Genomic DNA, 134,470 nt, shown 5'->3' with positions numbered 1-134,470 from the left:
AATCCTTCCTTGCCTATTTTTAAACATCAGAATTCCAGTCTTAATTCTTTTTTACCTCCACGATATGTGTGAGACCCTCATCATTTTATACCCCCATCCTACCTTAGGTATTAAGGAAAGTCTTAAAGAATTAGAGAAGCAAAATCACACGTGAAAGTGGCGAAAAGAGCTGTTTGTTGTTTGACTTATGTCATTGCAGGCCTTTGGTACTGTTATTCTGCTCCATGTCCACTATCCAGTTGTCATCTAGCAGTCATCAAAATTACTTGGAAGCAGTCAAACTCAGACAGCATAGAATAGGGAGGGAGAAGATGTGACAGCTAGGATACACACAAGAGTGAGTACCAAGTCTGTTTTCACCAATTAGTGGTAGCTATTTACCATTCTTTTTATTTAACCTGGGCATAGCCCCTCCCTCTCTCCAGTCTTAGGTTAGTTATTTGCTTAAATCTCTCCCTCTCTTGCGTACTTTTCCTCCCTCTACTATATGAGTACAAAGGTCTTCCCTTTTGACCTGTATATAACTTAGTATTTTGCACATAGTAGGTATTCACTTATATTTTGAATTGTATGAAATTATGTACCCTTTAATGTACTCCGAAAGATTTTTATAGTTACCTTTCAGAATTTGAAGGAAGAAAACAATATCAAAAAATCCTGTTTTCAAGTGCAAACTGATGACTGAGGAAAAAATAAATTCCCTGTTTTCCCTAAAGGACATGTGCTTATATTGTATTTATGTTTGCTTTTGAAGACAGTACGTACAAATCTGTTAAGTAATTATTGCTAAGGTAAGGGACAAAGGAACTAGGTATTCTGTGTCTTGTCAGCAGTGCAAGAGGTTGTTAGAAAAGTAGGTAGGAGAGTGGTTTGTTTTAAAGTTCTGCAAATTTGAAGTTTCTCACCAAGGACACTACTTTTATTTTTTAACCAATAGCGAATATGTGGAAGACACCTATGATAGAGCTAGGGAGGACTCCATCCTGGATTTTCTCAAAAATAAGCTTCAGTTATTGGTTTTAAAAAAAAGAAAATTTAGCATAACTAAGGACACTTATTTAATGTGAATGATAGTAAAATTAATGTATGACTGATACAATTAATGTCAGTGACAGTAGTAAAAATCTTTTTAGATAATATTTGCTTGAATTCTTTATCAAGATTTAATTCATTTTTCTGAATAGTTGTGTTTTCCAAATGATTAAGAGCTCATCTTTCTAAGAAATTGAACTTAATAAATGAATTCTTAAAAATAGTTTGAAAATTTGTTACTTTTTTATCATTATTATTTACTTTTAAATTAAAGTAGTTTTTAAAAAGGGCTGCAGTGAACGTGGGAGTGCAAGTTTTCTTTTGAATTACTGTTTTTGACTTTTCAGTTAGATTCTCTAGGAGTGGTGTTACTGGTTCAAATGGCAGATCTATTTTTAATGTGTTGAGACCCCTCCATACAACTCTGGATAAGGGATGGACAAGTCTCCGTTCCCACCAGCAGTGTGAGAGCATTCCCTTTTCTCTACCTCCTTACCAGCATTTGTTGTTTCTGTTTTTTTCCAGTATGGGCCATTCTCGCCGATGTGAGATGGTATTTCATTGTGGTCATGATTTGCATTTCCCTGATAAATGATGTTGAATATTTCTTCGTGTGCCTTTTTGCAGTCTGTATGTCTTTGGAGAAGTGTCTGTTTAGTTCTGCCCATTTTTTTGGATTGGGTTGTTTTCTTTTTTTTTTTTTTTTTTTTTTTTTTTTTGAGTTATATGAGTTCTTCATAGATCTTGGATATTATAGTTCCTTGTAAGATGTATGATGTGCAAATACTTTCTCACATTCATTAGGGTATCCTTTTGCAAAATGTGTTACATCTTTAAACAGTGTATGGAATGTAACTTTCTTTATAATTCCACAGTTTTTTTTTTAAAGATTTATGCATAGAAGAACTGGGGTACAGGCCAGAGGTGCTGGTGAGAGGATTCACCAGAGACAGAGTGGGGAACAGAACAGGGGAATTGACTGAAATACACTGCTGAGGGGAGCAGCGGGTGAGACGAGAGGTCTGCTGTGCTGTGTGGGTCACCTCCCTGGCCAGGGATCCAACTCATACTGCAGTGGCTGAAGATAGCTTCACAGTGCTACGTCTTAACCCCTTGCACACCAGGGAGGCCCCTAAGTCCACAATTATTGTCATAAACACTTTGGCCCCGAGAATGAGGTAGCTTGTTTTATGTCTCTTTGCCAATACTTTTCTTCCTTGCTGTCAGTTGTTAATTCCAGTGGCTTGACAAAAGTGATTCAGTTCTTCAGTTCTTGAGTCAGTTCTTCTTGCCCCTCTGATCTACTGTGAGATTTAGATTCATATTAGAAGATTTCTAGGACTCATGTATACTATAGCAAAGAGGAAGGAGGTTTGGAAGGACTCCTTTGAAGTCAAATGCTTGGGCTTTGTTGGTTTTTATCAAATCCTGAGGTTCGTATGCCAGGCTTCCAGTTCTTCTCTATGGTTTTAGCTGTTGGCTTAATAGGGCTTTAGTGTATGGACACTAGGATGTATGTTAGCCACTGGGACACTTGGATTACTTCTTGGTTCTTGGTAATTGTTGCAGGTTGTTACCTGGAGAATTCCAGAGGCAGCAGTATATATGAAATTTTATATTTATAAAACAAAGATTGTTGCTTTATAAAAATTTCTATAGATTTACGGTGGAAGCTTCCCTAAACATCAAGTATGTGATATTGTAAAAAGTGCACTAAAAGATGTGCATAACTCAAGAAACATCTATGAAACAAGTTTTGTTATTTTTCAAACCCTTTTATCAATAGTACCTTCTTTTACCCACTAGGTGGAAACACTTCTAGTATGGCCTATATTGAAGATAGCTACAATTTTTGTCTCTGTAAATCCCATAAGGATGGAAAATATTTTACCATGGATTAGCTTCTGTGTGGGAAAAAATGATTATTAATAGATATTTGAAAAAGTAAAAGGATACTTTTCACAGTGATTATTTATATTGTTATTAATATGAAATTTATCTTGAGGAAACTGACATAAGTAGACTTTCTCTTCCAGAAAATGGTGTATTTTAATTCTCTGCTAATATACTTGACAGATATTCATCTTTCTGCTTTAGAAAAATCAATTTGAAAATAATATTGATAGAATATATTGTGGACACTGGTAAGTTGTTATTAAAAAATAAGGAACTAATGCTTTAGTATGTGTGTGGTTTTAAAATCTATTCACAGATTCTTTAATATTCTCCCTAAGAGATGGAGCTTTGTTCTCTTCTCTTTGAGTGTGACCTGAATTTGATGATTTTCTTTGAACAAATACAATAGGGAGGTGATGATGTGTCACTTCCAAGAGAAGGAAAATAAGGGCTTTGCTTCCTCTTTGCTCTGTTCAGCCCTCATCTTATGAGGGCAGCACTATGAGGAGGTGCTAAAGGTAAGGAACAGGAGCCTCCTGCCAAAACCTTTATCAGCTAGCCAACTTGGAAGCAGATCTTTATATCCAGTCTAACTTTCAGATTACTGGCTGCCATCTGTCCCAGTTGATATCTTAATGGCAATCTCTTGAGACACCCTGAGCCAGAATCATCCAGCTAAGCTGCTTTCAAATTTCTGACCCACAAGGACAAATAATAAATGTTTGCGGTTCAATCACTGTTTGGAATAGTTTGTTACATACCATTAGATAATTAATAAGCTTTCTCTGTGGGGAAAGTTTGGTGCACAGGGTAGCCAAGTTGTTCCTTTTATTATAAAATATAGCCTACTTACTTGAAATTATGTAAAGTCAACACAAACTATTTTGAGAGAAAACTGGACCTGAGCTATTCTTACCTTGAGGTTTGAGTCCATGATATCTCAAAATAAAACTTCTCTCTCAAGGTACATTTAGTATGCCTCAGATTTCTTTCCCTAGGAATATTAGGGTCAGTTTTCTGGAAGCCTAACTGGGACTAGTCCAAAATGAAATCTGAGAGGCTCTGACCTTGAGATTTCAATGGGAAGTATTAGTGCATTTTGCAAAACATTCCTTTGTAAAAGTCACACCAGAAAAAGAAAACACTCCAGTTCCCTGTGGCAGCACTCTGGAAGACTGAGTGACAGGATTTATATGAAGTACTTTGCAATCTGTAGCTAATTTCTGCATCATTTCTTGAGAAGCCAGCTGAACATTCATTATTATCAACAAAGGGAGCGTCATTCAACCTCTACCAATGTGTCATGTCTTTCTTTTTACAAGCCTGTGTATTATGTTCTTGCCAGGCATTGTGCTTAAGCCTTTGATATGCATTAATTCTCATTTCATCCTCACACATCCCTAGGAGGTAAATACTAGAACTATTGTCCCCATATATTTCAGATGAAACAGGCATAGAAAGGTCACATAAATGGCAGAATCAGTAAGTGATTACAGTTTTCTATGTGACAGAGCTAGTGCAATTAACAATTTTATTTTGCCATCATTTTTTGGAGGTCAGAGCTTCTATTAGCTACTAACCCTCCTCATCACCCCCACTCTTTACCTGTGTCCACCCTCCCACTCTACTTCAGTAAGCATATTGCACCTAGCAGCTGGTTCCCTCCACTGTCCAATACGTGCTCAACCCTATGGATCTTTGTCTTTGTGGAACTGCCTATTCTCCAAACTTCTGAATCCTTTTCTATAAGCTCAGTGAATCCTTTCACTATAAGCTCAGTCATCCTTTTTCTTTTTCTTTCTTTTTTACAGTTTAAAAGGACAGGTTTATTAGGAAATGAGAAAGAAAAAGAGAGGCACCTGCATAGTCACAGGCAGGCAGGAGAGCTCATTCTTTATTTCTAGCTCAAGTTCATCTTGCTTTCTTGTCCCAGGTCATCTTGAGTTGTTCCACCTTCTTTAGCATTTATATATTGTTTCCTGTCCAGTTCTGTTCTGTCCCTTCAGCTAAATGTTTAGGTCCTTGGGTATTGGCACTGCTATAACCAGAGTTCCATCAATCACAGCAAGGGTCCAGATGATCCACTGCCAGGCAGACAATGGGAATACTGAGCACAGCAAAGGAGACTACAGAGACAGTTGGTATTGGACACATTCAGCTACAAATTTCTGGGGTCAGTCACTCTTTGAATTCAAGGTTAGATTTAATCTAGAATTCAATCTAGATTTAATAACTGAATAACCCTTTATCAAGGAACATCTTGAAAAATCTTAAATGTATTTTGGGAAACCGTCTGGTACAATGCTAGGCTCTGTAGAGGCTTGTCAAATAATTTGTATCATTCTGGGAAAACCTCATTCAGTTATCAGAACATATTCACTTACCATATTATGAAATTTCTCAAGGCTGTCCAGTGCAGTGTTTAGGAGCATGCACTTTAGACCTGTTTATCCTGACTGTGTGTCCTTGAACAAGTTACTTGACCCCAGTATATAAAAGAGGGAAAGTAATAGAGGGTATCCACCAAGGAAGGTAGTTGTGAAGATCAAATGAGTTGTTAATTTATTTGGTTAGAACAGTGCTGGAATATAAATAATGTGTAAGCTATTCTAGACAGAATGAATTTTAGAGACGCTTTCAAGAATAAATTATTGATTGCTATTGTGATGTTAGCTTACCATTTGTCCTACATAAAAATACCCTCTTTACTCACACAAGATTGATTCCTAAACAACTACGGCTTTAAGTTGCTGACCCTTTTAAAAAAGAATAAATCGAATGACAGCAGCTTTGTCTGTATGGCAAACTCCAAATAGATCTCAAATATGAGAGGTTTGTTCTTACACTCTATTTGGTAGAAATTGAATGTTTCTTTTTTTAGAGATACTTTACCTAGAAATTATTTTTTGATTACTGATGTAAGTTATTCATTTCACACAAGCATACACACCACAAAAAATCAAAGACACAAATGCTGGATGGAATTTAAAAAGAGCTAAGAATGAAATCTCTCAGCTTAAAAACTTTTGCCACACATGGAAAGATTTTAAAACATTTTTCTTTTATACACCTTTTCATCTGAGAGGGTAGATGAAAATCACACAATTTCTGAACTATAAAACAGCAGAGAAATTTTAGTTTGCAGTTAAGGAAACTGAGTCTCATAGTGGGACTTATTTGTCTGAGGTCAGTACTAGTCCTGGAGTGACAGGCCTGGAATGTAGGTGCTCTAGAGTTGTCCAGTGACCTATGGCTGACTTACCATTACTCCAGCAACCCCAGCAGAGAACACTGCTGAGCCTTCCCTACTCCGGTGGTAGAGTCTTGAAAGGTGTGGCAAATGAATGTTGCTGATATCCCCAGACTCTCCATTCATGGGTCTTCAGTATTGAGTCCTTTGCAAAATCAAGTCACCCCTTATACTGAATTTGTTTTGAGCAGATTGCAGCAGACCTCAGCCTGGGGTGCATGTTGAGAACTGAAAAAAATACTGCTGCCTAACGCCAAACCCCAAGGATTCCAGTTAAGGCATCAGGAATTTTGAGAGGTATTGGCCTTGCTCCAGAGCAATAGCTTTGCTGCAGAGAGAAAATTGTATGAATCAAAGACCCAAGTTAACTGTTGCAGTCAGGAATTTTGAGGGATTTCTGTGTTGGTTGTAAAGACGAGTCATTGTGCACTTGTGATGGGCTTGTATTGGAGAGGGAAGGTGTGTCACTGTGTGTTGGAGAGGGTAAAGAAAGCTGAGTGTGGAAAAGTTGGTCATTCAAAACTTCCTGAACACCTGTAAGGCACTGGATTCCTAGATATGAGAAGGATCTCATCACAGCCCTCAAGAATTCGCAGGCAGACTGGAGACTACAATCAAGTTGACATTGTGCATTTTCTTTGAACCAAAATGCTTGAATTGAGACAATTCTGTGAAGGTACTGTGCTAAATACTGTGTGGTGATCCTCAGATAAGATAGAGGGACCTACTTTCATATCAGTGGTGCAGGTGTATGCAGGCACTCATCTATAGTTTCAGGTAGAAGATGAGAAATGCCAGAAAAGAGATCTGACCAAACTGTCTTGGAAGTTCAGAGGAGAAAGATGAGGTGCAATCTGTGTGTGGTGGGGGCTCGGGTGGTATCAAGGAAGGCTGTGTTAATTCTTTCATTTCACCAATTTCCTGAGAACATAGTAACTCCCAGGTAGCATGTCAGCTGGTGGGATATAATGATAAAGGTGCCCCAGTTATTAAGGTCCCTAGAGTCAGTGGAAGAGAACAACAAATAATACAGAGTTCCTCAATTCTGAGAGCCATTCATTGTGAATTGTATTCTGATTTTGAAGATGTTAAAATTTGGGAAAAGATGTTTCTTAGAATTAATGAGATAAGGTAGTGGTAGATAACCCTGTGTACTTAGGTTGGACCAGGCACCATCCTAACTACTTACACATATCAGATTGAGCTTATTTAATAAAAGACAATTATGTACAGTGACAGGGGGCTTGCACTGAGTAGGCTTTTGGGAAACATGGTGGATGAATGAATGAATGAATGAATGAATAAATGAATACTAGCAGGACAAACTCTCTCCAGCTCCCTTGGACCATATAGAGAAGAAAATTCTTTGTCTAAGAGCTTAGATCTAGATAATTGTAACTTCAAAAATTTAGCATTATCAAGGAAACAGCCACTATGAGATAAATAGATGATTTTCCCAATGATTTGAAATGCTACTTTACATATTTGGCTTATTTGAGTGCTCTATTTTATTCTGCTTTATTCAAATGGTTAATTATCATAACTTTATAATTTATTGACAAATGCAGTTATTACTCCCTCATGATTATTTAATTTGTTACACCATTTCAGATTCCTTTTATATCCCCTGTCCTTTCTTCTTTTCTTTTTTTTTTTTAAAGATTTATTTATTTATGCATACAAGAATGGGGCTACAGGCCATAGGTGCAGGGGGGTGATAGGATTCACCAGAGACAGAGTGGGAAGCAGAACAGACAGACTGATGAAATACACTGCTGAGGGGAGCAGCGGGCGTGGCAGGAGGGGTCTGTGCGCCTTGTGGGACCCTCGCCGGTGGCCTGGGATCAAACCGGCGCTGCAGAGGCTGCGGGCAGCTTCGCAGACCAGCGCTCAACCACTGTGCCACTGGGGACTCCCCGTCCTTTCTTTGGCATTAAATAGGAAAACTCGTCATCTTAAGTTTGAAGAACTTAAGAGAGGTAGGAGTTCTGACCCATTAATTAATGACTAAGTTAATTTATTTAAAAAATATTTGAGATAAATTATGTATAAGCATAGTCCTAGGTGTGGAAGATACAATAATGACCAAATGAAAAATGTATCCCTGTTCCACAGACTTATAATCTATGAATAGGTATTGATTACTCCCAACTCGGTTATTACCCATGTCTTCTAGTATATTTAGCATGATCTTTCCTTGGACTTTTTCATGGCTTATGATCCCCCAAAAGCATTCCCTGAGACAATATTTTGAGAGCAAATAGTTGATTTGGCAAGGGAGTGGGGAGGGGAGGGGCTGGAAAAGAGGAGGGGTAGGAAGTCAATATAGAGGGTGTTAATGAGCAAGATACTGCAGTGGAAAACTGGGGTTCAATCCTGCTGGACACCTGAAATACTCTCCAGAAAATATACTGAATCAGCCCACAGAGGGGCAAGGAAAGCAGGGAATTCCTGTTGCTCATTAGTTGAGAGTTGCTCCTGGAAGCATTAACTGGCATTTCTGTCCGGCTCTGATTGGAGCCAAGAATGGTCCTGCAGCCAGAAAGCCTTCTCCATGGATGGCAGGAGACCACTCCTGGAAGATGATGCAGGTGATCTCAATAGGCTCCTGGACATGGGTGGGGCACTGATAGTAATCTACTACAGTAATCTACTCCCTTTCCATCTGGGAAAGGAGCAGTCTTTGGAAAGTATATCTGCATAGAGTGGGGAGGGGGAAGTATGGGAGAGAAAATTGCACAGTGTAGTGAGTGCAGCTCAGAGAACAACCACAATACCATAGGCCAACAGTACTGAATGATCACGATGAAGATTTCACATTCTATTTTGAGTAATCCATGAATCACATAACAAGATTAATGATGCCATTTGTATTTTTGTATGTTATCAGGATTTTCTCTAAGATGCTTTTCAACTTGACTTTTAAAAGGATTTTTAAAATAAGTGTATAAATTTAACTTTTGCCTAATTTTTTTTGATGTTTTTGAAACTTGATTTTTTATCTTTGTTAATTTTTGGGTAGTATTTGATTTCTCCCCTCTGGGGTGGTCCCTGTTGCTCTCCCACCACCATAGTACCTGCAATGGATCACCACAGTCCCTTGTGCTCTTCTCTCCCCTATTTTGAACCCTCTCCCTCCTCCTCCCCTGCTGTATGCCTAGTATTTCTAATGTGAAAAATGATAGTTATCAAACTGAAAGCTATATTTGACAATAAGATAATAAGACAACATGAAGGGGAGAGAATGGAAGAGTGAGCACTGGTTTTAGGGTTGATTCTGAATTTGAATCCAAAATCTTTCCAATCACTGGAAATGTGACCTTGGGCAAGTTGCTTATCTGCTTTCTGAGTCAGGGTGTCCTTGTCTGGAAGATGTGACAGTACCTTCAGATTGTTTTAGCTTGGGTTTCCACAGAAGCAGATTCTGAGACGTTTTGGGAGCTCAATAGTTTGCACAACTTTTTCTGCCTCAGGTTTCTCCAAAACCTCAGAGAAGCAACCTAGACGGGTGAGGGGATAGTTTAGTGTATCCTCCAGGCAGTCCTCAATGATGAAGAGAGATGGTTGGCAAGTGCCTCAGCCTCTTATCTTTCAGATAGACAATTCTGGGAGGTATTTTAAAAACTTTTTGGATCTTGGTATTATACAGTTGCATTTGCCTCTATTAGTGACCTCAATAATGTAAAATTTTAATGACTTTTCATCCTTCCTACCCTCCCACTCCCTCATTTGTGATTCCTGGAATCACCTCCCAAATGAATTACCTACATTCAAATCCTTGTTTCTGGCTCCGCTTTTGGAAGATCCCAAACAAAAGCACATGGTTCCCAGTGAATTTGTAAGCTCAGTGGGCACCTTTGCAGGATTATTTCTTTACTGCTTTAGTAAAGTCTTTTCTACTCTTTAATCCACACCTCTTACCAGTTATCCCTTCAGTGAAGGAGGAGCCAGAGACAGGTAATCCCAATCATCCTGGAGGAGGAGAATTAAAAGCAGAAATTGACCATTTTCCACACCTCTTTCCCCCTCACTCAGGTGTTGGTGGGCCACCTCGGACCTGATTTACTGCATTCAGTTATTTCAGCATACTGTTTACATTTGTCATCTTCCTAAACTCTGCTAGCATTTGCATTTCTTCTATGGACTGAAACTATTCATCAGTGAGAATCATGATACTAACATTTAGAATGACTATAAGAAAGTGTAAAGGCAGGAACAGACATAGTGCAGGTTTTCTGATCCCATGCAGACCGGGTAAAGGAGGAGTCAGAGTCCTCAGTGATTTTGCAGGTTTTTATTGGGGTTCAGCGGGTACATGGCAGGCAGGGGTGCTGGGGGGCCGTGAGGCTGGCAGTCCTCCCAGCCCCCAGCAAATCTTCACTCTATCTGGGCTCTCTGGCGTTCTCTGCTTCTGCTTCGGCCTTCTCTTTCGACTTGTATTGCTGCTTCGGCTTCTACTGCTGCTGCTGGCGTCCCTGTGACGCCACCCTTAAAAAGCACAGTCTTAGCTCAGCTGAATCCCATCTACCTATGCCCACACCCTATTCCAGGTGCCCGCCATCAGGCATGCATTCAGGACAAGGATCCATCATCTATCCTGATGGCGGGAGGGCAGAAAAGCCTGACATTTTCTTTACCCTACAGAAAATGAAAATCAAAATCAACAAAAACTATGAACCAGAGACACTTTTTGGGGGGTGGAGGGTGGGAGGGGAGGGATTGGGGTCAGAATGGGGGGGTTGCAATTGTATGGGGAATATAAAATAAAATGTATTATTTAAAAAAAATACCTTTAGTGATAATACTATTCTGAAGAAGTAATCAGTTCACTGCACAGTGTACCTATAGAAAGGAAGAAGAATCCCACCTCACTGAGTGCATGAAGTGAGCTAACACTAGGAAAACACCTGGCACATGGTAGGTGCTCTAATGATGGAATCTTCTCTCTCCTACGCTACATGTTGCAAGCTTCCAAAGGGTATAGACCACACAGATCGTTTTATATCCCAGGTCTTTGGCAAAGTATTTGGGACACTGTAAGTGCTCAATATGTTAGGGGATAGAGGATGGGAGGGTCCAGAAAGCAGCTCTTAATCACTGCAGCAGGAGATGTTGGTGTCCTTCCTCCAGCCTTTACTGCTGTTGGCAGGTGAGACTGTTAAATGCCAGCCCCTGCATCTGTTCACCTAGGGTTAGCTCCAGGGCTGCACCTGCCCATGTGAAGGGCTGGAAGTGCAGAGAATTAATGCCCCACTTAAGAACCTCAACTAATGACTACTGTGAGTTATGAATAAACACCCCCAGCTCCCTTGTCTTCCTCCCTTGGGTGGGATAGTGATAAGGTGCCCAATCTCCATGGATTTCATGAAGACAAGGACTGAATATTGTGACCATCTTTTCCTCTGATTCTATTAGGAGACTTCATTGAGGGTGCACTCAGGGCATAGTGTATTGTCTTTCTATAAATAATGTGGAGAGGGCCTCCCTTGTGGTGCAGCGGGTTGAGCACAGTGCTGTGAAGCTGTCCACAGTCTGCAGTGTGGGTTCGCTTCCCGACTGGCCAGGGAGATTCCTACATGGCGCTCCAGACCTCTCCTATCATGCCCGCTGCTCCCCTCAGCAGTGCTTTCAGTCTGTCTGCCTGTTCTGCTCCCCACTCTGTCTCTGGTGAATACTCTCACCCTCCTGTGCCTCTGACCTGTACCCCAGCTATTGTATAAATAAAAAAATAAATCTTAAAAAAAAACAGACCCTTAAAAAAATAATGTGGAGAACAGTGCATGATGGTGGGAAGACAAGCTGGAAGAGCTTGGAAGAATTTTTATGAAAAACTTATTTAGGGTGCTGATTGGACTGGTTTCTCCCTGATCCAAGGTTGTGAAGTTTCCTGATTCCCCCCTGTAGGGTAAGGAACAATGTCAGGCTTTTCTGCCCTCCCGCCATCAGGATAGATGATGGATCCTTGTGGTCCTGAATGCATGCCTGATGGCGGGCACCTGGACTAGGGTGTGAGCCTAGGTAGATGGGATTCACCTGGGCTAAGACTGGGCTTTTTTTTTTTTTTTTTTTTTTTTTTTTAAGATTTATTTATTTATTTATTTATTTGTTTTGTTTATTTATTTATACAAGCACTGGGTACAGTCAGAAGCGCGGGGTAGTGGGGGGTGAGAGAATTCACCAGAGCCAGAGCGGGGAGCAGAGCAGGCAGAAGGACCGAAGTACACTGCTGAGGGGAGCAGCGGGCGGCAGGAGAGGTCTGCGCGCCATGTGGGATCCTCCGCCGGTGGCCGGGGAGCAGCCGGGGATCGAACCGGCGCCGCAGAGGCCGCGGGCAGCTTCGCAACCCAGCGCTCAACCGCTGCGCCACCGGGGAGGCCAAGACTGGGCTTTTAAGGGCGGCGTCACAGGGACGCCAGCAGAAGCCAAGAAGCTGAGAACTAACAGAAGCTGAGAGAGAAGCAGAGAAGGCCGGAGAGCCCAGAGTGAAGACTTGCTGGGGGCTGGGAGGCCTGCCAGCTTCCTGGCCCCCCCAGCACCCCTGCCTGCTGTGTACCTGGTAATCACAATAAAAGACCTGCAAAAACCCACTGAGGACTCTCTAGGACTCCTTCACCCGGTCTGCATGGGATCAGAAAAACTGCACTGTCCCCATTCCTGCCTTTACACCCCCCTATCTGTTATAAGGACTATAGAACAGGGAATACTGATAACATCCCATGCCACATCTCAACAGGAGGGCTTTAGTTCCACAGGATGAGGCAGAGGAGATGGTCTTTTAGGGGTAGGTTTGGGAAGGGAAGATGAATGAAGTTGGGCCAGAGGGCAGAGGATCTGAGCTACGTCTCCTGTTAGCTGGAGTGCATGGCAGGTGCGAGTCTTGACACACAGGGTGGATGGAGCCTGCTCCTATGGTGCTCCAGGGGATAGCATCCTGGACCTACGTACCTCTTAGTGCGCATCACTTGAGTCCAAACAGAGAAAGAGTTGAGATTCTTTAAAGGTATGTGTGCACCTGTGCCTGTTGAGGAAGAGAGGTTATTTTTTTTCTTCCTCTAAGAATCATCAGACACCTAGATTTCTTCAATCTGAAAGATGAGAAGAGGGGGCCAGGCATGGAGCTGATTAATCTGTCCAATTCTTGCCTTCCAAGAAAAGCAACTCAATTTCAAGGCTGCATTTTTCTTCTGCCAATTTCTGTGCTGGAATATGTAACCCACGATAGATTTTTAAACAGTTTATATGCAGTAGGTTAAATATGGTGCAGATTCTTATCAACTCCTCTTATTGGGTGGTGGAGCCTGATGCTTAACTAATGGAATGTGGCAGAAGTGATATTCTGGAACTTCTGAGGTAGGTCTTAGGAGACATGTTGATAACTATTGTAGTGTAGGAGTCTGTGCATACACACCCAGCATAGGCTGCAAGGACACACTATCTGACTAATGATCTGTTTTCTTTAACCTAAAACTCTGGCTTTAAAACTGAAATTGCTGTCCCAATGATAACCAAATGAGTGCCAGACATTGACATCATAAGTGTACCAATGTCAAGATTACTGAGAAGCTGATAACAAATTCTGGGTGTTGAACATGACAAATACCAAGAACAACAAAATCAACTATGATGGGCTGCTCTGATGGGCTGTTTGCTTATGACTATTTTTGTTTAACTCATAAAAAGGTCAGCTCCAGATGAGATGGCAGAATGGTCCCTCCATTCTCTCAGACCAATGACCATGGAGAATGGTTTCTTCTAGGTGATTTACCCACCATTCTCTGATCGCTGGCCAGCTATCTAAATAAATGCACTGCTTATTGATTCAACTCCTATCTCTGCTCATTGGTTGTTTTGAAGTGACAGGCAGCAGAACCCAGGCCTATTCCCAGTAGCAATGACTTCTGCCTGGGTCTCTGAACACGCTCTTCAGAAGCCCTGAACTTCTGTCTATTAAGTACCACAACTGTGTCCATCATGTCGAAGGGGTCACATGTGATATGTAGACGTTATTGTCAATATTCATAGCTAAAGCCAAGCCTTCTAAAAGTCTTGAAAGCACTATAGAAGAATATGAACCTCTATCCATACCCTGGGGACAGAAGAATCATACAGCCACACCCTGCCTGATTCCTGAGATATAATTAAATGATTGTTGTTTTAAATCACTATGTTAAAATAAATCGTTAAGTTGCTAAATATAACTGGCCAGTAATATTGAGTAAAGAAAACATTTTGAAGTCAGAGCAGTACTCAAATTCTAAATTCATTATTTCCACAATCATATTCATTACTTACACAATTAGTTGAAATGGAAAATTTATGAGCCCTTGCAGCCTTTGCTCCTATTTTTTTCTAAACAGGTTACCAAGTTCTCTTAGTCTCACTTTCCTCCTGTATTAAATAAGGGTAGTTACATCCACCTCCCAGTTTCATCATGAAGATGGAATAAGAAAACAAATAGACCGGAGAGGGTGGAGCTTAGTGGGGAGTTCCAGGTGTTCCTTGCTCCTCCTGTCAGTCTCCCCAAACCCTCTTCTCTATAGCTTCTGAATTCCCAGGGAAGGAAAGGCAGCAAGAAGTGCCACCTGCCCCTTCTTCCCTCAGGACTTTCTCCTCAGTCACTCACAACCACAAATCTGTTTAAAAAAATGCTTTGTTTTAGATTGGGGAAAAACACAGAATTCCAGAAGCAAGTTCCTCATCAAATGACTGTGAAACCCTGCTTTAGAAAGAAAAAATTATTTACTTCACTTGACTTAAAAAAAATGTATTGACTTGAATAGCCACTCCACTTTAATAGAAGATTAGGGAAGAAATTGTAGAGGATGAAAGAGTAAAAAAATAGACTTTTAGAAAGTTGTGTTATATTCCAAAGGTTATCAGTTTTTATAAAAGGTTATCAGAATTAGGAGAAAGAATAGGGGCTTTGTGGGAGCATGGAAGGGATGGGGTTGTCATAGTCAGATAAGAAAAGATGGGTTGCTTACAAGCAGCTCTTTCTCCCTTGGTCAGTCATCACAAAGCTACCCAGTGCCAGAAGGTAGGAACTGCCCAGATGGCAGAAGGAGGTGGTAGGAACTGCTATAAGGGGTGGCTCCAGAGAAGAGGCCCAGAATGGGACATGTGAATGATTCAACCATCCTAAATTGCTCATACTTTCAAAGCCTTTACTCACATTTACTTGTGTAGGGGCAGGACAGGCCACAGTGCAGGTTTTCTGATCCAGCAGACCGGGTAAAAGAGGAGTCAGAGTCCTCAGTGGCCTTTTGCAGGCTTTTATTGGGGTTTACCAGGCATATGGCAGGCAGGGAGGCTGGGGGGCCGGGAGGCTGGCAGGCCTCCCAGCCTCCAGCAAGTCCTTACTCTATCTGGGCTCTCTGGCGTTCTCTCTGCTTCTCTGCTCTTTCCTTCTCTCTCGGCTTCTCTTCGGCTTCTGCTGGCCGTCCCCATGACGCCACCCTTAAAAGCCCAGTCTCAGCCCAGGTGAATCCCATCTACCTATGCCCACACCCTACTTCAGGTGCCCGCCATCAGGCATGCATTCAGGACTGCAAGGATCCATCATCTATCCTGATGGCGGGAGGATAGAAAAGCCTGACATTTTCTTTACCCTACAACTTGGAACAGTTAGATGAAATGGGAAATCCATGAGCTCCTGCTACCCTTGTTCCTGTATTTCGGGTAGTATTCTATGCTATATAGCAAGACCCAGTCTTCTGTTCTTGCCTGCCAGCAACATTCTCACAGGCTTTATTTTTAAGGAGTTAATTTTCCATCCACACTTAGAACCGGGACTCATCTCCTTTGCTTTCCACACTCCTTTGCCCTTACTGCCGTCTCTGAGATGCTCACATTCCAGACACCTGAGATTTAATTGCATAGTCGGTCTATGCATTAGGCCCTAAACTGGAGCTTGGATGTCTGTTATTATCACATTTGTAAATTTGGCTTTTACATTTCCTTTGGACCTGAATGTCTCTAGTAAATCAGAGACTGTGCCCAGGAAATTCTAAACACTCGGCTCAGACAGCCTTGGATTAGTTCACGGCCAGATAAGTGTCTGTGGGTAGTATGTGTATAAGCAATATTTATAAAGCACTTCTGCAATTAGACTTATTTAAACCTCATAATTCTCAAGTGAGGTTGAAATTAATTTTATTTTTGTGGCAGAAAAACAGGTTTGGAGAAGTTATGCCCAGAGAGATAGAGCTACTGAAGGAAAGGGGCACTCACATCCAGATTGTTAGGTTCTCTTCCCAGTACTCCCTGCCATTGCATTTTACTTTATCATTATGACTGACATTATTAATGAAAATTTTTCTGTACCTAGGTTCAATTTTTTAAGTGGGCAAGCAGGATTTTCCTCATAAAACACCTAGCAATTTGACTGGAGAACTAATTGCAGGACACAGAAACCACAAACTCAGCTGTTGCCATATCCAACCAGTTTGCCATGAGCTTAAAAGAGTATTAAAAATTATCATTTAGGTAAGGGACCAGGAAAAAGACTAATTATAATAAAGTAAAAATCAAAATCAATAAGCAACTATAAATCAGAGACAAACTACAGGACGTGGGGTAGGGAGTAGCATCCAAAAAAACAAGGGGGGTGGGAATTGTATGGGGAACTATAACCAAGATGAAAATGCATACATTGTGAAAAAATGAAAAATGATGTAAAAATGTATAAAATTTAAAAAAATAAAATTTTAAAAATATCATTTATGGAGCTCATCCAGATTCAGCTCATGTGCTACTCCCTTTATTGTGTTGTCCAATTTATTCTTCCCATTTTACAGACCAGAAAATTGAGGTTCAGAACAGTTGAATAGATACAAAGTTGTAGAGCTGGGATTCAAGCCTGGTGCTTGTCCTAAGTTATGAAACTTATGCTCTTTCCTTGTTCACTCCTGCCCTCCAGAACTGAGTCTTATCTGCCTTTCCCGTTTAGTTCCTGTCCAAGAGGCTGGTACCCCTCTTATGGAATTCCTAAGGGGATTCCCAGGTAAAGCAGGATTCCAACAGTCTAGACAGACCCCAAATGGTGTTTATTTACTGTTGACGATTGGAGGAGCTTTGATAGGAGGCCCCTGGGGAAGATGGCCGCTGGCACAGTATGCCACAAGGAGCTTTTGCTCTTTAGGGCTATGATGTGGTTCACAGGATCATTCCCCAAAGTAGGGTCTATTTGTAATTTTTCTCTTTATACAATTCTGAGGAATCTGTTTTCCTGTACTCCCTAAACACTCCCTTGTCTCTACCCCAGTTTGTTGTAGGAGCCAAGAAACCTGTTTGTCCACTTAAGTGGGGACAGGTTGTTACAACACATGAAGATGGGTGGTCCTTACTCTTAACTCGGGACTAGAGCACCAAGATGGCCAGTCTATAATGAAGTTTAGGTAACTAATCCCCAGCAGCAGCTCAGTGGTCACTCCATTCAATTCAGCAGAAAATCTGAAATGTTTTTGGAGAGGACAGGTCCTAAACTTTGTCCATTTTCCATCACAGCCCTGTGGGGGAAATTTGCAGCAGACTCTTGGTTTGATGTGGAGATTCTTTATTTAGCAAGGATACCTCCAAGTGAACTGACTCCCATGAGCGAGCAGATTTTCCTATGATCCAGATCCTACATGTAGTAACTTCTAAGCAAGAAGATTAGGACAGCAACAATGAGGCCAATCACAAATAAATCCCAGTACGATCCATGGGTGTTGTCTGATTTAATCCATTTCCATCTCGTTGTAAACTGCAGGCAAGAAAGATTTTGTTTAAAAAAAATGCAAGCCTCCCATTTCATTCAGAATAATCAATTCCTTCCATCCAACCACTCAACAGTTGCTCATTGGTGTTTTCAGAGATTTGAAATCTATTTAAGAGAGATTTGAGATCTGTTTAAGACAAACTTACATTAAAAAAGAAGATATCTTGGAACAAATGCACAGTTTTCAGTTTCATGAGGGCAAAGAACACAGGTATGTGAGCATCTGGACTTGTTTGAGCTGCCATATCATATAATCTCCTGGCCAAGTGAATGTCCTAGAAATAAAAGAACAGTCCATATTTATTAAGTACAGATTCTTTAAGGGTAGATAAATGGAAGTCATTTTTTAAAAATATTATTTTATTTTGGTGGGCAGAATGACTCCCAAAGATGTTCAGGTCCTGTCCTTTGGAAGTTGTGAATATGTTAAGTTATATAGCAAAAGGGACCCTACACATATAATTAAGGTTATAGACTCTTATAAAAGGGATATTATCCTGGATCATCTGGGTAGAAATGTAATCCCATGACCCCTTAGCCACAGAGTATTCTCAGGACTCAACTCGAATTTGCTGGAGCCACAGAGAAAGAATGAGAAAGGATGTGGACAGTCAGCAAGGAAATGGGGCTGTCAGCCACATGAGCACAAAAATAAAACTTGGTCCACAGCTTGAAGGATCTTGGAAGCAGATACTTTCCCACAGCCCCCGGTAAGAAGCACAGCTTTGATTTTAATATATGAGACCCTACAAAGAGAACCCAGTCAAGTTCACCCAGACTTCTAATATGCAAAGACTGAGAAATAATAAATATCATTTTAAGACACTAAATTTGTGACAATTTTTATGGCAGGCATATGAAGCTATCATGATCTCCAAAAAGCTTTCTTGGATACACCTGGACTAGATTTTTAGGTCTGATTCCAATTAAGCAGGCTGGAGAACACTAGATCCTAATCCTATAGTTTATAAAAAGAAATGACAATACAGATCATTGCAAATCTTTAAAATTCCTAGTTTTCTTCATAGTATTTGTTATAGCTAAAGTTAAAGAATTTATTTATTCCTTTGTCTTCTCCATTTTTTTTGAAAACAAGGACTTAGATTAGCTGTTTGCTCCTCAATTCCTAATGTTTAAAGAAGTTCCCAGTACATAGCAAGTCATGAATGAATTATTTGGTTCTCAGGCTGGGATTTGATCCTTCAAATGTCATACTATATTTTTAGGGACTTTTAGGGACCATTAAATTATGCCACACATAAAATTTTGCTTTCTTTAATTTTCACCTCCTAATGGCTTATTTTTTATTTTTATGCTTTAATTTTGCTTTGTTTACCCAAGTAGAGTAATTAAAAAGCTACGTACAGTTGCTTTTAAAGGTTGAAATACCTTAGGTCAGTTCCAGAACTGTACTTTGCTTGAGAGTGTACTGATTATTTTCAAAATGAGAAGATATTTTTCACAAATTTATGGTCATCCAGTTTCTCTTTGTTTATCCTCTCTGTCTCCCAGACCTCCATTAGAGGTCAATAGTTGAGAATCCTTGAGGTCTCTGCTAAATTCATTCCTTGGGTAGTGTCATTTCTCAGTTGTGTTCTGCTTGTCATTTCTTAAAATTCTCCAAAGCTTTGTGGTCTTATAAATTGATTTGTTGGAAAAAAAAGAATGTTCTTTCTAAAAATACTTAAAATTCAGGAGACTGTTCCAAACAAATCTTCCTGGCAACATAGAAAATGGATATCATAGACTCTAATTTGGGTTCTCTAATTCCAACAAATTTAGTGGGTGTTCATTTGAAAGCACCCTGCAGATTATAATGGCTGTATCACTCCCAGTTGTGAAAGGCATATTGACTTGAATAGGATGCTCAAGGAAAGGCAGTCTTTGTCAATATCTCAGGCATTCATTCTTATTTGAGGCAGGCAGTAGTTACTAATTTATTTCTTGAGGTACAGACATCACAATTCAATCACTTATTTTATAATAAAAAATAGCAAGAAGTACTATTAAAGTGGGATGAGCTCATTTCTTGCCCAGGAGTCCTCAACATTCACCATGGGGATGGGGTGGGATATGAAAAGCTTTCTTTAAAATTTCCAGAGAAATTCCTGGATCCCTCTGGCTAATTAGGACAATGCATATTAAAAAACTTTATGACAACTATAGAAAAGATTCCTGTCCTTTGATCCTATTTAGAAAAAATCCAGATCTTTCAGACGAAAAGTTTCCTCTCAATCAACAGTGTTTTGATGATGTCCTGGCTTCATTAAATAAGTCAATTTCACACTGATTCTATTTACATTTAGCTTTTCTAATATACATTTGAGTTTATTTTGCTTTAAACTCAGATTATATAAACTAATCTAAGTACTTAAATAATGTTTCTAACTAAAATGTTAGGTGTGCTGAAGTATTGCCCAATGTTCAAGATGTTCAAATTAAAATACAGACCTTTCCAGCAATAAAGTATTTAATTTGTGAAAATTGTTCAATTAAATGATGCAGGAACTTCCTAGCCCCAAATTTTCAGAGGTCAAAAATGCTTATACTGGGGCAGAAATAATTTTTGAAATAATTTATTCTTGTTTTCTTATACAAATATAATAATTATTATAGGAAATTTTGAATATATAGAGCTAAACAAATTAGGGAAAAGAATACTGTATATATAATCATACAGTAATCATACTGTAGAGAGACAACTAGTGACAATATTATATGTAGTGAGAATATTGTATATCCTTTTAGCATTTTTATATACATCTTTAATGTACTCATGTGTACATACTTCTAATTTAGCAATTTTTCAGTCTACATGATATTTTGTCTTTCACTTTCTTAACCTAACAATGTATTTTAAATAAAAGCCATATCCTAAACTAAACCTTTAACCTGTAATATTTTTAATGGTTGCATGGTATTTCATAATAGTGACTAATAGTAATTAAATCTTCACTGCAAGCTAATCACCAATGTCATTTACTTAAACTTCATGACAGTATTCTAGGTCACATGGTATTTTCAACTCCATTTTAAAAATGAAGAAACTAAGGTACAGAGAGTTTACCTCACCCACCCAAATTGATATGACATGTAAGTGACAGACTTAAATTCAGATAGTTTACTTCTAGCCTGCTCACTTAACTATTAATAGGACACCACCACACAGTACTTTATTTAACATGTCTTCTATTTTAGAGCATTTTTGGTTATTGTAGGCTATTTTCTTCTCTACAAATAAAGCTATACATGCCCAACAATTTTTTGTACATTTTCAGTTATTAGGTAATTGACATTTCAAGAAAGGTTATGTGTCCTCCTTATTGTCATGTTTTTGAGAGAACTATCACATTTAAATAAAATTTTACTGATTTACTGTTGGTTTATAATATCACATAATTTGAGGAGTATGGCTCACCCCTCTATATCTGTATAAGGCTTTCCTCACCCACCACCAAGTTCTAGTGCCATTCCCGCTATCAGGTTGACCCCTCTGTCTGTTCCTCCCACTTCCCCTCAGGTAACCACCATATTTTTCAAAGTCTGAGTTACTTTCATTGTGACACGTTAGTCTGTTTGCTTTGTTTTTTTTATATTACCATTATATTATGAGAGAAACCATTTGATAAATGTCTTTTAGTTTCTGATTTATTTTTAGCATAATCAGGAGAGAGCCATTTTAAATATCTAACTTTTTAAATATTATCATTTTCCAAAAAATAATTCTATTCTGGTTTTAAAGCTTCAGCTCTGTCCATAGGTGGTCAGGCCAGATAAATGAGAAATAAAAATGCTTCATGCTATAATTACTTTTACTTCTGACAGATCTGTTTATTCAGTAGATGTGGTTTTGCTTTCTCTGCAGGATCCAAACAAGAACACATATTATCTGTTCTCACTATATTTGAATCTCATCTCCAAAAGATAATTTCCCTTTACCTTTTGTCTTGATTTAGGATAGATTTCCCACTTAATATCTTAAAACATACAAGCTTATTCCATTTAAAAAGATTGTCATGTGTTTCTTATACTCTATTACAAATATATTTTAGGAAAGGACTTGTCAGTATTGATTCCTCCACCTGAATTGTTTCCTTTGTGATGTGTTTCTAGTATTTTCCTTATTTGCACACATCCACATGTGTCATTTTGCGTTCACTATACCAGTGGGCATATCTCTTGTATAGTAGACCCTGATCTCTTTGAAGGCTGTCTTGTTCTTCTTATATCCTCAGAACTTAGCAAGGAACTTCCTGACGCAAAATAAGAACTTGGTAAATATCCAAATGGATACGTGAAAAGCAAAGCACAGTACCATAGTGATTTAGAAGCAGTTATATTTTAAATTTGGAGATTCATTGAAGGCCTCATAGAGGATATGACATTGCAGCTACTCTAAAAACAAATGCACTGGTCTTCAATAGGCAAAAACATGGGAAATCATTCCCACAAAAGTGGTTATGTAACCTAAAATCAGGAGAGTTCAGTTCAAGGCCTTTGATGGTGGAAGTGTGGTGATACAAAGGAAATAATGGCATATTAACTATTATTATCAATGTATGCTAGATCAAGGAGTATTTTCAAAGCCAGGGTGTAAAGCCTGTACTTTATTAGGCAGTAAAAATCCAATAATACTCTTATATTTGGTATTTGCTTGTTTGCAATATTTGTGTGGGGTGAGGGGGAGAGGCGGGGGTGGTACATTGAAGAAATAACAGTACCAGACCTATACTTTATTGAGAATAATCTGGTAATGCTTTCTTAGATGTATTATATAGTAACTAAGATGATGCTCATATTTAAACAAACTTCACATTTCAATGGCTTAGCACATTTCACACTCCAATGTGGATATTCCTGGTTTGTGTTAAATTTTCTTCACATGGTAATTGAGGGGCTCAAGCTCCTTCTATCACATGGTTCTGCCATCCTCTGGATCTTCTGTGTCTTCTGCATTCAGTTAATGGAGAAGAAAGCGATAAGGGAGAAGAGTCATCTACATTTTAGCTCTGTTAGTCCAAAAATAACACCCTTCACATTTACTGCCATTCCTTTAGTGAGGACTAATCACATGTGAAGGAAGCTGGGAAACAGAGTCTTTTCATAGTCTTTGTAACATCTCAGTAACAAGTCCTCCCTGTGGATTAGAAACTACAAATCTTTGGTGGAGAGAGCAATTCTGCCACATAGTTAAGGAAGAATGTTAGAATGGGAGAAACCCCTGTCGAACCATTATAATCTTTGGGAGTAGAAATCCAGGCCTGTACCAGGATACAACAGAAGGAATAGGGATGAGGGGATGGGCAACAGATTTTGTTCCATGTTAGGTTTCTGAGGTATTTCAGAATCAAGTGTATATCGAGCAAGAGCTTCATAACAACTTGTGAGCCGAGTGCTTATATTTCTAAATTAGTTTAGGTCATCTTCCAATTCCTCCCATTATTATATTGTGTTCCGAGAATAATGGTGCCGCTGCACCATTTTGACCCACAGTTTAAGTCAAGGAGCTCATTGAGCTTAATTTGAAGTCAGAAACTGGAAAGTGAAGTAAGTCAAAAGGAAAAAGACAAATGCTGTATGATTTCACTCATTGGTGGGTTATAAAGAAAAAAAAAGAAAAACAAACACTTAGACTCTGACAATAGTGGTTATCAGAGGGAACAGGAAGGGTACAGAATGGTTAGAAAGGGCCAAATTGTTGGTGGTAGATGGTGAGTGGACATTGGTGTTGGAAATAGTAAGTAAATGTTTTCTTGGAACCTATACGGTGTTGTAAACTAATATAGGAAGGGAGGGAGAGCAGAAGGGAGAGAGGGAGGAGAAAGCAGGAAAGGAGGAAGAAATTGGGGAATGAGATGATTCTCATGAAGCTATTAGGATAACCTACCTACATCATCCTAGTCCCTGTGACCTTTTCTAAAGACAGATGAGAACAATAGTGACCCATATTTTTACCTTGATTTACCAAATATTTATTTATATCTCACTTCAGAGTTTATAAAACCTGATTCCACACCAGCATCTTTTTGATTCTCAGAGATATCCTGGTTAATATTCTCCTCTTTCCCACTGGTTTGCACAAGGATTAGCTAATAAAGAGTATTGTAAAGTGCCTTGCTGAAGAAATGCTTAATTATTCGATGACTTAAGTGCTGTGAAAGCCTGTTCTCCTAATCACTTTGCTTTCATTAACCATCATTGGAACAAATTTGGGGCTTTTAATTATCAGCATATTATAATTAGAAAAGGTGGTTTTTCCTTGTTAATTTGACTATGAGATAGCAACATTAATAAAACTTTGCCTCTGGGTACTTGGCTATTATTTTCTTATTGCTCAACAAAAGAAATTAATAAAGACAAAGAACAATGGCCCCTAATTAACTAATCTAAAATTCCCATGTCTAGGTCTGATGTTAAGTGCAGCACCTATTCTTTTTTTTTTTTTAATGTAGAAACTTTCTGTAGGAAAAATATAGCTGTGACTGACAGAGCTGACAGAGACCAAAATGAACTACCCATGATTTAACAGGAACCCTGACAGAAATGTGGCCAGAAATTTCAGACATTTTTCCAAATGTATGGAAAGTATATCAACACCTGTTATTTTTGAGGAAGGTGTCTAGAAGAGAGCTAAACTGTGACTCCAAGAGAGTAAACCAAGCCCTCTGACATAGAGGGTCAACTAAATGCCAGTAAGGCAGTGTCCTCTCCAGCGTGCTGTCTGTGTGCTCCAGTGGACACCCCTGCCAGCCCCGTTGGGAATCCAGGCAAAATGGACTAAACCATTCATGAGTCACTCAGCCTGTGGGAGTGCTAATTTGAATTTACCTTATGGGATGAGGTCTCTTTTACTCTTTAGACAGACAATGTTCCTCACACTATTATTGTTATGTTTTGCATGAGGGAAGATGAAAAAAGCTTTAATTTTACTGAAGCCTTGCCCAGCAATCCCTCCAATTCTCTTCTGATCTAATTAAGTCATTCCACACTGATTACAAAGTCCTTTCACAAAGGCTTATTCATTTTATCCTCAAAATCTGGGCAGACAGGCATTGTTAAGTCATTGTTAAGTTTTACAGATGTGGATGGATGATGTCTGGAGGGAAGTAAGGTATGGCTAAATGACAGCCAAAGAATCATCCAATTTAGCTAATCCATCTAGTCTTACTCCTCCCACCCTCAATTATATAGACACAGGAATCTTGCATCTTCTTGGAACAGGGTAAAGAGTTGCTTTGGAGTTGGCATTTTCCCCCCTACTTAGGGTCCAGGGCTGTTAAAAAGTAATCAGTGAAAAGGCAGAACACAGAAGAGAAAAGGAAGCCAGGAATCTTCACTCCTGGCTATTGGTAGCTATATAAGACCTTGGCTGCTGTGTGTACTATTAGCAGTGTCAGAAAAGAAATTCCCGATTAATAATTCTCAATTACTAGCACTGAAACAAAGAACTGATAACCCTACAAGTTATTTGGTTCTTAAAATGTAACCAGGAATATAAACATTGAAGTGAAATATCTGCTTGAGTACTAAGAATGACTCAATGCAGAGCATACTCTTTGCCCCCAAAACATAGGATCAGACAGGCCTAGATTCAAATTCTGGTTACACTACTAATGAGCTCTCCAAAGTTGGCCATATGACTTAACCTCTTTGCACTTTGGATTCCTGATATACACATTGAGGACAGTTATAGGGCTCATCTCATCAAATGATAGTGATTTAAATCACATGGTATATACATAAAGTAATAGCTAGCTATTATCATCATGATTGATATTTAATACATCTTTCTCAGTCTGTCAGATCCCAATGCCATCTTGCCCTTAACTATCTAAAGGATTTACTCACTATATCCTTGTAGGGTTTGTTCTCTTTCTTAATGAATATGACTCATCTCTTCAAGTCAGGTGTGATCTTTGAAGGATGGAGATCTATTTTCTTGGGTCTCTGTAGAGTGCTCAGCATTGTGTCATATACACAGTTGATATTTTATAAGATATTTCTGGATCAATGCCACCTCTATATCTAATTATAACCTCATTTCCACTTTCTTCTTGCTGTAGAGAGTTTGCTTGTCAGTGGAAATTTTAAAGGAAAAAGGCCTGCAAGTGGAAAGGATTGGGGCCAGGGCCCACTAGTATTGTTGGAAAAAGCATGAATTTATGAGTCAAATTGACTTAGACTAGATTTATTCTTCTCATTAGTTATGTCCTTGGGCATAAATGGAGAAGGTAATTTCTACCTCATAGGGCTCATATTAGGGTAAGTAATATGTGTTGGTACATGGGAGGGACTCAGTAAATGTTCAGTCTTTTTCCTTTCTTCGACTACGTTGATGACATCAGTGAAATTCAAAACATTTACAAATTTCCCCTTCATATACAGCTCCCATTATTAGGTCTGGAATACTACCAACACAATTACCTTTGCAATACCTAAACCATGTTCATACATATAGGCCAGGTTGAACATGGCTTGGGCGCTGTGGTATTTGTCAGCTGCAATGCTGTAATGTGTGGCTGCTGTTTGATAATCTTTCTTAGTCCCGTAGCCATAGTAATGGTAATCTCCAATTTTCACCCTAGCGAATGCATTGCCTGATAGAAATATTAGAAAGAGAAGAAGAATTCAAATGATCATGAGTAGTTCCTAGTAACTCAACCTAATGATAATACACATAAAAGCAAAAAACATTCAGAATCCCAGAGTCAGTATTAGCATTTGTGAAATACAAAATATGACACTGAAAGGTAGCTGCCTTCATTGTAGGATAACTCCCATGGTATATTCGTACAAATGTCCTTAAAGAATTTAAAAAACCCTGAATTTTACCTTTAAAATTTGGTTTTCGGAGGTAGGTCAATTCTTGGCAAACTGGATTTCATCCTTTTTGTCTATAGACTTCCCTCCTGAAATGCTACTATCCTACATCACTAGTTTCTCCCTCTTTCCCGTCTAATCCTATCAATAAAAAAACCACTTTGGTATCTTGTATGAATAAAACAAGCCTTTTCTTTGTCTTATGATGTCTCCTTTTAATTATGGCCCCTTTTCTATTCCTTAACATGACTTTTCAAAAGTAAGTTCTGCATACATTATATTTACCAAAGCTTCATTTCCCATGATCCTTGACCCACTCTCCAATCTGACTTTTGCCCATGTTCCTTAAAGCCTTATCTTCAAGGTGGTCAAAATCTCCATGCAGCCAAATCCATTGGTTACTTTCCTGCCCTCATCTCACTGGAGAGTTAAGCAATGCTAGAGTCATTGGAGCTAGCTACTTAAGCACTTCCCTCTCTTAACATCAAAGATAGTTGATTTCCCTCCTGCCTCATAGACCCGACCTTTTCAAACATTTGCCTATCTCCTCCTCCACCCAATTTCTAAATGTAAATATCAAGGACTTGGTTTTTTGATTTTTATTCCTTCTCTCCTATCTTTTCCTTCTCTCTTTTCCCTTCCTCTACTCTCTCCTCCACACTCTTCTATCTCAACTGTTTCTCTAGATGATCTCATCTAGTTCCGTGGCTATATTTATGTTTGCTGTTCCTGAATTTATACTTGTAGTTCAGTCTCTTTCTAAACTCCAGACTTTTCTAATTGTCTACTTTGCTCCTCTACCTGGGTCTCAATATCCAATAGAGATTCCTAACACCCTACTACCTCCTGCCCCAAATAAAACCAAACAAAGCATCAGTTTCTTTCCTATCTCAGTCCTAGCACCATTGTTCAGGCCATAAATCTAGAGTAGTTTTACTAGTTAATTATCTCTCACTTCCATCACAGAGTTCAAAAGCAAGTCCTGTTGATTCCACCCCTAAAACACACCTGTATCTCTCCAGTTCCTTCACCATCTAGTTCAGGCCTGGAATACCATAATGGCATCCAAACTGTTCCTTTATCTTCACTTTTCAATCTATTTTCTGTACAACAACCATGATGATCTGTTTAAAATGTAAAATCAATTGAAGTGACTCCTCTGCCAAGTACTTCACTTGGAATAATAATATCTGCCAAGTACTTCACTTGGAATAGTATCCAGATTCCTGACCTACAAGTTGTGCCTTAACTGCCTTTTGCCTCCCTGACTAGTCCAATATTCCCTCAACATTCCAAGCTCATTCTTGCCTTAGGATCCCTCTATTAAGATTCTTCAAGTCCCCTGCCTAGCATGTTTGGAATTCCTCTGACTCTTCATGTGTTTGGGGTTCACCATTCAGTTCTCACTGCAAATGTTATTTCCCTCTTAGAGTCCTTCTCTGACTTATCTTGTCTAAAACATTCCCTCAGTACCTCAGCCCAATAGTTATTTAGCTCATGTCTATATTATTTCCTTCACAGAACATACCACTGTTACCTTATTACTACTTTATTTACCTGTCTCTCATGAGAGCAAGAAACTTAACACCGATATAGTTTTAGAACCTAGAATGGTATTTGATACACACTTACAGAATGAATGGGCAGGAAACATTTTATAAAATACCCTCTCCAGATGTTAAGTGATTTAGAATCTTAATTCTCAATAAACATGGATATGTTCAGGAATAGAAAAAATTCATGAGATTTTTAAACGTGTATGACTTCAATTTTTGAAGGTCACTCAGTGATGACCTTTAAGGGTCCCTTTGGGGTCTATGTTTCTATTTACTGGGATAATTTTAATTGAAGAGATGAGGAAATGCTCATCTAGGACACATTCACCTCAGCTTTGGCCAACCTCTTGCCAGTCTAGGCTCACTTGGAAAAGGAGGAAGTACTCCATGTTGTATGTGGTAAGGTCTGAGGGGTATTATTAAGGGTTACAGTACTCCTTCCAGTAATGTCTACCCATTGGCTTAGTACAATGCCTAATATCCTTTTGAATTAATTCCTTTGGGTACTAAAGTTCTTTTAGTGTTCTAAAATCCTCTGTTAATAATGTAATATTTGAACTATCTTTAGCTCTCTCTGAGTAAAACTTGTAATTCTTAAGGTGCCCAAGATATCAGCTATCAATATCTGCTTACCAGGTGCTTCAAAATGTATAAGTAGTTAGTGGCACAGCCTTATAAAAATGATATTCAGAGACCTGAAGGGGCCTGGGTAGACAAGAGACCCCTGGAGTCTACTCCATATCTAATTTTTCCCAAAGTTGACTTGCTTTTACCCAAGATTCTTTATGTTTCATAAGCTCAAAAGGACAGAATTCCTGTGTGTTTTTGATCTTTATCATCAGGGTCCTTGAAGTCTCTGAGAAAGGAAGGTAGTAACAGTGTGAGGTATCTCCCTTTAAATTTGAGGTATCTCTTGACAGTGTGAGGTATCTCCCTTTAAATTTCACAGTCACCCGTGGTGACTAAGTCCTGATGGTTTAAGTCCTTCCTCACATATAGCAACAGCTCAGACAAGTACCATCTGTGACATATTGGAAACTTTTCATTATTAGATTTCCTAACCTCAAGTGAGCCACTCAACAGTCACATCTCTGGGACATTTATGCCTGACCACTCTTGTAACACATAATTATTTTCAATGATCTGATATTTTTAATATTGATGAATTCTGCTTAATATTCATGTCCCCTCATTTTCAGTGTCTCTTTGTTAATGCAATTTTTGCACCATTTCCTGACTTAGAATAAATCTGTATTTGTCACAATTGAGCTGATTTGCCACAGCTTAAAGCTTCCTGGTGTTGTTTTCCACTCTGAACTGGACTTTATTCTGTTAATGCATATGGATGGCTTGCTGTTGTGTTATAAGTTCAGCTGAATTTGAGAAGGCACCACTGTGACTTTTTCTTCTGTCCCATATTATCATCAGTTGAAAATGATTCCTTATCCCATTCACTTCTTGTATAAAAGGGATGATTTGACCTTAGCATGAGATGATTTTAAGAAACATAATTGGAAGTAGAATTGCTCCCTTACTGTAAGAGAGTTACTCACATATCCAAATGCCAATGATGACAGTTTCACAGTCTCTCTCTGCTTTTTATAATATAATTTTAGGGAAAGAATGAAAAGAGACATGGTGATGCAAATACCACCTGGTGTTGCTTTCCCGTCACTGCTAGCTTACATTCTTTATCACATGTGATCCTTGTAAAGAGGACATAGGAATTTCAGAAAAGGAAAGAGCCCCTTGTCAATTAACCATGACATTTTTTAAAATAATGATTACATGCTAGTGGCTTAAAGATCAGGAGTTTGTGATAATCATCAATGTGCTATTTTAAAAGAGAAACCAGAGGAGTCTTAGAGCCACATAGGTCACATCTTTAAGTTCAGAAAAAAACTCAGCAAATGAGTGATGGAAACCAGACCTAGAAAACTGGTTTTGTCAGTAAAATTGGCATGTTTCAAATGGTCATTATGGTGTAAGAGAAATAGAACCAGAGAAAAATTCCTGTGTAACAGGGTATATGTTTTGCTAAACCAGGGACCTTGGGAATAGCAAAGAAATTCCTGGAAACGACCTCTAATCAAAGGCTGACCCTAATATCAATACGTTTAAAATACCACCTACTTGATATTCTGTATCTCCTGCCTATGTACCCAAGAATTATCAGGAGAAAGTCAGATGAATAACAGTGGACGGGGACCAGGTATGAACTCATTTTTATACCTTGAGTGGCAGCTCGATTCCATAGGAGAAGAGCCATTGGATACATTTTCTCTTTCTCAAGAATTTTAACCTTTTCTTAAAAAAAAAAAAAGCAGACATTCCATTAGGAAGGCTAAAATACCCCTATAGTAAAGTTTATAGGCATATGCATAATTGGGGAATTGCAGAGAATTTTAACTTATCTTACTAGATTCCAAAATAAACGCTGAATTGCTTTGAGCTACTTCATACCCCATTTCTGCAAGTAGTGCATACTGAACAAGAGAAGAATCTATATCACCATCCTTATAGGCAAAGTATGCTGTCAGGAATTTCTCAGCCCAATGGCCCAGTTCACAGACACCTTTATAAAGCTGTATATGGGAAGAGAAATCAAGCAGATTAGTTAGCTAATATGCTTTATCTCAGGTAAATGATAAATGACATCAGTCTAAAGTGACTTCTGGCTGGTCAGATAAGGATTTAGGCTATAGCAAATTACTTAGAGCAAATACTTTGTAATGCCTTTCATAGTCACAAAGATTACAAGTGTGCATTTTTTGTTTGTTTTGTTTTGAGCCAAAAACTTCCCTAAGCTTATTTTAAATTTGTGTAATAAACTTTGCAGATTTGGAGACTTTTTGGCAGGACCAAAAAAAGCCCTTTTTTAAAAAAGGGCATTTTTGGGCACTGCTGCAAGTGATAAGACCACAGCTGTTATGAAAAAGAGAGTGAAGGGAAGACAGTGCCTGAGGGTGTAGGTGACATAACTGCAAGGATGGTGTGCTGAGTTCCATGGGGACAAACCTCAACATAGCTGAATAGCCCTTATGTAACCAAAAGAGGTTAGCCATACATAATTCATTAGGAAGTTGGCAAAGGAGCAAATCTAAAGATAGATTATTAGCTGGCAGCTTTTGAAATATTTTTCACAGGGGCCAGCTTGCAACATGGAGATATTTATGTGTTACGGAAGTGTTTAATAAATCAATAAAGGGCATTAGGGTCCTAAAAGCATTTTTTGAAAAGTATATCACTGGCTCAGGCTCTAATAATTCAATTTCTCAATTGTTATCAAAACCATCAAAAACCTGAGGACCCTCCTTTCTGGGAAGAAGTCGGCTACATTTTCTAGGCCAAATCAAGCCTTTCATTTTCCAAGTAGTAATTCCCAATACCACTAGAAGTGCCAAATTGCCCTGATGATTTGATTGAAGGTTGAAACAGAGCTCCTTAACTGAATTCTGAGGTGAGCTCTGAACTTGATGAAAAGCCAAATGCAAGAAAGGAGGGATTATTTCTTTTCCTCCCTTTCCCAGTCCGAGTTACATCACTGCTTTTTCTCCCTGGCAAATGTCAGTGCTCACATTGTCAACTGGAAGAAAAGAGGTAACATCTATAAAAGCAAAGACACCAACAATTTAAAGACAGTATCATCTCCTCTGTGTGATAAATGGAAAGTACTTAAAAACAGCTTATTATTTACCTCCACAGCAGTTCTACATGATCTTAAAACTCCTGTTCCTGTCGCATACATCTCGGCCAGATAATAAATGGCAAGGGGCTGCCCACTTTGAGATGCCAAATAGAAATATTTGAAGGCAAGTTTATAATCCTTCCATACTCCAGAACCAGCTGAAAATTAAATTTACTTTAAGCCATCTCTTATTTATTTTATTTCTTGCATTATAATCTGCGAATATGATCGTTACAGTAATGCCTGCTATTTTAAACAGAATGGGAAAGAAAAGCCAACCCAAAGTCAAGCTTCTTTATATGCATTATGGGGGGGGGAGGAGGAATTGAATTTGATTATAAGAGAACACAGAAATTAAGTTTACAGGTTCTTGATCCATTTAAAAAAAACTGAAGGATAAGGACTGTCTAGTCTCATGAAATATCTCATTGATATGGTTCAACTCGAGTTAATGAAAAGGAGACCAATGAGTAGTCTCTGAGGACCATTATATGTCTCACCATCCTGTTAATACCAGGAGACCAGCATAGTTTCTCCCAGCCATAACTAGACAGCTTGGGACAGGCAAATCCCTGTTCCAGGAAGCACAGTTGCTCAGTCTCAACTCATGTTTGGAGTAAGAAGTAACTGAGAGGGCAGTGGGTAGAGCACAAAATGCTATAGCAGAGAACTATGGGTGCTTTGGTAGTGGAAGAGCTATGGTGACCAAATCTAAGAGGAGAAATCCTATATTTTCAAAATATTAACAGAGATGTAAAACAATGGTACTTCATTATTAAAGATAAAAAGAAGTAGCTAGGATAGTGATCAGCATACTCCCAGCAGCTGAGATTCTTGTTCTGTACCCCTATTATTCCTTTTATGATTTGGGTACCTCTGGGTACTTCATCTGTAAAATGAAGGGCTTTTACTAGTTGAGACTTAAGTTCCTTCCAGCACTAACATTTCTAAAATAAAAGTACAATTGCAATTAAAAGCAAAGGTTTTAGTGGTAGATTATTTGGGCTTGAATCTCAACCCTACTGTGTGATATCAGGCAAGAGATTTCAACTCATTTTGGAACACTTTGGTCATCTATAAAATATAGAATACCCCCTAAATAAATTGGGAAGACAGTAAGTATAAATAAATTGGGAAGACAGTAAGTATAAGTCTTTATTAAAGACTTAATAAACATTAGCCATTACTGTTAAACTCTTATTTTAGAAGTTTGAGGTATCTGATGGAGCCTGGGCTTGGGACTTGGAATTAACCAGAATAAGGCCATCTTAGGCATCCCCTCTTCCCACCCTCATCCCCAAGACAGTTCAGAACATGCCCTCTGCTGGGTCATTGTGGGAAATGTCAGCAAATCTCTTGGCAAGATCTAACCTTGATGATGCAGATTGCTGTTACCCTAGCTCCCCATCTAACAGGAAGGACTTAGCAGGTATATTCAATTCTGTTGAGAGCTCCATGTACTTATCTTGACCACTCTCTCACAGGCCCCATGGAGATTATAACAAACCTTTATGACTTCCTGAGATTTCCTACACCAATCACTCTACCATTGCTCTCAGAAGATAACTATGAACCAAGTAGTTTAATAATGAAGTTTTCACACTGACTTTTCTTACTTGCCTCTCTCCTTTTCTCCCACCCTCCTTTCTCTCCCTCCAGTCTTTGAGGATGAGAAGTCCCTCCTCCCTGGTCAAGAATAATGAGGTGTCTTCTCATCTGAGTGCAACCAGGTCCTAATGTTGGCCAGCTTTTCCCAGAATCTCTTGACATTTATTATCCCATCTCTTCCATGGTACATTAACTACCTCCATTGGCTGCCCTCTTTTTTCTGTCAAAAATTATATCCAGGTCTGTCACCATTAAAACAAAAAAACTCCTTCTTGGTTTTTTATCCCTCATATGCTACCATTCTTTCTCTCTCCTTCCACTTAAAGGCACAACACTTCTGAGAATATCTTTACTCATCTACTTCCTCACCTTCTATTCACAGCTCAACCCATTGTATCTGGCTTCCACCCCAACTAGTCCAATGACCTTATAGACAGTGTCCATATTGATAAATCTCATGGATACTTGGCTGTTCTTACTTTGTTTTGAAATGTGAGAACCAGACTTCTCACTGCATTTCACAGGGGGTAATGAATTTACTTAAGTAAATTTCATGAATTTACTTTCTTGAAATTTCCACCTCTGGGCTTTCCTAATATGACAATATTTTTTTCTTAATCCTACTGACCATGCTTTTTCAGTTTTCAGTTTTTCTCTTTCTCTGCCCATCTTTTTAATGTGGTACTGAGGAACACCGGATTTCTGACCATGACCCACTGTTTCTCTCACACTCTCTTTTCCCTTTGCAGCCTCACTTACTTTCAACTAATGATTTCTTATAAATGTCTCCCAAATCTTTTTCTCCAAATTTGACCTTTCTTGTGGGTTTCGTACTTGCTTCTGGGTATGTGCTTTAGGTATAACAAAGCACCTTAAACTTAACCTTTCAAACATGAACTTCCTAACTAAGCTCCTTGTCTCCTCCCTCAAAGGACATCTGGTGTCCTTTCCTTTAGTCTTTTTCAAATTCCTGAAGATACTGTTTGAAAGTTCTATCTATTCTGTCATCAACCTTTTGATTTTTGCCAAAAAGGAACAGTCTTAGAAATGCATTTGTCATTCTAGTAAAATAGCTGTATTTGTAGCACTTACAGTAGTACATGAAGCCTAAATGAAACTGTGCATTGGGCCATCCTTTCTCTGCAGCTTTCTGAAAGTATTTAAGTGCTTCAGCATAATTCTGTAATATAATTATATTCTATTACTCAAGGTGTATGTAAAACTCCATGGTAACAATTGCCTTCCATATTTATTTTTATTAATAGTATAGATAGTGCCCTGTATGATTTAGCTAATTAAAATAGCATTAGAGGTATTATACATTTTTTCATTGTATTAGATTCTATTAGGAAATAGCTACCTAATTTTCACTGTAAATTGTTTTTTCCTACAATGACAGTAGATTTTGTTAGATATTTGGGGAAGGTCATTCAAAAGAATAGGTTAAGCTAAGATAAATTTCTCTATCAAAAAAAAATCCTGGGCCTCCCTGGTGGTGCAGGTGGTCGAGCGCCGCACTGGGAAGCTGTCCGCAGCCTCTGCAGCACGGGTTCGATCCCGGCCGGCCAGCGAGACTCCCACATGGCACAGCAGATCTCTCCTGTCTCGCCTGCTGCCCCCCTCAGCAGTGTATTTCGTCAGTCTGCCTGTTCTGTTCCCCGCTGTCTCTGGTGGATCCTCTCACCCTCCGCATATCTGGCCTGTACTGCAGTTCTTGTATAAATAAATAAATCTTAAAAAAAAATCCTCAGGATTTAGATGATTTCTAAGGTTACTTAGACTTTATGATTCTATGATATAATTAGGATCATTATTCTTGCCACAAGTTTGTTCTTTGTCTCTGGCAAATATTTCTCTGGATTATTTTATTCCTTGTTATTACAGTTTGGCAAGCCAGTTTCTTTATACTGACTCCTTTAAATTATTCAAAGATTATGAATTTTCCCTATAAATTGCTAGAAATGTGTCTAAAAGGTAGCAAAATTATTTCACTTACCACAGGAACTCCTTTACCATAAAAATAAAGAAGACCAAGCCCATGAAGACCAATTGCATTACCCTAGAACAATTATAAAAATCCAAGTAAAGCTCCAGAAGAATTCATCATAAGGAACTATTGCTGCAGTTATTAAAAATATTTGAAATACACCCATTTGCATATTAATCAAGACAAATTAATCAGACAGTTTTTCCTTTCATAACTTCATAACATACTCTATCTAGAAAAGAAGAAAATAAAAAGTCAAATATTTCTTCACTATTTATTTAGTGTTTGCTTTTCTGTGATTCCATAGTAGGCATTAGGCACAGATGAGAGGTGAAAGATGAATAAAATATCCCAATTTTAGAGAGTGCATAGGCTAGTGGAACTCCTAAAGTAATCATGTCAAATGTGATGTCTTATAGTAGAAAGTGTTGTAGGCACCGAAAAAAGGAACATGTGTCGATGAAGCCAGTAACTGAGGGGTTTAAGTTGTCAAAGATGGTGAACTCTGAACTGGGTCTTGAAGGATGTGTAGGAGTTTTCCAGAAGGGAGAGAGCTATATAGGATTCTTGTTACCAGCTTTGGTCAAAGGAGGTTGACATAAATAGCCAAATAACAGTTTAGAGACTGAATAATATCAATCCAATTATTATGGAGCTAAACATTGTTGACATGTTTCTTTATTCAAATTAGACTCCTGATAACATCACCAATGTTTTCCGCTTGATACTAACTCTTCTCTTTTCTGATTAATATACTAAATAGTCTAGGGAAAGTTACATATTTGGCATTTAGCACAAATTCAAATATATTAATATTTACTATATCAATCCTGAAGTGTGAGCCTTAATAGTGACTTTCCCAACTAGAAAATTGACTTTTTCTTTCCATCTGCCATCACACATTTCAACCTCTAGTGACTGAGTAGGGAGAGATGTTTGGCCACTTGGCTTTCACTCAGCCAACAAGGGTGCTTGTTTTAAAGATTTATAGGATTTCCTCAGGCACTGAAGTTCTGAAAGGAAACTCTCCAAATTTATTTTTACTAGCTAAATTTATTTATTGTGGATGCAGCTAGAATATCCCTCAGTGATATAGCACTTCTCAAGCACATAACTAGAGAAGGCATAGTTTGAAAACTATTTCAAGACTCCAAAATTAATACCTAGGCATACTGAAGGGCCAGTATTGTTAGAATTCTTAAAAACAGTCTATCTGTATTTAAAACAGGTGGCATATCTCTGTGCTCTTCTCTATTCTTTCCTGACATGCTTGTAGTTCTAGGAGTCTTGGGATAGTAGCAAGGCCTGGTGTGATGGATGTGATAGAGTATACTAAGTGTGTCTTTCTAGCTAACTTCATTTAGGAGTTGAGAAAAATGGAAGGGAAGAAGAGAGAGTGAAAGAGAAAATTTAAAATATTGGGGCAAAATTAATTTCCTTTTTAAAGAAATCCCCTAGGAAACCAGGGACTCAGTGGATATGTCACCAATTGCTTAAGGACCAGAGTATCTATCTGTTCAGAAACTTCAGGTCAGAAATGGTCAACCAAGAGAGATCAAGGACTCATGCAGGAAATGTAAGAATTATATTATGTGAAGTTATGGGGGCAGTGGTTAAGGCTGAGGCAAATCAGAGGTACCTGCCTTATTCAAAGGCAGTAGAAACTCCTCAGTTCTCTGTTCTAGCCAGTGTGGTCACATGGAGTGTCAGCCTCACATGGTTCAACTTTTTGCAGTTTCCAAGAAAAGCTAGATTTCCAGATTTTCATAAGAAGTTTCCTAATTTTAAAAACATTTTCTGGGCTAAGCAAAAATATATGTTTAGGCAATCCACCCATATATAACTTCCTCCTTAGGGTTCAATGTTCTTGCTTAGATTATATGACATGAAATTAGGGAGCAGATGGTAATTTATTTGGCAAAAATTTTTTTCAATATGATTACATCTTTGCAGATTTTTTAATGAAACCTACTCCATACTAAGACCCTTAGCCTCCTCTAGTTGAGGAAAGATGATCTTCAGACAACAGAAGGAAGGTACAAGTTAGAAGCAGTAAAGTTCAGTGAGTACAAAGAGTGCATGTAGAGTCATTTTAGGAGAGAAAAGAGATTATATGAGCCAACAAATGGTATAGGCATGAATTATGAAGGGAGAAAGAATTGAACTCTGCTCTTGGTGACAGGTAGGATTCAGAATGGGGGATGATTCTGGGAGGGGAGGAGATATGATGAAAGCATAGAAATGGAGATGGGCTTGATGTGTTCAGAGGTGAGAGAGAGAAAACCAGAAGGATATGGTCTAATATGGTTTAAGTATCACATATCACATAAGATAACTGTTCATGTTTTGGAGTAAGTAAGACAAAAGAGGCCATAAAATCTATAGATTTGCACCTATAGGGTTCTGCTACGACTTAAAAAAATTAAAAAGCAAGAGTTAAAAAAGTAATAAAGTTTATGTGTGTGCAGAATGGAAGTAGTGAATTTTATTTTGGTAGTAATGCCAAGTGAGAAATGAATAAATTATCAAGGCCATGATAAAGAAATATACGGCCATGTACACCTGATGCCACTCAAAAAAATTACCTTTTCATTCAGAATAAATACAATTTCAGATTTTCTATGTAAAGGAAGGCAGCTCAAGTTTAGAACACAAGTATCTCAGATCGCTGCTGGTTACACAGCCCTGAATAGCTTAGTAGCTGGGTTAATTTACAGACTCAACTTCCTGGCATTATTCCTTAGGGCTGACAAATCAGCATTACTTGCCAAATTATAAGAGCTCTTCCTCTGTTACATTACTCCTCCTCTTTTTCAGTTCGCTCCCCCTTGTCGTCCTAATCTAATGGTACTCCAGATAACTGTCTTGCTGAGCAACAATTTCATATAAATTACAAGGGAGAGTACCAGCCTTCTCAGTAATTTACACCACAATAGCAGCATCTCTGAGGTGCTAGTCATTTATAAATAGGCTCCTAAAGCAGCATGTGGGCTTTTAAAAACTGAGAACAGTTGAAAATATGCCTCAATTTGAACACATCTTTACTGCCAGTGTTGCACTATGAAATTGTGAGACAACAAAATGCTTCTTAATGTGAAGGAATTGAAAGTTTATCAAGGCCATTCACCAACATTAGGATAATGAGTGTTTTGATGAGGACATTCTTTATGCACTAAAGAGATTCAGAGTAGTTTAGTAAATTTTATCTGACACATACAAGCCTCACTGAACCAAGAACCGAAAGCAAATACTTCTATGAAAGAAACCATAGTATACGATTTCTATATTCTGTCACAGATCCAGTCCGTTCTGCCTTTGATATAGTGTGAGGTTCATTCCAGATTGCAAATTGGTCCCAGATTGCAAAAAATAATTGCTGATATGTAGCACTAACTATGTGCCACACACTGCTTTAAGTATTTTACAATACAACGCATATATATTTACTCATTAAGTCCTGACAATAGCAATATGAGGCAAATTTTTAAAATTTCCTATTACCACTTTATTTAAAAAAATGCTTCAATTGAGATAACATTGGTTTACAATATTGTATGTGATTCAGAGGCATAGGATCACAGCTCCTTGAGGCAAACCTTTTATATTCCCATTTGACAGAAGGGGAAATGAGGCATGGAGAAGTCCCATAGTAATACATCTTGTGAATTGCAGTCCTGGCATCCACACTGGCAATTATGTCTGTAGAACGCTGCTCTAACTCACTGTGTCATGGTCAGTTCTCTGACAACCTTCTGCCTAGACCAAGGGAATTTCTGACCTTTGGGAAAAAACTTGGCAGTTCTTGATTGTCTCTCTCCTGCACTTACTGCAGTTTTTGAATGCATTTTCCCTTGCTCTGCCTTCATCTCTTTTATTTCCTGTTTCCTGAACTAGTCTTCACCTACTGCATGGGGGAGGGGAAAGTTCTGCTTTCTGTCTGACCTCCTGTTTGGTCAGTAAAGTTACTGCCATTTTCCATCTACCAAGAAGACAAGACACATCTCTCCCTTCTCCAACTCCCTGTTCTATTGTCAACAATAATCTTTTTCTCCAGGACACAAAACCCCCAGGCCTATTAACTGGATGCGGGACATCGGACTTAACTTCTTAGCACCAGTCTGCGTGGAATAAAGGCAAAGTACTTTCATTTACAGCAATGGGTTGAGTACATACCTTACTGGCTGCCATGGAAAAGTATTTGAAGGCAGTAGCATTATTTTGTGGTGCTGCAGCATTACCTTCTAAATACATCTACCAAAAAAAAAAAAAAAAGTAAAAAAAAACTGAAGAACTTGAGGGTGATGAAAATGTTTTAGAATTACATACAGGTGATTATAGTACAATGTTGTGAATATAGTAAATGCCACTGAATTGTATTTAAAATGATTAATTTTATGTTATTTGAATTCCATCTCTGTTTAAAAAATAGAAAAAAAACTAAAGAAACAACCTATTGTATATACTCTGGAGTGACCTTGTCCAAGAAGTGTATGCAATTTATTTTTTTTTCACATTCCCTTCCATGTAAATTTATGGTGTATAGCATTTCTGAAAGAAGGGCAATTGTCCCCATGGTTACTAATGCAAATTGGGTGCAGGGATCCAAGGGCAACACTGGGGGAGATGGGAGGACATTATAGGATGGACTTGGTGAGCCTGGAGCTAGTTACCAGGACTAGGGAGGAGAAAGAATGCACCTGATTGGGTTGAGGACTGTACCAAGTCTTCAATGAATAACTATCCTGGATCTCTGTTAAATGCTAGCAAGGGGGCTGCTGAGGTCTTAGGCATGGAGCAGGGACTGCAGCTGAAGAAACTCTGGACCAAGTACACTTTTCAAGCCTACTTTAGGTGACCCAGATAAAGACTGCTGTTGTATAGGGCTTCTTCCCCAAATGTCATCTCAAGACTACTACCCTCAGTTTGTAGCTAAAGCTTTGATGAAATGCTTCCATGAAAGAGGCATATAACCTTGTCATCCTACACTGGGTTCATTTTCCTGATACCATTAATTTATTAGGTTTTTAAGAAATGAAAAATATTGACCAAGATGAAGCACGTACCTTTCCTATAAATGCCATGGCATTTGCACTTCCGGCCTTTGCTGCCTTTAAGAAGTAGTATAGTGCTTTCTGGAGAGAAAAGAAATAATATTATTAACAATCATGAATATATGCTACAAAATGGCTCTTTGGAAGAAACTTTATCAGCATACCTCAAAAAAAAATCTATGAAATGGCCACTGTGTTCAAGACACTCTTTCTAATGGTTTTTAGCCATAGACCTGAAGAGTGCAATATTTATTTATGGTTCACATATATCATTTTAAAATGTGAGGAGTTGTTTCTCACATTTAGAAATGGATAATGGGCAATGGCTCCCTGGAGGACAGATGAATCCGAACTATAGAATTAAAAATCTATTTCGAAAAACGGACTCTTCTATGTAGACACTAGTACTTATTTTATAAGACAGTTTGTACAATTGACAGAACTGGATATGTAGCATCCTAATATTTTTAAGGCAGAGTAAACAAGACCAGACACACATAGCTGCCTGCTGAGGCCAGATCTTTCTGCAGAGGTGAACTTGAGGCCAGTTCTTTCTAAATCAAACTGAAGTGAAACCTCTGATTCTCTCAAGGTCATATCATTAAATGAAATGCTTAGTCTAGAATGCACAAGGGCTGGCCTGTCCCTGTTGTCTCATTCCCTAGACCTCAGCCTGACCTTCCAGAAGTTCTCCTCAGATACCATATTAAATAATAATAAAAAAATCAATTCTAATAATGAGAAATGAAGACACTCTCCAAACTGTCTTAGTAGGATACAGCACTTCTGCTGTTTTGAAAGCCATGATTAGGTTGGTATGTAAAGATTTACTCATTCCCAAAAGGACAATATGTTCAAGGGTAAAATGTGGGTAAATTCTTTTTTTTTTAATTTTTATTTTTTAAATAATAAATTTTATTTTTATATTCCCCATACAATTGCAACCCCCCCCCATTCTGACCCCAATCCCTCCCCTCCCGCCTCCACCCCCCAAAAAGTGTCTCTGGTTCATAGTTTTTTGTTGATTTTGATTTTCACTTTCTTATAGTTATTCATTTTCCTGGTCCCTTATTTAAGTTTTCTAGATTCCTGCTATGAGTGAGACCATCCGGTATTTTTCTTTTTCTTTTTGGCTTATTTCGCTGAGCATGATCCCTTCCAGTGCCATCCATGTTGCTGCAAATTGCATGTGTTTATCTTTTTTGAATGCTGAGTAATATTCCATGGTATATATGTATGTGGGTAAATTCTTTTATATGTAAGTTTGCTCTAGAAATATTGCCAACTTATTTGATAACTCCATTCTTTTTTTTTAAATCAGTCTGCCGTATGGATATGAATACAAATACTGATAGTGCTGGACCCCATCACATCACACACCCATTCATTCATCCATCTTTTCTGTTCTTTATTCTTTCAAAAATTTTATTATGTTAAATATTACCAGTGACTCATAGATTAAAAAGGAAAACCTATTGTTCCTATGATAGGGGGCTAGCAAGGAAGGGAAGAACACCATACCTAATATAGGAATCTGCACATACACACCATATGACTAATGACCTGTTTTCTTTAAACTAAAACTCTTGCCTTGAACTGAGATCTTTGCCCTGATAATGCCTGAATGAATGCCAGACATTGACACCATCAGAAATTAACCAGGATCAGCAGGCGGGATGTACCAGGGTCAAGATAACTGGGAATCTAACATGTTCTGGGGGCTGAATGTGACGAATACCAGGAATATCAACTGTATGGGGTTATTCTGATGGGCTGTTTGCTTATGACTAACTTTCTTTGTCTAACCCATTATAAAAAGGCCAGCTAGAGATGAGATGTCAAAACAGTCTCTTCGGGTTTTACACACTCCATTCTCCCAGACTGATGGCCAGTGATCTAAAAAATAAAAGCACTTATAGATTCAATTCCTATCTCTGCTTATTGGCTCTTTGCTAGTGACAGGCAGTGCAAAGAACCCAGCCTACTCCTCTGTCACCTACATCTGCTTCTTAACTGTACCGCGAAGAAAGAAATGTATGTATATAGCATTAAGACAGTAGGGATTTAGAATAATAGAAACTGTAGTCAGTTCTATGAAAAGCACTTTACAAACTTTTTCTTAACTAGTCTTCACAGCAGCACTGTAAGGAAGGCATTTATATCTAATGACACACAAAACATATGCAGGCTTCAAGCAACCTAAATCCAATTCCCATGCACTTAGCACTCAGCCTTCCTGGTACAAGGGCTCACAAAAGATTAAGAGGATTCACCAGTGCAGAGGGCTTGATAGGCTGGGGGAATAAAATGAGTTAAGAACAGCAAAGAAAATGTCTAAGTGTATCCAGGAAATAGTAATTACCTTAGTATGGATGAAGTAAAATATTCAAAGGCTAACACTTGCAAAAATATGAGGAAGCCATATTATAAACACCGAATTGGAATAACATAAATGTCAATTGGGTAGGAGAGATTTTCAGCAATGATTGATTTACTAATCATTTATTGGGAAATCAAATGTATGTTCAAAATTATGATTTAATAATCACGTTTATCAGAGAAGTTTTATCTAAAAAGTAAAGGTATTTCTTATGAATACCTCTATGGAACTAAGATTCAAATATACCCCTAACTTACTATCATGGCATACATCCATTATCTGATGAGTTATCTGTTTTTTCCAATGTTGAATTTCTTCTACTTAGTACAGTGTCTTCCTACATTAGGGGACTCAGAAGATATTTCTGTAATTAATGAATGAATGAGAGACTAAATGATACATTTATAAATCTCTAAAATAAGGTTAGATTCTAATCTTTTTGTCCCTTGGGACTCTAGTATTATGGTTCTATGAAATAATTTTCAGAATTTGGTTCTCAAAGAGTTGAGAACTTCCTCAGAAGCAAATAAGACTTGGGGCTTTTCTCCATCTTTCATTAATGCTTCTATACAGACCAAAATAAATACACATCTCTCTAATTTCCTCTTCTATACTCCTTCTCTGTCTTGACTTACTTGGAATTTCAGTAAAATTGTCCTTAATGCTATTGCTTCAATTGTATAAACATTTATCAAAGACTATGTGAAAGTACCATAATAAGCTACTTTGATGGATACACATGAGTCAACCTGAGTTCTTGCTTTCAAAGAATTAAGATCAAGTATTCATATATCCATTCATAACCATCTATATACCATCATCCATCCATCTAACCATTTGCTATAATCAACATATTTGTGTTCCCTCAAAATTCACATGTTGAAAACTAATGCCCAGGATGATGGTATTAGAAGGTAATGACTTTGGGAGGTGATTGGCAGAGCCCTCATTAATGGAATTAGTGGCCTTATAAAAGAGAACCCAAACAACTAGCTAGCTTCTTCTGCTATATGAAGATTCAACAAGAAGTCTAAAAACTAGAAGTGGGTCCTCACCCAAACAGGCTGGCACCCTGATTTCAGACTTCCAGCCTCCAGAAATATGAGAATTTTCTATTGTTTATAAGCTACCCAGTATATAGTATTTTTGTGATAGCAGTTCAAACAGACTAAGACATCATTCATTCATCCTACAAATATTTACTGAGTAGCTACCATCATATTTTACTAATTACAATGTACATTTCCCCATCTCCCATTCTAATGAGAACATTTCTTACCATCAATAGCATCATGTAATATATACTGGTAGTATTGTTTCTTTCTCACTATAGCATAAAATAATGTCTCTTAAAATTGATTGTGTTTTAGATAGATAAATATACTATGTCCCAAGCATTATGTGAAGTGAGTTATATTATTTGAATGCACATCTTTTTAAAAAAATGAGCATGATTTTTCATTGGGTCTAAGAAAATCCTTAGTTTAATCAGTTTGTAACAGTTCTCCTAGAATGAAATGCCAAGAAAATGCATTGTTCTAACACATTTAACTTTGTTTACCCCAGGCTCTGTAAATCATCCTGAAAAGGAATGATATTAGTTCTTTTCTTTTTAACACATGGCAGGGTAGACAAAGTAGTTGCCCTTACATATTTGATATTATCCCTCCACTAGGTCTAATTAAATCGTGCCTTATCCATTTTAATAATATGCCATAAAACACCCAGTTTTCCTAATCCAATTCATTCTGAGACTTTATATATTTAGAAATGCAAAATGACACTTAAATATACATACAGAAATTAAGGATAATGTAATCAGGAATTGCATATGCAATACTTTTAGTAAGTAAGAATTTGGTGAGAGGAGAGTGAGGTGAAAATGTTGCCTGTGGTTTCAATTCATGGGAGAGATTAATTCAGTAAGAAGAGAGAAAAAAAGCCAAGGTAGTTATTTCTAAGTATTTTGATAATTAATTTGCTGGGCAATACATGGGGAATCACATTTTTAAAGAGACTACCCTAGTAATTTTCTTTGAAGGAATGAGGCATTAGTATAGTAACTCAAGTGGTGGGTCTTAGAGTGAGGTGCAATGTATATGTTCAGGATGCTATCATCAATTAGTACCTAATATGTTCCAGGTACTAATCTGAGTAGTGAGCAAGATAGATAAGAACATACATTCTATTGGGGGAGATAGACAGTAAGCAATATATTATATTGTGCAGGAGTGACTCAGGTTAGAGGAAATAAACACAGCATAAAAGTGATGAAAGAGGAGCAGATCAAGAAAATCCTCTCTGAGAAGGTGAAACGTGAAGGATGAGAAGCTAGCCATAGGAAGAGCTGTAGTAAGAGTCTTTCAGAAATCGGTTTTATCCTCCTATCTTCTCTCTCTCGTTTGTATCTCCGTACCACTCCAAGTTGATTCTGGTACAACTAGGTATGGTAAGTTACAAAAACGACCACACACTTTGCAGTTCTGCCTAGGCAAGATGTGCTTTTTTCCTACCCCTGAAAGGCTGGCTGACTTCATGACCTTTTTTTTAAAAAAAAAAAAAAAAAAGATTTATTTATTCATGCATACAAGAACCATGGTACAAGCTAGATGCACGGGAGGCTGAGAGGATTTACTAGAGACAGAGTGGAGAACAGAACAGGCAGGCAGACTGAAATGCACTGGTGAGGGGAGCAGTGGGCGAAACAGGAGAGGTCTGCCATGCCATGTGGGTATCTTCCTGGCCGGCAGGGATTGAACCCGCACTGCAGAGGCTGTGGACAGCTTCACAGCGCTGCGCTCAACTGCCTGCACCACCAGGGATGCCCTTTATGACCTATTTTGACCAAAAGAATGTGGCAGAAGTAATTTGTGAGTTCTGAACCTAGGCCTCAAGAGTAGTGAGTTTTCTGGTATTCTTAGAATCTTTGGGTGCCACATGAAAATCTTGGAATAGTTGGCTAGAGGATGAGAGCATGTGGTGCAACCCAGTTGTCCTAGTTGTCACAGATTAAGCCATCATAAACCAGTCAGCTCTTGTCAATACGCTTCACTAACTACAGATGCATGTGCAAACCCAGCAAAAATCAAGATTAACTTGATCCAGAGCAGAATTACTTAGCTGAACCCAGTCCAAACTGTTGATCTCCTAAAATCATGAATTAAAGAAATGGTGGTTGTTTTAAAGCCAAATTCTGGGAATGGTTTGTGTTGCAACCTGAACTAACTGATACATTAGTCAATCAATCTGCAAGTTTGAGATCTTGACTGAAACCCTCCATGCAAGTCCTAGATTTTCAGGCAAAATAAAGCAGAAATGACCACCCTGGGTTTGCTCCAGAATGTACCTGAAATACTGGGACAGTTCAGGAATTAAATCAGCCTTTTTGGATATCTGGATGGGAAGCATGGGGCTAAACTCATCAGCAGAAAATTACAGCTGAAGCAAACTGGTATATTACGTTAGTCCTTCTTGTTTTATAAGAAAGGAAAGTAGATTTTGGAAGTTGTATTTTTTTGACTCAGGTCAAAAGCAAGTAAGTTTAATGGAAAAAACACAGGTTTTGAATGCTGAAACCCTGTGTTCAAATTCTAAAAGCCTTATTCAACATCACTAGTTATCAAGGAAATGCAGATTAAAACCAAAATGAGATACCACTAACTCCAGTAATAATGGTCCACATTAAAAAAACTTGACAACAAATGCTGGAGAGGTTGTGGAGATAAATGAACCCTCTTACACTACTGATGGGAATGTAAATTGGTCCAGCTACTATAGAAAACTGTGCGGTTTCTCAGAACACTAAAATGGATCTACCATATGACCCAGTGATTCCACTCCTAGGAATCTACCCAAAGGACACAAAAACATTAATTTGAAAGGAAACCTGCACTGGAACAAACTATGTTTATTCCGGAACTATTTACAATAGCCAAGATATGGAAACAACCCAAATGCCTCCAAATAGACAAATGGATCAAAAAGTTGTGGTATATTAATACAATGGAATATTAATCAATAATCAAAAAGACAAACTCATACCATTTTGCAGTAACATAGGTGGAACTGGAGTGAATTATGCTGGCTGAAATGAGTCAGTTAATAAGATAAATACTGATGGCCTTACTTACATGTGGAATATAGAGAAACTAAACAAAAGGTCAAGAAAAAAGTCAAAACTAGCAAACTGACCATAGAATTAAGCCATACAGCAAAGGAGGGGGAAGGAAAGGAAGTAAAACAAGGGAAGGATTAAACACAAGGGAACACGGTGATGGGTCACAGATGATATGGTGGCGGGAGATCTATGGGGACTACAATGATGTAAGAAAGAAATTTAATTAATTAATTTTAAAGGCTATATTTTAAAAATTTATTTATGTATACAAGAGCTGGCCAGAGGTGTGGGGTGAGAGGATTCACCAGAGACAGAGTGGGGAGCAGAACAGGCAGAATGACTGAAATACACTGCTGAGGGAGCAGCGGGTGAGTCAGGAGAGGTCTACTGCGCCATGTGGGTTGCTCCCTGGCTGGCCGGGAATTGAACTCCTGCTGCAGTGGCCGCGGATTGCTTCATAGGTTGCATCTTAACCCTTGCGCCACCAGGGAGGCCCTTAAAGGCTATATTTTTAATATAGCTTTTTCATCGCTATAAGACTTGAAGCAAGTTAATTCATCTCTTAGCCTCAGCTTCTCATTTGTAAAACAGAGATAATAAAACCTCTGTGAATGAGTTTACAGGGAACCCTGACTAAGAGTCCTGCGCATTCCCAAATGATAAATTGTTGCTAATAAAGCACCAGAGTCCATCAGTGGTGGCCTTGGGATTGCATTCATCTTCACCTGGAGGCAGTTACAGCTCCCATCAGGTATCCACGGTAGCTAGAACTGACCAGTAGTACTTAAGTCTGTGGGGTTTTATGTGCCCTACTAAGATTACTGGATATTCCTGATAGCTGAACTTTGGGTGCCTTCACAATAAAATTTGTGGAAATGGGGAATTCATCTCAGTTATGCATCCTATGGTTGGTAGAGCAGTCCACCACAGGCTAAAATCTGACATTTGAGTAATATTATAAATCCACCACCTTCCTGAGAAGCTAAAATCTTAGTTTTGATGAGGATAGAAAATAATCTGAAGACCTTCAATTGATCTGTCTTGGGAAGCCTAGGCTTATTTCAAGTGCTGCTTATTTTATCACATTTTATTACCTTTGCTAAATTTGATTGTTTACTATACCTCATATAAAATACAAACTACAGTACCAAAGACACATTTATAAAATAACAGTGGAAATGGAAACAGAAAGTAGTAATAGATCACTTTTTTATGTAGCCATTGTATAAAGTAGTTATTTTTATTGCATAGTCCATGAGGACTATGTTGAATTAGGGTATGTGAAGTAGGGTTTGAGAGAAATAGCACATGGTTCCTATAAAATGACAAGGGCTGCAAAATACCTCTTAAAAAGATTTCCAGTTACTTCACCGGATCTCTAGAGACACAGGGTTTTGAAACCACAATCAAATTTAGACAAGACCATATCCAGGGCTCTAGCATCTTACTGAGGAGGATCCTGTGTAGGTCAAGTTTATTTGCTTTTTCTCCACTATAAGTTTGAATTGTTAATTAATCTTCTAACCACACTGGGATAAGGTAAGTTAAGCAAAGTCATTGAAAGGAGTTTTGCAAATTTATAAAAATGCTTAATCATACTTCTAATTATATTGAAAGCAGCCTATCTTATGATTTAGCCAAATGGGGCTGAGGCTGGTGCTCATGTTTCTAGCAGAAAGTCCCAGTTGGATTTTCCACAGCTGACCTTTGGGGAATGGGTATGTCCCAGCAGGTGGGGCTATGTTTCTCATCTAATTTTATTCAAACAGTAAGTTGCAGTGGAAAGAGGTTTGGTTAAATGGGACCATGGAAACTTCCCTCTACCAACTGTTTCTTCAGGAGTATCCCCTTTAAAAATGCTCCATCTGGTGAACTTTGTTCCTCCTCAAAAGCTCAGAAGCAAATGTGACTAAGAAAGCAGTAGTGAGCTTCCCTCAGCAACTCTTCCACAAACCCTATCCCCTTTTACATGTTCATCAGCCTCTCTTCACCATTTTTCTCCCCACCCCACATGAGCAAATCTGGATTGACTCACGTAGTAATCTTGATCAAGGCCTTTCCTCCCAATTAGATGTAATTGTCCAAGAGATACCTAGAAATGATTAGTTTTGAAAATGACTTTAACAGTAGTATTAACTCAAATTAAGAAAAGAGAGGACCCCCCTCCCACTAGTGAGACCCTGGACCTGTACTGGGGAGGGTGCCAGAGCAGCCAGAGTCCTCTTGACCTCCAGTGAGACTCTAGCAGCTGCCTAGACAGAGGAGACCCTTAACCAATGAAGGGGGAGGAGCCATGACTAGAAGCCTCACATAGAGCAGCTGGGTCCCAAAGCTAATAATGTGAATAAGGAATGACCCAACAAATGGCAACATGAGTCCTCAAGGGAATAGTACAACTCAGGAAGGATGAAACTAAACTACTATCTTATATCATACACAAAAATCAATTCAAAATGGATAAAAGTCTTGGTTATAAAACCTGAAATGATAAAATACATAGAAAAAAACATATGCAAAAACATTTCATGACTTAAATTTTCTTGGTGCCATCCCCAATAGCAAGGTAAGCAAAAGAGAACATAAACAACCAGGACTACATCAAACTATAAAAGCTTCTGTACAGCAAAAGAAACCATAACTAAAAAGAAAATATACCTTACTGAATAGGAAAAATATCTGTATGCCATACATCTGAAAAAGGATGAATAAAAAAAATATAAAGAACTCAAAAGACTCTACAAAACCAAAAAAATCAAAAAGTGGGTAGAAGAACTAAACAAATACTTCTCCAAAGAAGACACTCCAATTGCCAGTAGGCACATGGAAATGCAATTCAAGACCACAATGAGATACCATCTCACACCTCTGAGAATGGCCCATATTGAAAAGGCCAGACCCAACAAGTGCTGGCGAGGATGTGGAGACATTGTAACCCTTCTACACTGCTGGTGGGAATGCAAACTGCTCTAGCCCTTATGGAAGGCAGAAGGGAGGCATCTCAAAATGTTAAACATTGATCTTTGACCCAGTAATTCCACTCCTAGGCATCTACCCCTAAAAACTGAAAAAAAAACACTTATTTGAAAGGAAAGTTCCACTTCCATGTTTATTACAGTGCTATTTACTATAGGTTAATTATGGAAACAACTTAAATGCCCCCAAAGAGCTGATTATAAGAAGATGCAGTGTATACACACACACACACACACACACACAAACACACACAGGAATATTATTACTCAATAATCAGAAAATGACATTTATATCACCTTGTATGGAGCTTGAAGGGATAATGCTAAGTGAAATAAGTCAGAAATAGAAAGACAAATATTGAATGGTGTCACTAATATGTGGAATATAGAGAACTAAACTAAGATCAGATAAAGACAAGCTGACAAGCTTAAAAACTAACCCTCGATAGCTGACTACAGAAATGTGACACCAAGGGGGGAAGGGTTTGGGGGGAGGCGTAAGAACAAAGAAGGAAGAAAGTACAATGGACTATGGTGATGGAGTATGGGTGATTTGGTGGTGGGTGCACTAGGTGGTATTACCTGATGGGGACCTCAAAATATCTCAATTAAAAATAAATCAGTTAAAAAAGAAAGAAGAAAGACAAAGAAAACTTTACTTGGTGATTTTAATATAGTATGTTGAGCCAGTTTAATGTGGTTGGCATATCTTAAAAAAGAAGTAGAAAAATCTTCCAGACTATGTCTTTCAATGGGTAATTGGTTGATTCTGGGCATATGGACTTCTCAATGTCAGGATGATCGTCTGCTGGTGTACAGCAACACCTGGGCACATAAACCCCAGGGCTTAACTCTTGGCTCTCAAAGGTTATACAAATGTCTCATTCACAGTCTCAAAAATAGAATACTTCTGGAACCTGGTTAGAACTCATTCATATTAAAGCCAATGTTGAATGTTACATTTTTTCTATAATTAAAATATAGGTTTCTTAAAATGAAATTTTATGTAGTAAATGCAAAAATAATTTGCCATTACTATGGCAACTGCCTCTTCCATAAGCCACAAGAACTGCAAATGCAGGAGACAAACAAAAAAAAGAGTAGTACAAAGAGAAGGGCATGTCTCTTCCCTTTATCATTTAAGATGGGGCATTATTTCTGGGGCTCAGAACCAAATCCCTTATATAGTGCATGTTTTAAACATTTAAATTTGTCTGTATACATACTTGTATCTGAACATCTCCTCTTTCTGCCAAAAATTTATAGTACTGGTATATGTCCCAATCCAAAATTTCATTGTTAGAGCTCAGATTTTCAGGTCTTTCAGTTAGTCTTACTTTTTCCACTGGAATACCTTCACTTTTTTCTAATTTGTCAGCAACTGTGAAGAGAAACAAGCCACAGAATAGTCAGAATGTACAAGGTTGCAAGAGCTAACAGTCATGTAGGCAAAGGACTATTAGGCCTAGTTTCCTTCAGTTGTGCAGAAATCTGGTCTATTAAGAAAGGAAATATCTTTAGGATATCAGAAATTTGCTGATTTTTTTTTATTTGGTTCTGAGAAATGCAAGAAACCAAATTATTTGCAATCCACATAAATATTGTACCAATATATATCAGACCCTCCTGGAGATTTCGACCAAGCAAGCTCAAAAAAGAGACAGACTTTAGGAGCAGGCAACCAGCCTCCTCCTCTACCACTGACTTTTTTCCAGGAATGAAACTACCATATGAGCAAACCTGATCCTTAATTACTCCCTACGGATAGACTAAAAATAAACGTTAAGGATAAATATGCTTGAATAAACCTAATAGAGTATGCAGTTTTAACCACATTCTAATTCCAGTTTCATTATACATATGAAATGATCTTGTTTTATATATATATAATATTTATATAGATAATAAATTCAAAAGTTTAATATATATAATAAATACAAGTTTTTTTCCTCATTCTTCTCTCATATTCTAATAATGCCAAAAGTATGTATTTTTTTAAAGATTTAGTTATATATTTATACAAGAACTGGGGTACAGGCCAGATGCACAGGAGGGTGAGAGGATTCACCACAGACAGAGCGGGGAACAGAACAGGCAGATTGACAAAATACACTACTGAGGGGAGCAGCAGGCGAGACAGAAGAGGTGTGCCGGCCAGCTGGGATTGAACCAGCACTGCAGAGGCTGCAAACAGCTTCACAGGGCTGCACTCAACCACCTGTGCCACCAAAGGAGGCCCTATTTTGTTGTTAATTCTGAATATAGACAATAGCTGAATGGATAAAGTTGTAAGTGGATAAAGTTATCCACTTATTGAAAAACTTTCATTTAAAACTCTAGTTCAGTGTTTTTACAAGAGGGAATGTTACATACAACTTTGAAAATAATCCTAGAAACACATTTATTTCATGCTTTATTTTTTATAGACAAGGGATATGATAACAATGACTTCTTAACCTGTTCTCAAGTGCAGTGATAGAGACAATGTGTGTACCTTCCATTTCTTTAGAACTTTTAAACAAGTTGTCTCATATTCTGAACATTAGGATTAGGGAAACTTTAATATTTATTGATGTTAAATTCAGATTTTCAGTGTAAGGGAAGAATATCACATGAACAAGTAAAACAGAATTGTTTGGGAACATATTACAACAAAAATTAAAGATGATTACAATCATTTGAAACTAAGAAACCACTAAAATCCAGAAACTTTGTATTATAATAAAAGATTTTTATTATAACAGATGTTAAAGCATAGTCTTTTAATACTTTCATAAATATGTTAAATGGAATTATTTACATTTTTAATTGCTTTGCAAGTCTGTTTATCTTAAATTATGAGGATTACTTACTATAATCTGCCACTGTCTTGTAATGATTTAGGGCAACTTCACAATTCTGTAGAACATTGATTCCTGACAAATATCTGTACCCCTAAAACATAGGAATATATATTATTAATATCTGACAATGCTGTATTTATAACATACCTATTTGGGTCCAGGAGTATTTAATTTACAAACCAAAATCATCTGGGATATCATGCTTCCCCCTGCACTTCCAAAGGTATAATATATCAGTGCCTAGAGTAGAAAAGAAATTATATTAGTCATCTAAATTTGAAACTCAAATGAATCACTGCTTTTTAGTCCCTAGTTAGGCAATGAACCTTAAATTACTCCAAAACAAATTCCAAATTTCCTTCTTTTTCTCTGTAAAGATGGTTGCCATCTGGGAGAAAGATTAGTGAGCCCTGGAGGCTATGAAAAGGGCATTATTGATGATATTTCATTTAATCATCACACAGTCCTTAAGAGGCAGATATTTTCTTTCTATAGTGAAGGACCAGAAGTGATGTGTTAAGGAATTTATAGTATTTTATCTCTAAACTTCTATAGCTATTGAGCTATTGCTCTAAACACCACATTGGAGTGACCCCCTTTATCTAAAGACTAAATTCGCTATTTGGTGTTCCTTGTTAATAGTTCAGTTTTGGTCTAGAAAAAAATGAATGACCTTACCTTTGCTTGATTATATTCCATCCCTATTCCATAAGAAGACAAAAATCCTAATGCCTAAAGCCCCAAAGGAAAAGAAACACTCAGTAAATCCATTTGTCTCACAGTTATTCTATGTATAATGTAAAGGGATGTTTAGTTAATTATCTCAGCCAAAAAATTATTTTAAAAAATTATTTTAATTTTATTGAACTATAATTGCACTATAATGTACATGCATCATTACACTGTAGTATTATTATATGCATCATTGAGATTCAAGATGTGTATCTTCTATGCTACTACAGTTACCCATTTTCCTTGATTTACCCCTATTTCCCCTTTCATACTGGCAACCACTAATTTGGTCTTATCATCTAAAAGTTTATTTAGTTCATCTGTTTGTTTGGTACTTTACTGCCACATATGACTACCACAGACAAGTGAATCAAGAAGATGTAGTATATACATACAATGAAATACTACTCAGCAATCAAACAAGGTAAACTCATGCCATTTATGGTAACATGGATGGAACTCGAAGCAACTATACTAAGTGAAGTGAACCAAAAAGAGAAAGATAAATACTGGATGGTTTTACTTATATGTGGAATAGACAGAAACCAAACAAAGGGCCAGGCAAATACAAACTTTAAAAGGCCCTTGAAAGTTGACCATAGATCTGAGGCATCTAGGAAGAGGGAGGGGGAAAAGAGAGAAGTTTGAAGAAAAAAGGAGGAAGGAGAGCATAATGGTCTATGGTGGAGGACTATGGGTGCTTTGGTAGTGGGAAAACTAAGGTGACCCACTCTATATTGTGAGCAAACAAACAGGGATGCAAAATAACGGTATGTCATTGATTCAAAAATTTTCTGCTCTATAGTAAGTGAAATAAGCCTGTCACAAAAAGACAAATTCTTCATGAATACATTTATATGAGGTCTCTAAAGTAATCAAACTTTTATAAACAAAGTAGAATGTTGCTGGGGGAGGATAGTGGGAGAATAGGGGTTGTTGTTCAGTGAGTAGAGTTTTAGATTGGCAAGATAAAGTTCTAAAGATTTATTACATAACAATGCATACATAGCTCACAGAAAATGTATATTTACATTTTTATGTAACCAAAGACTGACATATAATGGAAATATGTCTAAAACATCTAAAACAGCACTTTTAGTAAGAATAAAATGAAAATTCTAAGTAATAAGAAACACTTTATATTTTGATAGTGCATGTATCACAAAATTATAACTGGCATTTTAAAAATGTATAACTTAGAATTGGCGATGGCTTACAATGGATAAAATATGAGACTATCATCTCTATATCACATTTTTTCAGATTTCTTAGTCTAGCAACCCTGTAAATAGAGCTTGCTTAATACAAATTGTTCTTAGTGAATTCATGCTGCTTGACAAATAGCACTGTTTCATTTTATGGGATATTCATGAACAAAACATTTTGAAAATATGATGGGGAATCTTACTCATCACCAGCACTACATATGATTTCCAGAATTGACAGCCTCCAGGCCTTATGGGGACTTTTCTGTCCCTTCAGTTATTTAAAATCATTGCCAAGTTGGCAGTGACATCATTTATAAATTCTCTCAGTTCCCAGGGATGGAACTGGATTAGGTCAAGAGATATGAATTCATGGCAAACAGATTTTTTTAGCATTTTGCTTCGGGTGAATGAAGACCTAATTCTAAATACAAATATCCTTCATCCAGTTACTGTGACTGTATGACAAATTACCCTGAAACTTAGTGTCATTAAAAAACTATTTTTGATGAGAAGGGTTCTGTGGGTTAGAAATTTGACCATTGTAGAGTGGGGACGGTTGTCTCTGTCCCCTGATATGGGGACCTTAGTTGGAAGACTCAAAAGGTTGGGGACTGGAATCATCTGGAGGTTGTTTCATTCACATCACAGTTGAGGTTAGTTATTGGTTGAGACCTTAGTTGAGACTAATGGCCAGAAAACCTACACATGCCACATTTGTTGTCTGACCTTCCTCATAGCTTGATGACTGAGATCAAAGAAATGAATATCCTTAGAGAGAGAAGTAGGACCAGTTGTATTGCTTTCATGACTTAGCCTTGGCCGTGAAGTAGCATTATTTTCATCCAAAATTTACTTGAAGTAGTAAAAAACTCATCTATTGTAGGTAATAGGGGAATGGAAATCGACTTAATTTTTTTATATTGGTCAAGGTAGTGACATAGAATATAGGTCTAAATATACAGCTGTGTCCATTTTTAAGGAAACATTAATAACAAACAATGCTTGATTAAAAACCAGAAGTGTGGAGATATCCTGTTTTCTCAATTATAATTTGTAGGACTAACCCTTATTCCATCATTTCTTTCTTTTTATTACAGAATATTTCAAATATAGAAAATAATTTAATGAAGCCCATGGTACGAAGCAGGATCCCCTCCAAGCTGTAGTTAAACTTTTTGTTAGAAAAGTGAAACTAAGCAAAATTACACACTTTTGTTTTCCCCTCTTCTTCACCACTCCCACCCATGTGATTTATTCTCCATCTGCATTCCCCAGAAGCTTGTTCCATCTCTAGCAAAATTCTCTGTGCCAGTCCAAAATTGGTAGGTAACACCAGGGCACTGCTGGTCTTTATGGGGCTGTTAACCTCAATAGAAAGCTACTAAAGAGGTTGAATGAAGACCCACACTCCTTTCATGTCCCCAAACCTCCTTACATTCCTCTCTCTGCTCCATTTATTTCTTTATTATTTTAATTTTGGGGTTAAACTTATTAAATCACAGAACCCCAGCCATTCAGGGAAGCTGCTTCTTTTAGGGTATTAGCCCTGACCACTACCTCAGTGGTGATCTTGTATAATAAATTCCTTTGTGTGAAGACATTCTTGTGCTTCAGAGTTTGACTTTCTGGGATGCCAGTGAAGATTAGGTTTGGCCATTTATAGTGTCCATTACCCCATTATTCATTATCAACTTGGTCAGTCTTGTTTCATTTACAGTCAAATCCATCTCCCCTGGTTATTCAGTTCATTCTGAAGCAAATCTTAAACAATGAATATTTCTTTTTTTTTTTTTTTAAAGATTTATTTATTTATTTATACAAGCACTGGGTACAGTCAGAAGCGCGGGAGGGTGAGAGGACTCACCAGAGCCAGAGCGGGGAACAGAACAGGCAGAGTGATGAAATACACTGCTGAGGGGAGCAGTGGGCACAACAGGAGAGGTCTGCGCACCATGTGGGACCCTCACCAGTGGCCGGGGATCGAACCGGCGCTGCAGAGGCTGCGGGCAGCTTCACAGCCCAGCGCTCAACCACTGCGCCACCAGGGGAGGCCCAAATATTCACATGTAAATATTTTAACATGTACTTCTAAAAGAAAGGGACTTTAAAAACCTAATTATAATACAATTTTAAAAATTAAGTCATTTGTTAATATCAATATTTTACTTTTGATGCTATTGTAAATGGGACTGTTATTCTCTTTTCTGATTATTCATTCTTAATATATAGAAATGCTTTTGATTTTTTTGTGTTGGCTTTTTAATCTTGTAAATTTGCTAAATTTACTTTTAGCAATTTTTTTTATTATAGTTTTCCTCATATAAGATCATGTCAACCTAAATAGAGATAATTTTTTGTCTCCTTTCCAATTTCTTTTGTCTCCTTTCCAATACAGATGTCTTTTATTACTTATTCTTGCCTAATTTTTCTGGCTAGAACTTCCAGCACTATGTTCCTGAAGGTAGTGAGTGGGCATCCATGACTTATTCCTAAACTTGGAGAAAAATTCTTCAGTTTTCCATTATTGTGACATTAGCGGGTGGCTTTACATTTATGGCCTGTATTATGTTCAGATAATTTTTTTCTATTCCTACTTGGTTTAGTATTATCACAGCATCCTTGACTTTAGTATCTATACCTGCCCAATTGCTTTATAAGTTTTCTTTTTCTTCTTTTACACTTTCATTCTTCTTTTTATAGTTTGAAGAATCAATACATTGTAACTGGGTGGCATGTCTCTTAAGTCGCAAGTCTTTTTTAATCTATACAGTTCTTATTTGGGTCTTTTTTCCTTTTATTTTTGGTTGAAAAAAACTAGGTCATTTGTCCTGTAGAGTTAATCTTAGTTTTTTAACACTATTTTATGTAAATTGGTAGCTAGATTTAGAGGCTTGATCAAATTTATGTATAATTTGTTTGGCGATTCTATCTCACAGAAAGTGTTATGCATTTCCATCAGAAGACACATATTTTCTTGTCTCTGCTTTTTGATATTAACAGCCACACATGTCCACTGCATAGGTCCATTGATTCATTAAGGGTTACAAAAAGATACCATTTCAAATTTGCTGTTCTTTCATTATTTATTAGCTAGAATACTTCTATACAGAAAAGCTTTCCTTTGTTTCTTATACTGACATATAGATTGTGTAGAATAGATACATACTTGTCTTTCCCTTTATCAATTTTCAAAATAATGAACATTCGTTTAACATCCTCCATGGTAATTAATGAATGAATGTTGTCTCTAAGTAGCATTATGAACAAATTGATAAGTCTAGTCCTCTTTAAACTTAAAGTTTCCTTTTAAGGAGAGTTGATCATATTTGTTGTTATTACAAACAGGAGACATCCGGAATCCTGGTACTCCTCTAACCCTTGTAGTTTTAAATGGCTAAATTGGTTCCTTTTAAGTATATCTCTAGCTAATGCTAGATTTTTATTTTTTCTTCCTACTCTGGGCAATTTTTGATTCTGTTCAGTTTAGAATCTGATTTATTTATGTAGAAACTTTGGCAGAAAATATACTGACCTTTATATAAGAAGATGAAAATGTTGTTTGGTTCAGTGAGCTTTTTTTTTTTAAGATGCTTTTCACCAACATTGTATCATTTTATTTTATGCAGAGCCTATCAGATTTTTGGCCTGATCCTCCTGAAGATATTTGTGAGGTCATGAAATTCTGAAGTGGATTGTGTGGGAGTTAAATTACCATCCCGTGACAGGGAAGGGGTGCTTTTTTTCAGTATAGAGCACATTTAGAAAGTGAGAACTGAAACCTTGATTTTATCAGTCTCAAACAACCAGCCCATAGGGCATGCTGCCTCTCTGTTTAGCAGAAAAATAACAATGGTAATTTTGAATTAATTCATTAAAGGACTCAACTTTCTTCTTCTTTTTCTTCTTTATTCTGTTTAAAGTATTTCAGGCATTAAAGTAAGCCAAAAGATGTGAGCTATTATATGTTGACTATAGTCAGTGCTATCTTATTCCTTTATAATAACCAGTTTTTGGTATTTGATTTTTTTATGAGATAAGAATGAAATGAAATAAGGTGGATTAAAGAATGATTAAATCATAATCCAGAAAAAAAAAGATGCTGCATGTTAAAAGATAAGCTACATAACAGTGAGATGACATCAATGGCATTGTTAGTGGTTTTTAAAAGTTAAACTACAGGGCCTCCCCTGTGGCACAGCGGTTGAGCGCTGGGCTGCGAAGCCCTCAGCCTCCGCAGTGCCGGTTTGATCACCGCCACCGGGGAGGGTCCCACATGGCGCACAGACCTGTCCTGCCGCCCACTGCTGCCCTTAGCAGTGTACTTCGGTCCTTCTGCCTGCTCTGCTCCCCGATCTGGCTCTGGTGAATTCTCTCGCCCTCCTGCGCTTCTGACTGTACCCACTGCTTGTATAAATAAACAAATTCATCTCTAAAAAAAAAAAATTGAACTACAGATTAGGTTTGTTTATAAGACTTGATTCTGAATGAAGCATTGTATTGTGGTTTTTAAGAAACTTACAGTAAGTGGAATTTGAATGAAAATAGGTATAGAGTATTGTTTTATATTTCAAAGCAAATTATTCTAAATTCATAATAACAATTTAAAAATTATTCCTCCTTTTTTACTTTTTATATAAGAAATTATTAAAGGGGGAAAAAGATTAAGCAATTCCCCCTTAATCATTGTATAAGGCCTGAAAGCATCTGAGATCATTATTTTAGCTCAAAATTGCACACCAAAGTGTGAATCAACCCTAATGAACAGGTCAGATACTATCCCCATCTGTAATACAAAAAGAACAGTAATGTGACGCTGAAATGCTCCACACAGGTAATCCTAGAATTATCATAGTGATTGTTTAATTGATACACAAAAGTGATTTTTTCAATATTAGCATAGTACTATACTATAATCCCTCTAAAAAACATTTGTATAATTCAAATCTGAAATAAATGAAGAAGTCATTGCCAGTGAGATAAAATTATTCTAGAATCACAAAGAATGCTAAAGCTGCATGTACTCACACCCGTCTCCTCTATATATCAGTTAGCTATATTTACATAAATAAAATAATGAATTTTCTTATAATACATGGTAAATTATTTTGTACAGGCATCTAAGTTAAATATTTTTGTTCTGATATCAAAAGCACTAGATACCCATGAATAGAAATTTTAGAGAAAAAGCCTAGAAGGAATTTTAAAAAGAAAAACAGCTACAATTAATACCACCATTTAAAGATTACCACAATTAAGTTTTATGCTGATACAATATGGAAGATGTATTTCTTGATTCTTTTTTTAAAATTTTAAAATATATTTCTTACATCATTTTTCATTTTTGCACAATGTATGCATTTTCATCTTGATTATATTTCCCATACAATTGCACCCCCTTTATTTTGACCCCAATCCCTTCTCTCCTTGCCCCTCCACACTCCCACCCCCCTTAGTGTGAAAAATACCAGATGGTCTCACTCATAGCAGGAGTTTAGAAAACCTAAATAAGGGACCAGGAAAAAGAATAACTATAATATTTCTTCATTCTTAAAGCTAATGAAGTTTAACCTTTCCTTCCTATTTGGCAAATTAACGGATAAGTTTCCTATTGAAACAGTTTATTGACATCATGAAAAAAGAATTTTTTATTTTGAATGTTTGTTTTCTGAACAAGATTAAGAGAAAAATACATAATTTATGTACCTCCTACTGGCATAGTACAATATCTATAGGCCCTGGTCTTGGGTATATCTCTTGTTTACTATCTCCTCAATTTCTACCATTGTTATAAAGATTGCTCCATTAATTAATAGTTCTTTTTGTATTTGAAAGGGACATATTCTTTGACAATAAATTCAATAAATTCTGTTCATAACCTTAATTGAATTTTTGTTCTCATCAGGATTTCCTTCACTTTATTTGGATTTTTGTGAGATGAATCTTGAATGCGCATGAAAAGAAATAATTATACCTTTTTTATTTCATCCAGCTTCCCTTCATGCATAGCCTGAAATTACAATTCTTTACCCAACCTTCAATTCTACTTTATAATCAGAATTCATATTCTCTTTGTTTTTCTGTGATAATTCAGGTTGCCACGAGACCCTGACCAATCTCCCATTTAGTACATTTCAGTATTATTATTGTGCTTTTCTCCCCACCTTGATATATGATCATTTTCTTCTATCTGTGTTCCTTTCTTTCTCTTTCATTATTATTCTCAAAATACAATTTGTAGCTTCTTTAGCCATATTTCTGTTGCTACGTTGTCCTCACAGTTTCCAGCAACATTTTATACCCATACAGGCAGGATATGTGTAACGGGTTGGGACAAACAGTGTGAGAATAGTGGTAGTCACTTTGGCCAACCTTATTACAGAGCTCTGATCAATATGGTGTGGATAGGGTGGCTTGGCAATAGTAGCAACCAGTATTTAACTGCATTTTATGTAATATAGAATTGTTTTAGCTGTTATTTGTGCAAGGAGGGAAAGTTACGTTATGTACCCATCTAATAAGCAAGTCACAGTGTGAATTCCAAATTAGGTCTTGAACGTCTAGACTCAAGGGTCTAGCTTGTGTACATGTATACTATGTATATTATCATATATGTATATTTTCATGTATATATATGTATATTATCAATCATGATATCTGCAAATTCCTATAGTTTTATTTCTTCTTTCCCAATTTGGATTCATTTTATATCTTTCTCTTGCCTAATTGCTCTGATTAGAACCTCTCATACTGTGTGGAATTGTAGTGTTGGAGATCTTTTCCTTTCAGCATGTTGAAAATGTCATAGCATTCCCTTTTGGTCTATAAGATTTCTGCTGAGAAACCTCATGATAGTATTTTATAGGTTCCCTTCTATGTGGATTTTTGTTTTTCTCTGACTACTTTAAGGGTTCTCTTTTTATCTTTAGTTATTTCCATTTAATTATAATGTGTCTAAGTGTACATTTGTTTGGGTTTGCTTTGTTTGGAACTCTTTGAGTTAACCAGATCTGGATGTACTTTTCCTTCCCTGTTGGGGCAAGGTCTTAGCTACTTTTTCAAACAGGATTTCTGTCCCCTTTTTCTCTCCTCTGGAACCTCTGTGATAGGCATGTTGTTCCTCTTGCTGTTGCCCCTGTAGTCTCTTATCTTGTCTTCATTTTTCTTTTTTTAAAAAAGATTTATTTATTTATGCATACAAGAACTGGAGTACAGGCCAGAGGGGTGTGTGTGTGGGGGGGGGCACTGAGAGGATTCACCAGAGACAGAGTAGGGAACAGAACAGGCAGATCTACTGAAATACACTGCTGAGAGAAGCGGTGGGTGAGCCAGGAGAGGTCTGCTGCGCCATGTGGGTTGCTCCCTGACTGGGGATCGAACTCGTGCTGCAGTAGCTGCGGATAGCTTCACAGGTTGCGTCTCAACCACTTGCGCCACTAAGGAGGCCCCAATGTCTTCATTTTTCTTAAATCTTTTTTCTTTTTGCTGGTCTTTTTGGATGACTTTACTACTCTGTCTTTCATCTTGTTGATTCATTCCCTTGCCTTATTGAGTCTATGGTGAGGCCCTTTGTTATTGTTGTTGTTGTTTTTTAATTTCAACTGTTACATTCCTAATGTCTGTGATTGCTTTAAAGTCTTATTCTGGTCATTTAATTCTGTGGCATTAGGGATTTTCCCTAGGGTGTTGTCATTATCCATTGATTGGGGAGAACTCCTCTGCCTCCTGATTGTGTTTGATGCTCTATGATTATTTCTTTGGATTAAGCTAGATTGCTTTCCTTCCCAGTCCTCCTGTGACCGTATTACTTTAGAATGGCAAATCTAGGGTGTTGGTCTTGGATACTGGGTTTTCTGTTATTGTATCAGTAGAAACTTTGTCACCAATCAGAAGTTGACTGGACCTCACAAATAAGCATGGGGTACTGGCCTGAAGACCCTACCTGTGGGGTAAAAACCAGATATGTTGTGGGGGAAGGTTGCTGCAATAGATTACCGTGCAAAAACCTATCTTGATGCTGCTATAGCCACTTGAGATAAGGGAGGGATCTCTAATCATCATCTGTCAAGGCAGAAAAATACCAGTGCTTTCCCAGAAGGCCCAAATGGCAACTGACCCTTCTGTTCTGATCTAGCAGGTTTTGCTGGCAGTACATTTCCACTGAGGTTCTGGTTCAAGCAGTATGGCAAGAGGCTGTGAATTTGGGTCATAGGCAGTTACCATGAGAAGTTACAGATTACATAGTAGTTAGGCTGTCCATATGCCTGACAAGCCCAGACAGGGTGGGGCTGGTGCTTCCTGGGACCTTCACACTAGATGCTAGCAGCTGCAAGTGGTCAGACGAGTGCCCCACCCAGCAATCTATGATCTCTCTGGGAGGCCTGCACTTATACTGCCGCAGTATGCTAGGAGCCACTGGAAGCTCTGAAAGTCCAGGCAGGAGAGGAGTAAGAGTCTTGCAGAACTGCCTACTTAATTGCCAGCAGTCTATAGTAGGTGGTGCTGAACTGGCCATGGTGTATTAGTTGTTCAGAAAAGCCTTGCAAGTCTGGGCAAGGAAGAAGGGGGTGCCGTTTAGAACCATCAAATTATCTGCCTGCAACCCCAGGTATCTTAGTTCCAGGTCCACCCAGCAGTTATCGTGATTCAGGGAGGCAGGAATGCAGTGCTTGATGTTTAGTAGGCTAAGAGCTGAGGGGAACCCTCCCCCCACACACAATTCCAGTATGTCAGAGTGGAGGACTGGGTGCCTTTCGGGACTTCTAAGATAGCTGCTAGTAGTCCAAGGAATACTGACTCAACTAATGTGCAGTAGTGTTCTTTTGAATGGGCAGTGCTAGCCCATTTTTAGATCTAGGGAACTCCCAGAGTTCAGGCAGAGGAGGGGGTGTTGCCTTTCCAAATGCCAAGCTAGGTGCCAGTGGCCCCAGATATTTCAAGTCCATGTTCACCCAGCAGTCAATCTTCATTATAGTAGACAGCGCTCTTCCAGTTGTAGTGGATTAGCAGTTGAGGGGGAAGTAGGGCAGGTTTTGTAGATTGTAGAAGTTGAGGGTTGCTGTGCTAGGAACAAGCTTCCCTGTTTCTCCTAGGGAAGGGGGTGGGGCTCTGAGAATTCCCAGGGATTCAAAATCCAACCACTGCCTCCAGTTTCAGCAGGGGTGGGGTGTGTATCCTCCCTGCTCCATATGTGCAGTAATTCTAGAAACATGTGCTGCCCCCCATCCATACTTTACTCTCTGTTCTGTGCTCCTGAGTGACCAACAGCTGTTGTGCATACTGCCACTGCTATTCTCAGCTCTACCCTCCTTCTCCTGACTCTGAAGATACCACATGCTTTTTGGCCACCCACATTCAATAATGCAGGTATGTGAGTAATCATCTGACCTCCAGTGATGTTGATGGAAGATGTATGGGATATTAAACCATTTTCTGAATGTACTTGCTTCATCATGTTTTCCAGGCATCCAGCCTTTTGATATGTCTACATTATAGACTCTACCTCTTAAGTTGAAATAAAAACACCCAACTCTTTCCCCTCTCCGGAAGCAGATCTCCTGTGAGGGTCACACCAGCCAGTGCTATTCTATATTTTTTTGGACAGGTGAATATATCTTATATGGAATTTATTTCTTATGGATTGGGGCTCTCAAATATTTCAAAACACACGTACACATGGAAGATGGGAAAGGAAATTAGAGAGCAGCTCTGTTTTGTTCCTGAATGTCATCTGTATAGCTATAGAAGAATTTGCCCAGGGTTCTCACTGCATTTTTGCCCTGACACTGTTATTATGAATAGTATTATGACTCTAGATTCACAGATTAGAGTGTATGATACTAAAATACTATTGCTTAACTCCTTGCATATGTTATTTGTCTACAGTTATTTCAGGATGTAGCTATTTAAGGTTTAATTTTCTTTCAAAACTCACGTTTTGGGCTTGATATGATCCTTCTTTAGCCAAGAACTCATATAATTGGATAGCTGCTGTTATGTTTTGCATGCCAAAATTTCCAAATAGCAAAGCATCAGCCATTTTCTCCATAGCTTTCAAGTTTCCCATGTCAGCTGCTTTGGCAAAGAAAATGTAGGCTCTGTTTCAAAAATATGAAGTTAGAAGTTTGATTATCTAAAAAAGAAATTTTCTGTTCCCTTCTTTGTGCTACTTCTAATGTCTTAAGACCCAATTATTATTGCTATTAACAATACAGCCTTGCTGAAGTTCATTACATATATAAATCAGCAGATTATTTTCATTCCTAGATCAGTCTAATGTTATGGTTTCAAATATACTTGATAAAACATAAAACTATAAAAAGGAAACATATACAGGATGCATTATGCTTCATGCTAATGCTCCAAATGAAGTGGAAAATTGAGGCACTTGTCCTTAAATAGTGAATTATCTTATGATAATCCACATTATTTATATTTGTTTTATAAAATGAACTCTGACATATATAACAACATAATCAAAATCAACCCAAAAATAAACAAAACTGAAATGTCAGATACTGAAACTTACTATCAAGAGAACAATGGTAACTTTATATTCCAAAATAACTTTCTAAAACAGAACCCAATCTTCAGCACAACAAATCCAGTCCATGTAAAAAAACAACAACCAAACAACACCTTTTATCATGATTAGGGTAGCAGATTCTAACTACCTGGCCTCAAATCTTGTCTCCATACATTATATAACTCCTCTATACCTCTTTCATCTATGGAATCAGATTAATAATAGTGCCTACTTAATAGAATTGCTGGGAAGATTTGATGAATTAATCCAAATGAAGTATTTGGCATAGTGCATGGTACAGTGTAAACACTCAATAAACCTAGCTATTGTTATTATTAGGAAAAGTACATATATTTGTAAAGTTTTAGAGGATGGCAGTTATTCTCTCATAACTAGTGGGTAGATGATATATAAATTTAGTGATTGAAAATATAAATGTCGTGGGATAGCCTTACCACTGAATTTTTTGAGTCATGGCCAGAAGTCTTCTGCACCTGACTGTATAACAAGTAATGTTGAAGAATCTTATAAGGTCAAAATATGTGTCATGGACAGAGAGTACTTGGAAATTTATTTTTATTCTTATAACTTCCTTTTTTGGTAATAGTAAGACCAAAAAAGCATTAACCTCTGCTCGTGACCTTGACTTAAATATGTTTTTATTCCCACAAAAACACAATGTACCATTGCTACAAACCAGAAAGATCAAGAATCTCAGCTCTTTGTACTGCCTATCCATGCTGATGCTAAAATAAGCTGCTCTTGGGCAAAATAGAATGGGCCACAGACTGAGTAACATCCACGTAGGCATTAAGGTTCTGGATGTCCAAACAGAGAGTAGACTTCAGTAGAACAAGAGGAAGCAAGAAGGTCAAGTAACAAATTAATCATGAACTAAGCAAACTGAGGTTCTGGGGACTAGAAGGCAAATAATACAATGGAAGTTCACAAAGGTCAAGGAATGCAAATGTCTGGGATGCAAGTATAAGCAGAACTTCAGGACACAGAATCCCTGGAGCGCTTCTGTGACAAGACTTGCTGCAGCAACTACATAGCCTTCTGGGCCTAGAAGTGTACCATAGAGGACCCAGGCAGAGAAACCTGAATAAACTGCAGAGATTATCAGTATATCCCATTACTGGTCCCTGAGGGCAACAAAAGGCTGCTATACAAATTCCTCTAGGTGTCTTTGCTTCCAAAGGAGGTGTGGGAAAGTCCAAGGTGACATAAGGAATACCAGAAGCAGGGCCTAGGACTGAAGACAGTTGTTGGTATATTACATGGGATTAAGATTTGGGCTACAATCTCCAAGAAAGAAAAAGTGGGGGGAAATGCAGCAGGGTCAGTTTTCAACAAAAAAGTTTAGTTAGGTATGCAGATCATCTCTGTAGGATTTGGCATTGGATGCTAGAGGAGGGTAAAGCTAAAGGATTCTCTAGGACACATCAAAAGTGGGTGTAGAACAGGTGCTTATCTCCACATTTTCTCTGCTGATGGGGCACTATTCTCAATTACAGCTAATCCTGGCTGTCATGGAGGCATCTTGATTCCTTTGGAAAAATATTTTGTCTCCCTGCCATTTGCCTGTTTAACATCTGTACTTCTAACAACATTGACTTGTTCAACAATTTCCACCCTCATACATAAGATGCTAAATGAATGAATGAATTGGGCTAGGATGTTGATGAGAATGAGTCAGAAGGGTTAGTAGTGCCTGTAACTGAAGCTCTTTCCTCCTGAGAAGTGGTAACATAGAGTGGGTAGGATAGAGAAATGAATGGAAATGAAATGATATCTCTTTGGTCAATAAGGTATGTATATTTCTCTCCTCTGACCAGGATCTTAGAGATGGCTATTAGTTATAATTGGCCTAAGTGGAAGCAGACCATCCTGATAGCTGAAGAAATTTTACCTCCTTTGTTTACAAAAAACTAGAGTCTCTTGCTATGAGCAGATTTGTTTTCAATTCTTCATTGCTACTAACTCAGAAGAGAAGGGAGATTCAACTTTATGTATCTTTATACATCTTGTGTATCTATGCCACTGCAAAAATAAGTGGGTCTTTTGGGCAAAGACAAGAACAGGATATCTTGGACAAGAATAGCCTGAGACTGAATAACATCCAGGTAGACATGAAATTTTTATTAACTCATAAATCTATTTCAGGGTTAAAATGGAATCACATACATGCAAGTACTTTGAAAATAATAAAGTACTATATACATGCTCAGTTAGATTTATATCATTTGAAATAGCTAATAAATTAAAATCAAAAGTGAATATTTTTATTTGAAAATTCAGATAGGTACCTTAATTCTGCAATTCACTAAATATGTACGGACCACAGTTTCACAAACAGCTCTATTTCTAAGATTCTCTAAACACCATTTGATCCTTTTTGAAAACAAGCTTATGGACAAATAAGTTTATTTGTTATACCAACAAACTTTCAGTGGCAGACTAGATTTTGGATTGCTCTTTTTTTCTTAACCTGGAAATTTTAACTTGGCTTAAGTAACTGGAAAAAATACTTACTGTGCTTTTTGCTTTTGGGTTTTAGACTGCTGGAGAATCTTGGCACCCATATTAAATAGTTGGTCTCCTTCATCTGTGAAATTTTTCTGTGCTTGATTATTTACTATAAAAGTAGAAAAAGGAAAATGACACTATTTTTATGTTTTACCTTTTAAAAATTATGAGCTGGTATAAAAGGTTGGCATATTAGTTTGGGTTTCTCTTTACTTATTTTTAAACCTCTGCATGTTAAGATGGTTACCTTGCCTTTGATCAGAAGGTAGAGATGCCTACAAAAGTAACCTCTTCCTGTTTATTGTAAAAGGGTATGGAGGGTGGAGGAGATAAGAGAGATGCTTATGATGGTAGTATGGAAAGAGATATTCCTACCCTGGATGCAAAGTTCTGCAAGCAGAAGGCAGGAAACAAAGTCTTCCAGGGAAGGGGTTGCCTTGAATGTCATAAAAGGCAGGACATTAGACAACAGGCTCAGCAATCAGACACTCTTGTCTGAGTGTAAGTCTGAGCATATGTCTCAGAGCCATAAAATTCCAAGACAACATCAGAACCTAAGCAATAGATATCGCCAAGCTAACTGGTATGCATCTAGGATTGGAAGAGATAATGTCCCTGAAAATTTTGCTCTAAGCCTCCCTTCTTCTCCCACAGACCCAGAGAATTTTCTAGCCTGACTGAGAAATTTTGGGAATGAGCATTAGGAATAAAAGGGGGCAGAGGAGGTGTGTCAGAGCATACCTAAGACTATAAGGAAGACACATAGCTCCCATACTCTGGGTGCTCAGAGTAAATTTTATAGGATTTAATGAAAATAAATGGAATTTTACCTACTATAGTAATGATGTTTCTCAAACATTTATGTAACACTTCACAATATCCAAAACATTATCACCAGTTTACGGTTTGTGAAAACTGCTTCATGAATCAGTTTTAGTTCCTCCTTTCCTCCCACAGCACATACAACCTCCAACTTCCCCCCAACAACCCCTTCCACAATATCACAGTGCTTCTTGAAGTCCATTATGATTCTTAGCAAAATCTCTGATTATGTAAACCTGAAGTCATTTTAAAGGACTGGCAGTCCCGGATTTGATGCCTCTTTAACAAGACTACAAAGATCTTCAAATTGTTCTTATTTCTCTTCTTCGTGACAAGCTGTCACCGTTGTCTACTTTCTTTTTTAAATTATTTTTTTAACTTAAAAGCCCATTTATGATTATTTTGTATACATCAAATATTCCAATCAATATACTAACACTGATCTATATTTGGGATAGGAATTCCTCCTGTTAATGTGCTTTTAAAGAGTGAGAATACATTTTGAAAGGCTGACTCTGCATATGCATATATAATGTATATAAACACATATATAAATAATAATTTACACAATAGATATCTACACATGGCTTTTACCTTTATTTGTATTTCTTGTTTTTATTTTCAGATGACTGAAATATAAATTTTCTTTACTTATAGATGGTTTAATTATCAGATAAAACTTATGTGGCAGTACTTTTATTCCCTTTTTATGATTTATTTTTTCCCCACAGTTTGGGGAACGCACAGACAGGAAATGATTTGAGGAGGCCATTGTGAACTTGATATAATGGACTTCTCTATACAATCAAGTAGTGGATGCCTATTCTGCCCTGATAGGGGTTTTAGGTTGATTGAAAAAAGTGTTGGGGATGAACATCATCTATAAAAGAGAGCAGAGTAGGTGTACCAGAATTCTGTTTAAGATAACAGGTATGGAAAATGTTCCAACTAGATGAATTTATATTTAAGTATTTGTCAGAGACACAATTTCTGGAGAGCTCATGACATTTCATGACTTCCTCAATCTTATTTTCATTACTCCATATCTGATTTTGTTCTATTGTGGACTGGATTGTTCCCAAATGCAGATGTTGAAGTCTCAACCCCCCAATACCTCGGAATATAACCTTATTTATACATAAGCTCTTTTAAAATCCCATTAGGGTATCTTTAACATACATTAAGGCATCCTTAAAAAAAGATGAAGAGATACCAGGAGCATGGGGGTACAGAGAAAAGACTGGGCAGGGACCCAGTGAGAAGGTGTTTATCCATAAGCCAAGGAGAGAAACCTTAAAATGAAATCAACCTTACTAACACCTCAATATTGGATTTCTAGCCTCCAGAATTGTGAGAAAATAAATTTCTGCTATTTACACCACCTAGAGTGTGGTATTTTGTTATAAAAGCCCTTGCATGAATGCCAACCCTGGATAGCTTGGAAATCAAGTTTGAATTATCCACAAACTCAGCTTCTCATCAAAGCAGTGGCTATCTTCAACATGTAGGAAGGGATGTAATTTTCTGTGGGCTCCCCAAGGTCTTCAGATGCTGTCCATCTGATATTCCAGGCAGCTAATGCCTAGAAAAATGTATACATAGGCTACTTCTGACAAGAACTTTAAGTAGTCAGTATAGTCCTTCCATCTGTCCAGCAATCAATCCCTGAATGCAGTTCACCTCTATGCCTTCTCTTGCTGACTCTTTTTTCATTAATTTCCTCTGATCATGTTTATTTCTCAATCACTATCATTTTTTATTTTGGAATTTATGCAGAATCCTCTTGTTTAATAATGGTAAAAGCAATTTGTTGGAACAAAAATGGACCACTTGCTTATTTCAGATATTGAGGAGGAGAACTATAGACAACTTGTTCTCTGTAATTCATGCATTTACTTATTCATTTTCATCAGTATGAATTGAACACTTACCATGCATTAGACACAGTATTAGATATTGTATTCATAAAGATGATCAAGATGCTGTCTCAATCTGGCAAAGAGACATATATGTCTACCAAAAACTACAATGTCACAGTTTAGGCGCTGTGGAGTATAGGAGCATTCATTGTTTTTTAAGCAACAGAAAACTAATCTAATTGGCTTAAGCAAAAGGAACATATGGGGAGATTGTTGAAGACTCAAAAGAATCAGTGGGGTCAGTCAGGAACAAAGTTGTCTCTGGAAGTAGAGAGTCAGATACCACTCATGGGAGGATCTGAAATTCAATACTTTTAGGATTTTCTACTCTGCTCCAGACTCCAGGATGAGTCTGATAAGTCTATTCAGGGAAGATGAGGCTTCTCATTACCACCTATAATGATATATCAGTTGGAGAAGATCTATTCCTCCAAAGGAAATTGAGATAATGAGAAAGTAAAATGGATGCAAATGCCTACTTCAGGTACCTTTTCCTGGATAAATGAAATAAAGAGATCTTCACAGATGAAATGGCATTTTAGATAGTTCTTGAAAGCTGGGTAGGAGTTTTTCAGGCTACGAATATGAAATTGGCATTCTGTTTGGAGGAGTCTATGCAAATGAATATGGGCATAAATCAATGGCAGAGTGAGGACTTGAGTGACATGGTTGGTCATGTTGTTCAGGCTGGCAGTGGAAGTAAGTGATACTGAGGAGTGTGAATAGAGGGGTGAAGAGAAAGCAGGTGGGGAAAAAACAGAAGTGTTTGTGAAGGTGAAGTCAGATTTGGTAGGAGAAAGAAAGAAATTGGAGGAAGTCAGCTCTGATCAGAAATAATTACACTGGAGTTTGAGTTAAATAGCTCTGTACTTGGCTGATAATAGGTGAAGGAGAAATAGGATCAAATATTTTTGGTATTGAGGTGGTCAAAGAAAAAACACAAGGTCTTCAACATGGATATATGGATACCTAATCACCAGGATACTGGTGGCCTATAGTTATTGACTGATGTGGGAGAATAACAGTTCAGCCAGCCCTTTTACCTGTGTGAAGGGGCAGCCCTCCCATGCAATTTACTCTTCAAAGCCCTAAACTTCCCTGAAACCCATACCTTTGGTCAGCTGTTATCCTTGCTTATCCTGCATTCCTCATTAATTTTTATGTTCACCACAAAAGCTAAAATGTTAAATTTAAATTAAAAGTAATACAAATGAATGCTATCTAAATTATCTACAAAAATAAAAGGAAAAAGAATAATATTTTGAATATAAATTATAGCTACCTCATGAGCCACATAAATGATAATTAAGCATTAAAGAAATTAAAAATTTAGGTGGATGAAAACTATCTTATAGTCTGACAAAAAATCTGGTGCTTTCAACATTAAAATGATAGATAACAAGTGATAAAAATGGGAAATTCTTTCCCTTATAGAAAATCTTGCTCACACAGAAAGATTGCATCTTTCCAATCTAACTTCAATTGTATTTAATATAAACTAACTTTAGACTTTGATTTTCTGAATAATGCATCAGGACAGCTCTTCACATTTGCCCTTAATGTGTGCCAGGAAGATACAATCCCAGATAAGAAAGGAGAATAACGATCCAGTACTAAAAATAGCATTCAGTCCTAGAAGGAATGACTCAGCAAAGAGTTTAGTAAGATAAAGATGCAATCAACTCTAATACACTTTAATAAGAGTACAGATATTCACAATAATCAAGTTTATTCAAACTGCCCCAGATCATGATTGACAAGCATAAATACCTCTAGTGGAATTGTTAGGAAATGGTAAAAAAAAAAATTGTATTATAAGTAGAAAAAATTTTTCTCTGGCTATCTACACCAAGCAAACTTTGATATATTACAGGAATTATGATTAACAAAGATTTAATTTAGTACCTACCTCTCTTAATTTAAAAGAAATATGGCTTATAGAACAAGTGAAACATTAAAAAACAATGTTATGTTATAATAGGAGTTAACATTTATCAAGTACTGAATCCTCACCATAGGTGGGATATAGGCAATCTGACTCCAGTCTGTGCTCATACTGTTTCTCAGAGCTACACAGTTTGCAGAATCATTTGAGAAACAACAAAGTTACAATCAACTGATGAAAAAATTGAAGAGTTCAAAATTCTTTAAAAAGTAAATTTTATACTAATTTGTTATAAGTATTTTTAACAATGGTTTGTTTATTTTTATTAGTACTTCATTTACCTGACATTATTGAGAAATGTGTTTTGTATCATTCTCCAACCCTTTTTTTTTTTTTACAGGGGAGTGTGTGAACACAGTCCCCCGCTACTACAAATTATGCAGCTGAGTGATTTGGGGAAATCGCAGGTGTCAGCACATCCGGAGTGCAATGGATAAGCCTCGCCCTGGGAAAACCACCTTTGTGATCATAGTATCGCCTCTGCCAGGGAAGTATTGTATAATTTTTTCCATTAGATGAGTCGTATTTCCCTTTTTTTGGACTGTTTTCTTATGGAAATTTGTCTAAAAAGTATGTTTCTACACCTTCTCCAATAGAAGTTAATGAGCATGATTTAACCTGATCTTGATAATTCAGAGAATCATGCACACCCAACACTACCAAGTCTAACAGGTTTCAACAAGATTGGTACTTATGGGAGGCCTTTGAAAATGGGAGTCCTTCAGTAATGAGTGGAAGTGGATGGGATAAGAGAAAGATGATGACTTGCTGTACTCATGACACTGGGGGGAAAGACCGGCTGATGAAAATGTCTGGGTTGACAGCTGCAGTTGCTAATTTGTACCATCTTAGGTTATTGTTTCCCAAAAGGCATATAAAACAATTTTAAGTGGCATACACACAAACCTTACAATTTGTTAATATATTTTATATTCATGGGTAGATTCTGTTTGTCAAGTGATGTTAGCATTTCCTTAAATATTTTTTCTTCTTTTAAAAAATATTTATTTACATATTTTGTAGAAGAACTGAGGAGTAGGCCAGAGGTGGAGGGGGTGAGAGGAGCGGGGAGAAGAACAGATGGATTTACTGAAATACACTGCTAAGGGGAGCAGCGGGCAAGATAGGAGAGGTCTGCTGCGCCATATGTAGGCTAGCTCCCTGGCCAGGGATTGAACTCAGGCAGTAGGGTGACAGCGCTCATACTTTACCCCTAGGCCACCAGGGAGGCCCCTCCTTTAAATATTTCAAACATACAAAAAAATACAGCCCTTCCCCTTCACATACAAAATTTAAGTGACAGTAATATTTTGCCATTTTATTTTTGATATGTCTCTAAGTAAACAGAATGTTACAAATACATCCGATGCTTCCTCCCAACATCTTTAATATTTGATACATAGATGTAGTAAAAGATAAACTTTAGGACAATAACTAACTCTGAAGAGGGAGTGGGGACTGATGGATCATATAAGAGATCTAGTTTTAGTATTTTGAGAAAACTCCATACTATTACCCATAGGCACTAGATAAGTCTACATTTCCACCAACAGGGTGCAAGAATTTCTTTTTATTCACATGCTCACAAACACTTGTTTCTGTTCTTTTTGATATGGGTCATTCTCACAGGTGTGAAGTGGTATCTCATTGTGGTTTGGATTTTCATTTCCTTGATTAATAAATTATGATAAGTATTTTTTCACAAGCCTGCTAGCAATATGTGTCTTCTTTAGAAAAGTGTCTATTTAGCTATTCTGCCCATTTGTATATTGGGTTTTTAATTTTTTTATTATTTGTATGAGTTCTTAGTAGATTTTGGATATTAGCTCCTTATTGAATGTATGATGTACAAATATTTTCTCTCATTTCATAGGGTGTCCTTTCATTTTATTGATATTGTCTCTTGTTGTCCAGTAGCTTCTGAGTTTGGCATAGATCCATCTGATTATTTTTGATTTTGCTTTCCTTGTTGCTGGAAACAAATCCCAAAGATATCACTGAAGCCAATATCACAGAATTTTTTTGCCTATGTTTTCTTCTATATTTTATGGCTTCAGGTCTTACATCCAAAATTTTAACACATTTTCAGTTAATTTTTGTGCATTGTATGACATAGTGGTCTAGTTCCATTCTTTTGCATATGACTAATTTATTCACACTATTTGTTGAACAAACTTTCTTCTGTCCATTGTGTACTCTGGGCTCCTTTATTGTAGATTAACTGTCCACGTAAGTATGTGTTTTTTCTGAGTTCTCAGTTCTATTCCATTCGTCTTTGGGTTTATTTTTATACCACTACCACACTCTTTTGGTTACTATCATTTTAGAGTATAATTTGAAGTCTGAAAGTGTGATAACTACATTTTTCTTCTTTTCTCTTGGGATTGCTTTGGCTATTTGGAATTTTGTGTGGTTTCATATAAATTTCATTAATGTTTGTTTTATTTCTGTAAAGGATGGCAATGATAGGAATAGCATTGAATCTGTATATTGCTTTGGATAAGATGGCCGTTCTAACAATGTTGATTTTTTTCAAGCCATGAGTAGGGACTATCTTCTTTCCATTCCTTTGCACCTTCTATTTCCTTTAACAATGTCTTCTGTTTTTCATTGTTAATGTCTTCTACTTATTTCATTAAGCTTATTCCTAAGTATTTATTCTTTTTGATATAATATGACAGTGAATGTGATTGTTTTCTCAATTACTTTCTCTTCTAGTTCATTGTTTTCATATAGGGATATAATAGATTTTTGTATATTGATTATATAGTCTGGTACTTTATTGATTTATTATTTCTAATAATTTTTAAAGGGATGTTTATGGTTTTCTATGTATATTACCATGTCATCTGCAAAGAGTGATAATTTTATTTCTTCTTTCCAACTTGAATTCATTTTATAACTTTCTCTTGCCTAATTGCTCTAGCTTAACTTGATGTAGAAAGGATTTAACTCAGTTTAATTTGGCAAATATTTATTAATTTTTTAAAACACATTTATTTATTTATTTATTTACACAAGCACTGGGTACAGTCAGAAGTACAGGAGGGTGAGAGAATTCACCAGAGCCAGAACGGGGAACAGAACAGGCAGACTGATGAAATACATTGCTGAGGGCAGCAGCGGGCATGGCAGGAGAGGTCTGCACACCATGTGGGACCCTTGTCCGGTGGCTGGGGATCGAACCAGCACTGCAGAGGCTGCGGGCAGCTTCGTAGCCCAGCAATCAACCACTGTGCCACCAGGGAAGGTCCAATATTTATTAATTTTAACTATATGACAGATACAATGCCAGGGACCTATACTGCCTTTAAGTAATGGGAGTATGAGTACTATTTGTTACATTTGAGAAATTACAGATAATAGGGCAAATGGAAAAGGACTGAACATGGGTAAATAGTTCCTCTGTTTTCAAGGTGTAGAGTAATATATTTATATTTAGAAACAGCTTGATGTTTAATTTTTAATTAAGAGGCTTTAATTAATTTCTTCTTAATTTTCTCTCTTACTCTCATCTAGAACAGATTATTATACATGACTTGTGAGCCTTGGGTTAAGGAGGTGATTATTATGAATTAGGAAGCATTTTTGAGAATGGTAGGTTAAATCTAATTTCCTTTTTCTAAAGGATTGGAAGGTCTAGGGAATAGCATTAATATAGAACATCTACACACTATCTTTTATGATATCCTTTGTGCAAAATGTTGGAATATGAACTGAATGAGAAAAGAGTTTAATAAGGTTTTTAGCCAGCTCAGTAACCATGTATAACCCATATTCCTTGTTCGTTCCAAAGGCTGTGAAATTCAAATGCCCCTGTAGGTAATGTTACTTTTCCATAGCTCCTTTGACTTTTTTCTGATTCCATATGTACTGTTTCTGGACTGTCTCACATTGACTCACAGTGAAACTCAACATCTATTTGAGTTGTATCAAATGAATATTCACTATTATAAAGCATTTATGAGGAATGTAGATTCTATAGATTTCATAGGGCAGAATGAGAAGATGATTAATTCCAAGAACCAAAAAAAAAAAAAAAAAAAACTTTAACAGTCATTTTCGGTATCACAGATTTAAAAACAAGTTGGGTACTAGAAACTTGGAAGTTTTACTGGTTTCTCTATATAGCACAGCCAGTCACCATCTTTCTGACTTTTTATATACATTATGTCTATATTTCTTCTCCTATTCTCTTTTCTCCTCATGTTTATAAAAAGAAAATGACAAAATTTCTTTCCGTGGGTTTGTAGTGCAATTTTTTTCCTCATCCTTGAATACTTGGAATCAACACCAATCTTCCATGTGGGATTGGAGGTCAAATGCTTTTAAAAATTTTTCTCAAACAAGGACAGTACACTGTACAAGGCAATCTAGTAAGTAAAATTTTATTTTTTCAGTATCTTACATATTCATATCTAGTTGTTCAGTAGGTGAATAGAACTCTAGAGTTTCATGGTGAATTATTGTGGGCTTTGGACTCTAAACTAGACCCTGATTTACTAATTTCTCTAACAAGGACTTGTATAAAAATTAGAAATCTTGCTTGTCAAATTTTGAGTGACAGAAAATTAGGAAAGAATAAATGAACAATGTAAGAAAATAGAAAATAAAAAGAATGACTAATAAAATGATTGATGTAATCAATATATTGGAGTAATAGCCCAAAGTGAATACAATCATGTTTAATAGGCATAAATATAAAGTCTTACATTTACATTTAAAAAATTAGATGAATACTTAAGGATTGGGAGATGCCGGTCTGTGATAGATGTGATTTCATGTGTCTTCTTGGTAACTGGGTTACCAAGAAGTAATTAAATCAAACACTAGTCTCATTGTCACTGGGAGGTATTTTGTAGATATGATTAAGACACATAAGTAAGTACTTTAAGGAGGTTATCCCAGATATTCTGGGTTGTCCTGATTCAGTCAGTTGAAAGGTCTTCAGAATTGAAGTGGGGTCTCCTTAAAGAAGAAAATTTCTACTTGTCAAGAGTAGCTTTGGCTCCTGCCCAAGAGTTGCAGCTACCCTTCTTGACAAATTACCCTATACATTTTGGATTTGCCCAGTGAGTCCCCGCAATCATAAAAGTCAATCCCTTGCAATAAATCTTTTAATATATACCTCCTACTGATTCATTCCATTTGATTGAATCCTGACTGATACACTGGATTAGTACTTTTAGGTGAGAAAATATTTCAATTTGCTCTAAGTTTGTTAATTATTTTGAACATAAAATTATAGTTACCTCATGAACCACAGAGATGATCATTAAGAGTTAAATTAACATTAAAATGATCATTAAGAGCTAAATTAGCAATATAGCGGCCTAAAGACTATCCTGTAGTCTGAATAAAATATGGTGCTTTCACCATTAAAATGATAGATAATAAGAGATAAAAATGAAATTCTTTTCCCTAAAGAAATCTTGCCCATACAGACACTGCATCTTTCTTATCTAATTTCAATTATATTTAATATATACCGAATTTAGTCTCTGATTTTTGAATAATGCATTAGGACAGTTCTTCACATTTGCCCTTAATGTGTGCCAGGAAGATATAATCCCAGGTTAGAAAGGAGGATAATGATCCATTGCTAAAAATATGTTGCAGAAACAACAGGATCTTAGAAGCAACATGTATGAGCCACAGTATTCAGTGAGGTAGAGCAATAGCTTTGTGGTTCTCTGTGGAGAGCAGTACTAGTGGATTATTCTCTCTAGTAAGGATTACTTTGTTTAGTTCCGACTGATAGAAGTTAACATAGATTTAACATTTAAGGTCATTGTTGGGAATTTAATGTAAGTTAAGGGTTTTATAAGAGATTTATTAAATAATGTTAAAGCTACTTTGTATGAGATAGTGAGCTTAATCACAGGTGTTTAGGAGCTGGTTTCATCTGCCAGAACTATTTTCTCTAATTAATTCTAAGATTCTATAACTTTACTTTTAATAACTATGGTTTTATTGCATGCCACAGAAAGTTCTTCATTCTTTTAGTTCATGTCCTCTAGTTTTCCATCCGGAAAACCCAGTGTGTTGGATGTTTTCCTCTCTAGATCTACCCATATTTTTCTATGACCTGGGACACTAACTCATATGCACTGTATTATTGGACTTCCTTCCCCTGAAATTTCTGGTTAGGTTTGGCTAAAAGGTACCTGCAGGAAGTATGAAGAGCAGGAAGAGACTCAGGTAGGAATATTTATTTCCTTGCTTCCTCAATCTAGTTTCATGCCAGCTTTTCCCCTTGATCAAAGGTCACAGATCTGTCAGAGAACCCTCTACATGTAATTCTTGATTTTGCTTGCTTTCACACTAGCAGCATGTGATCCTTGTAACCACACTGCTCTGTGACCCTTCAGAATGAGGATGTAGGGGGTAATGTCTTTATGTTACTATCTTGGGAAGTACTTTGTGGTTTCCCCACATTTTATCTACACTTTTAGAAATATTCCCTTAAGTAAACTTTTTTCCAAATGACTCAGTTTAAGCATGCCATTTATTTCCTATCAAAATCTTACCTGATACTTCAAGTAACATGCATTTCAACATTTTTATTTCATACCTAGTGAGCAGTGAACCGGTTTTTTTTGGATAAATTCCCTTAAAATGTTAAGATTTAGGGGCCTCCCTGGTGGCGCAAGGGGTTAAGCATAGCACTATGAAGCAATCTGCACCCTCTGCAGCACGAGTTTGATCCCCGGCCAGCCAGGGAGCAACCCACATGGCGCAGCAGACTTCTCTGGCTCACCCGCTGCTCCCCTCAGCAGTGTACCTTGGTCAATCCACCTGTTCTGTTCCCCACTCTGTCTCTGGTGAATCCTTTCATCCCCCTACACCTCTGGCCTCTACCCCCCAGCTCTTGAATGTATAAATAAATCATTAAAAAAAAATTAAGATTTAAAAATCATTGTCAGGGCCTCCCTGGTGGCGCAGTGGTTGAGCGCTAGGTTGCAAAGCTGCCCGCAGCCTCTGCAGCACCAGTTTGATCCCTGGCCTCTGGGTGAGGATCCCACATGGGGCGCAGATCTCTCCTGCCACCTGCTGCTCCCATCCCCTCAGTCTGCCTGTTCTGTTCTCCACTCAGGCTCTGGTGAATTCTCTCACCCTCCCTCACTTCTGACTGTACCCAGTGCTTGAATAAATAAATAAACAAATAAATAAATAAATAAATAAATAAATGTTAAAAAAAATCATTGTCATAGCAAGACTAATATAAAACATGCAGAAGCCAAGATCAATGAGCCCTTCCAGTCTTACATCTCATCTCTTCCCTGGAATCCTTTGGTTCTCAATTGCTATGTATTGCTTTTAGTAGCCGTAATCACTTTTCTATATTGACTTTAGTCAAAAGGACACATTTTCTAATTTATATAAATCTTTATGAATGCATATTGTGACTATAATAAGACAGGACTTCTCAAATGTCTTTAGAGTGTTTTTCATAGGTAGATTAGTGTGCCCTGGTACACTAACCCATAGGTCAGTTCAGTTATACTCCCTAGAGTTCTAGAATACAAGTAGACATGTCTTTGAAGTCTTAGATTTGGTTAATTCAATTGTGGATTTTGAAATCTATGGCACATGTTATAGCTGTTAATATGAAGCAAAAATGTTTTGAGTTATTTATAACTACTTATATTCCCTTAAAATCTTTAGTAAATTGGGTGCACAGGAAGTTGTAAAATTTTTATCACATTGTTCTATATTTGTCCAAGATTATTAGAGAATCATGGGATGAAGATTCTTAATATTGTCAGCTTACTTTTGTGAGAGGTCTCATGGCTAATAACTAGAGGTTTTTGTAATGGACCATCTAAGTTCAAATTCAAGATTCCTTACTAAATAGTAGTTTTGTAATGTTAAACAAATTACTTCATAGATGAAAACTGTGTTGCAGTTTTCACATCTTATAACCTATTTTAAATTGTAAACTATCTTAAATTGAATAAAGCAGTTAAAATAATATGGGAAAAGCTCAATTAACTTATTATTATTACAAGGCATAATATAAGGGAGAGGGATCTTATTTGAAGATTTACCATTTTACCACTTACCATTTTAAACAGCAGAAGCTCTTTCTTAAACAACCTCTACCTACCTTATTGGCCAAATTAATCAATGCTTTCCATTGATTCCATCCGATTTCCTAATGTCTACAACATGCCAAATGCTTGCAGCTAGCGGGCTTCTCTTTAGTACACATGTGCACATTTATTCCCATCCTTTGTATGTTTACAAAAATCAGGAGTGCTTCTCCCCACATCTGTTTATACCAGTTGTACTGTTATTATAATTATAGTACTTAACTGAACAACGTGTAAACTGATTAAAGATAAGTGCAAAGAGAACATGTGTTTCTATGTAAAGTAATTGAAGTACTATGAAAAAGTTTGATATAAGAGAGTGACTAAAATTATTCATTTAATTATAGGTGAAACATCTATATACAACTGGGGGAAAAGCCTTTAAATATCCAGAAGGATTCTGTTAGCAAACTGCTCCATAAATGTGTTTATTTCTCATTTAAATAAAAATGTGAGATGAAAAATCATAGGTGATGCTGATTGAGTGCGGTTTATTCTAAAAATGCCAATCAGAAGACCTATGCTAAATAAAATGCACATCATGTTTCCATGTTAAAAAAATAAAAGGTTTACTGATACTATGGCTATCAATTTATACTTAGGGCTGATAGGGATGAAATGTTGCCATTTATAGCAAAATGATAGCAGTTTGAGGGAATTATGTGTAGTAAAGCAAGTCAGAATGACAAAGACAAATATTGGACATTTATATAGTGGACAATTTGACAAAACAAAGTAACTAGGGGATGCTAATTAAACAAAGTGAGGTTTCTGAGGGTAAGAGAGAAGGGAGAGGGAGAAAGTATCAGGTTTATAAGAGATGGTGGTAGGGAAAAATATAAAACTAAAAACTTTTGTTAAAATTAAAAAATGGTTAATTGTTTCTAGGTATGTGGTTTAGACTTTAATATATATATTTATGATGTTATTAAAAAAACTGATATTCTTAACTCTGCCAAAGAAGTTTCCCTTTCTTAAATGTTATTAAATTGGAAATTCATATATGTCTTTTAGAAAAGAAAAAGCTTTAAAGCATCCGATTGAAATGTGTTGAAAATTATTCTAACATTTTATAGTTGATCACTAGTTAAATCCTGCACAGAGAATCTATGGAGACATTGTTTATTGCGTCTAGACACTTCTACCATCCAGAGAAATGTATCAGCTAGTTAGGCATGATATTACAAAGGAGAGTTTTAGATTGCTAGACTAGAATAGGGAGGACACAACATTAATTCCAATTTCTTTTAAAAGTATAAGGGTTTCCCACAGATTTATGATCAACTAATCTTTGACAAAGGAGCAAAGAATATGCATTGAAGCAAAGAAAGTTTGTTCAATAAATGGTGCTGGGAAAACTGGGTCGCTACATGCAAAAGAATGAAGCTTGACTACTACCTCACACCATGCACAAAAACCAACTCAAAATGGATTAAAGAACTAGACATAAGACCTGAAACCATAAAATACATAGAAAGAAATATAGGCAAAACACTACATGATATCCACATCAAAGACATCTTTACAGACACATCACCCAAAGCAGTGATAGTGAAGGCAATGATCAACAGCTGGGACTACATCAAATTAAAGAGCTTCTTCACAGCAAAAGAGACAATAACAAAAACAAAGAGAAACCCCACCAACTGGGAGAACATTTTTGCACCCAACACTAATGATAAAGGACTGATCACAAAAATCTGCAAAGAGCTGATGAGACTCAACAAAAACAAACAAACAAAAATCCTGTCAAAAAATGGGCAGAAAAGCTAAAAAGAAATTTCTCTGAAGAGGAAATGCAAATGGCCAACAGGCATATGAAAAAATGTTCAACATCACTTGTAATCAGGGAAATGCAAATCAAAACTACCATGAGATACCATCTCACACCAGTGAGAATGGCACATATTAAAAAAACTTGCAACAACAAATGTTGGCGAGGATGTGGAGAAAAAGGAACTCTCCTGCATTGTTGGTGGGAGTGCAAACTGGTCCAACTACTATGGAGAGCTGTGTGGAGATTTCTTGACCTACTAAACATAGAGCTTCCATATAATCCAGCAATTCCACTCCTAGGTATTTACCCAAAGGACACAGAAACATCAATTCCAAAGAGCACCTGCACGCCTATGTTTATAGCAGCACTATTTACAATAGCTAAGCTTTGGAAACAACCCAAATGCCCAAAAATAGATGACTGGATCAAGAAGATGTGGTACATATACACCATGGAATATTACTCAGCATTCAAAAAAGATAAACACATGCAATTTGCAGCAACATGGATGGCGCTGGAAGGGATCATGCTCAGCGAAATAAGCCAGAAAGAAAAAGAAAAATACTGGATGGTCTCACTCATAGCAGGAATCTAGAAAACTTAAATAAGGAACAAGGAAAAAGAATAACTATAAGAAAGAAAATATCAAAATCAACAAATAACTATGAACAAGAGACACTCTATGGGGGGTGGGGGATGGGGAAAGGAGGGCTTGGGGTAGAAAAAAGGGGGTTGTAATTGTATGGGGAATATAAAAATAAAATTTAAATTAAAAAAATAAAAAAATAGAAAGGTAAAAAAAAGTATAAGTGTTTCTATTAGAATAGGTGATAAATGTTTTATTCACATAATTTTTGAGATTTTAAATATAGGCATTCTAATCATCAACCATGCTCATTATCACAATATAAATTCTGAATCTAAGATGGGGGGCAGAAAGCTGACAAAGTTTAAGTCTTTTGTGTTGTAAATATTTATGATTATAACCTAGAAATAAACTCTAAAATGTGATTTTAATTTACTTGCAAGAGGGAATTCTACTTACAATGATTTTTATTTCTTTTTGAGACATCTTTATTTTGAATTCCTTTTATTCTTAATTTATGTTGATTCCTTTTTTCTAACAGATTTTCTCTTTTATTGATTACTTTATTCAATGTCCTTCGTTCCAATACTTGCGATAAAAATTGTTTCAATTCGTTCACTGGTACCTACAAAGAAAAATATTTTTACTCACTTTCTATGTGTACTTTCTTAATGAAACAATGGCAAAGTGAAAAACTTGTCTGTTCATGGCAAAAATACAGCTTAATATGATCAACATAGTTCCTACATTTTTTGAATCAAAATGATGATTTACTTCAATTTAAGAATTTATATTTTTCATAAGTAAAAACCTTTTAAACCCATTGCATGTAATCTGAACTGTGCAGCCAAGTGTTAAAACCTAAATGTTATAAAAATAGCAGGAGAATTTAACCAATTTTGCTCTTCTACTGGTAAGTTGTCATGGTAATATCAATTGTGTGAACTAAAAAAAATAAAGGTGTTAGTATTGCCTTGCACATTACAACTAACTTATAATGGGTAGAAAGTACAGAAAAATCTTATGACCAGATAGGAGGAAAATGTAAAATATGTTTTCCAACATACTCTCCTGAAGTCATATCATTAATCTACTTTAATCAGGCAGAGGGCTTACAGGGCATTGTTTTTGAGTAGTAGAAAATAATGCAGATTTTAAGAGAGAAAGTTTAAAAACTTTATGGAGATTCAGAGTCACAATTTACATAAATACTTTTTCAGGGAAAATTATATTGGAAGATTTAAAAAAAATTCTGTTAATTACTACATCCTAGATTTTTATTGGCTTGCCTTTCTTTTTTTTTAGTATCACAATTTAAATTTCCCTTCTCCAAGATCACTTTCTGGAATGCTTAGTGCCTTATATGTTAGCAAATACATGAAAGCAGTGACACAGAGGATAAAGTAAGCTAGGACATGGAGCCATGTAAGGAATTTAAAAAACAGCTTTATGTGTAGAGGTTTCACTAGAAATGGATCTGCCATATGTTCCAGCTATTCCACTGGTACAATTTTTTAATATGCTTTCCCATGTTCCACCCATCTCCACAAAACCACCTATCCCAGTACTCCATCTGCATCCCACCCTCCATCTCTGGTTCCCTCTGGTAAACATTATAAGCTTTTACTGAGTTCAAGATTTAATCCTACTGCATTTTGCCTGTGTATGTTTTTTATGTTATTTATATTCCACAGATGAATAGAAACAGCTGATATTTTTCACTTTGGGACTTATTTAACTTAACCTAATCATGTTGAGCTCCATCCACTTTGTCCCATATGCCACTATTTCATCCCCTCCTGCCCCCGGCCCACAATTGTTTAGTGTTCCATTGAGTATGTATTCCAATTTCTTTATCCAGTCATCTGTGGAAGGACACTTAAGTTGGTTCCATGAGTTGGCAATTGTGGACAGTGTTACTATGTATATAGGAATAGATAAATCTTTTCATATTAGAATTTTCATATAATTTGGATAAATACCTAAAAGATTGCTGGATTTTACAGAATTTCCATTTTTATTTTGTTAAGAAATCTCCATACTATTTTCCACAGGGGCTGCACCAACTTACATTCATACCAACAGTAGATTAGAGTTTCTTTTTCACCACAACTTCAGCAACATTTGTTGATTTTATTCTTTTTAACATGGCCCATTTCTCACAGGAGTTAGGTGGTATCTCATTGTTGTTTTGATTTGAATTTCCTTTATAATAAGTGATGTTGAACAATTTTTCATATGTCTATATGCCGTCTGAATGTCTTCTTTAGAAAAGTGTCTATTTAGGTCCTTTGCCCATTTTTTCATTAGGTTTTTTGTTGTTGTTGGATTGTATAAAAACTTAAAATTTTGGAGTTTAGCCCCTTGTCAGATGCGTGGTATGCAAACATTTTTTCCCATTCTGTAGGTTGCTTTTGTGTGTGTGTGTGTGTGTGTGTGTGTGAGAGAGAGAGAGAGAGAGAGAGAGAGAGAGAGAAAGAGAGAGAGAGAGAGAGAGATTCTTTTGTGGAACAAAAGCTTTATTTATTTATTTATATTTTACATCATTGTTCATTTTTGTACAATGTATGCTTTCTTCTCTCAGATGTAGTCCCTGAAAAATTCCCAGCACCAATTTACCCCTGTACCATCACTATAGTCCCTTGTGCTTTTCCCTCCCCTGTTTTAATCCCTTCCCCTGCCCCTCCCCTGCTACTGGTGGGAAGGAACAAAATTTTTTTAGTTTGATGCAGTCCAACTTATTTATTTTTGCTTTAGTTTCTATTGCCATTGGGGTTGCATCCCCAAATATATCTTTGTGGTAGATGTCTTATAGTGTGTCCCCTATGTTTTCTTTCAAGTAATTTAGGGTTTTAGTTCTTATATCAAGATCTTTAATCCATTTTGAATTAATTTTTGTGTATGATGTTAAGTATGGATCTTGTTTCATTTTTTTGCATGTGGCTATCCATGCATGTTTCCCAACACCATATATTAAAATGGCTATCTTCTGTCCATTGTATGGTCTGTAGCTCCTCTGTCAAAGATTAACTGTCCATATTTGTGCGGGTTTTTGTCTGGGCTTTCTATTCTATTCCATTGGTTTGAGTTTTTGTTTCTGTTTCAGCACCATACTGTTTGATTACTGTTACTTTGTAATATAGCTTGAAGTCAGGATGTATGATTCCTCTATTTTTCTTCTTTTCTCTCAGGATTGTTTTAGTTATTCAGAGCCTTTCTGCTTCCACATATAGTTTATAATTGTTTTTTCCTATTTACTTGAAAAATGCCATTGGTATTTTGATAGGTATTGCATTTAATCTGTAAATTGTTTTAGGTAAAATCCCCATTTTAATAATGTTAATTCTTGCAGTTCATGACTATGGAATATCTTTTAATTTATTTGTATCCTCTGTAATTTCCTGTAATACAGTTTTATGCTTTCCAATATATAGGACTTTTACCTTCTTTGTTAAGTTTATTCCCAGGTATTTCACTCTTACTGGTGTGATTGTAATTCCTATCCCAGTCCTCCCCTATCTTAAGAGTGGAAGATAAAATAACATGAATCTACAACTAAGATCTGTGAACATGGTTGTTAACTCCTAAATTGCAGCCAAAAGAATGATAGTGTTGTTATCCAATTACAGTATTTTGGTTGTTTGTATATTTGTTTGAGGACTCTGAGAAGTGGGCTTTCACCCTTTAATCTATATTTAAGATTTATTCATTAATTCAGTGAACATTTATTGCTAAGTGCCAGACACTGTAACAGTTGCCAGGATAAAAGCAATGAACAACACAGATCACGGAGTTTATATTCTAGAGGAGATAGAATGACAACAAACAAAACAAAATACGGTATGTTGCATGTTCATTATGAGAAGAAAAATATAGCATGGAAGGGAGATAGAAAGTGTTGTGATAGGGTTTGCAATTTTAGATAAAGTGATAATGGTGAGAGAAGGAAGCGCCAAGAAATGACACTTGAGCAAAGAAGGTTAGGGAATGGAGCCTCACAAATACCTGCAGAAAGAACAGAAAGATGGATTCATGTCTGCAGTTTATGAGGACAAGCACAGGGTCCAGTGTGTCTGGAACAGTATAAGTAAGGGTCAGTGGTGTCAGAGAATTAACAGTGGGCCCAAACTATGACGCCTAATAGGCAAGACACTGGTTTTCGTGCACAGGATGGGAAGCCACTATAGGGTTTTAAGTAAAAGAAATAACTTGTGTTTACAAAACTACAAGTACTGAAAATGTTAAACCCTTTACTTCTAAAATATCAGAAGGTGTTATAAGGTTAGTGAAATTTAAAAAGCATCTGTGACTCTATAATCCAAATTCGTCACTATCCTTTTTTGTCTTAATATTTAGGGCCTTAGACAGGCTATGGCTTATAAGAAGACTCAAGGTTAATAACAGTCTTAACTTCTCACAGTAACTCAATAAACATTTGTTGAATGAACAAAAAATATGGATTGTGATTAAAAATAAGAATAGGAATAACAGTCAATATTTACTAGTTTAAGAAATTCTAAGCATGCTTAATAAAAATAGCTAATAATATACATAGCCTAAATTTTTTATTAGGAGAAATACAATGATTTAGTAAAATATTCACCTGTGTGGTGACATTTCTTTCTTTTTGCTTTTTACCCTGTTTTTCTGCTTCAATACCTGCAATACAAAAAATATTCTTTATAAAATTTGAATTATTTTCTTTTAAAATTTCACTAAAAAGTTTAAAAAATTTGTTTTTAAATTGTTAAAAAATTTCTAGGTAACTTCTGGAACTTCAGAATAATAGCTAAAATAATTTAAAGTTACAAAGAATTTATTAAAAGTAATAACCTTCACTTATAATTTTTAAAGATGCCAGAGATAATCTAAATGCTTTAATCAAGCATCCTGAAAGTGAGTTAATATGAAATAGTTCTACAAATAATAGAGCTAATTACAATAGTGTAGAACTTTGAGTGAAAATTTAATTAAAATTTATCTATGTAAATAAATGCCATCTATTAATAAAAATTATTAAAACAGAAGAGAGAATGCAATTTTTATGTTTTTATAGACTCATCAATGTGTCAGAGAGACACTTAAATTTAACATTATTGAATGAAGTAAATGTCTGAGAAGTGTAAACTAGTATAATTACCTCAGATTTTGAAATTTGAGAAAATTTTCACAACCAATTTTATGAATCTTTTTATAAAGAATATGAATCATATAAAATACAGGTGTAGTCACTGATAGATTTCATTTTTTAGATAGTGTCTGAAATTTCCTAACTTATATATTTAGAAAAATAATTTTTTGAAAACCTGAAATAATAGGGTGACATATTATGGAGTCACAGGGTGACACACAGGACACATAGGGTGACACATTATGGAGTCAACTACATTATCAGGATCAATAATTTTCAGTAACTGAAAAAGTATTGAGTGCATTGCAAAAATGACATTTTTTGAAGTAAAACATGCATGTATATATGTTCACATCTTACAGACTGATCTTTGCATTGAATTTAATAATTTGATGTTTTATGGTTCCTCCCACTGATGAATGTTACAACTTAGACTCACTGATCTGTATCTATTCTGTTTACTTTGTAAACTAGACCTTATAAAAACTGATTTGGAAGGATTCTATCTGCAACACAGTGAAATAGAAAGGTTTGGATCATTTTCTCCCCACAAATACAAGTAAAAAGAAAATAAAACTAGAACAAAATTAGTTCAAAGGAAGATACAAAGGGTCATCAATAGATACTGAGGATTTTCAGGAAGTTTGGTTGCTTGCTGCAGGGATGGTGAGTGAAGAGGTATAGGAGCTTGCAGCCTGGCAGCTGAACAGGCTGGGAATGGTCACTGGCCCTCTGGGCACAGCGAATATTGTTAGAGGAACTTTTCAGTGAGGGAGTGGTACAGACAACATGCATACATGTGGTTGGTAGGTTCAGATTTGGGGTTTTGGCAGCTAGTGGAGTGGGCAAGTAAAGCTCCCTACCCTCCCATCAGAAGGTAGAAATAAAGGGAAACTTGGTGTCAGTGTCATGCACACCTACTCCAGGCTCAGTAGTGCAGAGCTGGGTGGAAGGGTAGTGTAGGTTGGAGAAATCTTTCTTTATTCCCTGCAAAATGATCCAAGTGAATGATTCATGGTGCCTGTCAGTTTGGGCCTCTCAGCTGGCATCAGTGACCATTACTGGGCAATTTGGGACATTTAATCCATGCCTGGTGGCCTTTGCTGGGTAGCAAAAGGCAGTCTGTATCTGACTGCTTGTGCTCTATCTATGATTCCTGGTGCCCCTTGCCAAGTGACTCAAGTTTAATGCAAGATGCCTCACATCACAGAGAAGAACAGCATGGAGTCTGGGTGGGAATATAGGATCCCTGAAGCATTGTACTGAGCCTGATTTGGAGAAAGAGTTGAGAAGGCAGAAGTGATTTACCAGCACAGAGCTGTCCTCACTCTTTGACAGGACTGAGACTATTTGAGCCTCAGTTTCTCATTACTCTCATCCCACCAGGCCCCAAGGTAGACACAGAGAAACAAACAAAACCAAGCTCATAATGCTCCAGCTGTGAAAATGCAAATGAGACAACACACATGCCTAGAAAGTAAGAAAAATCTGAACACAAGATGGAAATGTAGAAGGAGAATTAGAATTCCAGAGACAAAGGACAGGTGCTGCCTCTATGGTAAGTGGCATGGAGATTTCTTTAAAAAATAGAAATACCAAATGATCCAACAGTACCACTGCTAGGTATTTACCCAACACATATGAAGACTCTAAGTCTGAAAAGATTTATGCACTCCTATGTTCATAGAAGCATTATCCACAACAGCCAAGTCATGATGCCAACCTAAGTGCCAATGAGAGGTGACTATATAAAGAAACTGTGAAATACTACTTTAAAAAAGAAATAATGCCTTTGGGGACAAAATGTATAGATCTTGAGGTGATTATGAAAAGTCAAATAAGTCAAAATATGAAGGACAGATACTGGATGGTTTCACTTTTTGTGAAATATAAATGACAAAACACATACCTGCAAAGCAAAGCAGAGCAGAAATAATTCTTAGGCTCTGAAAAATATACTAATTACCAGAGGGAACAGGGAGGAGGGAGAAGAGGAGAGGGGGAAGAGGGGGATAGCACATGAAGTTTGATGGAGGGTGAGAGGAGCATGTGAACATATGGGGGTATGAAAATGTACCCCCAAAGTTATATAGTATGAAAATGTACCTCCAAAATTATATAGATATGTAGATGACTGATAAATTAATTTTTAAAAATTTGTTTGATATTTATTCCTTTGAAAAGCTTGAGAAATAATTGGTAAATTCTAGACAGAAATTCAATAACTACATGGTGATAAATGCATTAATATAAAGTATTAATATTTTTAAAAGATTATGTATATTTAATACAATTACTTATATTAATATTGCTTTTCAGTTTCAGGATGTAAAGGAAATTATATCAGAATAAGAATGTTGCTATAAATAAAATATTTCAAAAATTTTAAGTGATTTGGGGGGATGTTGGATACTCATTATTGGAGGCATAGGACTGGTCATCTATGTGGCTGTTGAGTCAAATAGGGCTGTGTTCTAGTCCTGATTTTGTACCTATATTATTTGTTATGATAATCAAATGAGACCATTTATGCAAATTACTTAGCATAATACTTAATACATATTCAGAGCTAAATAAATATTATCTATATATATATACTTATAACAACAACAATAATCATTACATGAGACCTACCTCTTCTAAGAATTTAAGATGCCTTCAATATATAATTCATGTAAACTAGTAGTTGAAAAGGACTATGGCAATAGTCCTTATTAGAAACATAATATGTTATTAGAATTTATTAGTGATTTGTCTATATGATTTCATTTTTTTCTTCAAAGCAAATTACTTACAATTATATTTCTGTATTAGAAATCAGTATGGGGCCTCCCCGGTGGCGCCGCGGTTGAGCGCTGGGTTACGAAGCTGCTTGCAGCCTCTGTAGTGCCGGTTCGATCCTCGGCCACTGGGTGAGGGTCCCACATGGTGTGCAGACCTTTCCTGCCTCCCGCTGCTCCCCTCAGCAGCGTATTTCCTCAGTCTGTCTGTTCTGCTCCCTGCTCTGGCTCTGGTGAATTTTCTCACCCTCCCGTGCTTCTGACTGTACCCAGTGCTGTATAAATAAATAAATGAATCTAAAAAAAAAAATCAGTGTGATCGATATAGTCAATAAATATCTAATATATTTTTTTAAGATTTATTTATTTATTTATTTATTTATTCATTCATTCATTCATTCAAGCACTGGGTACAGTCAGAAGTGCGGGAGGGTGAGAGAATTCACCAGAGCCAGAGCTGGGAGCAGAGCAGGCAGAAGGACCGAAATACACTGCTGAGGGGAGCAGTGGGCGGCAGGAGAGGTCTGCGCGCCATGTGGGACCCTTCTCCTGGTGGCCAGGGAACAGCCAGGGATCGAACCAGTGCTGCAGAGGCTGCGGGCAGCTTCGCAACCTAGCGCTCAACTGCTGTGCCACCTGGGAGGCCCAAATATCTAATAATTTTTAAACTCCATATTTCACAACTAGAAAAGATATATTAGAAAAAGCAATGTGATTTAATGTAGTCCCATTATTACATTCCCCAAAGTACACAGAATAAAGTTACAGTTAGTATGTACAGAATGTACAGACACAGAATAAGAAACATGGTTATCCAGGAAGCAGAAAGGACACCCATATTTCTAACTGCAACTGTTATGTGACATGTGTGTTGAAGCAAGAGAAGAAAATTATGGATATTAAATGAAATAAAATTTGTATTATACACTGGACCAGAAAATAAAAGCTGTCAGTAGTCAAATATTAACATGAAAATTACAGGGCTAAAAGCAGTTATCAAAGGTAGGATAAATGCAAATAAGAGAATTAGTGAAATGGGAGGAGATGTAAGAATCTAAATGAAGGATAAACTGTTGAGTAACTTAAAACATAAAAAAGAAAGTAAAAGCAATTGGTTATTAGCTACAGCAGAAAATGTGCAATTAAAAGAAAAACCTCTTTTGAAACTTGTAAAAAATGTGTTTCTTTTCTAAATGTCAGGTTGTTAAGATTTTCATTTAAGGGAACTGAAATTTTGATTGACTATCAAAAAAACTTTCTGCTACTAATGTACCTTTCACAATGGTTTCTGGTACAATTTATTTAAAATATCAATCGAGAAACACTAGTGTTTGCTGGATACCTGTTCCACTGTTTCATAACTTTTCTCTATATGAATACTGACATTGTTACTCTCTGTGAAATTCTTTTTTTTTTTTAAATAACAAATTTTATTTTTATATTCCCCATACAATTGCAGCCCCCACCCCATTCTTACCCCAATCCCTCCCCTCCCGCCCCTGCCCCCCTAAAAGTGTCTCTGGTTCATAGTTTTTTGTTGATTTTGATTTTCACTTTCTTATAGTTATTCATTTTCCTGGTCCCTTATTTAAGTTTTCTAGATTCCTGCTATGAGTGAGACCATCCGGTATTTTTCTTTTTCTTTCTGGCTTATTTCGCTGAGCATGATCCCTTCCAGCGCCATCCATGTTGCTGCAAATTGCATGTGTTTATCTTTTTTGAATGCTGAGTAATATTCCATGGTATATATGTACCACATCTTCTTGATCCAGTCATCTATTTTTGGGCATTTGGGTTGTTTCCAAAGCTTAGCTATTGTAAACAGTGCTGCTATAAACATAGGGGTGCAGGTGTTCTTTGGAATTGATGTTTCTGTGTCCTTTGGGTAAATACCTAGGAGTGGAATTGCTGGATCATATGGAAGCTCTATGTTTAGTAGGTCCAGAAATCTCCACACAGCTCTCCACAGTGGTTGGACCAGTTTGCACTCCCACCAACAGTGCAGGAGAGTTCCTTTTTCTCCACACCCTCGCCAACATTTGTTGTTGCTAGTTTTTTTAATATGTGCCATTCTCACTGGTGTAAGATGGTATCTCATGGTAGTTTTGATTTGCATTTCCCTGATGACAAGTGACGTTGAACGTTTTTTCATATGCCTGTTGGCCATTTGCATTTCCTCTTCAGAGAAGTTTCTTTTTAGCTCTTCTGCCCATTTTTTGACAGGATTTTTTTTTGTTTGTTTTTGTTGAGTCTCATCAGCTCTTTGCAGATTTTTGTGATCAGTCCTTTATCATTAGTGTTGGGTGAAAAAATGTTCTCCCAGTTGGTGGGGTTTCTCTTTGTTTTTGTTATTGTCTCTTTTGCTGTGCAGAAGCTCTTTAATTTGATGTAGTCCCAGCTGTTTATCTTTGCCTTCACTATCACTGCTTTGGGTGATGTGTCTGTAAAGATGTCTTTGATGTGCAAATCACGTAGTGTTTCGCCTATATTTCCTTCTATATATTTTATGGTTTCAGGTCTTATGTCTAGTTCTTTAATCCATTTTGAGTTGATTTTTGTGTATGGTGTGAGGTAGTGGTCAAGCTTCATTCTTTTGCATGTAGCGACCCAGTTTTCCCAGCACCATTTATTGAACAAACTTTCTTTGCTCCAATGCATAGTCTTTGCTCCTTTGTCAAAGATTAGTTGACCATAAATCTGTGGGTTTATTTCTGGATTTTCTATTCGATTCCATTGGTCTGTATGTCTGTTCTTGTTCCAATACCATGCAGTTTTGATGATTATGGCTTTGTAGTAGAGTTTGAAGTCTGGGAGTGTGATGCCTCCATTCCCTTCTTTTTTTTTTCAGGAGAGCTTTGGCTATTCGGGTTTTTTTGTGATTCCATATGAATTTCATCAATAATTGTTCTATTTCTTTGAAGAATGACATTGAAATTTTGATTGGAATAGCATTGAATCTGTAGATTGCTTTTGGAAGGATGGCCATTTTAATAATGTTTATTCTTCCAATCCATGAACAGGGGATGTCTTTCCATTTCTTTGTGTCTTCTTCTATTTCTTTTAACAGTCTTTTATAGTTTTCTTTGTATAGGTCCTTTACCTCTTTGGTTAGATTTCTTCCCAAATATTTGATTTTTTTTTGTTTCAATAAAAAAAGGGATGGTTTTTTTGATTTCTTCTTCTTCAGATTTATTGTTTGTGTATAGGAAGGCTACTGACTTTTGCGTGTTGATTTTGTATCCTGCCACTTTACTGAACTGAAATTCTTTTTTTTAAAGATTTATTTATTTATGCATACAAGAACAGGCCAGAAGTATGGGGCAGGAGAGGATTCACCAGAGACAGAACAGGGAACAGAACAGGCAGATCAACTGAAATACACTGCTGAGGGGAGCAGCGGGTGAGTCAGGAGATGTCTGCTGGCCATGTAGGTAGCTCCCTGGCTGGGGATCGAATGTGTGCTGCAGTGGCTGCAGAAGCTTCATAGGTTGTGTTCTAACCCCTTGAGCCACCAGGGAGGCCCACTCTCTGAAATTCTAATACTCCCCATGAAAAATTCAACCGAGTGCAGTAAGAAAATGTTAGGACTTCTATTATTGGGAAATTAAAAATACCCTCCCTTTTAATTTCTATTTTGAGACTTGTTTTATAATAAATCAGTAACATATCAATATAATGTTTAAAAAATACACGTACGTATGCCATCAAAAGTGTTTGCTATGGAGTTAACTTTGGAAGGTTACTAAAATTTCATTCAGCTCTAGAATTGTGGTTTTAGATATAATTACTTGTCATTGCTTTACATACCTCATTTCCAACTTCTGTGACAACTCATAAGATAGCAAGCACAGAACATTTGTTTTTCTATCTTACTGATGATGAAACAGATACCAAGTGAGAATAAGTAATTTGTCCAAGGTCACATGACAAAGTGGGATTCACAGGCAGGTATATTTGTTTTGGTACTTTATAAACTAATTAAACTAACTCCCAAGTGAGTGGCTACCTAAAAAGGAATGGATGTTCTCAAAGTCAGTATTCTGTGAAAGATATGAGAAATAAATTCTTAAAGATTAAAGAAAAAAAGCAGGTATGACTTTAGAGTTGCCCCTCTTTCTACACCACTGTTTCTCCAAAGTTTACCAAATAAGTCACAAAATTATTTTTTTTTTTAAATGATGAAGTACTATTGTTTTACATCTATGCTAATATTTTGACAATGCAGGATTTCTCCCCTCAGGTGAGGCCATTGTAGCTCTCCCACCACCAGAGCACCCACAGTCCTCCACCGCAGTTCATTATGCGCCCCTTCCCCTCTTCTCCAATCTCATCCTCTCCTCTCTCCCTCCCTTCTCCCCTCCCCTCTTGGATGTCTCAGATCAGTTTTCAAGGATTGGTTTTAAAGTTTATCTTTGTTTGACCCTTTGTTTGATTTCTGTTTATTCCAAATATAAGCAACACCATCTGGTATTTAACTTTCTCTTTATGACTTATTTCACTTAGCATGACCCTTTTCAGCTCCATCCATGTTGCCACAAATGGCATGAGTTTATCTTTTTTGATATTCCACTGCTCCATTTAATGTTAAACGACAGGTTTCTACAATGACACAGATTCTTTTACCTTTACAAATAATTGATTTCTCACAAAATTTTATGGGATACAGCTATTTGTATAATGTGAAACACACTATTTGATGTTTGTGTGTTTTAATTTCCTACCCATTTTTTTAAATAATAAATTTTATTTTTATATTCCCCCATACAACTGCACATGCCCCATTCTGACCCCAATCCCTCCCCTCCCGGCCCCCACCCCCCAAAAAGTGTCTCTGGTTCATAGTTTTTTGTTGATTTTGATTTTCACTTTCTTAATAGTTATTCATTTTCCTGATCCCTTATTTAAGTTTTCTAGATTCCTGCTATGAGTGAGACCATCCGGTATTTTTCTTTTTCTTTTTGGCTTATTTCGCTGAGCATGAGCCCTTCCAGCGCCATCCATGTTGCTGCAAATTGCATGTGTTTATCTTTTTTGAATGCTGAGTAATATTCCATGGTATATATGTACCACATCTTCTTGATCCAGTCATCTATTTTTGGGCATCTGGGCTGTTTCCAAAGCTTAGCTATTGTAAATAGTGCTGCTATAAACATAGGGGTGCAGGTGTTCTTTGGAATTGATGTTTCTGTGTCCTTTGGGTAAATACCTAGGAGTGGAATTGCTGGATCATATGGAAGCTCTATGTTTAGTAGGTCCAGATAATTTCCTACCCATTTAACACTATTGAGAGAGAAGAATTTTGAAGTAGCAAGGAATAAGCTAGCACTATAGCCCACTGCCTCCCAAATAATTACCATGTGAATTTTGGGGGTTTGAAGTGAACCCCATCAAATTCATGGGAAATCCACAGTCTTTTTTTAAGGTTATATTGTAAAAATATTCCTAGTTTAGACTAAAAGATATTAAGATAGTTCTAAATCAAAAGAAGCCTGGAGCCTCCATCTTTCTCTGGATAGGAAGCAGGATAAGAAAGCCACTCAGCTCAGACATGGGTCATTTTATGAAGAAGAAAGAACAATTCATAAAACAGAGACAGGAGCCCATAGGTATAGGTAAGAGTCAAGGAGAGTAAAAGATTAGGAAACTATTCCATGAGAGTATAGTTGGGCCCTAATCAAGGAACACCTCTAGAGCAGGTACCTGAATAGATTTCTAAGTCTTCAAGGGTGAGTTACTGTTAAGTCTTCCTTCCCCTTCTTGGATATTCATGCTTAGTACAACATAGTTTTTTGATCTCTCCAGTGTCCATTGTCTATGTAAGAGAATGGAAATTTAGCTTGTCTCTTCTGTTCACAGTATTTGAATCAGAAAGTGTACCCAGGGAACTCATAAACATCTTGATTAGATGCAAATTATGAGATCATGGATACTGAAATGGATGATGACTTGAGCAATCTTAGAAGGGAAAGATTCATGTGGGAGAGATGTGAATCACTGGTGTCTAAGGGTAGATTGTTGTAGATTTTTACAATGGTCACAAATGAATCATAATTACCTGTGTTCATATCCCTTACAAATATGACTTGCCCAATTCACCCATCAAGAAGAGATGGAAACTACTTCCCCACTCTAGGACTGCCCTAGTGACTTGCTTTGACCAACAGAAATGTGGCAGATGGTATTGTTCAACTTCCAAGCTAGTCTTTAGGTCTTTCAACCTCTTTTACCCTATTGGAACTATGCCCCAAGACACAAGGCTCTGAAGGAGTCAGGGGACATAGAACATGGAGAGAGAGAGAGAAAGAGAGAGAGGACCAGCAATCTCAGCTAACCATCAGCTGAGTAAAACTGCATGAGTGAGTCCAGGTGACACCAACAGAAAACTCATCCAATTGACACACAGAATTATGAGAAATAATAAATCATTGTTTTAAACCACTAAGTTTTTAGATGCTTATTATGTAACAATTGATAATTGAAACATCTTTCTTTATCCTAAGACTTCTTGGATAGAATTCTTAATTCTCAGAAGCTATATTGGACTAATAAATACTGTGAAAATAAACCATATATAATATGTATAGTACTGAGAAAAGGATTAAAAGGATTAGAAGAAAATAAAAAAAATCTTTGATTACAGTTATTTTCAGATGCACTTTCTCATGAAAGATTTGATATATATTAACTCCTGGTTTTACCATTCATATCCCCAATGTGGCTCACCTCCTTTCTTTCCAGGACATAGTTCATCTTCCTTTGAATGGACATTGGGGCACTGATTAATGTTACTGTTCCTTTACTGACAGTGGTTCTGAAATAAAAAGACATCTCTGTACTTTATGGGGGAATCTGCCTAGGGAGTTTCAGGCAAATAAGAAAATGTTTATTTCTTTGTTCACACAAAACTTACAAATGAAACTAAACATTAGCCTTTCATTGATTCTCCTGGTTAACCTAAAATGATGTTTCATGCCTCACATAGGGTTTCACCTGATTCATTTGCTTTGACCATTAGATGCAGTAATGATATATTATTAACTACTGATTCCTTTCTAAATTTTCTTTTAGAATCTGTGTAGTACACTGGCTTCTGTGACTTTATACTATCCTGGATATCCTTCATCCATTCAAACTCCTATTCTATAGCTTCTCTTTGATTCTATGTTCCCTAATGTTTATGCATTTTTCAACATTCAGTCCTCCATTCTTTTCTCTGGCATGATCTCAAGGTTGGGCTGAGAGGCAAAGACTCTAGAGTGGACAGATGGTGAGTGCATAAGGTCAGAAAAATATAATCTGCTGATTCCAGGACAGGTAGTTACATAAGAAAGCAAGCCCTGGGAATCAAACTAGAATGACTGAAAAGCAGATAAACACAATTCCCAGGAGAATCCAGAGAAGGAATCCAGGCTGGCAAAGGTGAGGCAAATGATGAAAGACAAAATTGACATCCAGAACAACTCCACCATCGGGAGCTAACATATAGGAGCAGGTCAGGTTGGGAATAGGAGCATATAGATGAATCCAAGTTACTAGAATTGGGGAAAAAAAAAACTTGGGAAATGTAGAAGAAAGAAGAGTGAGGGTCTGCATCTATAAGGGTCTAGAGAAAATTCTGCCAAAGGGAATTTTGTGGGAGTATTTTGTTTCCTGTGGACAGCATAGCATAAATCAGACTCATTTTCCTGTGTCTGCATTCCTACAACAGCCTCCTAGCTAATTTAATCATGATTGTTCTAATTTTAGCCTAGCATACATCTACCCTCAGTATAATTTACCTCGAGTACTGTTTCCAGCAAGACACATATTTGCTTGTAAACTCTTAAATCCCTGTTGCTTACTGTATAATAACTAAAGTCCTCCGTTGATTTCAGCTTTCTCCATAATTAGGTTTAACTCCATATTTACAACTATTTTTGAAATCCAAAATAATCTCTGCTTTACTAGTTACTGATTATTTTGAAGGTTTTCTTTGCCTTCTTTAATTTTAATAATTTTGCTAATAACTATTGAATGGAATAGAACTTATTAATATTTCCAGATTTAAAATAAATAATGGGTTTAGGTTCTTAGTTTGATTTGTGAGATCCTTAGCTTTCAACATCATCAAGAATGAGGTTTAGAAATAGTATTTCATATCATTTTGCTTAGCCATGTTATTTTAAATGTATTTAACTTCTCTGAGTGTCACTTTCCACAGAATATGAATAGCAAGGTGTACTTAGAACAGAATTAAAGTGCAAGGACTATAGAAATCAAGTGTACATATTTGATGTTTTATTAAAGATATATCTGCTAAATAATGTCAGTTTCCTTCTCTTTTCCTTTTCCAAAGGCCTATCTTTTAAAAGCATCATTGAGGAAAGTGCTTTACTATTGAGATAAAATTAAAAAACTACATGATATAAGAATCTGAAGAAGCATCTACTGATTTTTGCCTTCTCTTTTGCTTTTTTTTCCCTCACTCTGATAACTACTACTACCTTTTCCTTAAAACCCCTCTCCTTGGCTAATTAAACCATCTCTAGAACAACAGACTGGCATTACCAAAATAATATTAGTAATCCCAAGGAAGAAAAGAGAAAAATATAAAAGGCATACACACAATCTAATATACACGGAGGGATCTCTAGTTCTATAATATTGCAACTGTACTCTCCCTGGTCCTGTTTCATTCCTTTCTCTGGTAGAATGTCAGAAGAGCCTTTCCTACTTATCTAGGATAGATGTCATTTTACTTTCCAAAACATGGGTACTATTATCCTAAACACTGTTTTCTCTTTCATTTCACCAACAAGAATACAACTCTATCTCTGCCACTCACTTAAGGCATTGTCCAAGAAGGACACAGCTCTTATTTTCCCAGTCCCTGACAAAATTATCTTTGTTCAGATGAGACTCCATATTCTATGTACTGAGAGCAGCTCAGTCTCCAATCATACAATAATTGTAATGTCCATACAGCAAGAATGGCACGCATAGAAGGGAATTATTCTAATGGGAACAACTTGCAATTATTATTTCTACATAGCTAGACCAAGCTCAGATATTATCAGTTTATATATATATATAAGATTTAAAATAAAAGGATTTAAATGAGATTTAAAATAAAAGGACTAAATAAATATTGAAGATACTAGTATATTATAGAAACTAAATACATTTTGATATGTTACAAATTTCTGTTTCTGAACAATAGACTAATGACTTAGATTAATATAGTAGACTATTTTAGAAAGTATAATTTAATGTCAATGTCTTGAAAAGGATATTTTATAACCTTTAGTTTACTTTTCAAGTTCGTTGCTCAAGAGCAAAAAAAAAAAGGCAAAATTTCATAAATATTAAAGTTATGGGGGAACTAGAGTAACAGGGAATGAAAGTTCTTTTGTTTATTTTAGTCTTTATGAGTTTTAACAGAGTTAAAACTCTTTATGAGTTTGGACAGAGAAGGTTGATAACTCAGTATTGTTGGAAGTATTTCTTCCAGAAGTCTATTAGTTACATCCTAGTGTCAAGGTAAAGAGCATAATGGTAAACTTGAAGGACAATTGGACAATTCATGCAATGTGTCTGGCATAGTGCCTAGCACACATTAATTCTTGATTAGGTGAGAAATAATTTGGGAGGAATTCAAATTACAAATGGGAAAATATCATAGAATATATTTGGTAATGTTAAATGATTTTTCCTGGTATTTTTCTTTGGACCCTGTGTATTTCCCCCCGCCCCATTCAATCAGTGAGCTCCCCAGTGAGTCAGAAAAAAAGATGGGACAGAAAAAAGGGAATAAGTCTCTTCTTGGCACTTAGAAAAGAAAAAAAAATATACCCAGACAATAGAATGGATGTACAATACCTTATTTGTAATATCAAAGTAACATAAAAGTCTTCTGTGCCCTCTTCCTAAGATGAGAAAACATTCCCTGGGCTAGGAAGGAAGGAGAAAGTTGGAGTGGGACCAAGAAGAAATTTCGACTATGATAACTTGAAATAGAAATGAAATTCTATTATTAAAAAAAATAAGAAGTTATGTTTCTTGCACACATAGGTCTGTGGAATAAAATTTATAATGGATACATTAATACATGTATGTAAAATACGATGCCTTTGTTAATGGCAAGTGTAAAATATGATGTGTCTTTTAGAAATGGGGCAACAAAGTTCTTAAAGACACACACTGAGCAGCTTTGTACCCTGTGAAAAATTAAAACTTTGTAATTGATAGTTTTCAATTTGAATTATAATGAATAATGGAAACATTTAAATTATATTTTTAGTTGTCACCAATGGCTATGAAATTGCCCAAAATATGACTGAGTAGGCAGTAAGGTAGCCTGGATATATTCATATTACCTCTAAGTCCCAATGTCCCCAAATTATTATATCACTGTTGTTCTTGACCGCTCTTGTCAGTTTCCCCTCTCTAATTTTTTGCCCTATGGGGATCATCACTTTCCCAAATTCAAAATCATGGATCATTTTTCATTCATCCCATGCAAATATCCTGACAAAATTTTGTTTTTCATTGAGTTGTAACTTCTGGTCCATTATCATTGATACTAACCCAGTCCAGGACTTTATGACATGACTCCCAGATCCTAAAATAGTCTTCCAAGTTCCAGTTATATATCATATCACCCACCCCTTAGTGTTTTGATCTATCCTGCTCCCATTATTAAAATACTACTTATGAGAAGTGCATACCAACTGGGAATATGCTGTCATTTCCTTATTCAAGTTTCTTCAAGTTGCTGTTTGCTATCATGTCAAGTGAAATGTTAATAAGCACTTAGATCGCAATGGACTAAGAACTGGGCTTGCAGTCAGAAGATGTGGAATCAATTTCTGATCCTACCCCTTTCAAGCTATTTGACATTGAGTAAGTCATAAAATATTTTAGTCTATGTTCTCATGCATATAATAAGGAAAATTATTCTTGTCTTATATCCAGAGTACAATTGTGGGTGGGGTGTGGGAGGAGTTGTATGGAGAATTCAATGAGATATGGATATGACAGTAGTTGATAAGAATTTGGCATTTATTAATGTTTCTTTTAGTTTCCTTTGTCTGGCAATATAAAGTTCTCAATAATCAGACCCTATTTTCCTTTTCACCATAGAAAAATATTTTTTTCTTTCTTTCATTCATTCATTTTTTTCTTTCTTTCCTTATTGTGGTAACATCAGTTTACAACACTGCATATGATTTAGGGGAATAGGTCACCTCCTCAAGTGTATGTCACCATACAACACTCACCACCAAAGCACCCATAGTTCTTTACTCTAGACCACTGTGCTCCCTCCAACCTATGTTTCCTTCTTAATCCATTGATCTGTTGTTGGGTACTGGGTTGTTTCCATAATTTAACTAATGTCAATAGTGCTGCAGTGAACATAGGAGTGCATATATCCTATTGAATTAGTGATTTTGAATTCTTTGGGACAGATAGCTAGGAATAGAATTGAAGGATCAAATAGTAGATCTATTTTTAATATTTTGAGGAAGCTCTGCACTGTTTTCCATAGGTGCTGGATCAGTCTACATTCCCACCAACAGTGTATGAAGTTTCCTTTTTCTCCACATTTGTACTAACATATGTTATTTCTCCCCCACCCCCCTATTTGGACCATTCTCATAGAAGTGAGGTGATATCACATTATCACATTGTGGTTTTGATTTTCATTTCCCTGACGATAAGTGATGTTGAACATTCTTTCATGTACCTGTTGGTCTTCTGTATGCCTTATTTGGACAAGTGTCTATTTAGTTCTTCTGCCCATTTTTAAAAAATCTGGTTCTTTGTTTTTCTTTTGTTGAGTTGTATAAGTTTTTTTTTAATATTCAATATTACTACCTTGTCAGATTTATCATGTGAAAAAAATTTTCCCATTCAGTGGGGTGTCTTTTTTGTTTTAATGATAGTTTCTTTGGCTATGCAGAAGCATTCTTAATTTATCTCCAGCCACATTCTACTCTTCTTGAACTGGTCATATGCAACTACTCCATATGTACACTCTGCTCATTTTTACACACATTCTTTTTTTGTGTCCTTCTAATTTGGAATGTCTTCTTTTTCTTCTTCAAATATACAACTTTTATTCACCATGCCAGCACATATTTGTCCTGTTTTAACTTTGAACCTGGTACCTAACACTATAATAGGTTTGTAATATGTATTTGTTAAAATTGCTAAATAAATTCATGAGTGAATCCATCTGGCCCAGGACTTTTGTTTTTTGCGAGTTTTTTGAAATTGTTTCAATTTCATTACGCATGATGGGTCTCTTTAGGTTTGCTATTTCATCCTGATTCAGTTGGAAAGTTGTATATGTTTCCAAGAATTTGTCAGTTTTAACAAATGCTGGTGAGGATGTGAAGAAAAAGGAACCCTCCTACATGGTTAGTGGGAATGGAAACTGGTCCAGCCATTATGGAAAGCTGTGTGGAGGATCATCAAAACACTAAAAATGAATCTACCATATGATCCAGTAGTTCCACTCTTAAGAATCTACCCAAAGGATATAAAAAGACTAATTGTAAAGGAAACCTATACTCTTTTGGCTATTACAGCATTATTTAAAATATCCAAGATGTGTAAACAATCCAAATGCCCCCAAACAGATGAATAGATCAAAAACTTGTGATATAGATACACAATGAAATACTACTTAGTGATCAAAAAAAGACAAACTCATGCCATTTGCAGCAACATGAATGGAGCTGGAAGGGATTATGTTAAGCAAAGTAAGTCAGAAAGAAAAAGATAAATATTGAATGGTTTCACATACAAATGGAATATAGAACCAAATAAAAGATCAAGAAAAGGACAAAACTTGCAAGCTGACCTTAGATCTGAGGCACCCAGTGGGGAGAAAGAAGGGTCAAAACAGGGGAGGGATGAACACAAGGGACTGTGGCAGTGGGTCATGGGAGATAAGTGGTGGGAGAATTTAGGGGCCTATACCCTAGGGGAGAAACCAATTACAGTACAAAAATGAACAACGCAAGAAAATGAATAAATTTTATAAAAGAATCTGTCAGTTTTGTTTAGGTTGGCCAGTTACCATATTATTTGTCCACAATACTTTCTTATGATCTTTTGTATTTGTGTAGTATATATTATAACTTCCCTTTAATTTCTGATTTTATGTTTTATTTTTCTGTGAGTCTTGCTGAAGGTTTGTTTATATAGTTAATCTTTTCAAATAACCAGCTCTTGGTTTTGATGATCTGTTGGATTAACTTTTTGATCTCTATTTCATTAATTTTCTGCTCTAATTTTTATTACTTCCATCCATCTTCTGGCTTTTGGTTTTTCTCTTTTTCTAGATCCTTTTTATGACCATATTATGTCTTTAGAACTACAACAGTTTAAGGCTTGGGGGCTTGGGGCAATATAAACCCCATGTAGTAACTCTCTAAGAGGACTGGCATATGACCATAACTTCTTAGAGGTGTGTTATTTCTTTTCCCTCTTCTCTTTGCTCTGCTAATGTCAGATTTCTGAAGATTCCTGAACTTGGGAAAAGGCAGGTTAACTTTTGCATTGCCCTTACCATAAGGTCAGCACTTTTGGGCCTCCCTGGTGGCGCAGGTAGTTGAGCGCCACACTGTGAAGCTGTCCGCAGCCTCTGCAGCATGGGTTCAATCCCGGCCAGCCAGCGAGAATCCCACATGGCGGGGCAGATCTCTCCTGTCTTGCCCACTGCTCCCCTCAGCAGTGTATTTTGTCCGTCTTCCTGTTCTGTTCCCCACTCTGTCTCTGGTGAATCTTCTCACCCTCCCACGCATCTTGCCTGTACCCTGATTCTTGTACAAATAAAAAAATCTTTTTAAAAAAGTGCTTTTTTTTTTTTAAAGATCAGCACTTTATCGTCCTAGGTTAGTGTTGATTCCTCATCTTGGACAGGTGTTGAACATTGGTTTTTGCCCTCCTTCTTATGTGTGGGCAGTAAAACTAAGCCCAAATTTGTCTGGCTCGGGGGAAAAGCTGCTTGCATGTTCAAGTACAGAGCTGGAACCAGGGGGCTGCAAGTCCTGGTCCTACTCAGGTGCCCCTGCTTGCTTCTAAGCTATTCCGTAGAATTTTTTTAAGCCTGGTAATTCTTTACTATCTTCTTAACTTTTGAGAAATTAAGAGGTTTGTGTATTTTATGCATCATTTGCTTTCAGTGGGAGGATTAGTCCAAAGAGTCTTGTTTTTCATTACTAGAAATGGGAGGGCTGTCTTTTCCTTTGCACATCATGGTAGTAGTGGTGGTGGGGGGAGCAGGGATCAGAACTTCCCAGGCTGCTCCTTCTACATATTTTTTATTTTATTTATTTATTTATTTAAATTTTTAAAAAATATTTATTTATTTATGCATACAAGAACTGGGGTACATGCCAGAGGTGTGAGGGGTGAGAGGATTCACCAGAGACAGAGTGGGGAACAGAACTCGCAGATCGACGGAAATACACTGCTGAGGGGAGCAGTGGGTGAGTCAGGAGAGGTCTGCTGCACCATGTGGGTTGCTCCCTGGCTGGAGATCGAACTCATGCTGCAATGGCTGTGGATAGCTTCATAGGTTGCATCTTAACCCCTTGCACCACCAGGGAGGTTTTTTAATTGTATAATTTAATACGTATTTTTAATTGTCTTCTCTTTTTGTACACTTTTGGGCAAAACTTTCCTCTCAATTCACTCCTATCTCTTATCTTTTAAGCATTAATTAATTAATTTCCTTTAAATCAAGTGTGTCAATACTTATTTTCCAGCTGATGACTTGCTTAAAAATATCTTCTATAGGGAAACTACATTTTTCCAATTTGGGTATATTCACTTCAATATCAGCACTGTAACCTTGGCTCCAAGTCTGTGTGGAAGATTTGAAGTCTTAAGAAACAAGTTTTTCTTCCCTACCATATCTCATTTATTGATAGCATATAAATAAGATTAGAGGCTACTAGCAAATAAATTGCAGATATCCATACAATTAAAAATCAATAAGAATGATAAAATACTACTGTTGGAGTTTAGTAATCATCATACTGCCAAAGCAACTGGCTGAAAAGTAAGTAATTCAATCACCTAGCAGTTTGTTCCATAGCAAACCTATGCACACTATATTAAAAAATATTTGGGTGATTGATTTAATTTCAAAACTTTTTTATCTAGCTGTTTGGTAGTATGTAGAAACAGCTGCAGGCAAGTAAATATGATTATGAGACAAATACCCAAAGCAGATCACTTTAGGGAATATAAACAGAATAACAAACTGATGGTATGGAATAAAAGTAAACTAACAATCCAAACTGACTTCCATTAGAGAATACAGGTGTCACTAAACACTATTCTGAAGGGTTTGAAATTCTTTAAATTCACAATAATTAAAATGTCTACATGATCTACTCCACAGGCTTTGGGAATGTATTATGTAAATCTTAAAATATAATACAGATAATAGTTCTCATTCTACTTTACAAGTGCGAATTGAGCATCTAGAATGTGCCAAATACTGCAGTGAATTATAGATAACATAAAAGGTAAGAAAAACACAATCTCTGTATTCAGTTGTCAACCTAGTAGAAAGTTGAAAACAACACTGTGAGATTGAGTTCCTTAAGAAAACAAACACCTGTGTGTTACAAGGAAGGATTTGGGAAAGTTTTTTTTTTTTCTTCTTAAGGAAGTAGAACTTGAGATGGACCTTAAAAAGGGAGCAGGATGTTACACAATAGATTGTGATAGTGTTGGGGAAGAAGATGGCATGGCAGTCCGTTCCTGGATAGTCCACCATTATGGACTGTTTATTTGCAAAACAGATTGAGAAAGACATGAAGTGAGAGAATTAGTTAGGTATAATGAGTAGCTAATAGTTTGAATTGGTTGAAATAATATGTATGTTTAGGATAAACAAAATAGGAAATTGGTATCTAAGTAAATAGGATTTTGATTGCTGGACAAGATGTTGAAACTTAATTCTATAAAAAAAAAAAAAATAGGTGCCAAGAAGGAGAAAATCATGATCAGATCTGGGACTTTAGAATATCATGTCTGGCAATAGTGTATCTGGATTAAAAAGGGGAGAATTAGAAGTATAGTAGTATATATAAAAGTTAATGAAATAAAACTATAAAATGAGACAGTGAAAATGCATAAATGGGAGAACCACTGTGGAATCAATAGGACTAGGTGAAGGAATGTTAGTAAAGGATTAGGAGATTCTGGTTCCAGACCTACTGCAGAATGATGTTGGTAAATCAATTTCATCAATCTAAGCCTGAGTCCTATCAGTTGTAGAAACTTTGAGTTAAATGATACTTAGGGTATTATAACTGTTTGATCATATGATTTTCTGATTTTGCACTTGAGAGGTATGATAGTAAGGAGGGATATTGATGCCATTAGCAAGAGAAGACTCAGGAACGATTCTGTGAGGAATACAATGTTGAATTTAAGACATGTGCAGTCCATGTCTTGTTCATGAGTGTCATACAGCTGACTTACAGGCTTAGAGATTAAGAGGAAGATGGAGGTTGTACATATACATGTAAATGAAACTATAGGGATTAGGAGAGAGCACCAGAGTCGCAGAATATGAAGAACAATAATCAAAAACTGAATTTTGGTCATAATGTTTAAAGAATGGGAAAAACTAGTAAGAATCTTAAAAGATTCTACAGAAGTATTTGCCCTTCCCAAATACCATCTTAAATGAGAGCGTATCATCACTATCTATTTTATTACATACTTTTCAGCACCTATAAATTGGTGTTAAGTGGGAATATAGTGAGTTTACTTTTGATTTTCTAATCAGTTTCTACCATTAGTGCTATTAAAAAGACCCTCATAGCTTCTGAACAGCAAAAGAGACAGTAACCAAAACCAAGAGAGACCCCACAGATTGGGAGAAAAATTTTGCCCACAACACTAATGATAAAGGATTGATCACAAAAATATACAAAGAGCTGACAAGACTCAACAAAAACAAAGTAAATAACCCAGTCAAAAAACGGGCAAAGAGCTAAAAAGAAACATCTCCAAAGAGAAAATGCAAATGGCCAACAGGCATATGAAAAAATGTTCAACATCACTTGTCATCAGGGAAATGCAAATTAAAGCCACATTGAGATACCACCTTACACCAGTAAGAATGACACATACCAAAAAAACTAGCAACAACAAATGTTGGCAAGGATGTGCACTCCTTCATTGCTGGTAGGAGTGCAAACTGGTCCATCCACTATGGAGAGCTGTGTGGAGATTCCTCAATCTGCTAAAGAGGGAGCTTCCATATGATCTAGCAATTCCACTCCTAGGTATTTACCCAAAGGACACAGAAACATTAATTCAAAAGGGCACCTGCACCGTTACGTTTATAGTGGCACTATTTACAATAGGTAAGCTATGGAAACAACCCAAATGCCCAAAAATAGATGACTCGATCAAGAAGATGTGGTACATATACATAATGGACTACTACTCAACAGTCAAAAAAGATAAACTCATGCCATTTGCAGCAACATGGATGGAGCTGGAAGGGATCATACTCAGCCAAATAAGCCAGAAAGAAAAAGAAAAATACCGGATGGTCTCATTCATAGCAGGAATTTAGAAAACCTAAGGGATCAGGAAAAAGACTAATTATAATAAAGTAAAAATCAAAATCAATAGGCAACTATAAACCAGAGACATACTACAGAGGGGGAGAAAGGAGTAGCATCAAAACAAGGGGAGGTGGGAGTTTTATGGGGACAATAACCAAGATGAAAATGCATACATTGTACAAAAATGAAAAATGATGTAAAAAATATATAAAATAAAAATAAAAAAATAATAAAGACCCTCATAGAGAAACACATGTGGAGAAAAACTTACTTTTCATTGTGACCCCAAGAATTATCAGTATCTCTGTTAAGAGGCACAAGGGCTTCATCTTCTAGGTAGTGCCTCTTCACTGTAACACAGGCAGAACTAGATGGCTGGCCCACAAGATTCCTTTTTTTCAGTTCTGTGTGGGACAAGACTTTGTTGCTAAGTAACCATTTCCTACTCTGACCAATGAGCTGCTAGGAAGTTCCTTTCAAGTTAGAATGAAAGCAGCTGTTGGAGAAAACAAGGTGTGGAAAAGAACCATATCTAGTCAGCTACCATTCTTGTGGGAGACAAGGGGTGGCTTCAAATAGGTAAGAGCTGCTCTCTGAAATTAAAGGAAGGGACCAAAAGTCCAATTTGTACATGTTCACATTCATGGTCAAATAATCTTCCAGAGCTAATGGAAGTTCTTATTTTTTATTTTACCTTCAAAGGTGCAAGTTGTACATATATGAAACCACAATTTGTTAATGGGAAAAAAACAACACTGAGCTAGTGCGTGAATGGCTGAATCCTCTGATGTCCTGAGGAGGTTTGCTGGAAACTAAGGATGTGGCAGAGCCAACACCACAGGTACTTTAAAAAGACAGAGTGCTCACTGGACACTCTTATTCCTTACTGTGTATATGGCTGTGATCCCTGTGCTCTAGTCTTTGCTTGGTGGTTTGCACTCTTCTACGTGGGGTTGCCCTCTCATGTTGTTTTGGGCAGCTGTTGTCTTTGAAGAACAGCTTCTGCTTTGACCTTGGACTCTGCTCAGCAGAGAGTTGCCATCTTGCCTTGTTGGCTTGAGCCTGGATTCCGATTTCTGCTCAGTGGCCACTCTCTGGGGTAGGACAGGTATCTCCTGGCCATGTTCCAGCCAATAAGTTCTCTTTCTTTTTTTTTCTTTCTCCAGTTTCCCTTTTTTCTCATTTCCAGTGAGAATAAGCCCTTTTTGTTTCTCTACATGTCCTATATTCCTAAGCATGTGGGTAAGGACCTATGCACTGGGTCAACCCCTTTCTGCCAGGTTTATTTCCAGTTCGAATACAATACTTGATCTGATCTAATATTATCCCTTTAATCTAGCTTCTCAAGACTATAGTAGACAAGAAACACATGGACCAAAATTTCTTTGGTCTCCTATCAGGTAAAAATATTTATCCTATCTTAACCAAGAAACTTTGAGTTTTAGTGGGCCATAGTAGACAAATTCAAATCATCAATGACTTTTAAAAAAGGTGTTGCATTATACTTTAATGAAAAGGTGCTTGAAAATGCCTTCTTTACTATTTTAAACAATATGGCTATTTCACAGTGAGAGCCCTCAAGGCTAGCATCAGAAATCAAAATGAATATTTAAGTGAAAGCATGGAAAAACTAAGTATATTTAATAGGAATAAAGCTAGTTGAGAAATTATGCCTAAAATAATTCTGCACTGTGTATTCAGGTCATTACTTCAGAAATAGACATATTTTTGCTTTAAATTTACAGGTTTACTCCCATTCTAAGTTTCCCATAACTGCTGTGACAAATTACCACCAGTTAAGTGGGTTAAAACAACAGAAATGTGTTCTGGAGGTCAGAAGTCCAAAATGATTATTACAGGACTAAATTAAAGGGCAGGTGTAGTTCTTTCTGGAGTCTCCAAGGGGGGATCAATTGCTTGTTTGGTATTTTCCAGTTTTAATTGGCTCCCCTAACTTCTAGACTTGTCACCCCATCATTCCAATCTTTGCATAGTCATCTCTTTGCCTTCACCTCTGTAGTCTACTTGCCCACTCACCCCTCTTACAAAGACACTGTGGTTACATTTAGGGCCCACCAAAATAATAGAGGATAATCTTTCCATCTCAAGATTTTTAACCACATCATCAAAGTCCCTTTTGCCAAATAAGATAACATTCATAGTTTCCAAAGTCCCTGATGTCTTTTCCTTTCACCAAGGGACTTCAAAATGGAACTTTTCTAACTTCTGTACTTTTAAAATATGTCTAATGTAATGTAATCTCTTAAATATCTTTCATTAAACATTCCCCCCAAATATTTTTTTCAGTTCTCTTTAAAATCTGGAATTATTAGCATCTCTCAGCTGATAATCTCTCATCTGCCTTAATTACTGAAATTGGGGTTATTTGACCTATCTCCCTTTGACTTTTTTCATTTTGTTTAACATTCTTTAATCTACATCTATTCATTCTTCAAATATTAATTCCAAAAGATGAAATAAATGTTCTTCCTGTATTCTAAATTCAAGCCCCGTTCTCTGTCTTTTGATTCCTTCTAAATCTTCTTTCTCTGGTACTGAAGTCTATTTCTCTGCCCTTCCCCCTATTTCAGTCTTTTTGTCATTAGTCTTTTTTTTTTTTTTTTAAGAGATTGATTTATTTATTTATTTATTTATTTATTTATTTATTTATTTATTTATTTATACAAGCACTGGGTACAGTGAGAAGTGTGGGAGGGTGAGAGAATTTACCAGAGCCAGAGTGGGGAACAGAACAGGCAGGCCACGAAATATGCTGCTGAGGGGAGCAGCGGGAGGCAGGAAAGGTCTGCGCGCCATGTGGGGCCCTCACCCCGTGGCCGGGGATTGAATTGGCACTGCAGAGGCTGCCAGCAGCTTCGCAACCCAGTGCTCAACCGCTGAGCCACTGGGGAGCCCCTCATTAGCCTTCTGAATTTATTTATTTTTTAAATTTATTTATTTTTTTAAAAGAGGCATGTATTTTTATTTTTTTATTTATTTGTTTATTTGTTTGTTTATACATGCACTGGGTAGTCAGAAGCGCGGGAGGGTGAGAGAATTCACCAGAGCCAGAGCGGGAGGCAGAGCAGGCAGAAGGACCGAAGTACACTGCTGAGGGGAGCAGCGGGCGGCAGGAGAGGTCTGCGCCGCCATGTGGGACCCTCCTCCGGTGGCCGGGGAGCAGCCGGGGATCGAACTTGCGCTGCAGAGGCAGCGGGGAGCTTCGCAACCCAGCACTCAACCGCTGTGCCACCGAGTAGACCCTAGCCTTCTGAATTTAAAGCCTTTCATTCAATTTTCTGTAGAAAAGATTTCCCTCAACTCCAGTATTCTTCCAACTACTGTCTTTACTTATCCTTAAGCTTCTAAACATCTCAAAAGAATTGCTCACAATCACTGCCTCTGACTTGTTACCTCCCACTTACTTTTCAATTGTTTTTTTATTTTCACTAATTTGCATAGATTATAAATACAATTAACTTCTCTTTGTTCATATCCACCTGATCTCTGTGAGAAATGTGACATTTCTGACCACAGAAATCTTGAAAAAATATCATTGGTTTTACTGAAAATGAAATTGCAATTATTTTCTACATTCTTGAATACAACTTCTTTTTCTTGCGCCAGCATGGGCTAGTGAAGGCTCACTTCCTTGCTTACAGACCACTTTTCTCGATATGTTTTTCACACGGAGGCATTGGGAGTTGGGAAAATAGTGACAGAGTTAGGGACAGAAACAGAGGCAAAAATATACACAGGTAGAAATAGAGACATCTCTTTCTTTTATTAGGCTGCACGTTGCTAGATTAGTGACCCACCCTTATTAACTGATTTAACCTTCAATACCTCTTAAAGATCCTTGTAGGGGCCGGAATGGACACAGTGCGGGTTTTCTGATCCAGCAGACCAGGTAAAGAAGGAGTCAGAGTTCTCAGTGGCTTTTGCAGGCTTTTTATTTAGATTTACCAGGCACATGGCAGGCAGGGTTGCTAGGGGGCCCGGAGGCTGGCAGTTCTCCAAGCCCCCAGCAAATCCTCACTCTATCTGGGCTTTCTGGCGTTTCCTCTGCTTCTCTCTTTTTCTCTCGGCTTCCGTTCATTCTTTTTTTTTTTTTCCCCCCAAATAAATACAATCCTTTATTATCTTCATTTCCATAATTTGCTGATTTTAGTAGTCGGCTTATTTCATTTTGATTCAAAAATATAAATAGATAATACAAATAAATCTAACAGTTACATTAAGTTAAATTAAGCAAGTTTTATTTTATTTATTTTTTAAATAAATTTTATTTTTATATTCCCCATACAATTGCAACCCCCCCATTCTGACCCCAATCCCTCCCCTCCCCGGCCCCCACCCCCCATAGAGTGTCTCTGGTTCATAGTTTTTTGTTGATTTTGATTTTCACTTTCTTACAGTTACTCATTTTCCTGGTCCCTTATTTAAGTTTTCTAGATTCCTGCTATGAGTGAGACCATCCAGTATTTTTCTTTTTCTTTCTGGCTTATTTCGCTGAGCATGATCCCTTCCAGCGCCATCCATGTTGCTGCAAATTGCATGTGTGTATCTTTTTTGAATGCTGAGTAATATTCCATGGTGTATATGTACCACATCTTCTTGATCCAGTCATCTATTTTTGGGCATTTGGGCTGTTTGCAAAGCTTAGCTATTGTAAACAGTGCTGCTATAAACATAGGGGTGCAGGTGCTCTTTGGAACTGATGTTTCTGTGTCCTTTGGGTAAATACCTAGGAGTGGAATTGCTGGATCATATGGAAGCTCTATGTTTAGTAGGTCCAGAAACCTCACACCATACACAAAAATCAACTCAAAATGGATTAAAGAACTAGACATAAGACCTGAAACCATAAAATACATAGAAGGAGATATAGGCGAAACACTACGTGATATGCACATCAAAGACATCTTTACAGACACATCACCTTCCGTTCATTCTTGGCTTCTGCTGGCGTCCCCGCGATGCCGCCCTTATAAACTCAGTCTGTCAGCTGAGGTGTATCCACTTCAGGTGCCGCCATCAGGCATGCATTCAGGACCACAGGGTTCCCTCATCTATCCTAATGGCAGGAGGGCAGAAAAGCCTAATACTTTTACCTTACCCTACAATCCTATATCCAGATATAATCAAACTGGGGGCTAGGGCTTCAACATATGATTTTGGAGAATACAGTTCAGTCTATAGCAAAGACCGCTATTGAATGTTTTACAATGGGTGGGATGACACTATAATATTTGACAATATAACTCTAGATACCGGGTAGAGAATGGACAGATGAGGGACAAAAGTAGATACGGGAGACAGTGAAATTTGGACTGAGCATACTACAGTGCTATTTGGAAGGTGAGAAATTCAAGTTTATATAGGAGACAAAAATTGAGGAGATATAGCAATTAATTTAAAATGAGTGAAGTTATAAGAGGTAGCAGGTTTGGTGGCTTAGGTTCCTAGATTATGCAACTGAATGGTAATGGAGTCATCAAAATAGAGAACACTGGGAGAAAGTCTAAGTACAGGGGGAAGATTATCAGCTCAGTATAGTTTATGGTACATTTCAGGTAGTTTTGACACATTATCAGTTCTGAATTATAATGGTATTATCAGAATAATTAATACTAAATGCTAGACAAATACCCTTTAAGTGCCAAAGCTATGCATAGCTTGATGTGATACTCCTTGGATACCTGATATACTCTCTCAAGCAGAGACTCAGAAATTTAAGCTCCTTCTTCTTTTCTTTTTTTTTAAAGATTTATTTATTTATTTATTTATTTATTTATTTATACAAGCACTGGGTACAGTCAGAAGTGTGGGAGGGTGAGAGAATTCACCAGAGCCAGAGCAGGGAGCAGAGCAAGCAGAAGGACCAAAGTATACTGCTGAGGGGAGCAGCGGGCGGCAGGAGAGGTCTGCGCGCCATGTGGACCCTCCTCCAGTGGACGGGGAGCAGCCAGGGATCAAACCGGCGCTGCAGAGGCTGAGGGCAGCTTCGCAACCCAGCGCTCAACCACTGCGCCACCGGGGAGGCCCGCTCCTTCTTTCTTGAGGTGCCACTTCAGAGATTACTGTAAAAAGGAAAGAGAATATGGATGGATGCACAGGGGGGTTGAGGATCAGGCCTGGAAGAAACATAAATCACTTTTGTCCTCTAATCCTCTCAGGATGTAGTCACATGTCCTAACTAACTTCAAAGGAAAGCCGCGAAATAGTCTTCTTGTATTTCCATGAGAGACCATGAGAGAAGAAATTGTATTAGTGAGCATCTCTATCATACCCACTATATGCTAGTAACTATTTGAAGTCCATTATATATTTTAACTCATTTAGTCCTAACATCAATCTTACAAATACTACATTATCCTCATCTATACAATAATGGATTAAAAAACAAACAAGACACAGAGAATTTGAATAACTTGCCAATGTTCATTAGTTAGCAATGGTAAACTTTGGATCTGAGTCCAGGTGATTTGGCTTTAGATGGTTTTTAACCAGTACATAAAACCACATCTTAAAGTTGAGATCCAGTATAAGGTATCATATATAGGTTTAAAGCTCAAGAAGAAAATTTTTCTTTACATAAGAAAATTGGGAACCATTGGAGTGAAGATGGGTTTCCCATCTTCAGCAATATTGACATTTTGGGCCAGATAATTCTTTATTTTGGTGGTTGTCCTGTGTTTTGTAGGATGCTTAGTAGTATCCTTGGCACTAGATACCAGTAATATTTTGCCCTGTTGTGACAACCAGTAATGCCAGTGTTCTCTGGGGTACACAACTGTCCTTGGCTGATAATCAGTGTCAGAATCGAAACCATAAGTACAGACTTAAATCATTCCAAGAAAAACTATAAAGAGACAAGGGCCTAGTTCTGAGTCATAAAAAAACTCTAAGATGTAATGGCTGAAAAGGAAGACTGAAAAGGATCACCCAGACAGGAAGAAATTCAAAATGGTTAGGAAATGGAAATGAATCCTGCAAGGAGAAATGAAAAGTTAACAGTGTTAAATTCTTCTGAGAGATCTTCTAAGAGAAAGACTGGTGCATGTCCATGAAATTGCACACAAAGGTCATTGATCACCTTAGCAAGAACTATTTCAGTTGACTGATAGGCTAGAACCCAACTAGAGGAGAGAAAAGGGCAGAAGTGGGATGTAAGGAAATTGATACAGCAGGTATTAACTACCTTTTAAAAAGAAGTAGCGGGGGAAGAGGTTGTGAAAAAGAAGGGGCTTTTTGGTTTCATTTTTTAAAAATTTTTCTTTTATAGCAAGGGCGAGACTTGAGGAAGTCTGAAAGATGATAGATCAACTTCTCTGAGTTGGTACAAGAGAAAGAATAAGTAGTATAATGTTCCTAAGAAAGCATAGGGTTAGTACTAGGTTGCAGCGGAAACAATTTCCCTGTTGTAACAGAAGGCAAGGTGAGACACCTTATATTTAGAATTTTAAAATAAGAACTCAATATCTTCCACAAAATCTGCAAATGTTGGGCCTCCCTGGTGGCGCAGGTGGTTAAGTGCAGCGTCATGAAGCTGTCCTCAGCCTCTGCAGTGCCGGTTCGATCTCCGCCAGGCGCGGAGCAACCCACATGGTGCAGCAGACCTCTCCTGTCTTGCCCGCGCCTCCCCTCCACAGTGTATTTCCGTCATTCTGCCTGTTCTGTTCCCTGCTGTGTCTCTAGTGAATCCTCTCACCCTCCTGCACATCTGGCCTGCACTCTGGTTCTTGTATAAATAAAATAAAAATAAATCTTAAAAAAAAGTGCAAGTGTTCTTGTATTGCCTAATGTTATTAATAATATTGCTATTCTCCCTAACTATCCCATGAAACCCTTATCTTCTCTATCTTCCTCATCCTCTCCCCAAAAACTTTTCTGTAACCATTTTTTAAAAAATCTTTCTTGGTAAAGTGTCTTGAATGAGTCTTCATTTTATTTCCAGTATCAATAAATGGGATTTAATTACTAGTTCAAATGTTACTTCCTTCTTGAAGTCTTCCTTACTTTTCTCAGTCACATAAACATTTATATATTTCATGCATTAAATGAACAACAGAGACAATGAAAGCATCCTATTACTCAAAACATTTCATTTCTTTAAATTTAATTTTTGGACAATATATGATTTCTCCCCTTACTATAGTTCTCCCACCACCAAAGCACCCACTTCCATCACCATATTCCTTTGTGCCCTTCACTGCCCAGTTGTCACCTCTTCCTCCCTCTCCCCTCCTGGATGCCTCATATCTATACTCCACTTTCAAGGTCTGTCTTTCAAAACATTTCATGCTTTACAGTTTTCAATAGGTCCTCCCTTTCTTCCATTTTGTTTTTATTATTTAAAAAATGTGTTCCAAATAATTACTTGTTTTTACCTGGCTTAAGTACAAAACATATAACATAGCATTCCAAGTGTCAAATATGGATTTACTGCACCCATCAAATCAGCCTTGTAAATCGTCTGATATTTAGAAACGCAATAAATTTGTGGAGGAGATAACCAAATTTCCTCTGAACCCTAGGTCATCCTAGTCTTATGGTGCAACTGGAACACCGACAAATTTGTATTACCCAGAATCAAACAGTTCTTCGGACTAGCGCCTTCATTGAAAACAAGTGGGGGAGGAATAAAATGATAGATAAGATGACTTGGTGCTGTTAACACTCATGTTCAACTTGCTTTTCATGCAAGACTTTTGTTTCCAGTCTAACATATTGGTGCCCAACTATTTCCCAGCTCTTTAAAACACTTGAGTAGTCCAGTTCTTTGTTATCTTTGTTCTTTCCAAATTTCACCGAATTCTAGGGAAATGTGTAATTTTTACCCTACGGGCCAGGACCAGTCTGTACACCGTCTGGAACCACTCCCCAATCCTGCCGCTTCTTTAGGTTGCCTTTGCTTACCAAGAATAAAGCTTCAGATTATCTGGTAAAAAAATTCACAGAGTGAATAAGGAAAATTCCTATTTCATCCTCGGACTTCCACACCTTGTACTCCCTGAGGCGGTCTCCGGACCCCAGCTCCCAGGTCTCTCACCACACCTGGCCCTACAGGCCACGCCCTCACAGCCCCCTAGAGGGCGATATTACGAGGAGCACCAGTCACCTCCCTCTCCTCCCAGGCGTCTCCTCCGTGCCCCGCCCCCGCCGCGAGGTTATCCCCTGCCCCTTCGCCTTCTGGCTCCTCCCCCTCCCGATCCCCAACGTCCTCGGCGTCGGGCCCGAGCCTGCGCCTGCGCCTGCGCCCTGGCGTCCAAGTCCCGGAGCCCGGTGACTGGAAAGCGGAGAGCGGCGGGCGGTGCAGCCAATGGGAGCCGGCGCTGGCTTTCGGCTGGGAGGCGGGGCCTGCGCGGGTGTTAGGTTAGCGCGAGGCGTGACCTAGTTGACAGGCTCTGAGGTGCTGCTGTGGCGGCCGCTGCGGGGCTGAGGCGGGTGGGAGCCGAAGCCGAGCGCGGGCTGAGGGAGGAGGGCGGCGACTGGAGAGCAGCGAGCGGCGCGGGACGCGGAGCCTCTCTCACTTTTTCCCTCCCGAGTGCCCCCTCCCACCCTCCCACTCCACACACACCCTGTTTGCCCGTGAGCCTGGGGAACTTGCAGCTTAAAGCCAGCCACCCCCACGGCAACATGTACCCCAGCAACAAGAAGAAAAAGGTGTGGAGAGAGGAGAAAGGTAACCGGCCCGTCGAGTCCTGGGGGGACGGGGAGGGGGTGGGGTGGGGGCGGGGGTCAGGCCGTGTGTGCCGCGGCGCCCTCCGCCCGAGCTCCCGCCTCGCGCCCGCCCGGCCGGCCGGTGCCGCCTCCCTCGCGTGGCCGTGTGTACACACGCGCACACGCCCGCGCACCCGCGTGCACGCGCCGCCCCCGGCACCTGCCGCTCGCGCACGTGTGGGCGCACGCCCCTCCGCCGGCGCCTCGCCGGGCCGCCTCCCTCGCGCCTTCGGACCCCGGCGCGGCCGCTCCCGGGCGCCGCACAACTTGCTCGGGTCTCCCACGCGCTCCCCGCGCCTCAGCCGGCACTTTCGCCCGCCTGGCCGGGGTGTCCCCGCGCACGTGCCGCCGCCTGGCACCTGGGCTGCAGCTGCAGCGCTGCCTCCGCGCGTCGCTGACCCTCACTCGGGCACTCCCCGCGCGCCCCGCAGCTGGCAGGTGGCCTCCACCTTCGGGTGGTCACCACCTCTCCAGGGCCCCTCCTGAGACGCAGTGTGTGTGCTGAAACCTGGAACTCTCCGGGAAGCCTAAAGCGAGCTTCTTGTCCGGGAGGTTTCGTGCCTCCAGAGAAGTCTGAATGGGTGTCTCTCTGCAGGGTGTTTCTCTCTGTTGCGTCCTCATTCATCGTCTGAAGTTGCTCGGAGTAGGTCGTGAGATTGATGTCACTCTGTGAATGAACCCACCCCTGAGTTTTGTGCATCTCTAGGCTAATTCAAAGCAGCTGGAATCGAGGTGGCACTGACACAAAAGTGTGCGCTCCACCCCTGTTTCGCGCGCGCTCTCTCATCCTTATTAGATAATATTCTAATGTAAAACTCGAGTCTCTGTAGTATTTCTTGCGTTCGCATCTTTTGAAACTTCTGTGCAGAGATGTAGCAGAAAGTACTCGTGTTGCAGCTGCTGAGAGGCACTAAGCCTGTGTATAAAGGGTGAGGTAGAGTGAGGGAGGGTAGTGGGCATCTTTAAGTGTCCCATCATTTTTATGCAAGGAGGATAGATGGGTGACTGGGTTGAAAGTTGATTTCCTTGATAAATAGCTCTTTAAAATTTGTAGATTTTCATTTTCTTGATAATAGCTCTTTAAAATTTGTAGATTTTCATTTCCCTGATAATAGCTCTTTAAAATCGGTAGATTTTTATTGTGAGTCCTGGATTTTATAAACACGAAGTCCAAACATTGGATTGAGGAAAGTGAATAAATGTGGAAAAAGAATCCCTTATAAAGGGCCTATTTCAAACAGTGTATGAGGATGGATTTTTTTTTTTTTTTTACAAATTTACTGGGAAAATTTAAAAACATAACCCAATTAAAATGGGCTTTAAACAGTGCAAGATTAGGTTGCATGTCATTGTTATGTTTTAAAGACTTAGCATATAAGAAAATAAAACTTGGGGTGTCATAAAACAAATGCTGTTGAGAATAATAATCTGTATAAAGTAGTGTAAAATAATTTTGTTTTTGCAGTAGTAGTTTCTTTCCTTCCAACACACTTTGAACAAAGATTTGCTTTGTAAGCTTTGAAATACCGTTTATGCCATTTTTGTTGAGGGCCTTGAAATGTTTAGTGTTACTGATAATAATGAAGACAAAATAGCGGAAGACATGAAGATAAGTTTTCAATAGGTAAATCATGGTTGGAATTATAGCGATTACCTAACCACTCTTCTGCCATAATAGATAATGTTGCTAAAGTAACAGTGTTATAATGGATCCTTCCTTTAACATTTACAGTCAGGCTGTGACAGACAAGCAGGTATTTCAGACATTAACGGCTTGATTTTTTTTTCTTTTGTGTCTAAAGGGAAAAATATAACCAAATTAGTATTTTCTAAGTAAAGAAGCAATGCACATTTAAAGAAGACATATAACAAAGTAACTGTCTTTTGTCCACAACTAGTTTAATATTAAAGAGAAAAGTTACTGTGGCTTGAATACTTTAATGTATGTTTCATTGTTTTATCTGGGTGTCTATTTTTGGGATATTTAAAAATATGCCATTAAGAAAGAGCTAAGGATTTCCAGCACAGTAGTTAGTATTAAACAAGCTGATGGTGGGGGGAGGGGGGATAAAGAAGCAGATAGGATGTTGACCTTTTTACTTTCATTGCATTGGAGAGGATGGTATTGTATTTTTGCAACTATTAATTGCATAATAAATGCAAAAGAACATACGACTTTGGAGTTCTCAAGTCCACTTACTTTAAACTTAATGACCTATTGTGAGTTCTACTTCAAAACCACTAAATGTGTATTATTTCAAGTACTGAAATGTAAATTATCGTATTGTTTTATCTTATTGTCCTAAAGATCTTGTTTTTGTACTAAGTATCCACAAAAAACTTTTAAATAAATGGAATGCCAGAGGCCACGTTACATTCCTGTGTGCACCTTCTGATATTTACAAAAACAGAAGGCTACTTCTTCATAATATCTTTCAGCGTGGTTAGTGATGCTGTAATTTGTCTATGTTGGTGCTCTGAGCTTTTTTTAAAGTAGTGCTTTGGTAGTAGCTAGTCCCTTTTCTTCCTCTGGGTGATTATTCCAGATTTACTCTTTCCTTCAGGCTTCTGTCCCTACAAGATCCCATCCTCCTATACTGAACAGGTGACATTACCATTGTAATTCATGGAGCAAATACATGTTATATAGCATGAGTAACCCTAGTGTCTGCCTCTCTGGTCTTATTTGTCTGTTTTATATTTTTTTGTCCTTTATCTTTGATTTAACCCCTCTGCTAAGATTAACCCCTAAGTTTAAGTTTAACCCCTCTGCTGCTGCTCTTCATCTCCTTTGCTAGAGTCTTTGAGATCTTAGGTCATTATTCTTTTCTGGATATGTTTGATTTGCTAGCGCCTTCAGCCTGTTCTTCTCCTTAGCCTGTAACAATGTTCAAGCCTTTTCCACCCTAAAGTAGCCTTCCTTCCACAGGCTTTCTCTTGGAGTTGTTTTTTACCTCCCCCCCCCCATTCCTCCCTTAGTCCCTCAAGGTCTGGATCTTGGTTGTACTTTACAGAAACTATATCCTAAAGTTTTAAATAACAATGGTGATGATACTAATGTGTAAATAGTTACTATTTGAGTTCATTTTGTGTGCTTGGCACTATTCTAATACCTCATGTGGGTTCTCTCATTTAATTCTCAGAACTACCTTATGAGGTAATTTATGATGTTAACATCTTTGAACCCCCTTTTCCTGGGTTTGCATTTTATTTGTACTGCTTATTAGCATGGAACCTCAAATCATTCAACCTCCCTGTCTTAGTAGCCTCATCTGGAAAGTGGGGAGAATAACTACTAACTTACCTCAAAAAGAAGTTGAATATAAATCTATGTAGTCTAAAACCACATAGATTTGCATGATTTGGAATTAGAACCCAGGCAGTTCTGTTAATCACTTTGTTCTCGTTTCGTTTCTGTTGGTGATCCATCCCTTTGTGATCTTCCGGACAAGATTTTTTTCTCTTCTGCTTACAACTCTTTTCTTTGCTGGTTTCCATATTACTGGGATCTTGATTTACCGTGACCTCCCAATGGTATTTACTTTTTCATTCTTTTTTTTTTTTTTTTTTTTTTTTTAAGATTTATGTATTTGTTTATAAAGCACTGGGTACAGTCAGAAGCGCGGGGAGGGTGAGAGAACTCACCAGAGCCAGAGCAGGGAACAGAACAGGCAGACCGATGAAACACATTGCTGAGGGGAGCAGCGGGGTGGCAAGAGAGGTCTGCGTGCCATGTGGGACCCTCGGCGGTGGCTGGGGATAGAACCTGTGCTGCAGAGGCTGCTGGCAGCTTCACAGCCCAGCGCTCAACTGCTGCACCACCAGGGGAGGGCCGTATTTACTTTTTATTTCATTTTTCCTCATTTTGTGTTCCCTTTTAATTTTTTTTTTTTTTTGAGCTTTGGTCCTCTGCCCTCTTCTGTGAACTTTCTATAGGACTAGGAGTTTATATTGTAATTTCAGAAATCTCTAGACTAGATCTTTATTCTGAGTCTCTGAGTCTTCATTTCAGCTTGAATATCATGTAGGCATCTTAAATTTAATGCAGCATTGACCCTCAAGTACTATATTACTGTGATTTGAATACCTCAGAGATGATTAATTATTTTTTTTCCTAATGTGGCTTAAGAAAAGCCAGCTTTAGGAGCAGAGAAAAATGTTGGCTTCCCATTTCTTGTTCAGTTGTGCTTACATTAATACATCTGCACTTTTTTTTGCGTGTAAAACCTTTTAAAGTGATGATTTTGTGAAGTTTAGGTTTTCCAAAACTAGATACTACCCTTAAATCTATTAACTGAAACCAAATTACCTTATAAAATGATGAAAAATTTGAAGGGTAAGAGTACAGCCATCAATGTCTCTACATTGTGGAGACTTTGGTATTATGTAGGATACCTAACAGCTGAAATATAGAGTGAATGAGGATGTCACTGTTAGTTTGTAAATTGAGTATTAATAAATCTTATTTATTTCTTTGGATTAAAATAAATTTAGATAAAAAAGAAACAGAATTTCTTACATTATCCGTCTGTATTCTACTGGATTGTTTATGTACCTTCTGGAATATATAGAATCAATTTTGAATATACATGGCCCCTTTTCTATGATACAGATATGTAGTATACACCTTTCTATACATTTTCATTTTAACTTAAGTTTCTAGCTACTTTTCACTTTTGTGGCTACTTCCCTCCTCAAAGCATATAGCTTCTTGTCTTCTTATCTTTGTTTAAGTTGTTCTACTAGCCTGAATTATCCTTACTTCTTACCACTTCATGCAAAATTTTATCTGTCCTTCATAAGTCTGCATGCACATCATCTGTTTTGGGTAGCTTTTCCAGAGACATCAGTATAGTATGGGCCTACCTGAATGGATTTTAATGGAAAGCTCTCTCACTGAACTTTGATGTGCTTTATTTACTCTGCAAAATAGGGAAACTAGCAATTATGCTGAGTTGTTGGGAAAATTATTTCAATAAGAATAACTGGCACTGGCACACAGTGAGGTCTTTATAAATGACAGCAACTTTTATTAATTCTATGATTCATTAAAAATATATTTTATTTGGTGATGGGAATTTTGCGGGGACTACACCTTTGAGGAGAAAGCATGTATAAAAAGGAAGAATGATGTAAAATAGATATAAAATTAAAAAAGGAAAAATACACCAAAATCAATGTATTTTAAATTTCCCTAATTAGGATGTGTTTTTAAAGTATTGTTTATATCACCTACATAAGGTAATAAAATGAATGTGTGCTTTTATAGTTGATGGCATTGTAAAATTAATTATCTTGTGGTTGCTTATTTTGTGCTCTTAACATTTGGTACAACTGTTTCCCAATTTTGCATTTTACCTTTGTAGGTATTACTTTGTATCTTACCATTTCCTCTTTTGTCTTATGAAGCCTCAAAGTCAAGGATCACCTTGTACTTGCAGTGTATAAACATATCACCAGGCACATGGTAGCCTGTCAGTAGATATTGATTAAAAGAGTTTCTTTCTCATACTATCAGGGTATTCCTTCTTTTTACCCTGCTAATGTGGAGTTAATTTGACACTTTTTAATATTCAAATATGTAGTTATTAGATTTGAATTTTGGTGTTCCCAAGCCCACACCAATTCTTTAGTTAATTTAAGATGATTACTATTTAAATTATAAAACAATTCCTGAACTTAAAAGTTAAATACAAATTGGGATTCTGCTTTTATTTTGCAAGAACGTTTACTGAAGATGACCTTAGAGGAGAGACGCAAAGAATACATAAGGGACTATGTTCCTCTGAACACCATCCTATCGTGGAAGGAGGAGATGAAAGGCAAGAGCCAAAATGATGGTAAGTTTCTCAGAACATTTTCCAGGTAGCTGCTATCCCCATTTATTTATGACTTCTACAGCACAATTTTTGATGGAAACGAATATTATAGTTTTGCTGTTTGAAATAATTGGTTGTCATTTAATTGTTTTTAGCTTTTTTTTTTAAATTCAAGAATTTATTTCATATTGTAAAATATACCACATTTATATTATGATCCTTTTTTCTTATAGGTACCTTTTTAAAATACTATCCTACAATAGATCTTGGAGTAAACGATACACATTAGGTGTGCTTCTTTGCTAATATGACCCTTTGAGTTTGTTTTGATTAGATTCGTTTATATTGGATTTTTTCCAAGTTATTTTAAGGACTGGATATAGTTGAAATAGAATGTCCTAGCAAGAATACAGGAAAAACAAACAAAATTTCACTTAATTTTAGAGCATATATTTTTTATATGACGTGGCATTGTATTTATACTTAAAGCATTCATATGAAAAAATTCACTCTCAAAGTCTTTAAGATTTGATGAGATTACAGAGTGAGATTAGATTACAGAGTGAAATTAGAATATACATTAAATTTTAAGTACTAAAAAGTTATATAGAAAAATTTTCTATACTGTAAAATATTAACGAATATAAAGTAATGGTACTTTATTAAATTAGAAAAATTCTAAAACTACACAGTAGGCTTAATGGATGTTTGATGTGCTTATCTCTAACACGCATTTTTCTTACATGAATTGGATATGATGAGGTTTAGGGGACACAGGATCTTTTTTTAGAGTACTTAGCAGTTGAAAAAGATAGGCAACCCTATAAAAGTTTGGAACTACAGAGGACCCACTATGGGCCCAATAGTAAAAGACGAGTATGGGGTTCCTATGTACAATATCTGTTGGAAACAGAACTGAATTTGGCTTTGGTGTCTGTGAAGAAAACATTTTTTTACCTCAGGATTTGGACTTTAGTTAAAATTTTGTCGTTCTATGAAGGCAAAGCAGGTAGGGTTGGGAGTGAAAAGATGTGGGTTCTTTTACATCTTACTCTGGCTGAAAGACATGTGTGATCTTGGGTAAGTGGAGTAGTGACTCTACCACTGTTCTAATGTGGTCATTAGACAAACTGTACGTCACGTACACATCTGACCTGTTTGCCTAGTGTCTTTATTAAATACAAATTGTTTTAATGATAGTCTACTGAGACATCATTGAAAGAGAAGATAGTGATGTGTAATGAAAAGAATGCAAAGTTAGAGACCAAAAGGACAGAATTCTAGGGTTTTTTTTCTAAGATTTATTTTTATTTATGCATATAAGAATTGGGGTGTAGTCTAGAGGTGTGAGGGGTGAGGGAATTCACCAGAGTGGGAAGCAGAACAGGCAGATCTACCGAAATACACTGCTAAGGGGAGAAGCGGGCAAGACAGGAGAGGTTTGCTGTGCCATATGTGGGTCAGTTCCCTGGTGAGGGATCAAACTCAGGACACAGTGGTGACAGGTAATAGCGCTGAGACTTAACTCCCGTACCACCAGGGTGGCCCCAAATTCTAGATCTTTTTTTTTTTTTTAAATATTTATTTATACAAGCACTGGGTACAGTTAGAAGCGTTGGGGGGGGGGGAGGTGAGAGAATTCACCAGAGCCAGAGCGGGGAATAGAACAGGCAGATGGACCAAAATACACTGCTGAGGGGAGCAGCGGGCACGGCAGGAGAGGTCTGCGCACCATGTGGGACCCTCGCTGGCGGCCAGAGATCAAACCAGTGTGATGCTGCAGGCAGCTTCGCAGCCCAGCGCTCAATCGCTGTGCCACTGAGGGAGGCCCCCAAATTCTAGATCTTATGTAAACTAGGACTATGTGCCTTCTCATGTTTGGCCCTCAGGGTTTTTTTTTTTTTTTTTGTTTGTTTGTTTTTTGTTTTTTCCATAAGAAACTGGCTTTGAATATTTAAACTCCATTTTTTTTTTATGCCTAATAAGTCTCTCTTTTCCTGTGCTTTTTTCTTGGATACTCTTCCAGCTGGTCAGTTTTCTAAGAATATAGTATATGATATTCTTTCTTTTAAAACAAATTTGCTTCCTGAGATAGAGGTAGATTGCAACTGCTGCCTTAAGAGTTGACAAAGCAGTAGCGATATGACACCCAAGCTACGTTGCCCAATACTGGGTTTACTCACCTCTGCTCACTTTCTGTTGGCTGCTTCCCTACAGTCAGTATATAATAGTGTAGGGTTGAAGTAGATTATTAGAGAATTTAGAATTGGATGTTTTCAGAGATATCCCCCACACCAAAATATGTCATCGAAATCAGAAAAGATATATTGAATAACACCTGACATTATTGATTCCTAACAAGATCTGTATATTTAATGCTGTCTCCCCAGGTGAGCTTTTAAAGTGGTTGACAATTGTACTGTGTTGTTCAGTTTCTTTCTTCATGTTCTTTTAAACATAAAACAGTATTTTACTCTTTCCATCTTGTGTTACTTTACTGCTCCTCTGTTGTGACCTAGGAAGTGATCATTTCCTTTTATCATGAAGTGAATGGATCATTCTACAAGTAATATTCTTTAATTTTTTTACCTTTTCTCTTTACATAATATCTCTTTAATGTGTGTTTTTTTCCAGTGTTACTACCTCTCCCATGCTCACTTACATTAAAATAGTAGTCAAGAGAGTTTCAGTATTTTAACAGGTTCAAAAATCATTTACAAATATAAATTTAGAAAATGATGAAGGGCAATTATAAATATATTGATGTGCCCATATTTTATTTTGAGCTGTTTAAACCATTGCTTATAGTTGTATGTGTATTTAAGTAGGTATTGATTTGATATTTATGATTTTTTTATAATACGAGATTTCAAACTAAGTTTAAGAAAATCTTTATAGTTCTTTGTCATATAGTTTCTAATTTATAGGAAATTAACATCATTTATTGGTTATTACAGTATACCAATGTCATCATAATATATCAATTTGAAATTATTGTTGTTATTAACTTATGATTGTAAAATTAATTATCTTGTGGTTGCTTATTTTGTGCTCTTAACATTTGGTACAACTGTTTCCCAATTTTGCATTTTACCTTTGTAGGTATTACTTTGTATCTTACCATTTCCTCTTTTGTCTTATGAAGCCTCAAAGTAGAAAATAAAAGAGGGGAGTGGCTGGATATGTTTCTCATAATTTTGACTTTAAACTCTCCTGATAAAAGGAGACCAAAACTTGCCAAACAATATAAATGAGTGTTTATATAGGAAGGAGGAACCAAATTGATAATCTTTTTTACTTTGATTTAATATTGGAAAACTAATATTGGAAAATTGTGGATCAAAAAAGGAAAAGAATGAGAGAATAATATCAACTTCCTTCGCTATACCTCTCCCCCACCAAAAACAAAAACAAAAACAAAAAAAACAACCAAAACATTTGCTTATTGTTTGTGTTTGTCAACTGCTATTCATAAATATCTGGAATTATGTGCCTTTAGTTACTATTTCCTCTGTATTGGGAATCCTCAGGATTATATAACAATCCAGTTTCATTTGTCACTTGCTCTATTGGCAGAGTTTTAAAAAAAAAAAATCCTTGTTTTTTTCTTTATTTATGTCTCTAGGACCTGGAATAGTGCCATATATATAGGTGTGCTCAAATAGTATGTTAAATAAAAATGGCTTAGAGGTTAATAGTCTACAAAGGGCAATTCTTGATTTTTTTGTAAATTAAGCTTGAAAATAAACATTTAAAAATGTATAAAAATCAAGTGGAATAATGAACTTTATGCCCCCATCACCAAGTTTCAGCAATAATACAAGACCCATTTTATTTCATCTATACTGGTACTTCCTGCACCTTAACCTGAGGTTATTTTGGAGGTAATTCCTACACATCACATTATCTGTGAATAAATGTGTGCTTATGTATATAAATAATAGGAAAATATTTTTTGTTTTACTGTACCTATAATGTTTTTATTATATCTATAAAGGATTATAAATTCTTTAATATCTATAATTGATATCTAAATCAATCACATTTTTCTTTTGTCTCATAAAGGGTTTTGCTTTTTCATGCAGTTGATTTAGTTGAGTCAAGATCTAAACAAAGTTCACATGCTGATTTAATTGTTATGTTTCTTAGATCTCTTAATCTATAGTTCTGTGTCCTTCCCCTTCCCCTCTTATAGTTTATTTGATGAATAAATTATTTGTCTTATAGAATTTTTCACATTTTGGATTTGCTGATTGCATCTTTGTGGTGTCATTTATTATGTTCCGCTATCTCCTGTATTTCTTATGTGCTGGTAGTTAAATCCCGGGACTTGATCAGAATTTAGGTTTACATTTTTTTGAAAGTATGCTTTATGGATTGCTGTACATTATTTTGCATAATATCACAGGAGACATAGTGTCTGGTTAAATCACTGTGGTGTTAGGACTGATTGAGGTTCAGGTCTGTCACCCTGACTTATCCATTGTTAAGTCCCTTAACAACTTTTTACCTAATGGTTTAAGTTAGCACTGATCATTGTGTAGATCCTTTTCTTTTTATGCAAAGTAACATTGTTCCAATGTTATCATTTCTTCTTCACTTACTAGTTGGGCTTCTACAAAGAATTTTCTCATACTAACTTTGGTTTTCATGTGGTGGTTTATACAGAAAAGGTAAAATAAATGCTAGATATCCTCTTATTTACCTGTTTTCAGATTCAAATGGTTCCCTGAAATTTTTCAAAAGTAACCAGAGGGTTCTTTCTTTTTAACTGTCACTTTGATTTTCTGTTTCTGTCTCCCAAATACACACGTATGCTAAAAGGGAATGCTTCCTGGTTAACAGTTTACAAAGCGGGGTGTGTGTGTAAAAGTGTGCATATATCTGTATGTAAGTGCATGTCTGCAATTTAAAGTGTAGCTCCCATACAAATACATATGATTGCTAAACTGTAGTTCTAGGATATAATAGAAAAACAAAGGTAGACATAAATGAAAGGATGGATGACTATGATAGAAAGGTGGCATTGCTTCTTTGTAGGCACAGTAGTTCAGTTCTCAGGCTTAATCGGGTATGTGTTCTTTATTACTTCCAGTCTAAAGTTCTATTAAAATGCCAGAGAAGTAATGTTTTTTACTCTCTTTGGATGGAACAAAGCATTGACAAAATCTCTGCCATGCTTGCGCTAATTTTTTTTCTAACCTGTATCAGAGAAAATAGCTGCAGTTGTGACTTTGATTAACTTTTAGTCCTTACTTTCTGTTTATATGGAACAGCAGTAGAAGAAAAGTAAAATAACAAGTGATGAAGGTGATTTAGGGGAACAATAAAATTATTTTACTCAGATATGACAAATTTTCAAAACTGGTCACTTACAAAGTTCCTATTTCATAGCTAATATGTATGTTTATATTGAAATTTGATATATATGTCATTCAAAAACTCTTAACTAGCAAATATCTGTGAGCTGTGAAGTCTTTAAAAGTCAATATCCTTTTTTTTGAGGTTCACAGAAATATTTTGAGATGTGTGGGTTCATTAGAGAGAGGCACATGTTTAATCTTCTGTTTCTTTTGCATTAAAAAAATACAATGATTAATTTAGATGTCTTTACCTTTTTTGATTTCATTTTCATTAGAACTAATTTCTATTCAGATTATTACCACAAGAGGTGATGACTAACCAAAGAAATAAAAGTTAAGTCCAAATTCCTAAATCTCTCAGTCACTTTGAGATCTTACATTGAATTTTGTTATGTGTCCCAGTTTGACTATTGATTTTTAGAAGACATCAAAGAAAGCATATTTAATCATATTTCAGTTCTAGTACATAATCCAGAATGTTTTTCCTTACTAATTTTCTTTTTCTTTTTTTCTTTTTTTTTTTTTAAAGATTTATTTATTTATACAAGCAGTGGGTATAGTCAGAGTCGCGGGAGGGTGAGAGAATTCACCAGAGCCAGAGCAGAGAGTAGAACAGGCAGAGTGACGAAGTACACTGCAGAGGGGAGCAGTGGGCGGCAGGAGAGGTCTGCACACCATGTGGGACCTTCACCCGGCGGCCGGGGATTGAGCTGGTGCTGCAGAGGCTGCAGGCAGCTTCGCAACCCAGTGCTCAACCGTTGCGCCACCAGGGAGGCCCTCATTAGTAAATATTCAATAACTATTTTGCATGTCAGCATCTTTATTAATCATTAGGAATGATGAAATCACATAGAGAGGGGTGAGGAAGCCATAATGGTGAGAGGAATTACAACAATTTTCATAACTGTTGAGGTGGGCACTGTCCCAGATTTTAAAACTATATTAACTTCATTATTTATTAAATATGTGATATTATTAATTGGGAGATAAGTCACAATTTAAAATGACTGAACAGTTAGGAAAGTGATAGTAAAAACAGAATGGATTTCAGTAGGGACACAAAAATTTTTACATTTTTATTCCTTTTTTAATTATAATGTTTGGTTTGAATGCTATACTTTAAAAATAATCTTAGAAGCAGAAGGCTGCTCGAGCAAAATGCCCTCGCTCAGAGGCAAATCCTGTACATTTTGAGAGGATGGTGATTCCCTCCCCAACCATTTGAAAAAACAACACAGAAGTTATTTGCCTCAAATAAAACTACTCTGACTTATTCTTTAAGCAGTTATTTGTGAGCTTCCAATACCTGCAAAGATGTTTCACAGGGAGAACTTACATTACAAATAGATATTTTCACAGTGAAAGTAAAGGCTAAAAATCCAAAAATGTCCTGAATTCCTTTATGGTCTGGTTCTTCTTCTCTTTGACTTCCTGTTATATCACTTTCTTGGTTGCTGCCATCTAGTCACACTATTATTTTATTTTCTTGGTATGTACTGTACTTTCTCCTACTGGGTTTTTAACTGAAATTTTTTCTTGCCACTCCTCTTCACTTTCTCAATTTTTATCATCTATCAGTTCCTCAGTTTGAAATTTTTCTAGACTCTCTGAAGTCTTCCCTGAGTGCTTACTCTGGAACAGGTTCCTTTATTATATACTTTTATTAGTCTAAATTAAATGGTCTGTGAAAAGGATTGTAACTATGTTCCTTTTCACTGAGGATTTACATCAATTTGTATTTATGTTTTCAATCAGAATTATCTGATCAGGATCTGTCTCTTTTCTGGGATTGTATTTATCTTGAAAATAGGGACTGGGTTATCTTCTTTATGTTCTTGGCATCTGGCATAAATGCTTGGTACTTAATAGATATTTAGTAAACATTTCTGTATGAATTGACTAAGTGATAAATCATGCCTGATGATTTTTTTTGTACATTATTTCCTTCTCATCTTTTTTTTTTGTTGTATTATAAAGATTCATTCTAACCTGGGCTTAGAAATTAAGCAAAATGTTTTTAATAGAAGAAACATGCTTTGTACCTATTAGCATGTAATTTTTATTAAGTTTTGAAGATCAGATGGTCCAAAAATAAATTTCAATAAATGCTGAACTATTATATAGATATTTATCAATAACTAGTTGAGGCAGAATGAGAATTCATGTGTGATATTACTTATAGTACTTAGTAACTAATTGCCATGATTTCAACTTTTGTGAGCTTATATAGCAATATAATTGAAATGAGTGAAAATGTAGACACTTAGGACTGTTAGATTTTAATAATTTGAAGTATAGGAAAATTTCAAAGTATTGACACTCTAAATGCATTTACTTTGGTGTTATTGATTCTTGTTGTATAAGGCAACTTTATGAAATTATTTTAATACTAAATCTCATTTAAATCCTTTACCCAATTAATTGGGTTTGCTTCAAAGAGGGACTTGACTACAAAGAGTTTAGTTCCCCATAGGAGAATTAGGCTATATAAATTCTAGGAATTTTGAGAATAAATGTCATTCATTCTATTTGAAAATATTAAAATTTTTTGCATAATGATATTATAGTGAAACCGTTTGGTTGAGGCAGACATTTGTGGGGTAGGGTTAGTGTCCAAAATGGAGAAGAAAGAATATGAAGGCATATACAGATTCATGAGTCACTACATGGTTTTGTTTTTTCTCCTTTATTTCACTCTTGGTCCTTTTAGCTGCTTTCCAAAATTATTTTATTAACACTTAAGTTTTATTGTGTTTTCCACTAAGTGCTATGTAAATTGTCTTTGTATTTAAACTTGTTTTTAAAATAATTTGAAAGAAAAACCAAGTATCTTTTATTTTTGACATATGTAAAGATAACTTGGTATTGAGACCACAGAACAAAAAGTTCTGTGTATTTCATTAGTTTGTAATTTCACTAGTCTTTTACACCCATTAAATGACACATTTTGAGATGGATTAGACTGATGGTAACAAAAACCAATTTTTTCCTATTTCTTGCTATGATTTTGTTATGTGTTTTTTATAAATTCTTTTTTTCCTGAAATGTTTAGTTACTGAATTTTTATTTTTATGTGAGTATTCTAGACAAGGATTTAAATATAATTTCTGGTTTATATAAACCTTTGATTTAGGACCAAGTTGAGGATTACTGATGAAACAAGTAACACAATATAGGTAATAAGTATAGTTGGACAAAAGTCCATGTGTTTGACTATGTGCAAGCCAAGGCAGAAGACATACATGCCTTTAGAGGTTTGGAAATACTGAGTTTTAGTTTGGTCTATTTCCAGGGTAAGCGGTGAATTTCATATTGCTGGTTGTTTCCTAGAGAATGGATTAGGATATATTTAATTTTCAAAAATTCAGGACTACCACCAACATACAAGGGAATTTCCCATCAAACTTACATTTGAGATTTTATTTACCTTATGAAAATAAGGTTACCAATTTTCCAGAACTCTTCGTTATTAATGATTTTGTTGTGGTAAAAACTTCAGGTTTTTTGTTTTTAGTAGTTTTGAGACTTAATGCTAATTCCCTTCAGATATGTAATAATGAGAGTAGTATATCTCTCTGTCCAACTGTCCATCCATACATCTGTCCAGATGTCCATCCATCACTCAAGTTATCTTTACATATGTCAAAAAGAAAAGATATTTGGTTTTTCTTCCAACATTATTTTAAAAACAAGCTTAAATTATGGGACAATTTACATAGCACTTAAGTGGTAAACACTGGAATATACAATAAAAATTATATTTTATTAAAATAATTTTGGAAAACAGCTAAAAGGACCAAGAATGAAATAAGTAGTAAAAACAAAACCATGTAAGTAATTTTAAGGTGATTGTTTAAAAGATGGTTGTCTGGTAATTCTGAAACAGCTGAGTTTCCTCTGAGATTGTTTCTGTCAATTTTGTTTGAGTGGAAGATAGTCTGGGATACTCCTTCAGTGCTTACTTATGGCGCCTCTGAAACCTAAGGATCATCTTGAGTGTTACTTCTCAAAGCTTTTGAATGTTCTTACCTCTCAGTGATTCTCAACCTGTATTCACTTTTGGACCTTAGGCAGTCTGTTGTATCTTGCATTAGTTCTCCAAGTATCTCTTAGATAAGTAAAACCGATTTCTACAGTAATTTGCAGATAAAATCGGTTGTTCTTTCTAGTTTGCTGACGGAAACTGGAAACCAGCTTGCAGCTGCTTCAAGACCTACTTAGTGTTCTCAGAAGGGGGTATGATAAGGATGAGTAAAAATGCTACAATACTCTCCTATGCTTTTGGATATGCACCTTTCCTGATTGGGTGTTTGCTTGATTTATCATAAACCTTTCATTGTCTTTCAGGACATCAACGAAGTTGGTCAGATAGTTTGTGCATGTTATTTTCTATGTTTCTGTAGGTATATGAGAGCTTGGTGCTTCCTGATCCATTATTCTGTTTAAAATTTATAATTTTAATGCGAAAACCAGCTGTTAGTTGGGCTTACCCCTTGCTACATTAACACATTAACCTTCAAGTTCAGTGACTTGCATGAAGATGTTTATTTTTAGTTTACCTAACAGTTCACTGTGGGTGTTTGTGATTGGTGTCAGTGAGGAATGGTGGTGGTGGTTGGGTATGGGGTATGTGAGTGTGGATGTGTGTATGGGAGGGACATTCTGTTTCATATAGTCTTTCAAAGACAGAACTCAGGTTATGTCTCTTTAATGTGTTGCTTCTAAGTTTGCCCTCAAGAACCTTAGAAAAGAATGGGAAAAGAAAAGGATTGCACAAGAGGTTTTATGAACTGAGCATGGGAAGTGATAGATCTGGCATTCACCCACATGTCTTTAAGTGTAAGAGAGACTGGAAAATATTTAATATTATCATATGTTCAGGAAGAGGATGAAACTTGAAACTAGTTTTGGTGAACAACTAGTAATTTCCTTGATAGCAACCATGCACAGAACTTCTTTGAACTTA

The 134,470-nt window shown here is 37.0% G+C and overlaps 2 protein-coding genes and 1 non-coding gene across 19 annotated transcripts in view; 1 reads left to right on the top strand and 2 right to left on the bottom strand.

Annotated features, from left to right (window-relative positions):
• Window positions 1-17,217: 17,217 nt before the first annotated feature.
• SEL1L2 (SEL1L2 adaptor subunit of ERAD E3 ubiquitin ligase) lies at window positions 17,218-109,010 on the bottom strand. Of its 13 annotated transcripts, none has more exons than XM_037494439.1 (20): window positions 108,868-109,010; window positions 87,698-87,753; window positions 83,554-83,719; window positions 67,956-68,058; window positions 64,830-64,992; window positions 53,637-53,690; window positions 53,139-53,198; window positions 52,968-53,049; window positions 51,342-51,496; window positions 49,179-49,235; window positions 40,659-40,727; window positions 39,769-39,846; window positions 35,605-35,667; window positions 34,701-34,788; window positions 32,010-32,158; window positions 30,732-30,897; window positions 30,545-30,619; window positions 26,361-26,533; window positions 18,083-18,211; window positions 17,218-17,921 (listed from the first exon to the last, which is right to left on the bottom strand). In XM_037494439.1, exons 1-20 carry the CDS (start codon window positions 108,923-108,925, stop codon window positions 17,802-17,804), a joined length of 2,064 nt encoding a protein of 687 aa, XP_037350336.1. In that variant the 5' UTR covers window positions 108,926-109,010; the 3' UTR covers window positions 17,218-17,801. The 13 variants fall into 13 exon arrangements, with proteins under 13 accessions (XP_037350336.1, XP_037350407.1, XP_037350341.1 ...); XM_037494510.1 differs by lacking the exon at window positions 108,868-109,010 and adding an exon at window positions 97,729-97,794; XM_037494444.1 differs by lacking the exon at window positions 30,545-30,619.
• LOC119237761 (U1 spliceosomal RNA) lies at window positions 72,973-73,130 on the bottom strand. The gene has a single exon (XR_005123406.1). It is a non-coding gene; the product is annotated as a U1 spliceosomal RNA (small nuclear RNA).
• A 9,148-nt stretch (window positions 109,011-118,158) lies between the features above and the next one.
• Window positions 118,159-134,470, top strand: part of MACROD2 (mono-ADP ribosylhydrolase 2) — a 1,913,210-nt gene continuing 1,896,898 nt past the window's right edge. For all 5 annotated transcript variants that reach the window (XM_054696174.1, XM_054696171.1, XM_037494392.2 and 2 more), the window contains exons 1-2: window positions 118,159-118,284; window positions 124,046-124,162. In XM_054696174.1, the coding sequence (XP_054552149.1) occupies window positions 118,239-118,284; window positions 124,046-124,162 (163 nt within the window). In that variant the 5' untranslated portion in view covers window positions 118,159-118,238. The remainder of the gene's footprint in view (window positions 118,285-124,045; window positions 124,163-134,470) is intronic.

Source organism: Talpa occidentalis, unplaced genomic scaffold, assembly GCF_014898055.3.
Source record: "Talpa occidentalis isolate TD23 unplaced genomic scaffold, MPIMG_talOcc4v2.1 talOcc4.10, whole genome shotgun sequence".
In the NCBI taxonomy this organism is placed as follows: Eukaryota; Metazoa; Chordata; class Mammalia; order Eulipotyphla; family Talpidae; genus Talpa; species Talpa occidentalis.
This window is presented reverse-complemented; position numbering and strand designations above follow the sequence as displayed.

Excerpts from the sequence above, each read along its gene's own strand:
- SEL1L2 (XM_037494439.1), bottom strand. The coding sequence starts at position 108,925 with ATGAAGCCCTTGTGCCTCTTAACAGAGATACTGATAATTCTTGGGGTC. Across the intron at positions 35,668-39,768 it reads TTTCCATGGCAGCCAGTAAG|GGTAATGCAATTGGTCTTCA; the intron begins GTATGTACTCAA and ends TAATTGTTCTAG. Across the intron at positions 17,922-18,082 it reads AAGATATCTTCTTTTTTAAT|TTTACAACGAGATGGAAATG; the intron begins GTAAGTTTGTCT and ends TCTTGCCTGCAG.